Genomic DNA, 122,401 nt, shown 5'->3' on the forward strand with positions numbered 1-122,401 from the left:
TTTTGTTCCAGTGGAATGTTCTGTAGTATCTGGATATTGCATTACTGTCTGCCCCAGTCCAAAGGAAGACACAATTATGTTTAACATCTGGATGAAATAGACTCAAAACAGACATTCTCTGGAAAGGAACAGTTTCTGTCTCCTATGTCAAAATAAGAAAGAGCTAATGGCTTATTTAAAATACCAAATTAATTGTTCATAATCTTGGATTTATATACAAAAAAAAGGAAGTGCTAATATTGTTTGCCAATTATATTTTAGATTGCAGTTATGAAAGACTGGAAAAGTTACATGATATTAAAAAATTAATTTGGAGTTAGGAGGAGTGCTGAGAGGGTGAGAGGCCTGGGTCCTGCTCCTGCTGTGGGACTCAAATGATTTCATGGTAAGGCAGAGTCCTGCTGGTGTGGCAGGATATAATTGACGTTTGTAAGAAATACTCTGAAGTACAGGGAGATTGTTTTGTTAGATGAAGCTCCATTTGCACATCTGTGCTTGCTTTCTCTCTGTTGCTGTCATGTTTTCAGTCTCCTCCTCACTTGTGTTCAGTGCTGGGAAGTTTTCCAGGTACCACAAGCTGGTTCCTGTGCTGTCCTGTTCTCAGGGACAGTCTAGGTGAGCCAGCTCAGCCATGTCACCCGCTGCTCTGGAAGGTCTGGTAGGAGTCTCTAGCCCATATTTTATGTCTTGGTATTCCCTACATGGAAATTACTTTGGGAATGTAATGAAGAGAATGTATTTCTATATCTTCGTGAAGTTCATAGCACAAAGTCTAAAGCTTGCAAAGTTCAGCAAAAAGCTTCTTAGTACATTTAGGGACCAGAGAATGAATTTTTTGATCCATCTGAAGCCATAATTTAAATTATGTAAACACATATATTTATATACATAAATAATATATATAAAATCCCACTGTATGAAGGTGAACTGGACACTGCTCCTTCCCCAGTCAGTGCCTCTGGATCCATCCATGTCTAAAACTGGAGCTGCAGCAGGAATGTTTGCTCTCATTACAGGTTTGTCTGTGGAAAACATAACTGCAGCATGTAGAAATTGGAATCCGCAGTGTTATTCTGGCAAGGACTCGGACTGCAGTTACAGAGCCATCCATAAAGCTTCTGAGAATAGTTTTATATTAGAAGCATATGTAGGCGCCAGAAAACCACAATTCTTCAAAGATAAGATGACTTCATGACATTTCCCAGCAAGCCAACCCTCACTACTAAGTTTGAGTGAGCATCAGCTCTCCGAGAGCTCTGATAAAGCTGGAAAATGCAGATTCTGATCCAGTCAGTGCTGGGAATACATTGGGTTTGGGATGTGTGGCAGCTGGTGCAGCTGCCTGTTATAAGTACTTGGGTTTTTTCTAATTATAGGCAATTAGTAATGAACATGTTTTTAAAACTGTGTTTGCACAGATTGCTAACCAAATACCAACTCATAGGATTCTGGACTAAAACCACACCAGTGGAAGGTGATGTTGATCTGGATTACCTCTACTTAAAGGCCAGTTTCTTCTCTTGTGAGCTTGACTTGTTGCCTAAGCCGTGGGAAGCTTAGTGCAGCCAGGAGTAGGTCAGGGGGACTATGAGAATTTTATTTTTCCCTGATGTTTCTTGGACAGCCTTGCTGGGAAGAAGTCAACATGGTAGAAATGAGAAAACATATTTATTATATACATTAATTAAATTCTATTAATTAATTAATAATATACATATTAATTCTAAAGACATATGTTTAAAAACCAAATGACATTAGATATTTTTTCATTTGGATTTTTAGTACGTTAGAGTCTGAAATTTTTTAATGCTCTTGTGGTTTTGGAGCCTGTAAAAGCAGTATGGGGCTAAGTTTATGGCATCAAATGAACTTGATTGGATTTTAAAAATAAACAAGGAAAATATGATGACCTTAAAAGAGATAAAATGGAAATGGTTGGTAAGAAATGCATACATTTGGGATTAAACTGGTTTATGGCAAAGTAATTTTCTGAGACTCACTGAGGTAGAAGAAATAATAAATATTAGGTGTTTAACAGAGACTAATGCTGATGGAAACCAAGAGAATTTTTTGAGGCTGAGTAAGGAAAATAAGGGAATTCAAGGACAGTGGAGAGGTATGCAATAGGTGACCGCTCTAATTAAAAGGTCAGACTCCTTTGGGTGATCAGAAAAGGTCTCTCACAGCCTGTGAAGAATTGCCAAACCTGATCTTCCTCATTAAATCTTTGGCAGGTGATTGGGCCATAGCTCTCACCTCCAAAAGCAGTTAATTTGGGTGACAGCTTTTCATTACCCAGCAGTCATGTGAGGAAAATGCCAAATGTTCCTGTCCACCAGTGAGATGTCATCCCTAAGGGAAGTGGCACCAGGAAGGTGTAGGATGGACCCGTTCTGGTACTGTGGCTCCTGCAAAGCTCCCACGTTGGTCACTAGGGATCTCTTCCTTCTGTACAGAGCCTGGCACAGCAGGGTGAGGAAGTTTAGGAAGGTTTGTCTATGCCCCTACACAACAAAGGGGATACTGAGATGCATTTTATTATTATTACCTTCATCATTCTCTAAATCTCACACAACACTCTGATAGCTCCAGAAAGTCTCAAGCGTGTATCCATGGGTTTTACTGGAAATGTTTACATTTCTCAGAGTATGGTGAAATTTATTTCTGTACACACAAGGCATAAACCTCCTCTAAATCCCACTTCGGCTCTGTTTTGGGACTGTGTGACACTTTGACTTCCCTGGCTCCCAGTAGTAGGGTGAGCCTTCCACTGGGCCTGGAAGCCAAATGTGAGATTTTGTCCATAGATGTTGATGTACAGTATCCTTGGTGACCACTACCTACCTGCACGATACTTCTGGAAATTGCACTAAATGACAAAACCAGGGATTAGAGTCTTCAGAAATCTTAGAAAATAAAATATGCAGATTAGCAGAAAGTGTGCTTTTTTCAGTCAACCAAAGGCAATATCATCTGCCATGTTTGCTTTCCTGTTTGAAACTTGAAGTTTAAAGTCCAGGGGGAAAAAATTGTTGATTATAGGCTAGAAACACAGTATAATAACAAAGAGAGAGTATCTATAAAAAAGAAAAGACTGAGAAAGAGAGAATAGTGACTTTCATAGATGCTGGGCACAAAGGCAATGCCAGCCACACTTTTCTGAATGTAGTGTCCTTCCATTTCTCTCACCCTTTCAACAGTCATGTCAAAGCAATGGAATTTGAAGACTTCGGACATTTGTCTGGAATTTCTGGATATTTCAGAGTCTGGTCAAAGGAGCAGCTCTTATTTCCAGACATCTCATATCTCAGAGGTAGAGTCACTGAGAATGCATCCATTTTGTGCAGGGGCATGGGTTTCTGTCCAGGAAGACCTGGATGGAGAACTGGAAACCTGTGCTAGATCACCAACCGATGGCCTGCTGAAGGTTTCTGGGATGCCAGAGATTACACCTGACTTCCCCAGGATTCTTGCCCCTCTAGGTTCCCCTGGGAAAGCCAGGAGGATCACCTGCTAAAGCAAGAGTCTCTCAGGTGAACTTTTGGTAGCAATGAGATTTCACAGTCTGGGGAGCAGATGAGTCAGGTGCTGCAGACTGTGAAACAGATTGGAATCTGAAGAATTTCAGCTAATATTTACATCCAGTGTTTACCCTTTGATAAGGAACAGGTCCTTCATAAATTTGGACATAATATTGGTAGGTTGGTCAAGGTGTTTGCTTTGCATTTTGCACACTTGTTCTCTCCTGGAGAGCACTTGTGTACTGTAGTTTGAACCAGATTAACAGCTGTGGGTCTTCCCTTTATTTTCATATAGCCATTTGTATAAAAACAACAATTACAGGAAAAGAGAGCTAGGAAGGTTTGAACTGTGCTTGTATTTATTAAGGAAAATTCTCATTCTTGCTTCTGTGATGGAAAGATTGTGTTGGTCAGTTCAAGGGAACTCCATAAGTACACAAATTATTGCAGACTGTGTTATGTGCCAAGGGCTGTTTTTCCTGTGTTGTTGAGGGCAAACCAGAGACTTGATAGAGAGAATACCTGTGTTTCTGATGGGTAATTATTTATTTGGGCAAGCATTGTATGTAAGTGCAGGTGAGTTACGGATCAATTATGGCACCTAGCAAACTCTAAATGAGGTCAAACAAGACCAAACTGGAATTATAATAAATCTTGTCCTTATGTTTTTCACTGACTGTGGTCTGGAGTCACTAGGTTCTCTCTGTTTTCTTTTAATTCAGAGTTAATTTGCCAGACATGAGGCTTTGACATACTGAGTTGGTTGCAAAGAATTCAAGACTGTGCAGTGCAAATCACCTTTCCCTAGAGCAGAACAGGTTGATGTGGATGGAAGTTAAGTTAGCCTCTGTTTTTAACAACAAAAACCAACAAGCAAACAACTTTGGAACTTAATAGGTTGGTAGTGGCTTTATTTCTCCCTTGGGCATGGAGTGAATATACTTTCCTGTATTCCTACACTGTTAATACACTTCCCTTTATCTTTCAGTGGTTTTGGTTCTGATATACTTTAATTTAACATTTTTCTTCTTGCTTTCAGTGGTTTACAATGCAAGTATTCCAAGCCGGTCTGGAATGCCACATTGTATTCCAGCCTTGCCAGAATATATGAGACCCAGAGACAGCACAGTCCATGAGGGAGTTCTACCACCTCCCCACTGAGAACAATAATGTCATTATTCATGTCAGATGAGTTTTAATGACATTAATTATTTTCTCTTACATGGGAAAGAGAGGGTAGTTTCCACATAGTTCTTTGAACATATTGAGATAAACTATTCTGTGGCCAGAGTTTAGGAAATACCCTCTTCAAAAGAAATAAGACAGATTTTCCCCTAAGGTATGTTTCCGTATCAGTCAGAAGTTCTTACCTCAGTCTTCTAAGATACTGAAATTGTATTTCCTATTACTTCTGGTATCATCATAAAAACCTGTCAAAAATTCTTCTCTGTATTGGTAACTTCACTGTAAATCCCATCAAGGAGCTTGAAACAACGGGGGAAAAGAGATCTTGGGAATGACTGGTATAGAAAACCAGAACAGTATTCCATTGATAGACATGGACTAAATCACAACTGTTACTTGGATTCTACACATTGCTGTGAAAAGTTAGAGCTAAATTCTCATTGTAAATCAGGGTGGCTACATTAACTTCCATGGAACTGTGCCAGCACATCCCAGAGGAAGACTTGGCTCGGTCTCTTTACAGCATCATCAGTAAGAGCTGCTTGGAGAAGTTCCACTGGGAGAAAAATGTAATTAAAACAAGGGAGAGAAGAATGATAAGAGCGATCTGCCTTCTGGATCTCTTGTGGAATGTGGCTCCTGTGGGGTTTGATCCTGTGCATCCACAGCACCTCCAGGTACTGCTGAGTCCTCCCAGCTCTGTGAGACCCAGAGATCGCTGCCATGGGCCAGACTTCCAGGACACTCCCTTTGCCTAGGAAATGTAACTGCAGTGTGATACCCTGTGGTACCATCCCAGTCTGCAGTTAGTGTCATTGCAATCATTCAACTGCTTTTTTCCCTCAGTGGTTTCAGAAAATCCAAGGTTTTCCTTTCACCAAGTATCTAAGGGTTTTATTTCATTAAAGTCCTTAATACACCGTGATGAAAAGGATGGGGAATGGCACTGCCAGTCACTGATTCTCCCTATTTCCATTGTGATCCTGTTATTCATAGAAAGACAATTAAATTTCACAACTGTGTTTTAAATCATCTGTAAAGAGGGAGAGAACTCCAGCCATCCTTGAGTTGGTTTCTTACTGAAAAGTTAAAAAAACAGATAAACACAAAAAAAAACAAACACCCCTTCCCCCCCCCGCCCCCCCCCCCCCAAAAAAAAACCAAAAAACCCCACAAACAAAAAAAATCCTAGCAGGCAGATTACCACTTTGTGATGTTAGGCTGTTTTCATTTCCCAGAAACTAGTTAATTTATTTTGTGTGCTCCACCAGTCCAAGTTTCATTTATAGATCAGCTTGTGTATTTTGGCTCCTATCCATCTCTTCCTTTGGCTCAAAATGAATGATACCAGGACTGTCCTTGACACAAGGCAGAAATGTGATTTTTTTTTTTTTTTTTAATGAAGGAGAAACAACCCCCTGAAACTTCTCTTTCTGCCAGCTTTTTGAGGTCCCACCACACAAATATGATATTGGAAATGGCAGATTAGTGTTTGGTGAGTTCAACCTTTATGAATAAATCATACATGTAATATTCTGGAGGGATGTGGACACAGTTTGTGTCTCCACAGCAGGTCTTTTACTGGAGCAGCTTGTTGATGAAGCTTTTCAAGAGTGTTTACTTTTTTAAATAATTAATCAGTTTCTAGAGCTGGTTTAAATGAGAATTACTAAACAAGGTTGCTGCTTAGCACCACTCTGGTGCAAGTTTCAGTCTTTTATTTGTGACTCCTTGAAGCTGACAGAGTTGGCTGAGAGGGTCATGCTCTTGGTGTAAGAATCTCCTGCTTGTCTTCTCTTGGCCCATTGGGCTGCTGCTTGTGGATATCCATTTCTTGATCTAAACCTATGGGCATCATGCTCAGCTATCAGAGAGGAACTGTCAAGTGCTGCTGATAAACACAGGCTGTTTTCCAGGCTCTGCAAAAAATGTGTATTTGTCATACATTAACTCTGTGCTGGTGTCTTTTCCTTGTCCATTTTCAGGGGAGTTCTGAGCTGCAACCATAAATATTTGGCCATCTTTTAAAATCTGTGACTCGGGACTGACCACAGAATGTCTCATCATGATGCTCTTTTAGTCTCAAGCCACTTTTTTTAGGACTCTGGGAAAGGTTTTCCAAGATGTGCCATAAGAATCCTCCCACTGAGTCTTTCACACAAATTTCTCTTTCTTTTTGGGATCCTCTAGGTATTATTGGAATGCAACTGCGGAGAAAAATATTAATTTCTAACAACTCGGTTGTGGACTTTTAATCAGACTTGGATTTTTGGAAATACTACAACATGACTTCAACTAGGAATGAGATAGAAAGATGGACTCACAGGCAAAGTGGCAGAACTGGCAAGCTGGTAGAGCCTGTGGCCTCTCCTGAAAACGATAATCTTTTGTCAGTGAAGTCAATCAGCAGCATGGACCATCTCTTGCAACTCCCAGGAAAGGCAGACTCTGCTTACAGCTCTTTCTCAGGAGGATCAAATGTTCCAGAGTACCTCACACCATCATGCCATGGTGAAAATTTCTGTGCTCTGCCAGAGCAGGTCCCATACATGGACTTGGAATATCTAACAGGACTTTATAACCTCAGTGCTGCACACTCTGACCTCAGATCCCCCCAGCCATACAAGGCACCAGACCTGAGCACCCACAACAACTCTCATAGCACCAGTCTCTCAGCTGGCTGTGGAATTACTCCTACCCAAAGGACTTCAAATCAGGAACCTCCAGCCCTGGCAGCACCTCCACTGTCCCCTCCCACACGACTCAACAGTTATCACTATAACATCACTTACAGACACTTGGAAAAGTCAAGAGAGAGACGAGGCTCTGCAGGGCACACTGACTGTAGTGTGCAGATAGCTTCTGGTGTGCAGGACAGACAGCTAGCAGATAGGGATGTACCATTGGGTCAACAATGGGATGCAGGTACAGAGCAAGGTGTAGGGCCTAATAGGGAAAAGACTCTGGAAAACAAGGGCCTTTCTTCTGATTTTACAAATAAGGTATCAAATGTTCAGGCATTAAAGACAGAGGAAAATGGAGAGTGGAGTCCATCACAAAAACCTACAAAGAGAAGCAATCCACACATTTTCAGCAGATCTCCTTCATTCATTTTGCAAGAATATTTAAAGACCGACTCTGTGACAAATGTCCCCAAGATACTTTCTGCTTATAATTCAGGTCATGCTAATAAAATTTCCAAAGAAACAAACTCTAAATCCTATCACCGAGCACATTCCAACCCCAACGCTGTTAATGATACACAGGAAGTCAAACAGTGGTGCAGGGGTGTGTGTAAGCCAAGTGCCAGAGAAGCAGCTCTGCCAAGCACTGTGCCAGGACCCAGCCAGAGGAAAGAGTCCTTGCCCTGTGCTCAGGGCCCACTCCGTGCTGAATGGCATTCAGTCATGGATCAGGATGTGTTTGAGGACAGTCCAGAATTAAAATATATGGAGAATGCTCTTCTAAATAAAAATGCTCCCAGGAAGATGAACAGTTATGCAGACAAAATTCAGTGCTATGATTCTCAAGGAAAAATTATGAGCAATATTAGGGGACCAGTCCCAAACCAGCAAACCAAAGTGCAGGCATCACCATTGTCCTGCAGCTGCAATGCTATGGAAATGGAGCACCCTCAGTGTGAGGAGTTGGATCAGGGAAGGAAGCAGTGCTGTGATGACACAAGCCAAATGGCTGTTTTCAGACCAAAGGAAGATTCCACATCTCAGTCATTACATGAAGTCCAGAAGGAAAACCAGGGTCACAACAGCAGCCCTGACCTCAGCATGTGTCTGGAACAAGAGAAACCTCTTGTTCAGAAACACCAGCCTGTATTTCAAACACAGCTCTTAAGACAGCCCTGCGAGGACCATACTGGTGAACAAATAACCAGGCAGGCAACTCCCATGCTTTACTATCTTTCTGCAGGGAAAACCACCAGTGTCCGACACCCCAACAAGGACTCAAGGAGCTCACCAAAGGAAAATCCATCAAGGAGCTATGCTGCCTCAGCACAGCATCTAGAGATACAAAGAGAAGGCTATCAGCTTCAGAGAAACAGCCACCACCATCAGTGTAGTGCTGATGATCTCCTGCTCCAGAACAAAGATCTCATTTTTAGGAGTCCTGCATCATTCACAGAAGAGAGTTTCCAGAATGACTATATAGAGAAGCTTAAAGCGGCTCAGAAAAAGGTTCTCAAAGAAACCTCCTTTAAAAGAAAAGACTTACAGATGAGTTTGCCTGTCAGACTGAGACAGAAATCCTCTAAACGGCCATCAGTTGAACACCTTCGGTATTTCTCATTATCCAGTGCAAACAAGGATGCCAAACCTGTTCCTTGCTCCCCTTCTCATCTAGAATCCTTGGAAAATTTCAATAAGAATGAAGAAATACAGAGACCACAAAAAGATCAAGCAGGGGGAAGGAAAAGGGTAACCCAAGAGCAAAAGAAATTGAGCTACTCTGAACCTGAGAAGCTCAATCACCTAATGGATAAGGTAGTATCATGGAGTCAAGTTAGGGTTGAAATCACTGAGCAAGATGCAGTGGCATCCGGGAGAAGGGGTCTGGAGAACAGAGGAAGGGCATTTTCCAGTTCAAGTGTCTCCAGGACAGAGCTGAAACAAATCCAGCACAGTGCACTGATCAAATACATGGAACGAAAGATCAGTCAAAGACCAGGTGGTTCACAACACCTCACACTGCATAAGCCACCCCTGCAGAAGAGGCTGTCAAATCCCAAAGGGCCTTCTGGCCAGATTTCCAACCCAAATGGAAGCAGGAAGATGCAAAATGATGAAGTTTTCTGCCAACTTCTCTCTGAACAAAAATCACCAGATATTTTTCCTCCTTTGCCTTTTGCTCCCTCACTGAAAGTGGCCAGCAGGTGCAATCCCAGTGAAAGGGACAGGGGCTGTACCAGCAAGTGTCCATCAGCTGAAAGTCTCCCTCAGGCAGGTGGTTCTGCATCTGGAAGAGTTCCTGAGAGACCAAAATCCACTCCTTCTTCTACACAGGTAAGAAACCAGTACCTAAAGGGGGCATAAAGAAAGTCAGGAGGGTCTGTGGCATTTGGAAGATGCATTTGCAGAGAACACGTGTTGTATGCAGGAGGAGGCTGTTTGTACTCCAGCAGTTATTGTTGTTAATGACAGCAACTTCATTAGAGACCTATCCCAAAAAACATCATTATAGGAAGATACAGAGCATTTATGAAATAGGAATTTCATAAATGACCAACCTTCTTTGGCTTCTGAATTTGAAAGACAGTAGGTGTCAATATTATTGAGAAGAATAAAGAAGATAAAGGGCCGAAAAATAAATAATTTAACATACCACTAAACTTACCCTACTGAAGAGACTGATAAACTCCCACCAATGCTGAATTTCTGAATTGTTATGAGAGGTATCTTTTGTTGACAGCTGTTCTTTTGATTTTCTGGGGGGAAAAATGGATGCTACCTAGGAAGAGCATAATAGCAATTTAATTAATAAAAAAGAGACAAAAACACCCCCAAAGATTAAAAAAAAAAAAAAAAAACAAAAAGCACCCAACAAAACAAATTTAAAAAAAAAAAAAAGGCATAAACCTCGGTGAACCTACTTGGAGATCTACCATCAGTTTCCCTTTCCGGGGATAACAAATATGGGAGTAAAATTAAGGAGCTGTCTCGCCTGAAAGGCTGGCTGGCCCAGCGTGCTGTTTTCCCTTCCAGGACACGTGCAGGTGTGCCAGAGATGCAGCAGCACCGTGCCGGCGCTGTGGGAGCTGCCCCAGGTAAGGCACCTCCCTCCAGGTAGGGCTGAGGAAGGTGTGCCGGGGTGCAGCCCACGTGCGACCTCCAGCGCTCTTCCCCTCCTTCTCTCTCGGGATCCTTCCTTGTCCATATGGGAATATTCACCCGCTGCTGTCTGGGTCAGTCTTGAAAATCGTTTTTACCGCGGGAAGGTGGAAGTGCCAGGTACCCCTGAGCAGCTGTCCCTGCACAGCCGAGCTCCACCAGATCTCTGGGATCACAGCTCCCTCATCCGAGCTCTGCAGAAAGCAGCACCTCCGACAGCTCCGATATGCCCAGTCCGGGAGCATCAGGACGGGTGTAGTTTTTTTAAAAAAAAAAAAAAAAAAAAAAAAAAAAAAAAAAAAAAAAAAAAAAAACCCTGTGCTGTTTACACATCAGTAACTAGGAAGTTTGTGTTTTAACTCTCCATAATTGCTTGGCTGGTTTGAGGAGCATCAAGGGAGATTAACATCTCAGCAAGGCAGTGATGCTGAATCTTTTGTAGTAAAACAATTTCCACTCTTTCAAAAATATCCCAGTGGTTTCTGGGGACTTCAATGGCTTATGGGGAAAAAAAATTAATTTTTTTTCTTAGATTTCCTAGTTTAGCAGGTTAGCATAAAAGTTAACTGAAAGTTCCAGACAGAACCATAACATCAGAAACATTTGATCATAGCTCTTAAACAGCCTGCAAGGATATCTGTTAGAGAGGGAATGTCTCAAATAAAAGGAGCTGTCTTCTTCCTTACAGCTTCCATGATCCTGAGAAAGATGGATCCAAGAATCATGAATGTAATGACATAACTGGACGCGTGTGTGGCCAGGATAAAAAGGAGCAGACTGCTGAAATTTCTATTCCTGTCCCAAGAAATAGAAGCAGGGAGAGCACTCGAGTGGAGGAGGAATGCAGAACTCAGTCTCTGAGTGGGAATGCTGCACTCGAGCATCCAGAGCAGCAGCAGCCTGCACCTTCTCCAGGGCAGGGAATGCATCTCCACACAGCATCGGCTCAGCCTCGCCAAGGAGACAAAAATCCAGCCAAAGGTTTACTTGCTCAGGAAAATTCCGTGCACAGCAACCATGATGATGTTCCCCTGGAGAGAGAGACACACCTGCCCAAAAGGAGGCTGCAGTCTTCTCAGGACCAGCAATACCAAGAGCTTGCTATGGAGATCATTGCCAAAGACAGTTCTCTGGTGGACATTCTCATGCCTCATCCTCTTAGAAAAACTGCTTTGGACCTGATGGAGGGTTTGTTTCCTCTTAACATTTCCATGCTGGATAAATCACGCAGGAAAAGGGGAAAGGGACAGAATGTGCAGGAGAATGAGTAAGTAGACAAAACACATTATCTAGCACTTTGGTCTATTTTAATGTATAGGTACTGTACATACTAGTAGTAAGATGAACTTGAGCATGCTGTTTTATTTTTGTTTCATTAGAAAAACATACAGCTTTCTGACCAAGAAATGTCTGAGGCTAAGTGTATATGATGGAAGAAAAGTGGTTCTGTGGTTCCTTATTGAAGGGACTGTGACAGACCTAGACTGCAAATCTTTTGCTCTATAGCTTCTAAAAAATTAGAAGATCTGTGGTGAGAACAGAGGAAGGACAGCAATCCTGAAGTCAAGATGGATAAAACCATTAATTCAGTGTTTGTGAAGAAAACTGTGTTTGCTATGGGTATTTATTTTCTGTTCCAATAGCAGGAAAAGTCATGGAGATGGACCAGAAGAGTGTCAGAAACCTGAACAAGAAACCAAGCAAAGAAGAAAAGATCCTGCCTCTATGGGAAACCAAGTCCTGAAGAGGAACAGAGACAGCACAAACGAGCTAGATGACATCACATCTAAGAAAGTATGTAGATGACCATCACAGGAACCACTGTTTTTCCATCATGACAAAGAAATTCTTATTAATGTCATTATTACTATGGATATTTTTATCCCAATAATATTTCACAAGTAACTAAAGCAATTTTTGCCAGTAGTCGAAATCCTGGCAAATTGGCATATTGATCATAAAATGGTAATATTTTCCTGCCTGATTTGACTCAGATCTCTCATGTATCATCATTAAAGGTTTCCTTGCACAGCCAGCTCCTGTGCAGCAGCAGCAAACTCCCAATTTAACACTCGAATCTCAAAATCTGTAAATAACTTAGAACTGGCAGCCTAAATAAGAAATATCCTTTACTCGGAGCTTGGAAGGGTGACATGTAGCTTTGCAGATTTATGTGGCTTTATCCCCTGGCCATGCTCCATCTCAGGTAATGACAATCTGCCTTCCTGAAGCTCTTCCTTCTGTGCACATTACCTGTTGTCTTACTGCTACTCCTGTTCATGGTGGCACTGGCCAACTTGCAAAGAAGCTGACATTGTGCTCCCGCTCAAGTCTTAACTTGCCTGTGAAACAGCCTCCTCTGACTACTTTTCTACCCAGAAACTGTGGCCTGCTCGAGTTGCCCATGGAACTGACTTTTTCTGTCATATGATAAGTGAAATTCCAGTCAGTTCTTCCAAAGCTTGGTACAGAGCTGGGATTTCATGCTCATGTCTTAGAAAAACAGCTCTGTGTAATCATGTTGTGATCTTTATTGCAGTTCCCTTCTGACTGATTGGAAGCTCTCTGAACCAGAGAATATATCACCAGCTAAGGTGATTACCAGTAATTTGCTTTTCAAAGTTTGAGAATTGAGTACAGCTTAGAAAATATTGGCTGCTTTTTCTTCCCTTTTTTCCTTTCTGTAGCTTAAAATTATTTTAAAAGTCAAAAATTTAGCAAAGACAGTGTGAAGAAAATCCACTCTCTAGAACTGGTATGGATTTTCTTTGGCAATAACAGTTTCTGTGATTTCTTTTTTTTTTTTTTCTTTTTTTTTTTTTTTGCAGCTGGAACTCATGGCCAGTCTTCAATCCAGGCTGCAGGCACTGTGGGAGGAACAGGAGCTGGTTCTCTTGGAAGTCAGGGAATGTGCCAAGTGGGGCGAGGAGCTAGAGGTCATGGTACGGGACCTCTGCAAGCCCAACGAATTTGACCGCTACATGATGTTCATTGGGGACCTGGAGAAGGTGGTGAACCTCTTGCTCTGCTTGTCCAGCCGCCTTGCCCGAGTCCAGAATGCCATGAGCAGGATGGATGGCAATACAGAGGCTGAGGAGAAGGTGAGTGACAACAGAGGTGTTGAATTCCTTTGGTTCACTTCTTTCCAGGTGCAGATATGCTCAGCTCATTTGTCTGACAGCTTGTTTAGCTTATTATTCGTACATTATCCCAACCAGCCATTGCCCAGGCAGTGTTTATGTCCCAGGACAGGCCATATCCCCACGGCTGAAGCAGAGCAGAGCAGATTTCTGGTGAGGACTGGGATACTGTGCTGGAGCACAGGAGTGCAGAGTGAGCCTGCAGCTGAGTGCTGGGGGCCAACGGCAAAACCTTGAGAGGCTCCAAGCCTTTGGACCCTTGGGCTACTCCCTAGGGAGTAGCTCCAAACCTGTGCTTCACAGGGCTTTTTGTAGGTTTATTTCTCCACTGGTAATTTCATTGCATTAATTACTTCCTTTGAAATAATATTTCACTAAATTGATTTGTCCTAGCAAACAGGAAGTTTTGGTCATAACTTGAGCTAAAACTCACTGTAGTTTAACTCAACTAGCCAGCTTTGATGGAAAAAAATGAGGAATTGTCTCATGGCACCAGGAAATAATTCCAACTCTTGGAAAATCTCCTTTTTGCTGAAGAAGAAAAGCCAAATGTATCCCAGGAATTATGCTTCCTTGCTGTCCTTATTGCTCTTAGACATGTTTTTATTAACACAATACCAGTCGTTATCTGTCTTCTGGAAATTTTGGAAAAGCATAGAGTTAGAATAACTGCAGTTTTCTGGAGCTGTGTTGCTGCTGACCTGTATCTCTGGAGGTTCATCATAATTCACACGCATATAAGCACTAGAAAGGCCCTTCCATGCAGTGCAACATGGAGAGCCAGGATTCACCTCTTCCAAAATGTCAGTTGTGCTTATGTGAATAATTTTAAACAATTTTGCTTTATGGTAGGCAGGGAGGGTGTTGTTTCTCTAGTATTACATTTACACTTTTCATAGGAAACACATTTAAATAATTTATTCAAATATTTGAATAAAATGCCTAATAAAGACTTGGTTAAGTGTCAACATTTTTAACAACCATCTCCCGCTAACTGCATTTGCCCTCATATCAGCAAAACCAGCAGTCTCAATCTCTGACTCCATTTTTAGGATGGCAGTAGTGACCATTGTTCTGTGCTCTATTTATGGACACTGTCCTGAAACAGGATGTTTTCCAGCAGTGTAATCCCTATAAAAATTATTACAGCTGAATGAGTATTAGCTAAAGGTGAAAGATATAAAAATCCCATAGAACAAGCAAAGCCCAACTCTTTAAAAGAAACTTTTGATGAACAGTTACTGTCTGTGTCACAGTTATTTTATCACACTAATGCCTTTTCGTGGTCTTAAAAAATGGAGGGCCAGACAAGGTTAATGGATAAAGGGTTCTTACTTTGGTATTTAATAAGGATCTTTATGGTGCACCGCTTTTCTAAGGTGGAACACACCAAAATGCACACCCACGACAGATTGCACATACAATTTATAGACCTTACAAATTAGCATATCTAACAAAGATGGCCCAATGAGAGGGCTAAACAAAGATATGTGGCTTAAAGGGCTTTTAATTGAATGAAGATTGTTACAGGATACTTTAAAATGACCAGAATGTTAAATGTATTGATTTGTTTTCATGAGGCCACATAGGAGAAGTGAGTCTTGATGACATTTACCGTGTCTTTTACCTTAGAAGCCACAAGAATGAGTAATTCAATTGAGAAAAAACTCAGGAGGAACACAAAGCCCACAAGATGAAGTAATTAAATTAAATCAACTGTGGCTTCCAAATGAAGAAATAGAGTCTGCCAGGAATGATGGGTTCTCATGGTGTGCTGCTTTGTTTTTTGATTCCATTAGCAATCGCTGAGTGAACGACACAAGCTCTTGTCTCGACAGCGGGAAGATGCAAAAGACCTGAAGGAGAATCTGGACCGGAGAGAACGTGTGGTCTCTGGAATCCTTGCCAAATACCTGACAGAGCAGCAGCTCCAGGACTATCAACACTTTGTTCAAGTCAAGACCTCCTTGCTGATTGAACAGAAGGACCTTGAAGAGCAGATTAAGTTTTTCGAAGAACAATTAGAAAATCTTGGCCAAAGCATCTCCATCTAACACCCACCACCAGGCCAGACATTTTTATATGTTTTATGTGATGCTTCCCTGGAAATCCAGGGGTAGTCTCATCACAGGACTCAGTTTGGTGGATTCTTCCAATCCTGTTTGTGCCACGGCACTGACAAGTGTTTAGATGCTCCGCGACGCTCTAGGCACACTCTGGATGTGCCCTCCACTTGGACAGGGCCAACTGACAGCATCTCACAGTGTGTAGCAAACTGCCTTGTGGACGTGACTGATAGGATTCATTGCTCCTAGTAACTGAATGTGTATTTCCCCTTCTTCTTGTCTGTCCATCTGTTTCCAGATTTACATCATCTCAATAAAAAACCATACAAATATTTGTCTCTTGTGGGTGGATTGAACATTTGAAATGAAAAATTATGTGGGTGTTCAGATTTGAATTGGTGATTGCACAAAGCCATAGCAAATGTTATGGACCATTTCAGTGAAACTCCTGCATTTGTTTCTACTCTTTATATGTGTGACACAGTAAAAGTACACTGTAATGAAAGAAAATAATTACTTCCTTTCTTGAGAGTTGCCACCCATGAGTCTTTCCTGGTTCTGTGTAATGGTGGCAGGCTGTTCAGAGGAGGCCAGAAAAAGGGTGGTCTTCATTGACATCAAAGGGCCAATCAGTGATGTAGCCAGTATAAATGAACAGGTTTGGGAATCATAAACTCTGAGCTCATTCCTGAACAGTCATTTGCAAAGTCTTTGCTGTGCTTTTGAAGAATTTATTTTTCAAGCAGCACCTTCAGAGGGTTGCTTTTAGGTAGTTTTCAATTGTCAGCATGCACAAAAAGCCTGAACATGGGAGGAAAAACTCTGCTGCAGACTGGACCAGGAGGAGCCACTGGAAGAGATTATTCCATTTCAATGAGACTTTATATAAATCCCTTGGCGAAAATCTCTTAAGCCAGTGTTTGCACTGAGTCAAACCAGTGATGTTTTTATGTTTAAAATCTCAGTGTGTTTTGTTTGGAAGAATTCAGTGAGAACAATATGCAGCCTAAACTACGTACCTAGACCATGAATAAGGCAGCCACTAATTTAACTCAGGTTTCTTCCACAGCCAAAAAAGATGTTCCATGTGCCATGATCCTGGGCTTTACCAGGAAATGTTTTACTAGTGGTGTGTGTCCTGGCTACAATAAGTATCACCACCACTGAGAGAAGCTGTCCTGCTCCTGAAGAATCTTCTTTGGAATTGCGTGTCACTGGGCACAAGAACTCTGGGAGCACAGTGACCAAGCTTCTGAGTGTACTGTGGTTGTCTTGATACATGAGGGAAAATGGCCAGACACTGTAGATCCTGCGAGTAATCTGCACAGTGGTTCTCAGAAGGCCACAAATACAGGCTTTTAACACATAAATCTGAAAGATGTCTTTTGAAAATAGTCTTTAAAATAACTGAAACAATGTTTATGGAGTCAGCAGAGGATTTATAAAATACAAGCAATGTTAAATGAGCTGTTTATATGATTTGAGAAGCCTGACTTGAAGGTGCACTTTATTCTTATTATTCCTAGTTGAGGGAAAAACACCTGATTGGAAATAGGTGTTTTGTAATTGAAGCTAATGCTTGCTTTTAAGGGGAAAAAATGGGTCTGCCTTGTTTGGCTTATCTTTTTAGGGTGTTGTGCCATGGAGAGTATGCTACCCCTTCCACAATTGGCACTTGCATGTATACTTCAAAGAGCAATAATTAAAAATAACTTTTACTCTGTTAAGAAAAATAGACTCCTTGGTACAGTGTTAGACTGTAAATTCCAGGCAAAGTGAAAAATGGACACAGTGACAGCATCAGAACCTCTTTGCAGGCAAGTAGAGATGCCCTTTCAAAGCACCAGCAGGTCTGGATTATCAGGTGGGTCTCAGTTTTGATACTGATTATTTGTTAAAAAATTCTTAGGGAAGTAATGGTGAAAGTTCATGCTGGACTTCAGCCATGTGCAGCATTCCTGGCACAGCAGCATACTAAGACATGGTAAAGTGTCCTTTTCCAGTTAGCTCTGGCCTCTGAAAGTACAGACTGAAGCCAAGAAATAGTTTAAGCACATGCTCTTGAATCCTATTGCTTTTTGCTGGAAGTTTGGTATTTAGAGCACTAATTACATCTCCATACCAACATGTGGCAGCTTTTTCCCAACTTCAAATCATGCAGTGTAGAAGGCAAGATGGCCAGAAATGCAGAGCATCTTCATTTTACAACACTGTGGTCCCAACTGCTCCACACAGTTTTTTATGACCCTTTACCATCAAAAGACAAATATAAGACTTGAACTCTTAATGGCAGTGTCTGGTGGTCTTCTTCAGGAAGTGGATCCACAGGGATTATGGAAATAAAATCCTGTGCAGTGCTTGTATATAATTACTGCTTATACCATTACTCATCAGCCTTTCATTTGTGACTGCTGCAGCAATGGCACTGAGTTATCTCTGGACTGGAGCCCTGGGAAAGTATATCAGTTTCCAGAGGCTTCTGCACCGTGGCAACGACCCCGTGCCGAGCGACTTCTTAAGTAAATGAAGTCAGGTTGTAGAGCTGGGAAAATACAAGGAATAAAGGAGCTGCTTGGTACCTGACCCTCTGGGAGGGCAAGCAGGAATTCCCCTCTACTGCCCAGCCTTGGGAGTCTCTGTGCTGCCTGCCAGCCCGATACTGTCACAGGTAAAACATAATGTGAGCCCAGCTCCATGGAGAACTGTAATTGGAGCCCTTCGGGAAGATGTCTCTATGAATTAATGACAGCTGCCTCCAGAACAGTGCTGGTGGGATTCTAGGAACCATCTCTGCATCTCGCTTGGCCACCCACATGCAAATGGCGTGGGGGGAGACTCTGCAATAGCTGCTTTGTGCTAGGCAGAAGCAGGTGGGCCTGATTTTGGATAAGAAGATGGCTTGTATTGCCTGAGACACGAGGGAGCCTGTGGTGCAGGTGTGGGTGCAGCTAATGGCAGCAGTGCATCCTGCCTGTCTGCAAGCAGTGTCCTGGCAGCGACTGAGAGATTTTAGACACAGTAGCTCGTTTAGAACTTCATTTAACATCCACTGCAATGTGTAGGATTCACTGCTGGACCGGGAGCTGCTGTTTCAGCCTTTTGGGCATTAAATTGAAGGAATTTAATTATTTTGTTTTAAACCCCAGCCTCATTTTCTTCACTGGGACGTTATGCTGGGGGACTTTCACATGTGGAACTGATTAAGGAACAGAGAGCTGCAAGAGTTATTGCAAATGTACTCTGCAAAAAGATCTATTTGGTGCTTGTGAGAGCTGCATTTAACAAGTTCTCTCTGCTTTGAGAATTCATGGCAACCATCTGAATAAATTTTTTAAAATAAACTCAGAGCAGCATTGCAAAACTAATCTTCTGTGCCTGGAGGGAGCCCACATAGACACTGAAGAATAATCAGCCTGTAGGAATCATGCTGTCTCTGGGGTTCACAAAAGGCTCTCAAGAAGCAGCACTTGAATTTCACTGTTAAATGAAGAGAGGCATTAAAGGTTATCAGAAACTCTAAAATACCATGAGCCTTGAAGCTAAGTCATCTCATAAATTCACAGAGAGAGAATATGGGCTGCACTGATAGTCTTGATTTAGAGAATAAGTGACATTTCTAAAAATCTGAATAAAGACCCAATTATGTGAATAGGGAGTTCTCTGTAATGGGCTCAGCCCATGGTGGAGGAGCAAGAACATCCCAAACTACCTCAAAAGGGAACCACTTGTGAAACAATCTCTCCAGAGATCCCTGCCCTGTGTCAGCTCCTGATGGCATGGCTAGTGCCTGCAGGACCCTTTTCTGGGTTTCAGATGCTCCCTGCTGAGCACAGGGTCAGTGTCACCTGATGTCACAGTGGCTGCTTGGAGAGCTCTGCTCCAGAGCTTATCCCAGCCTGGAGTGAAGCTCTAGTTCTTAGTTGCAAAGGGGAAAACTACCATAGGAGAGTGCTGGAAGAAAATACAACACAACAATCACGGTGAGAAAGTCTGTCTGTACCGCTGCAGTTTGTTATTGTAACCATGCTGGTGAATCTTATTGGCGTGACCATGTGCCTCATTCAGGAGCCTGTGGGTGAGGACGTCAGGGAAGGCCTGGCACCCCAATACCATGACCTCACATCGAGGGCTTGTGCATTTGGGTATTGGGTTCTGTTAAGTGGAAATGAATGTTATTTGGTTTGTGTCAGCTGTGACTCCACAGTGTTTGCTGTGCTTCTCAGCTGGAGTCTCTCACCTTGACTGGAGGGTCTCCAAAGTGATGGGGATGGATTCTTTTCCTCTTGGGAAATGGTGGTTTGGGTTTGGAGAAGAATTCATGCTTTCAGGTGAAGAAAGGGAGTAATGCTCTACCTGGGACAAACCTAGAGCAGAAGTTCAACCAAGAAAGGAAAAGCTGAACACTCCCAGCGTAACTTTTATCGTGCACATCTCTATTTTCTCTTCACAAAAAGGGAAGAAGATGTACTAAAGCTGTACTAATATTAACAGTATGGATTTTTTTGCCTGGTTCCGGGTTACACACACAGTATAAAGGCTCAATGTGCTTAATGACTTGCTTTGTCTTATAAATTACTGAAATAAACCTTGAAACTGTAATAGAAATATTCTTCATTATGATGCAGAGCTTCTGATCTGTGTTGTCCTGCTCTGTCCCTGCTCTCCCCCTGCAGCAAACAAACACCACACTGTTTGTGCCCACGCTACATGCTAGCCAAGTCCCTGTTAATAACCTCTTAATTTGGGGAGTCTTACAATAGTACAAACAACTGGAAAGGCCAAAAACTGCCATGTTGCCATTTTATTCATATCAATATGCAAATCAGGAGGCAAATACATCCAAGGAATGTAGGTCATGGTGGAAACATGAAGAGAGGGAGCAAGAGATGAGCAATGGGAAATTAGGTGACTGTCTACCTCCAGCTGGTGGCTGCAGCTCCCATTGGTCTTTTGGAGTTACTGTGACAATTCCACTGGACCGTGGGTTTGTGATGAAGCTGAAGTCTCATTAAGACTCCTCTGAAGTGCAGGAGCAGCATTTCCTGGGTTTTCATAGTGCACATTTCTGAGTAGCACTCACAAGGGAATGGAGACATCCAAAAATCTCTGAGCCCAACCACAACCACACTGCCTCACACTGCCCAAACAGCCACATCCAGGAGGACAAAGTCTGTCCCTTTGTGCAGAATTGTGGTTTAAGGTTTGTTTGCAGAGCTCTTCAGGACAGGTTTTTGAGCTGACACTCCTCAGAACAAAATGTGCCAAGGAACAGACAAACCAAGTTAGCCTCAGCAGACTGAGCCAGGGCCAGGCAAACAGTAGCCTTCCTGATCCCTAGTGCTGCTGAACTAAAATCTGAGCTAGTTTTATTTTTGTAGGTGCTCCACTGAATGTGCATTCACAGGGTGGGGGAATGACACTGCTCACGCTGCCTACAGGTCCAAAAACATTATCTTGATTTAAATTTGTGTATCAGTACTGACTGTATGCTTTAAAGAAGTGACCAAGATGATTATCTACATTTTGTAGCAGGAAAACTGAGACATGCTGAGAGGGCAGGCTAGTAACCAAAGAAGAATACCACCAAGCTGCTGAGTCCTGCTACTATGCCAGATGTGGGATCTGTGCCTTCCGTTCTCCAGCCTTCCCCACCACTAAGCCCTCTCCAGGGGGCAGGAGAAGAGCCAGGGGAGAGCTCAGGTTTATTTGGTTTTTACCTTTCCTGATATTACCTTTGACGGTGCCTTGGGCAGCTCCCAGCTCTAGACTGGGCCAGGGATTCAAAGGCTTCATGCCCAGCCCGTGGCACAGCCCCTGCCCTGGGCCAGTGTGCTCAGGGAACCCAGTCCTCCTCTCGGCTGTTCCTGTGAAAACGTCCTGGCTAAACTTCACAGCTGTCATTTGTTCAGGTGAAAATCCTACTGCATTTGGCCAGATTTAGGCTTGAAAATGAGAATTAGGGAGAACCAGCCAAGCTGAGGGATTCATAGTGCAGCTTTAGCCTCTTTCAGGAAAACACTCCCATAATCACTCATCACCCTGTAGTGTCCCTTCCCAGTTTAAGAGGAAACTTTAAAACCCAGCCAGGCTGACAGACTGGTTGTACTTCAAACTAAAGGCACTATATATATACCTGGCTGACAGATTGGTTGCACTTCAAACTACAGGCACTATATATACACCTTTATGATTACAGCAGTGCGTTCTCAATACCTCTCAGTATTCATCTGCACCTGAAATTGTACCACACTTCATGTATTCATCCCAGCCTGCCTAAACACTGTATTTTCCTCCATCAGCTCAACAAGGAGGAGGAATGAGCTGAGTCACTACACAAACCTGCTGGCAGAGCCTGGCCCAGCCTGCCCCACCCACAGCACCTGGCCTTGTGAGCTCCCCACCTTTGCAACACCACCCTCCTGCCAAGACTCCAGCACTCCCTGGGGAATGCTGGAAGAGGGCTCTTGCTGCTAGGCATTTTTCTATCACACCAGCTAATCACTTTGATGCCTCTGAGGAAGGAGTAGTGTAGAATTTTCTTGATGATACATGTTGCAATGAAGTCCTATCTCAGCTGTCAATTTATTTGACAGAACAACACAGAAGCAATGAAACCTCCTTCCCACTCTCCCTGGGGTGAAATCACAAAAAAAACCACACTCTCCAGCTTAGTCAGGTGGGGTTTTTAAACACAAAACACTCCATCCTTGAACCTTGCTCCTCTGGCTCACGTAGTCTTAACTCTGAATGAGCACTAAAGTTCAGCAAGGTTGTTTGAACAGGTATCAAGCCTATACCATAAATTATTGAACAAACTTCTCAATAAGGCCTAGCCAAACTGGAGTGTTTACAATTCCCACAGAAACAGGATGCTTTCACCAGGCAGTTTCAGTGCATCAGAGGTAACATGAATGCACACACACTTCTGTGGTTTCACAGGAGAAAAACGTTCTCTGCCCGTATACTTGGAAAGCCACTTTAAAACAGAACCCTGTTTTTCCCAGAACTCTGCAAGCTGACAGAGCACAGCACAAATCAAGGGTTCAAAAGACCACACTGGTCAATGGTCACATCAACAGATAGAAAACAAATTGGATTTTATTTTTTTTAAACCCTACTCCAGATATAGAAGTCATGCGGTGTTTGATCATTAACCTTTGCTTAACAACTTAATTAGTTCAATCCAGAAGCAGACCAGTGCAGAATAATCCAGCCTCTTCCTAGAACAGGTGCATCAGACCTGGCTGCAGCCTCTGATCACACTCCCAGCAAATGTCACCAACTCCAGGAACTTCAGGGAGAGTGTTTTGAAGTAAAGAGGGCAGTGTCTCCATCTTCAGTCCTACAGCATTTCTCGTGGGTGTTTGGGACGAGCCAATTAGAACCAATTACATACAAGTACTAGGTTTAATGCAAGGCAGAAAAAAAACCCAAAACATTCCTGAAGTCACTGACTTGGAAGGAAAGGCAAAGCATGCAAACTAGTCTTTCAATGCAGAAAGCCAAGGTCAGTGCAGCATTGCTCTCACCCCACAATGATACAGGTTTCTAGTCAGTTTTAGAGAAAACATGCTGGTTTAGCAGACTTGCCCCAGAAGTTGGGATAGTTTATGTTCATAGCTCTGCCTCTTTGCATTAACTCTAACCAAGCAGTAATTAAAAAAATAATCTTACTGCAAACCTAACATGCAGTTAGCATGCTTTTTGAGCTATGTGTAGTTCTATATATAGAACAACTATGTTTATCATATAAAAGAAGAAGAGTTCAGTTTAGGTCAATAATTCATGCTGTTGAGATAAACACTGCTTCAAGAGGTCATGCCAAGTTTCTGTCATGAAACACCTAATATTACATAAAGCCCAATGTTCAAAAGTACTTATTGTAAATAGGTCAAAATGGGCCAAGTTTTAAACAAAAAAGAATCAGACATACAAGCCTAACTTTGTTTCCAGTTAGCTACTTAGAAACTCTGACAGATCCAATTCCCAGTTTTGCAGTTCAGTTTTTCACTATTAACATGGTTTTTTATTCAGCTTAAGTTGATTGAACTACAGCAAGTTTAAATGTTCACAGTATCATTAAGACATGTGGTAAGTACCACCTAGTGAAAAAGTCGTTCAGGAAGAGAGAAACACTTAAAACCACTGGCCAAGATTTCCAACTGAGGTAGACAATTCACAGTGAAGGTCAGGGTCTATCTTTTTAAGTAATTCATCTAATAAAATGCATCAGGCCAACAATTAAGATTGTTACGTTAGTACTTCTGATGTGAAATACTGAGTGAGTGAGAAAGTCTCAAAGTGAGAAACTGTTTTGAAAAAGTAGACAATTTTTCTAAATAGAAATATCTTTCTTCTGCTACCAAAATAATCAGAAACAACATAGAAAACTATGCATCTTTCCTCTGATAACTTAATCCTGTTAGATAACAAGCCTTGTTAAAGTAGCCAGCTATCAGCTTGCTGTTCACAGTGTAAAATATGCAATTCTTGACCTTGCTTTTGCTCTCCAGATGAAGAATAGAGATCAAGAAGACTGTCCCTCAGGCATTTTGACCTGTCCACACACACATAAGCTGTTTTAGTTTATCAACCATTAAGCACAAAGTCTGTGGTCCCCACCAATAGATCAGCACGTCGGTACACACAGCAGGGATAGCACTTCCTGGCAGCTTCCTTTCCACAAGCACCTGGGGCTGGGTTTCATGCTGTGAGCTTTGGATGTACACCCTATCACTGATTCAGTTAAACATCCAAAAAGACAGACACGGAGAGAAAAAATCCAAACTGCTTCTGCAAGAGAAAGCTGAGACACCAGCCGTGCCATTAAACCATTTTGATCACAGTAAGGCAGAGGCTAGTGGCCAAAGAATAACTCAGAAACAGGTCTGCGTTTCACGACAACCTCTTCCTCCTCCTCCGCTGCCTCAGGGAGTGAGGAATATGAAGGAAAGCCTCCTCTGGTCTTTGGCTTCCTCCTCGGGCCTGTAGTGGCAGTCAGAAGCTTGTTTAAAGTTGAGGGCTTCCTTAAGCCTTTGGTGAGATCATAGAAAGCCATGTCATCAGATATAACTCCCAGGAAAGTGCTAGTGGAGCTCAAGATTGAAGCTGCAAGCTTTGTGGACTTCTTGATGGGCATGGAGTGCTCCATGTTTTGGGAAAGGCTGGGGTCCCCCAGCAAGCGCCTGATTGTAAGGGACGTCCCCTCCTTTAAGTACTGGTGCGGCTTCTTCCCACTGTAGTCCCTCAGGTCAATCTTGGCATGGTAGCTGTAGACGAGCATGGTGATGATCTTCTCCTGGCCGTGTATAGCAGCCAGGTGCAGCGCCGTGTAGCCACCATGCGACCTGGCATCCACATTGACACGGGACCCGCCCTTCTCGGCCGTTCGTATGATATTGGTCACCATGTCGCAGTTGCCGCTCTTGGCGGCCCAGTGCAGGGCGGTGAAGCCGGAGATGAAATCCCTGCGAGCCGCCAGGCTGGCGTCGCCCAGCAGCAGCCCGTGGAGCTGCTGTGTCCACTGCCCGTCGGCCGCCAGCACTAGCCACTGGTGCTCCGCCTGTTCCAGTGGTACCACCGTTTCCTCGCTGGCCCGGTGGTTCTTGGGTGCCCTCCGCAGCCCAGGGGAGCGGGACCCGGCCTCCTCGTCCAGCGGCGGGGGGGACAGCGGGGCGGCCGTCCCCTCGGGCGGCCCCGGGGTGGCGGGGGGCAGCACGCAGCGCACGGGCAGCATGCAGGGCTTGGGCGGCGGCTCCCGCCGGCCGCCCCCCGCGCCGCCGGGCAGGGGCACCCCGCCTCCACCGCCCTGGAACAGGCCCCGCAGCTCGGCCACGGCCCGCGGCCCCGGCGGCTCCTCGGGGGGCGTCCCGGCGGGGTCGGGAACGGGAACCGGGACAGGGGCGCCGGCATCGCCCCTCGCTGGCGGGGCAGCGCGCAGCTGCTTCTTCAGCACCACGAACTTGACGCCCTCGATCTCCTTCACCGTGGCCACGGCGTTCACCGCCGCCTTGAACCGCTCCCGCCGCGCCGCCCGCCCCTCCGCCTCCCCTGCGCCGGCATCGGCATCCGCACCAGCCCCGCCGGCCTCCAGCAGCGGCCGGAAGGCGCTCACCAGCTCGGTGTTGCGCACCCGCCCGCCGCGCTCCCTCAGGAAGCCCATCACTGCCTCCGCGCTGATGTCGAGCTTCGCCATCTCGCCGCAACAGGTGGCGGTGGTGGAGCCGCCGCCACCTCTGCCGCCCCCGCGCGGAGTAGGATGCCGGGAGCCCGCGGGGGTGGCTAGGGCTCCGGGGCGGGAGGCACCTGCTGCGGCCAGCGCCTCCCCCGCGGCCGCTCCACGGAGGCGCTCGAACCGCCCCGCCCATGGAGCGCTGCGGCCCCGGCGCCGGTCCCGCCCCGCCCGCGGGGCGGCGCTGCCGGGAGGGCCCGGCCCGGCCCGGGCAGTGGCGGGGCCGCGGCGGCACCGCCCGGAGGGACGGGCGGACGGCGGCTGACACGGACCCGGGCCCGGCCCAAGAGCCGGTGAGGGTACGAGGGTTATGGGAGGCTTCTCGGGCAGGATCGAACGCTCTACCCATTTACTAGTCTTCCGGCTTCCTAAAAAGATTTGTTCGGGGTTTTTTGTTTGTTTATTTTGATTTGCTTTTTGGTTTGTTTCAGTAGCAAATAAGTGGAGCAGCATTAGGTAGAAATCGCTTTGCAGAGTTTGGTCTCCATTCCTGGAAAAGCTCAGGTGTTCTGTGATCCTGCTGGGCAAGAGGCTGATGCCTCAAAATTGGTCAGAAATGGGTGGATGGGTCAGTATATAGAATATATACTCTATGTGGTACTATATATTATCATATAAATATATATAATCTTATATTATTATCTGTGGTTTTTACCTATATTGCATCTACAATGTGGACGGGTCACTAGTGGGGTTCCCCAGGGCTTCGTATGGGGCCCAGTCTTGTTTAATATCTTTGTTAATCATCTGGATGAGGGGCTGAAGAGCACCCTCAGTAAGTTCGCAGATGACACCAGATTGGGTGTGTTGATCTGCTGGAGGATAAGAAGGCTCTGCAGAGGGATCTGGACAGTCTGGATCAATGGGCTGAAGCAAATGGTATGAGGGTCAACAAGGTGAAATGACAGGTCTACACTTCAGCTACAGCAATCCCCTGCAGAGCTGCAGACTGGGGGGAGAGTGGCTGGAAAGCATCCCAGTGGAAAGGAACCTGGAGGTGCTGGCTGACAGTGGCTGAGCATGAGCCCAGGTGGGCAAGAAGGTCAATGGTATCCTGGTCTATATCAGTGACAGTGTGGCCATCAGGACCAGGGCAGGTCTGGTACTCTGGTAGCAGGGTAGGGCAGGTACTCAGCACTGGTGAGGCTACACCTCAAGTGCTGTGTCCAGTTCTGGGCCCCTCAGTTCAGGGAGGATTGAGCATTGAGGTGCTGGAGGTATTTAGCCTGAGGTGATCTTAACGCTCTTAACATTCTACAAGAAGGTTGTAGGAAGGCGGGGTTTGGCTTTTTCTCCCAGGCCTTAAGCTGGACCAGGGGAGGTTCAGGTTGGGCATCAGAAGGAATTTCTTTACAGTAAAGATTTCAAACTCTGGAATGGTCTGCCCAGGGAGGTGGTGGGGTCTCCATCCCCAAAGTATTCAAGGAATGACTGGACATAGTACTGTGATTTAGTAAGAGAGGGTGGTGTTTAATCAAAGGCTGGACTTAATGATCTTGGAGATCTTTTCCAACTTTAATGATTCTATGATCTGTCTGTGTCAAAGCCTGCATTTTGAAGGCAATGTGAGGTGTGTCCTCGCTGATGCTGACTACCCTTCTGCCTCTTACTTACCTTTACTGAGAGAGCCTTTTCCCATAGACTGCATTTGGCATTCTTTCCCCATCTTTGAGCAAATGTCTGTAAAACTACTTCATCTTTTGCTAATGAGATGGCACTGAACCAGTTCCTCAAATAATTTTGCTGCTGTAATGCTCTTTCACATAATAATAGTGTGTAATTTTCTTGTATGAGTTCTGTGTTTCTATGTGAATCGCACATCTCCTATTACTGCCTTTTCACATGGCCTGAACAGCAACCTTGCCCTTGCTGAGGCAGCCACTTGAGCAGTGTTCTGCAATGCTCTATAGCTCATGGCATTGCCTGCCTTATGTAGAGAGCAACAAACAACCCTGCATCCAAATACTAATTGCTGTGCCTTGCTTTTGCTGTTCAGATCCTTACTAGAGTCCCTTGCAGGCATAAGAAAATCTCAGCAGTCTGTCATTTTTGCATTGCAAACTTTCAGCTATACCCTAGGATTATAGTTTGTATCTACAAATGAGAGCGGGGGGTGGGGGGCGGAAATGATTCAGAAGAACAGGCTCTTATAAAAAACATTTGCTTATGGTGCAAATGTTAAAGGAGAAGTTGCTCCAGTTGCTTGAATTGGTTCAAGCGGTTGGGGTAGGGGGAAGAAGTGGGGTCTCAAGCTCACTACACTCTGTCCCTGTCTGCACAGCATCATAACCCTGCACACCTATATCCTTTGAGACCCACAAGGGTGCTGTCACATCCCACCTGTCTTATCCATGGCCCAGCACCATTCCTGCTGAGGGATCTCCCTGCACCAGGCTCCCAGAACACCTCACTGCTCTGCACCCACACAGCCAAGGCTCCCTGAGCACTTGCATTGGGTCAAGGTCCAAAAAGAGAGGAGTTACTGTGACTGTTGCCCTCTGCAGATCCCGGCATTCCCCATCACTGCAGAGCAGAAGGACATATAGCCAGGAGGTCATAGAAGAGGAGACACGATGTTTACATATGCACCTCATGCCATGCAGTCTGAACCGGTTGGTCTGGTTTAACTGCCCTGACACAATGACCTCTTTGCCTAGGTAATGCCTCCAGCCTGTCTCACACTAACTCTCTTCATGGGCACCTCATGGCATGTGGTTGTGCTCCTTTTCACAATCTTTCAGTGGGTGTTAGTAACCTAACACATTAATCTCCTATACTATCTGCAGTAAGAAAGAAAACAACACTTCTGGCTAATCACCCATACCAGTTCCAGACCACATGCAGCCTGCTTGCAAACCCTTCCTTTTAGCTGTTGATGCCTTTTGGTTACCCACCATTAAGGGATGAATTGCCAAGTATCAGAAGACCAGGTCCCAGTGAGCTCCTCTTAGTCTGCTGAGTGCTGGTAACACTGATCAGATTATGGAGCAGAAATTAAACCCTTTGAATGAATTTTATTAATACAGACAATAAAATCCTGGAACATTATGGGTGTTATATTCATCAGTCATCCAAAATTCCAGCCTTAAAAAAGTATAAGAAGTTTTGCCTCTTTCTGTGTGTCCTAGTTTGAAAGACAAGTGTTTGCCAAGGAAAGCAGAAGCCACCCCCCGAACCGAAAAATGTGATCCCCCCTTCCTACAGATTATTATGATTTTGAAATTAAGGGAGCTCTCAGACAAAGATATGGGGATAGGAATAACAGTTCTTTACTAGTATATCTAACAAGACAAACAAAACAGCAGCTATGAAATTAGGCACAAGCAGAGCAGTAAGTCAGTGCCAGTCCCTTTCTGGCTGCAGGCACCTTTTCCCTGAGCTGCAGTTCCCGGTGCTGGGGGCGGGCAGGTCCCGCAGAGCTGCAGGAGGGCTGGGGGTGATGGCAGCGCTGTCCCAGGGGAAAGAGAGAGAGAGATGGAGAGAGCCCTCCGCTCACGGTGTGGGTCCCAGTGCTCAGCAGAGTGCTGGATGAGGGCAGGTTCCAGCGAGAAGGCAGCAGGGCAGGGTCCCACAGCAGTGAGGATGGCTCCCGACGCTGGGATGGCAGGGATGGGGCTCAGGCGGCGATCGTCCTTCTCGTCCCAACTCCAAGGGGAAATGGGGAGAGCCAGAGCCTCCCGTCTGCTCTTCTGCCTGTTTGAATCTCCAGGGGTTTCCCTCCTCTCTCTCCCCCCACCCCTTGTCACCAGGGCCTAATCAACAGGTATCTTAGCATGACAATGGGGAAAATTCCACAGAGGGAAAAGGGAAAGAACCAACCCCCAACACTGTGTCACCAAAAAAAAAAAGCAAGTATTTCTTGTTGGTCTATTTACAGAATACCGTGGGCTGCTTCATAGGAGATCTCAAACCTTGATATTTTTCATTTATTGGCTGAGACAAAAAGAATATACAGAAGCCCATGATTAGATTAACTTACAACTACTTTGTTAAAACACAAATAGTGCAGTTTGTTATTTCTGCATGATAGGCTCTAGAGAGCTGGCCTCTATTCATAACTATGTGACTGATGAGAGTTAGTTACCTTTCCTGTGAAGAAGTTTCCCAAACTCAAATTATCATTATTACAGTGAAGTAAAGTGCATAGTGAACCTGAGAGCTTTTCCCACCCCTCAGAGGAGGAAGGTGTAGATTATATGACTGTAATTATCCACACAACACAAAACCAGGAAGTGGGAGATCAAGCACAGTATCTAGTCAAAGCAAAGAAGTTTCTACTGCCCAAAACTGTAGGGAATGGTACCCTGTTGTGGCTGGTGCTGGGGGTCAGTGGGACCCCGGCTGCCACACGTGTCCCGGATAGAGCAGTCCCACAAGCAGCAGCCTTGTCTCGCAGTCTTGGGCAGTCTCAGCCACATGGTACCAAATGCAAGCAAGGCCTGGGTTTCAGGAGATGAGCTCTTTAAGTGATTTCAGCTCTCAGTGATTTCAGCTTAGCTTGCAAGGTACCTCAGCCAATGCAGGGAGAAGAAATGGGAAGCGCTGCATAGAGGTTCCACAGAGTTCTTTATTAGCAGCTTCTGCAAAGGGTGCAGTGACAGCTTCATTCCACTGAACTGGGCAGAAGCAGGGGTTTTTATATAGAAGGTATGGCTTGGCCTAATCATTTAGGGCTGAGGAAATATAACCAATAGTTTTACAAGGAGATAAAAGTGGGGTCCTGAGGTGGGAGAAGGAGGTGGGAGGTTATTTACAGATAAAATGCATTTTCTCATAAATGAGAAGGATTCAGCTCTAACTCAAGGACTTCAGTAACCAGTTCAGAAGATATTTCTTAACAGCAGCCATTCAAACAGTTTTCCGTGTATCTCAGAGTCTGTATTTATTAAACACTGCTTATTCACACAGATGAGACAAGGATTCATCCCAAGCATCTTCTGTTTTTCAGATGGTGCCTGCAAATTTGATGGGATTTTAGCAGGATAAGGCAAACCTGGCATGAGGTTCAGTGGTGGTAGTAATAAAATCATCAACTCATAGAGTCATTTGGGTTGGAAGCAACCTTAAAGCTCCCAGCCTCCCTGCAGTGGGTAGGGACACCTTCCACTACCCACAGTTGTTCCAAGGCCCATCCAGCCAGCCTTGAATCCAGGGATGGGGCATCAGCACCTTCTCTGGACAGTCTGTGCCAGGGCCTCACCACCCTCACAGGAAGGAGTTTTCTTCTAACAGTTAATCTAAATCTACACTCTGCTGCAGTTTAGCATTAGGGACAGGGAAATTTGGGGTCTGTTTCTGTATGGAAATGGACCTACAACTCCTATTGACTTCCAGTTTAGAAAGATAGCACTTCTGTAGAAACACCTTATGAGCTCCATATATTGCCAGTATAACAAATGAAAGTTTAATAAAGTGCTTGGTGGTGTTGATGCTAAAAGAGTAGCTATAAACCATTTGATTTCTAGTAATCCCCAGGATACACAGTGAAAAATGTACAGTTATCCAAAAACTGCTTCCTCTGGCCTGTGTTGAAAACCCTGAAGGAGATATGTTTGACTGCACCACCTGGATTTAAAAATCAAGGATTTTATTCAGCCCTGAAAGTTGGAGCCATCCTCAAAAGGCCTTGGTCTTGCTTCTGTATTCATGTGGCAGGTGGGATGATCACTTGCTCTCTGTGTCTGAAATCAAAGGTGCTGTCTGATAGCATTTATTTTTCTCTCCACTTTCATTGCCTATACCTGTGTTCATAATGTGAAGAACCTCCTGCTGATCTCCCCAACCATCAGAACTGTGCTGCTGCAATACCACCATTCATGCAGAGAAGGGCATTTCCTCTGCTCTCCCCAGGACAAAGAGATTCTAGGGACACATTTGTGCCTCTCCAGTCCTTTGTGCTCTCTGCCCCAGGTTTTCACCTGTAAAAAACCCACAGCTTAAATCCACTGTGGTTTTAGCAGGTGCCGGTACAAATATTCCATGAAATTTAAAGTCCTTGCAGGAGCACCCAGCACATATTATAAATTTAATTATGGAGCTGTTAGAAATAATTTGCATAACAATTAGTAGTTAAAGGAGTCACCAAATCCAAGTCACTTCTCTTGAAGTATTTTTTATGCAACTGAACCTTTTGAAATCAGCAGGGTTTCTCTTGATTTAGCACTATAAATAGTGTGCTTTGAAATAATAAAGTGATTAAAAATAACTGTGAGCTTTTATACAGTGCTCTGCTGTCACAGAGGTCTGACCCACAGTGGTGGCAGTGCTGCTGGACAAAAGGACAGAGGACTCCAGGTCCAGGAGGTTTAAGCAGCACAGCTCAGAGCCAGAAGGCAGCAGTGTTGGCTCTTGATCTGTTGCAATGTCTCACAATTTCCTTTGTGCTGTGAATCTTTGCATCCAACCTGCAGTTCACAGAAACCAGAAACTGTTTGGGAATGAAAGGAATGAGAAGGAGGTGTCTTTACAAACAACAAACCCTGGGCCTGATGGTAGATAAGGCCATATACAGGGAAGTGAAAGAAGCAATGGAGGGCACCATAAATTCCATAGGAATTCCACTAATTGACATAGGCTGTTAGTCACTCAAGACTGTGCTGCATCTCTGAGTTTAGAGAAAATAACAGAGACACAAGGAAAAAGAAGAAGGCGGGGGGAGGTTATACATTAGAAGGGGTATTAGGTGTTTTGGGAAGTCTATACCTCTCAAGTACCTCAGCCAGTGGGGAAAGAGAAAGGGAAATGCAGCCAGGAAATCAGGATAAATAGGAGGCTGCATCCTCTTAAAGTTTTGAGAGACCCCAGGGGAAATGCCCCATGGCCTCTCCTTTTATTTCAGTAAAGTTACAGGACTCCTCCGTCTCCTTTTTGGACATAAACTTCTGGTGTTTGTGGATTAATTTTCGTGACAGAAATCAGCTTTTGTGAGCCTTGTCTTTGTCACATTGTGCACTTTATTGGAACGGAACAGAGCTCTTAATGAATTAAAGTCAATTGCTTCTCCAAAAGTACCTGGCATTAGGGTATTTACACATGTACTGAGTAAGAGTTTTCCATTGTTTTGAATATGGACTCACAAAGCTGATTGTAAAGTAAAAAATAAAAAAAATTAAAAATTAACTTTCAGGTCTTTTTGTCTGTTTAATTTTGCTTCTTTGTGATATATGAAAGCAGCCTGGAAAGTTAACTCTGCTTCTGTATTAACTGTTTGACTTGCATCTGTACCCCAGAAATACCAGATTTTACCCTCCACATTTTGTGCTGAGGGAGCCAGGGAAAACTAAAGGACCTTTGTGAATCAGCCAAAGAAACAAGGTGATAAAATCAATGTCTAGTTTGCAGGAACTTTTCACTCACAAGGAGTAAATGACTAAAAGGTTCAGTAAGCTTATAGCACTGCTCAGGCTTTGGCTTCAGGTGCCAGCGACCAGCAGGACAGCTTTGCTGTCCTTGGCAGTATTAAGAGCTGTGGCTGTGACAGCAAAAAGGTTGGGAGTGGTTTTGGTATTTTTTGGTGAAAATAAATTAACAGATGGTGTTCAGCAATGACCTTTTTAGAGAAATGGAGAAATTTTTTAAAACCTGTCTTTATCCACAACTAATACATGGATTAGCAGAATTAATTTGATTGTAGGCAGTTAGCTCAGGAAAAACAGCTCCTTTGACCTGTACCAGATCTATCATATTTCAAAAATCAAGTTATTTGGATTATACCATCTCAGAAAATGCCTTGAAATTACTTAAAGGGAGAACACAACCTTCTTCCTGATCTCTGATCCCTCTAACCCTTGCCTTCCCCCTTCAATAACCTACATCTAAATTTATATTCTATATTATTTACTCCAGTATAAACACAATGCCTTTCCAGAACGAACAGTGTTTCCCGGAACTCCTGGAGCAGTGTGCAAGGAGGCTTGGGAAGAATCAGAGATGTGGAGATGTAAAATATGGACACCTGCTGTAACCCAGCGACTCAGTGACTGTCTTGTGGCTGCTGTATGCACTGAGGGAGAATCAGCCCTGAGGATGGGCTTTGAGCAGCTCAGCTGAGTAGGTGCTGCCTGAGAGCAAAGGAGAGGGGGCTCTGTGAGTCCCCAAAGCTCCTGGGAAGTTTCTACTGGGCCCTCAAAACTTGCACAGTAACTGCTCGTTTTTGTGCATACACTGCTTTTTTTTTTTTTTTGACTCCCGTGTGTAGTTATGAGACAGACCAATCTGATTTTTATTTATGCCTCAACATATGTTATCATGAGGTGAAAGATTCCTGTAAGGGCTGTCCATGAGCTGGCAGCCCTGTCCCCAGGAGGGCTTCTCCTAGCAGCCAGGCAGCCAGAAAAAGCCTCCAGGCTCGGGCTCCGAGTGACCCTCTGCACTTGCCGGTGGGGCAAATGTCCGGATGCGAAGGATGCACGGGAAATCAAACTGTGGGAGGAACCTTAGCACATAAAAGCAGCTAACTGCTACACAACAGGAGCTATTTTTGCTTTGGGTTTCTTGGAGGGCTCATGACCTCGCTTGGAGGGTCATCTTGGCTCTTCTCCCCCACCCGTGCCCCCATTCCCTGCCTTTTCTTCCCTGTGGTCCTGCTTTGCTGCCCGTACCCATCTCACCACCGGGACAACCTCGTGCTCCGCTGCCTCCCCGACTGAGCGGAGGCCGCTGCAGCCAGCCGGTCCCGCCGTGCTTCCCGGGCCCGGCCGCCAGCCTGCACCCAGCCGAGCCTGCACCCAGCCGAGCCTGCACCCAGCCGAGCCTGCAGGCGCAGCCGTCGTCCGCAGAACGAGCCTGCTTGTACCTAACCCCAACCACCGCTGTTTGCTGCGCTGCCCGCCTGCACCAACCTGCCGTAGCACTAGCTTGTACCGACCAGCCTATCGCTGCCGCCAGCACCCAGCCGCAACCGCGCCCGCGGCCGCGGCGCCCCGACCCTGGGAATCTGCACCTGCTCCAGGACTGCGCCCATAGCCACGACAGCCTGTTCCCCGCCGATGGAAGGAACGTGCAGCCTGCTACTGCTTGGAAATGGCGCCCGGCCCGCCGTGGGAGCTCCGCACACACACCGCGGTTTGCGGCACGCACGTTCCACCTGCTGAGCTGATGCTGACAGACGACCGGGGTTCTTGTGGTAACGCTGTCCCTGTCTTCTCTTTCCTTCTCCTTCTCTCTTTTTCCCTCTCTGCACCTTTTCCTATCTCCCCTTAGTAAAAACACCCTTTTTTATCAATAAATGGTTCTCAGATACAATACTGCTGCGCTTGCTGTTTATTTTCGTCTGAGAAATCTATCAAAAGAATCCCCCTCGAGTCCCCCTTTTATAGTAGAACTATTAGGAACAAGTTCCTAAGTCTGTTCGGTTACTCTGTTTTCAAGTTAATTGTTAAATTACCAGTTTCACAATTGTCTGTAGGATGACCTTGTTTCCATGTTAAATTACCGGCCTCGCTCTGTTTCGGTTCCCAGTTACTGGAATTGCCTTACCCTTATGCCCTTTCCTTCCCATCGGGTAATACCTCCACTGCTCCCCCAAAATGGTGCCCATGACTGAAAGAAGGGTGACATCAATAAGTTATATGTAAATAAGAAGGGACGCAAAGGGCGCTTGGTACCATCTGAAGAAAAAGACCCCGAGGACAACGAGCCAAATATAAAGCTAAAGACAGAAAATAACATCCTAGAGCCAGCGGAACAGTGAGGGACATCAGATCACCACCAGAGTTTTCTTCGTTTTATCGCCATGACTTAACAGCCCCTGAATGGCACGACACTCCTAGACCAAGAGGCACTAGGGCTCTTCTTAGGGACTCTGGCGAGGACGGAATCCCCAGCTCTGCTGCACAGCAAAGCTCAACTTCTCCGGGTCGTCCATCGGGAGCAGCGGCAGGCCCCCACCCAGAGCTGATCTTTAATAAAGGCCTTGAAAAAGGAGCTGGTCTTCTGGCCCATTTCTTAACAGAACGAAGTTCTTAACAGAATTTACGAAGTGGTAAGAGGAATTTTTCTCTTGAGGACTGGAGGGTTTGAAGACTATCCTCATTAGTCCCTTTGCCGAAAAAAGCGTTATAGGCGGAAGTATTTTGTCTCTTAGACCAAACTCAGCTCTCTGAGGAAGAGTGGATTGCTCCGAGAGCGTGAGGCAGGGACAGAGGGAAAAGCCTCAGACAAACCCAGCGCGCCAGATTAGCGGTGCAAATCTTACTGACCCAGCAGCACGACCGAGAGTACGCATGGCTCTGGTGAGCTGTTCTGGGGAGCTGCACTGCACCAGAGGGCACCAGAAAGCAACAGAAACCGCTCTGCGCTAACAGTTCTTGAAATACCAATGTCTGCGTTACGGAGGCTGGCGGTGGCCTTGGCTCTGTTCCTTGGGTGGGAAAGAACGATGGAGAAAGACTCCTCAGCCCTCTGTTGCATACTTTAAATTAGCATAAACACGGGCGCCGTTTATGGCCGTGAGCACTCGTGTCCCGGCTCAAACCCACGCTGTAGATGCCGCTTTGGTGTGGCTCCCGCGTTACAGAGGCATCTCGGTGTAGAGGCACCGCCGCCCTGTGGAATGTGATGTCCTTCCAGCGCGCCTGAACGCTGGAGACCTTCCCGAGATGGGGAGATGAGTCCGTGTGACCCCTGCAGAGGATGCTCCCGGCCCTTCAGCAGGCACGCTGCCCCGTTCTGGGGGCGCTCACAGCCCCCTTTTCCTGCCACGGCCACCCGTGCCATTGTGCTCGCCCCCAGACGGGCACCTCACTCCCGGCAGGGGCCGCGAGGGCCCGCCCGACCGATGTCCCCCGGTTCCACTCCCCTTCGCGGCTGAGGGCGGCGGGACCTCCCGAGAGAAGGCTGGCCCTCGCCCTGCCCCGCCCCGGCGGTGCCCGTCCCCTCGGTTCCCCCGGTCCGGCGGGCGGGTGGCGCCTGCGACAGGCGGAGTGAGTTTCCAGGAAGTGGCCATATTGGATCCATTCAGCCGTATCTACTCGCGGCGGGCAGCGGCAGCGGCGCTCCCGCTGCCGGAGCCGCACCATCCCCGGCCATGGCCGCCACCGATCTGGAGCGCTTCTCGGTAAGCACCGCCTCGCTCTCGTGCGCGCCTCTCCTCAACCGCACAGCTTGGGGTTTCTTTGTCCCCCGGATGGTGGGTGGCACCGGCGGTGGTGGGTCCAGAACACCGCGGGGGATGCGCAGCCGCTGCCCCGGCGGCCCCCGCCGGAACTGCGGTGACGGCATGGGGAGGGGGGAACGGGACGAAGAAACCGGGGGAGGGAGCGGGGCGATTCCGGTGCCCGCGGCGGGTGCGGGGAAAGTCTTTGCGGGAAGGTCCTGCCCGCGCCGTGGGCGGAGGGAAGAGCGGATGAAGGGATTCCGGGGCCTCGCGGCTGCCTCTGGCCCTGGCACCGGCACCGCCACGTTCAGGAACTCCTGCCGGGATGCCCGGGATGCTTACGAATGGTATCCGGGATCCGTGTGTCTGGCGGCATGCATCACCCCGCGAAGACGGGAGGCAAGAAATGGGGTCATACCTTCCTAAATACCGGTTGTTTACCACTGATATCCAAACACTGCAGTAGTAACTTAGCGACGTGTGTATAATACAGCGAGAGACACGCTGATTCAAACACGGGTAAACCAAACCCTTCCGGCTGGCTGCTCTCTGAGCCAAAGTATGAGGAATGCTGTACAGCAGATATGGAGCGTGACCTGTGCACTGCTGCCTCTCTGCAGCTCACATGTTGTATAACTGCTATCGGAAGTCAATCTGGCTAAAATCTGCCGGCCCAAAACTCTTCTTTGTCTACAGCTTGAATTTTTTGTTGTTGTTGGAAGGCTGTTCTCGTTAAATAGCTTGGTGGTGTGTCTTGTACGCTCTCAGAGCTAAAAACATTTTTACTGCATTAAGTAGCATAGCTCTCCAAAGTCAAGATAGTCTGGTGTGATATTACTAAATAAGTGGGAACAGCAGTGGTAGCTGCCTGAATTATAGGCATGCCGTTTGAGCACAGTCAAGTCCCTACTACTCTTTGCTCTGTAAGCTACTTTTTGGCACGGATTTCAAACCTTACTTAATTTCTTTGAATCCTGGCGCAAAAGTTTCCGGCTCAGGAATGACTTTTCAAAACTGTAACTTTCTTAAAACCTGCATAAAGGAAAGTTGAATTGTGGGTCTTATTTAAGAAAGCTAATGTTTATAGGCTCTGGGAGGAGTAGATTAAGGCAGACAGTGTCAGAGAATGGAAGCACCAAGACTCACTCACTGCAATTCTTTCTGCATTTGTATAATATATAATACTTTTGATGTTAATTTGGTGTGCCTGCTGTTGCCTGTGTAGCTTTTTGTAGCTGTTACAGGAACCTAAAATGTTGCCTAATTCTGGAGAAAATTTAATTTATTTGCTTTTTTGATGTGGGTACTTGAATGCTTGTTGTACTTACATCAATACTCTCTCAGTTTGATTTAAAAAAAATAAAGGGGGGGAAAAAACCGCCTGAAGGAGCTTGTTTCTCATTTGGGCACCAAAGGGAAATGGCTGGGCTCCAGCATGGCTTGCGTGAGTGCCCAACTCCACAAGGAAGAAATCTGCTTGCTTTGTGCAGGGATGGGTTTATAGGCATCTGCAGGCGCAGTAGGTCTGTTTGCCTTTTGCCTGGAACCACGGACCTGGCAGAGGTGGGTGGGAGAGCAACATCCTGTTTCCATTTATGTGGGGCAGATGTCTGTCCCAGCTGCTATTTCCTTTGCCTCTAGCTTGTGTTTCAGCAGTTGTTCATCCAGCAGTATCATGGAAACTTCATGATTCAGGTGTTCTGACTTTTCTTTCTGTGGGGCTTACAGGTTTCTTATTGCCATTATGTATTGTCATACCTCAGCTTCCTGAGCATGAAGTCCATGTAGGAGTAGCTTGTCACTGCCAAGCAAGGGTGATGATAAATTCACTTATTTTTACCAGCTGTTTGTATTTGCAGTAGGAAGTAATGCGGAAAAGGCCTCTCAAGTAGGGTTTTGATACACAGTGGGTCATGATTGGTGAAGCTATTTATGAGTGTTCAGCTGACACTGATATTCTGGTGTGTAGTATCCTTAGGTTTGGATAATGTGTTTTGAAAACTCTCCAGATGCACGCTTCCCTTGTACTGTCTTCCAGAATGTGTCTGTCTCCAGCACAATAAAGTTCCCTTCAAATGCTGCTGTTGGAAATGACCAACTAAAATAAATGAAAGGAAGCTCGTCTATGGAAAGCTGCCTCTGAGGCAGCAGGATCACACCAGTGGTGACCAACATCACCTTTGTTTTTGTGGCTGTAGTGTTGTGAGAGAGATTTGCTTTGACCCCTGGAGACTGAAGTTTTCTGCTCATCTCCTCTGGTTAAACCCAGCTGTGTTCAGGGCTTGGGCTGCAGGCATCACTTCTGGAGACCCAGAAGCTGCTCACCACCAGGGGGAAGGAAAGCTAATAATGATTGGTTCATTTATGAAATACTTTTGTCATTAAAGCTCAGAGCTTCTCCATTGCCTGAGCTGGCTGGTGCTGAGTCAGCACGTGTGGTGAGTGCACTGGAGCAGACACTAGCAGTATTAGCAAGGATGTTGGGATGTTGGGTGGGAAACAGCACATGCAAGTGGAAGCCAAAAGCTGCTTGAAATGCAGCAGGGAAATGCAGAAGCTCTAAAGGAGCTTGGAAAAGCTGAAAAGGGAAAAAGTGACTGAGAAGTGACTGGAGATGCATAGGAGAATAAATGGGATGAGATGTGGGACTGAAACTGTAAGACTTCTGCTTTCCCAAATCTTTTGCTTTCTCTCTTTTTAAATAAAACCCACTGACCTCACAAAATGCTGTTGCTTAACTATCTGCTCTAACTCACAGCCTGACATGGAGGTGCAAAGGCAGTGGGCTCAAAACTGAGCAGTTCTGTGAGAAGCAGGCATCCTCAGTCTCAAGGTTGGGTTCAGATAAGAGTTTAACATGAAAAGCTAACTTTTGGCTGATTGCTCTGCGTGGACACCGCAACTGCCTGCACAGACAGGGATGTGTGAACATTGATGCCCAAGTCAGAGAGCACTGGATGCATGTACATGGCAGCGTGGTTGGGGATGGCTGTCCATATGCAATCCTGAGATTTCTCTTCATGTACGTGATTGACAGCTAGGCTGTTACTGGCAGCTTTACAATAAATTACTGTCCGTTAGAAGATCTTGCAGATAAAACACCATTTTATACAGAAGAAGGCTGAAGAGGAACTTCTTTGCTGGAAATACATTATGGGATTTGCTTTGTCTCAGCGAGTTGCTGAGCTTGGGGAGGATCTAGCAAGTTTATCAGCTGTGTGTGAGTGCTACCTGTTTACACACCACTGCTGTCTTGTCACCTGCTCCCATCTCTGGGAGGAGAGGAACCTTTGGATGGTGCCTGTTCCTGCCATAACCGTCTACATTGTGATAAACTTCATGTGTTGTTGCTGCTTTCTGTAAGTTCAAGGTTCGCTTAATGACTGCACAGCCTAAACCCACTCTTCCCTGTAAGGAGCCAGGGTGATGCCTTAGTCTCTGAAAGATGGGCTTGAGGAGTGAGCTGAGAGCAGCTCTGTGTTTCATGACCAGAAGTCTTATCACAGTCCTAAGCACATTTTCTTCTAAATGAACTCTCAAGGAAAACCTTTCAATGGCTTAATTCCAGTGGAAAATGGGGTAAATCTGAATTCAGATATTCCCTCTGCTCTCTTTTTCACCCAGGCAGTTGGCACCATTTGAAAGTTCCAGAAATTTGTCTGTTTCTGCTATTCAGTTATTTTACCCTTTGCCTGGAAAAACTCAAGTGGTCCCCCATGCAGTGTGGAGCACAAGTGACAGATTTTTCTCCAAGCTGGTAGCAGGCATCAGAAAGCCAAACCAGCAGGAGCAACCATTCCCCTCCCTGCGCTGGCCAGCTCTTCTGCCTGTAGCGTATGTTTTTTTGGGAAGGAATGATGCAGAAAATGGCCTTTCACTGGAGGGGACAAATTGGTGGTTGTGTCTCCAGGCCCTGTGATCCTTCCCTTGGAATTTTGCATGGCCTCAGACAGGAAGCCAGCTCTGACTGCCTCAACCACTGAAGTTAATTCTAACTCAACCAGGGCCCATGGCAGTTAATTTCAATGTATGGATACAAATGTTGCCCAGAATAACAAAAATTTTGTTGGGTTTTTTTTTTTTCTCTTCCCCACTGTGATGCTGTCACTGCTGTTGAATCCGGGGTGTCTCTTCCTCCTGCAGCAGAGATGCAACATGTTGTTCTGCGTAGGAGCTCCAGAGCTGCTCATAACTGCAGTGAGTGCTGAGACAGTGGGTGGAAGGACGTGAGCTGGTGGAGGCTGAGGCCATGTGTGCTCTCAGCTTTGGCAAAACAAATGAGAGCCTGAAGAATAACTCCATTTCAGGAGGCTGGTATGGTGTCAGGGCTTGTCATCTGTGCTGTGGTGGTAGCTGTCAGCCAGTCCCCAGTGTTGCTGGAAGCCCAGAAGCTCCCTAAATATTATCTTCTGTGGCAGAATACCAGTGCCGTCTCCAGCTGCAGGGAGAGACACAGCTCTGTCTCTGAGTGCCCCCACTGTCCCCAGTCCTGTCGTCTCAAGGCACCACTGTGCAAGCCAAGGGCTCCATCACTAGGCTGTTTTTCTGTCTGCAAGAGCAGCAGTCACGCTCATCTCCTTCCCTTCCCATGCTCCTTTGGCTCGGAGCTTGGGAGGGGGGAGAAACTGGCATGATGCTGAATTGGCTCTTCCTGGGTTGTGCAATTGAGAGGAGGAATTTGGGAGGCGATGGGACTGAGGGAGACGTGCAGGGTTTGGGCACGCTGCACACTTCACCCCACCCGTGTAGGGTAAGGGCATGTTTATGAGATTAGTTTTGATTATTCAGAATGTTTTGAACACACTTCAGGCTGTGGATGGGAGAAGCTGCCCTGTTTGTTTCAGATGCCCTGTTTGTGCAGCCTTTGGAAATAACATTGTCCTGTCCTGTACTTGTTTGTTGAGGTGGGCCTTGTGTTTATGCAGAATCTGCTTGTTTTTCCTCTTCCCCACATCTGTGTAGCTGCAGTGAGCTCTGGGTTTATACCTGAAGCTTTGCATTCGTATTCATGTATCGTAAAAGTGTCCAACAGCTAAAAGAACCCACCTCTTCTCCCAGAGCAGCCCAAGCAATTAAAAAAAATACTGAAAATGCTGTTTGTCCTGAGTCCAAGCCATGCGCTTTTCTTCCAGAGTCTCTTCTCTGGCATAAGCAGCCATGCTTACCTCCAGCTTGTGACATTGGGATGCAGAAGGTAAACCCAGACAGGGAATCAGCATCCTCCAAATGGGATGACAGGAGACTTTCAGGGAAGAATGGTGTCAGTGAGAACCACAGGATTCTTGGATACAGCCCTAATTGCCTCTCTTGGCTTGTGGCTGACCAGGTCAGGGCTGTGAAAGCACCACTTTTAGATGTTCATATTCCTCTGTGAAACCAAAAAGTGTCCGTCTCCCACATGCATGAAATTCCAGAGATGTCAGACAGCTCAAGCAAGGTTCCCATGGAGTGCCCTGTCTTGGGGCTCTTGCCCTCTCTGGCTGCACTGCCTCAAAACCAGACTGTCACAGGGAGCTGTGGAGCCAGAGAGCCTGGGTTGGATTTCCATCAAAGGGTTGGGGTTCTCCCATCCTCACCTTACCATTGCATGAGATGATATGATGAGTGCATTTTGTGTGCACGGAAACGTGGGGAGTGCTTCAAGTCCTTTGCAGGCAACCAGCACTTCACCTGGCTCTGGCTGTAACAGAGGAAGGACTCAGCCCTCAGCTTCTGCTTGGCTGAGTTCATGTCTGCCTGCAAAGGACTGTACAGGCATGCCTTCAGCTGTGGCTGCTGTGGAGCCTGTTCCTGGAGTTTGTGGTGATGCTGGAACATGTAATCTTCCCATGTCTACCAGGATCTCCCATGCAATCCTCAGGTCTGTTGCTGAGAGAGGACACCATCCTCTGTGGTCACTGTGTTGTGCAGTGTGTGCATTCCTGGGGTGCCTGGAGTGTGGGGGCAGCTGGGGCAGAAGGGCATTGCCAGGTCTCTGGTCCAGATGCTGCTTCTAGCAGCATTCTATCCTGAGTGACACTGATCCTGGCTTTTCAGCTCTGCCACGGTAAAATGCTGCCTGAGGAAGGTTGGCAGCTGGCCTCCCAGCAACGTTTCCCTTCCCTTTTTCTGCAGCAAAGGTGCTTCTAGATCATATTCCTAAATATAGATTTATCCTGTATTTTCATACAGAACAAATAGTCCTTTCAGCTTATCTTTTTACTTCAAGTATTTTTCAAACTGAGGTTTTAGTTTCCTTTTTTCCATTGCCTTGATTCTTCAGATTAAAAGTATTCTGTGCTAATACACTTGGAGGCTTTCTGGAGGCATGTGTTAATAGGATATATAGAAGTCAGCTTATTAGTATGATAACTCTGGTTTAGTCCTCAGAGGAGCTGAGTTGCTGTGATATATCGTGGGATATTCTCTCCAGGCATTATTACAAGAAGATGTGGTCAGTAGCTGGAAGATCTGTTTGAGGAGGTGCTGTGGGATGGTTACATAAGGCAAACTGGGAAAAAGCATACAGTGGTGACCAAAAGCTCTTGTGTTCCCATTATATATCCCTTCTCTAGAAATATACTGGATAATAGTATTTATTGTAATTGGCCAATAAATTTTGAAAACGTATGTGAGAATTTGCCATGTTTATTTTAAGGGGTAACTAAAGCAAATAATCTTCGTGACTGCTATCTAGTGTAGCTTGTTTAGTGTCATGGGGATCCAGATCCTTTTTCCCCTCTTCAACACTTCTTTTAAATTGCTGCAAACCTTTTTTATTCCAGTCGTTAAGGGTAGGTACTCAGTTTATCACCTGGCTTTGTCCCACTGCCACTTGTGTTTGCCAAGCATTTCTTCTTCCTCATGGAAGGATGCTGGGAAACCAGAGATTGCTCAGCTCAGAGCAGCTGAGTGTAAACTAGGCATACACTGATGCCTTGGGTGAACTTGGGGAAAGTCTGTACTAGATAAGGTGCTAAGATTAGGCTCTTGACAGGGTTAATTGGGAAGTCCATTAAATGAAAAGCCTCAGCAGCTTCTGAATAAATAAATTTTAAAAGATACTGACTGGGGCAGTGTTGGTTTGCATTGTCGGTATTTCAGGATCTTTTTTTTCAGTCTGTTTTAAAAGTTTTATTTGTGTTTTGGACTTTGCTTGGTTTTGAATAGTTTATGGTAGATGGAATTCTCAGGCTGCCAAGAAGCTGAACTTTCTCATCCTTTAAGGTCATTTTGGAGGAAATGTCTTTCATTTTTGGTTCCATAGCTTGATTTATTTTAACCAACTTTTCTTAATTTTCAAAGACAGATTTCATGTTTGCAAAACACTGTATACATAATGCCTAGTGAATCCTGCTTTGCTCCATTATAAACTCTGTCATGCAAGACTTGTGATAGAGGCAAAATGCCCATTTAATCCTCTCTTGATTAAGAAAGACTTCACAATTAATTTATTAGGCTTTAAATGTTATAGGGAAATGTTATAGGGAAATCACTAAATAACAGCTTAAGGAAAGCAAGCATGTTGGAATTTTGCTTGTGGTGTAAAAAAGAGAGGAATTTAAGCAAGAAATAGTATGTTTGTTTGCAGAAAATTAAAACTGATGTTGCATTCACAGGTTGTGAATGGATCATCTTGTGTGTGGTGTAAGAAGATGAGGAGCTTTACTTTCCCTTGAGACTTGGCTTTGAGCATCAGAAAACCTGATGTTTTAATTTAATTTGTGCCATTTGATTCTGTAGATGTGTGTAGGATTTTTGTGTTCTGTGGTTTGTTGTGCTCTTTTGAAGGAGGAAAGGCTGCTGGGGCTGAAGTGAAGCTGAAGACAGTGCCCTCAGTTCAGCTGCGTGCTTACAAGTGTTGAAGGGAGCAGGCTGGTGCAGAAGGAGAACACATGGAGTGTGCAGGTCCCTGCTCCTGGCTGGCTGCTGGGAGTGCCTGGGATACAGCACAAGGTGTGCCGCAGGAATCCAGATGCGTTTTGGAACCATTGCCTTGGATACAGGAAAGCAGTTAAGGAGATTGCCTAAGGAGTTCCTCCCTTCAAAGGAGCTTGGCTTTCTCATTTAAATCCCTGTGCACCTTCTTAGGGGAGGAGGTTACGGTGTGTGTTCAGCACTGGGTTTCGCTGGGGTGCAGTAGAGCCTTTGCTTCCCCGAGACTGCCCTTGGCACATGGGACATTGTGAAACGTTGGCACTGGACCGACGATTTTTTTAAATACTTGTTTTCAGTAGGTGCTGGGCATTGCACTTCACAATGCACTCACCGGTCACTTGCTGGTCTTTAAGTCTGTGAATAGTTCTTCAAGATGGGTCCAAAAGTTAAAGGGCAGAACCTCAGCTCTTGAGCCTTCTTGCTTCTGTAAAATAAAGTGGCTCTAATTTTTACTTGGCATGTCTTGGTGGTGACTCCATATGTGGTTTCTTCAGTGATGTTTTTGCCTGCCTGGAGTGCAGCTGGGAGCCAGGAGGGATATGAATAAAGGCCTGAGTGTCTGGGAAAATTCTTTGCATTCTTAGAAGAGCAGTTTAGGGGAGAGGGAGGGGGGGTGGGCGATGGCGGGTCAGGAATTGTGTTTGTTTAGTGTGAGGTTTTTTGGGGGGACTCCAATGTAGGCTGGAAGCTTATTGTGAGCATGCAGCAACTGGAGATGGCTGGCTGGCTGGCTGGCACAGCGTCCCACACTCAAGAGATCTGGCTCAGATGTGGCTGTGCTCCTGTGTACTGGGTATTGGAAAACAGAAAGAAGGGAAGGCGCTTGAGCCTCTGCCCTGCCGTTGCTGGAGGGAGCAGCAGTATTAGGCATCACCATGTTGCCTTTTTCAGCTCTTCAGCGTTGCTACAACAGGAAAAAACAACAGTTGCCCTCCCTGCACAGGCGTAGAAGGCTCAGGGTCTCAGGTGCATCCTGGCTGACTGACAATGTACCACCACCAGAGTGGGCAGGAGCAGGAGGCAGCAGAGAAGACGAAGCTCTTCATCTTCTATTGTTGGTATGGTAAGACAAGTGGTAAATCAGCAGAAGCCCTGCATCTGTGGGCTTGCTTTTTCTTCCTTTCTTCATTCCCCAGCCTGTTATTAAGTACTCCATGATGGGGATTTGAAATTTTAAGTCCATGCTAACTGAAAACCTTCAGAACTGGGTGTGTGCTTGCACTTTGCAAATCTCTTTGAGATTAGGTGCCATCTAGATGTGACAGTTTCAGCCTAAGAGGTGCTGAGAGTTCCACTGGCCAGCCCCAGCTGAGTGTGCTTCATTTTATCTCCAGTGCCAAAGGCACCCACAAGGTCATGCCTACTCCACCTCTCTTGAGCCCTGTGTTAAGATGTACTATGCTCAGAATCTCACACTGTCCAATCTCGTCCCATTACCTCTGTTGGACCATCTCCTTCTATTTAATAGGCTGCAAAGTGCAATCCCATTCACTGATCTGTTATACATCTAATAGTCATTAAGCCTGTGTGTACAGGACAGGTAATATTTTCATGTGTGTTTGTGACTGTTTTGAATGTTGCTCACACCACAGAGGTGTTTTTCCTACATGAAGTGTGGTGTTGCTGTTAACTGCCCCTCAGCTCTGAGCTAGGCAAAAGAGATATTTTCTTCATGTTAATATGAGTCTGTATTCACTGCCGTTGCTTTGTAAATGTCAAGTGGCATTTATTGAGCCAGCATTCATAGATGGAGAGATTCTCCAGAGAGAGGTAATTTATCAAATTTTTCTGCATTGATCCAGAAGCTGGGCCAAGCCCCAGGGAGTGCCTACTTGAACAAAGAAGCTGAATTTGGCTTCTGACACTGTTTGCCCAAAGGTCTCTAGGCAAGTACTCAACTGCTCCATGACTCAGTGTACTTGTGAAATGATGGTAACTACAAGTGCCTTTGCAAGGAATCTTGCAGTGGTGGGTTTTTGGGGAAGGTTGTGGGATTGGGCTAGGGACCTACATGTGCTGGACCCTGAAGCAGCCCCTCTCTGTTTCATGGTTTGTGGGACTGCTGCCCAAAGTGCCCATCCTGAGAGGGGCCAAGGCAGTGTCTGCAGCTGGCATTGCAGCTGCTGCAGTGCCAGCACACATGAGCCTGTACCTAGGACCAGCTTGCTCTGCTTGGATCGGATAAACAGCCAAATATCACTCAGTCCTTTCTCTTCACAGTTGCAAAACAAGACTCCCTGCATCAGGATGGAATGATTTCCTGATTCCATGTCTTTCCATGCGGGAGACAAGGGAATAGCATCCTACCAACCCCATTGGTGCATGCGTTAATCTCTGTGTTGCGCACACTGTTGTGGATTGTGGACGGGGCATCAAGGGGGTGAAGTCATTGTTTTGTGCTCAGCAGCAGTCCCCAGCTGTGCCGGGTGCCGGGCCAGCCCCTCGGAGCAGCGCTGGTCCTGCCGCAGGAGCTCTGCAGCGGCATTGTGGCCATGCGGGGCAGAGCTGGGGGAGCCTTCCCTGCTCTTCCTCCTGCCTCTCTCTGAGTCACTCTGGTCAGGAACCTGCAATCTGCTAGCGCTTGTTTTTCCTTCTGTTTTGGCTTGACTGTAAATCGGAGGGGAGAGGATCTGTGTGTGCTCTGCTCTTTGCCGTGTGCCTGGCACTTTGTGTCCGCGTGTTCCCCCGCAGGGTAAAGCTGTGCTCCCTGGGAACAGCCAGTGCCACAGACCTGCTGCAAGGCATCCACCTGCTGCAAGGCATCGGCGTGACACAGATAATGCCTGGGCCCAGGCTGCAAAGCACTGGAGGATTTGTCATGGTGTAAGGTCAGGATGACATCCAGGATTGAGGAATTTAGAAACAAAAGTATTCCTCAGAAATGGGAATTTAAGTGCTGTGGAAAAGTGCCATGTAGTGCCCTGTTGTGTTGTTGCATTTTTGTGTTTTCTAAATCTGTGTGTGTGTAAAACGTAAATGGGAGAACTGTGGGAAGAGAAGGACCTGAAATACAGCTGCCTAGTGAGCTCTTGGAAGACATAAGCTTCTTGTGTAGGGCTGGCATGTAGCCTGGTCACAGATCCCAGGATGGTGATGCAGAGGTACTGGAGGGAGCATTTGGGAGCAGCAGACAACTTTGGGCTGAAGGTCACTGCTTACACTGGCGTGTAAGCCCTATTCATGTATCAGAAAGGAGAGAAAACTCAATTTCCTTCCTTCTTTCCCTGTAGGTCTTTGCTGTTTGCCCTTGGAAAAAGTCAGCTGTTCATCTTTCTTACTTATGTTTTGTTAGGCTGCAGAAATGAGAAAGGGCAGCTCAGACACAGAAAAGTTCTGCTATCCCTCAGGGTATGCATCCAGGAGTCATCACACTCTATCACCTAAACCATGTGATGTTTTGTTTTCTGTCTTGGTTTTTGTTCACCAGTTGCTTGTACATTGATGAAGCAGGGCCCAGGGTTTACATTACAAGTCCCATAATGCCAGGTCCTTAAAAATAAGTATCACCATTAAAAGAAAAAAAGAAGTATTACCATTTATGATTGTGGCATTCAATTATGCTTTTGTTTATCCGTATGCTTTCACCTGCATCATTCAGGAAAAAAAGCCTGAGGGTTGTCTCAAGCAGGAAACACAAGCATATGTCACTAAGGATAATTTTGTGGTGGAATTAATTGAGAGATGATACTTAGGGAGATTATTTTTTAACCAACTGATATCAGAATTATCTTCTCTATACAAGGTCTACTCTGTTTATAGTGCTCCTCATGAAAGCAAAGGAAGCAGGGGCTAGCATATCTAGAAGCAGTATGCTGCTCTGCTCTGCACCAGGAGCCCCAGCTAGGAACACTCTGCAGCTGAACATGGAACTGGTCCCACTGCTGACATTCCCCCGGGTTGTGCAGGCAGTGGTAAAACCACTTTTCCTGGAACAAGCTGCTGAAAAATGTAATGACGCAGAATGAAACTGATGCTAATTTGGAGGTGAAGCATGAGGAGAAGCTGTGATCGGGTTGTTATTTTTTGAAGAATCATAGGCACACAGATTGAAGCTGTAGCCTGTGCACTTCTCACAGGTTTCTTTAATCACTGTGAAGAAGAGCCTAAGTAATATGTGATGCTGTGTTGACCCTCTTATGGGGATCTGGATTTGGTCTCTCTGGCTGTGTTTCTCTGCTGCCTTTTCTTGTCTGACTTTCAGTAAAGGGCCAGATAACATATCATCTGCAGTGGATGTGGTCTGTGGCCAGCTGCCTGCAGCAATACTGCTTCATCTTCCTGCCAGCCTTGGTGACCCTGCTGGGGATGGACTTGGAAGCCGATGTGAGCTTGAAGCGCAGTTTTTTTTCCCCTGGGCAGCTCTGTGCTGGTGTGGCCACAGGAATGGGCTGGTGTGCCATTGTGCATCCCAAATCCATCCTCAGCCTACAGCAGGGTGTGTCCAGGAGCTGGGCAGCCCCCTGGCGCATTTGAAGTACTATGGTTGGAGGTTTTGTTTCAGTTCTTGTGGTGCTCAGCTAAATGTGTCCATCTGTGCAGCCAAGGACATGTGTGTCTTTCTGCTGCATGCTGAGAAAAGGGTTCTGTGAGGCTGCTGTCAAATCAGAGCTACAGATTGATGTTCCTCTGGGATGGCTGTTCCTGTGGCCATGCCCCCAGATGCCATTTCTGTGCCTGGCCAGAACATTTGTGAAAATGTTTAAAGAACTTTGAGTTTGAAAATACATAAATTCTGCTCTGACCTTATGATGAATCTTTCATTTCCCACAAAATTCCAGATTGAAAATATTATTTATTCCCTTGGCTCTCTGCTTCAAGCCTGAAGATCAGCTCAAGGAAAAGAAATCTTTGAAGAGCATGTTCAAAGACTGCAAGTAAAACCCTGGTAACTGCCCCATCATAGCATGTTATTAATGACCCAGGAAGGGATGTTCAGGGCTGCTGTGGCTATTTGAGGTGAGAGTTTCCACCTGGAGCCATTGCAGACTCTTAATTATTATGTTGTGTAGTGATGAAATGGGCTTCAAGAAAGGTTGGCTGCCTCGTGGTTCTTTGCAGACCTAGGATGGGGTCTCGCCTGGCAAGAAGCAGCAGAGCTGTGTCTACAGGCTGTGAGATGGAGGGACCTGGTTCACATGAATGCTGTGGAGGGTAGGAGTGTTGCTGGGACCAGTGCAACTGGAAGGGGCAGAGCTGTGTTCCTGCCTGGCTCTTGCAGTGGCCTGATCTGATCTGGCTCTGCCATATGACCTGCCCAGCTCTTATCCTGCAAGGCACTCTCATTGCTGGCAAAAAGTATGGAGAAAGTTCTACTGAAATCCTTAGCTTTTGTTTAAAACAAACAAACTCCCCCTACATTGCTGCATTATCGCTCATTATGCCCTCATTTATTGCAGTATTCATGTTCTGGATTGAACATCTATTTATGATGAGTGTGGAAGGCTGGCTTTTCTGCTGGAAGGGGTTCTGTTTGGAGTGTGACTTGTCTTCACTAGCAGGTGAACTGTTCCAAGCTGTTTTAAAGCCGCCCTGTCATGTGGGAACTGGCCAAAAGGGCTGGTCATCTGGGGCTTCTCATCAGGATGTGGGCAGGTTCCTCTCCAGCACAGGTCTGCACACCAGACTCCACAAGTGAGCAGAAGTAGTGGTTGTATTCACAGGACTGTCAGGTTTCCAAGCCCGATGGATTGGAGGGAAAGAATAAAACAGTGAAGACTTCTCCCCCTCTTTATTTGTTTTCCTAGTCTTATTACTTCCCAGCAGCTGTTGCTATTGTTTTTCCTAACACAGCCAAATCCCTCTGGAGCTGAAAGACAGCTAAACACACTGCAAACACAGTAAGTGGTTTTCTGCTTTGGTATCAGCAGTGCCTTGAATTTGAACCAGGTTATTTCTGCTGCTTATAGAAATGAAGGAAACTGCATTTGAAGGTCACTGGCAAAAATTATTCCACTGAAGTTTGGCTCATTAGTTTAGCAGCTTTGAGAGACAGTGAGCAGATCGGAGTAGGTGTATTCCTATCCTGGTGTGTTCCACTTGAGTGCCAAAAAAAGAAGAGAAAAAGCCCTGTGTGGATGCATTTGGGTTTCCTGCAGCCAAGGCATGACTGAGTTTTCAATGCAGCCTTTCCTTGCTGAAGCCTATTTAAATGCAGCCTTGCTGAGCTGGAGCCTATTTTAAAATCAGTGGTGCTGCCTGTTGCCTGGAAACCTCCTTCCAGCCTCAGGCACTTTCAGCCTAATCGTAGCCATCGGCACCCTTTATTTATTTCCCATCCAAAATGTCATTCCAGGTTTCTGGTTTGTGTTTTTGTTTGCTTGTTTTTGTTTATTATTTAAAATGAAAAGGCACAAAGCGTAACCGTCAAACTCTTGTGACTTTCTGTGGGAACAGCTTGCTCAGCTGTCACTGCATTGCAGTGGTGGGAACTGGCATTTTAAGCTGTGCAAAGTGGTGTCTAGATAGACACCGGGAAGATGAGAAGCGGGGGCTGAGAGACTGGGCTGAGAGCCTGAGGAAGCCCCCTGAGCTCAACTGGTGCCTGCAGTGGCTTCCTGCACCTTGTGACAGTCTCTTCCTCAAGGGGAAAACCAGACCTAACCAACTCTTGAGTCTTCTCCCACCACACACATGCACACATGGAACGTATCCCAAGTTCCCTTTCCCAGTGCAGTTGGGCCACCCCATGCAAGATCCACAGCTCAGCATTCAGCTGACTGGAGCAGCACAGATTCACTTTTAAAATACCTGGTATCCTGGGGTCTGAGCTGTAGCATCTCGCTGTGCTGACAGGTGAGTGGGAGAAAGTTATACTTGGAGAGATCTTGTGTTAGGGGTTGTTTTTGTTTTTAATTCACCTAAATTCTGGCCATCTCAAAACCTTAATTGCTGACATCAGTTACACATGGAAACTTTAAATGATTGCTCTTTCTACTAAGTTAGTGAATGTGATTGATCCTGATTGGACACAATAGGACTGTTCACAGGAGCCCCAAGCAATGTTTCAATTGTGTTTTTGTCCAGGGAGTCCCTTGGGAGAGTGCTGGGCTAAAATCATCTGAAAGTGGGTAAAATATGCTAAGTGGAACAGCCAGAAGGTTTGTGTGTGAGGCATGGAAGTTGTTTCAGCTGTTCATGAGTTGTTCTTGTGATTTAAATGGTTTCTTTTTCAAGGCTGAGAGTATTTGTTCTACCAAAGGCAGAGCTAAAGGAGGCTTTGACTCAAGATGGAGTTGAACAAAGGTTTGTGTTTTGTTTAGCAGTCTTACTGCAGGCACAGAGCAATACACAAGGCTTATGATGTAATTTATTTTCCTCTTGACTTCATTTAAGTTTCACAGGCAGCTTAGGTTCTTTGCAGGAATGCACTTTTCTCTCAGTCTTAGTGCTGGGACTTTAAGTTGCAGTAGTCAGGAACAGAGAGAAGAACCAGAGCCAAACCAAGGGCAGACGTTTTTTCCATTCCCATCTTCTGCATGTGCTGGTGATTAAGGAAAACAGTCAATTACCAAAGAAATTGTGAGGGTGAATGAATCACAATTCATTCTCCTTGCTTTTCCATGGGTGGGTAAGAGTGCCTGAGGGGCTCCAGGTATGGTGGACTGGTCCCTTGGTTCAGACATCATTGCTTAGTTGTACAGAGAGGTGAGCATATGTTGAAATTCCAAACTTCTAGTGGTTTTAGCCACTAGAAATAGAAACTACCCTTCTGTCAGCTCCTCTTTGCTGGACTTTATGGCTGCTCTGCACTTCCTTTCTGTATAGCACAGGTCCTAGAGCTGCTGTGTCCTTGGATTCTTTTTTCTTAATTCCTAAGCAAAGCCTTTACAGGTGATCAACTTCTCTGGGGGAGGGAGGAAACAGAAGGGAGAGCAAAGTGCATACGGGGGAGGCAGGAACAGAGAGGAACGGTGGAAAACTGTTTGGTCACAGGCAGGGGGGTCCTTGCCCTGACTGTGCCACCAGCACACACAGTGCCTGAGTGAACAAACCTCTCTGCTTGTGGCAATAGCAAAGAGGGGAAAGACAAGTACTTGGGGAAAAATGCAGAGTCTGTCAAGCTGCATTTGCTGCTGGAGGGTTTAAGAAAATAAAATACAAAACCACAAAAAAGTTAAAGAGAAATGAGTGCTAAAACACGCCGTGGTGGGTTTTCCTTTGCTGATTTCTCCAGCTGCATGTAGTTGAAGCTCACTCTACTGTTCTCTCTACTTTGGGGCCTGGTAGCTTAGTTCATCTAATTCCCTTGAAGAGCCATGTTTCACACCCCTTTTCCAGTTGTTGGTGGCTGTTGGGGTGTTTGAGCTGTGGTGTGCCAAAACACAAGCTCTTGAGGACACTGCTGGGCTTTGCAGTGCCCAGGAGGGTGGGTGATCTTGGTCTCTATTTGCCATTTCAGTGCAGTTTGCTAATCTGGCTTCTTCTCCCTGCCAGAATGAAGAGAAGAGGAACCTTTCCCTGGGGGGCCATGTGGGCTTCGACAGCCTCCCCGATCAGCTGGTCAGCAAGTCTGTCACACAAGGCTTCAGTTTCAATATCCTCTGTGTGGGTGAGCACGGTCCTCTGCAAACAGGCATGGGGGGAGGTTGGAACCAGGATTTCTTGAGTATCCTGCTATGCCACAAACCTTGTCAGTGACTTAAGCAAGTCAGAAATGCCTAACTCTTAAAAAACACATTGAATCAAACCAGGAGAATTTCTGTAATCACTGGGGTATTGCTCATCATCTCTGCTGCAGTAGCTTTGCAATAGGAAGGATCAAAGGAAGGCTGTATATATAGCAAGTTAAGTATTTCCATATGTAAACTGGAGTGGCTGGCATGAGCAGCTTTTGCTGGGTGTGATAGTCAGATGCACCATGGGTTACGTGAGAGCTGCTTTTGATAACTTGGTCAGTTCTGAATGTAAGCCTGCACCCCAAATCTGAGCACAAGAGGTTTGTGTCTGAGCTGTGCCTGGTCAGGGCTTTCCCAGGTGTCAGAGGGCATGAAGCATGGTCATCTCTGTGCTTGGAAAGGGATGGGGAGTGTTCCTTATTGACTTTAAAATAACCTCATTGTATTCTTGGCTTCTAATTTTGGTATTGATGTGATCTAGCAGGCAATGCTGGCTGGAGTACTAGAGACCAATTCCTTTCAGTGATGAGATGAGCATCATTTTTGCTTTGGCTGGGCCTTGTATGGTGTATGAGGTCTGAAGTATTGTAACCTGCTAGACCAGCAGAAATACATCAAGAGACAGCAGCTCCTATGGTTTTGTATAAACTGTGCAGTGACACCCTGACAACTTACACAAGGTGCCTGTGCTATACCCAAGTCACTTTTGCATATCCACACCACAAATAAAAAGTATGGCTGAAATTGCCTTTGAAATTCACAGATTTATTCTTAGCAGAAGGGTAATTACAGCAGAAGTCAATACATTTTTAATTTGTGTCATTCTTGGGTACCAGAATGGATATTTCTACATTCTCATTTAGCTTTTTTAAAAATCTTTTTGGACAAGAGAAGAAAAGCCCCACCCTGTTTGCCAGTTCCTACTCCCAACAGTGTCCACAACTGAACAGGAGAATGTGGCTTACATCAGAAGTGTACTTCACTTACTTCATAAGTCTGCTTTCAGATTAATCTAGAGCACCAGCTGGCTTTATTTCCTTGCACAACTCTTAGCCACAGCTGGTAGGAAGCAGTGCATGCTCTGCCCCATTCTGAGCACTGAGGTGTTTATGCTTCTGTGAAGAGCAGAGTCTGAGGTGCTGGAACAATGACAGACTCCAAAGTCCTTGGCAGCAGACATGGCATCTCTGTAGAGCAGAACCTTTCCCACCCTTCTGCTCTCTCACCAGTGTATCTGCTGTAGGGCTCCTCAGCAGTGCCTGTCTCTGCTGAAGTGATAACAGGATGGACTGCCTGGGAAAAGAGAGTAGAAGGCTATTTCCTTGGATTTTGCCTCTCTTCACCTCCATGACCAGTAGGGCTGTGTGTAGTGAATAAGGAATTTAAATGAGGCCTCTTCTAGGCCAGTGTGGAAAATATCAATCTTGTTTCATTACCAGGAACAGCAGTTCAAAGCCTTTCTTGACTCACAAACAGCTTGTCAGCCAAATATTCTGGGATACGGGTTTCTGTGATGCATCCCAGGTGTACTACAGTGGCTACTAAAATTGTCCTCTCCACAGCTTCTCTAGTGCAGAATCCCCAGCAAAGCCAGGTCTCATGGAAAATAGTGTGTATTTCTGTGCTGATGTGTTTTGTGTGATACTGGGAGACAAAACCCAAGTGCTCTGTGTTGTTTGCATTAAGCATGGGAGGGCTTCAAGAAGGCAGACACCTGTGTGATAATTAAATGTCTGTCCACGAGCAATTTGTGGTGACCTTCCACAGAGTAATTTAGTTCTCTAATCAACGTCTTTTGAAATACCTGTGGCAAATTCACGCTGCACTGAGCTAACGATTTGTCCTCCCTAGGTGAGACTGGCATTGGGAAGTCCACGCTCATGAACACCCTCTTCAACACCACGTTTGAGACGGAGGAAGCCAGTCACTACGAGAGCGTGGTTCGCTTGCGGCCACGCACATATGACTTGCAGGAGAGCAATGTCCACCTGAAGCTGACCATTGTGGATGCGGTTGGATTTGGGGATCAGATAAATAAAGATGAAAGGCAGGTCTTGTGCCATATGCTTGGCATTTCTGGGCTCGCCTCGTGCCTAACCACATCAACTGCCTGCAGTTCCCCTTGCAGTGCTGCAGAAGTGTTTGTGTCTCTGTTAAAGGAGTGGCTGCCTATAGTGGCTCTGGTTTTGGGGACAGAGGGTAGACGGAAATGGGTGAACAGCCAAAAAGAGAGATCACAGGAGGTCTTTCCAGCAGGGATGGCTGTCCTCCAGGAGCATGAACTGTAAACCAGCTGTCCTTAGAGCAGGGTCAAGAATTATCTGTTCTGAATTTGTCTCATTTAACTACACAGACATCTTGTTCAAGCCCCATGTAAAGGCTTTCAGGGATTCCAAGGTGTCTCCTTGGTCATATTGCATTGCTACAGTCAGATGGCTGAGCCCTAAAATCTGGGCAAAGTTTGATATGGGAAAGTAGTCATCTTCCTGTGCTCCACTGTCCTTAGACTTTGCAGTGCAGCCTCAAGAATCTCCAGCAACCTTTGGATTATAAGGTCTGTGTGTAAACACCACTCTTTTCCCATTGAAAAGCTAAATTGTTTTAGTCTTACAATTTGTTTTTAAGAGATATCATGGAATGTCTAGAAGGATTCCTTCAGCCTTTAGATGATTTAGATTTGTGCTCCAGTAGCTGGTTTGCTAATGGGATGGTTTTAGTTACAGGCCAATCGTAGAGTACATTGATACGCAGTTTGAAAACTATTTGCAAGAAGAGCTGAAAATCCGCCGGTCTCTCTTCAACTACCATGACACAAGGATTCACGTGTGCCTCTACTTCATCACCCCCACTGGGCACTCACTCAAGTCGTTGGACCTGGTGACAATGAAGAAGCTGGATAGCAAGGTAGGGGGTTGGAGACTATGGTCCTTGTTTCTGAAATGCTTCTCTTGGTACTGATTGTCATGTGAAAGGTTTATTCCTTCTGTGCAAGTGCTGGATTCCTTTCTACATGGCAGCTGAGCCATTCTTAGGACTCTGGTAAAGCTTTGTATGGCCTGGTGGTTGCTGAGATCCTGTACTTGTTTTCTCAGTGACTTTCCTGAAGGATGTCAGGAAAAACCTGTTTTCCAGTTGGTTGTAAATACCGGAGTGTCCCTCTGCTGTAAGAATCTTACCCAGATTAGCTGATATTTGTCAAAGCCATCAGCTGCAGCTCTATTGGGTGTGCAGGTGAGGATGCCTTCCAGCTTCAGCAGTTAAATTGAGGAGTCCCCTTTGCTGTCCTGACCTGTCAGCAGGGACAGAGGGGCTGAGAGCCACGAGAATTGTGGTTCTCCTAAGGCAGTGGTCAGTGCTGAGGAGACAAGGGCTGAGCAGAAGCGTTGGCTGTGTGTGGTGGTGCACAGGGAGCATATGAGCTGTCACTGCTGGCAGTGCCAAGTGATCTGGATAGGAGATCACAATATCTTCTTAAAAGTGTAGATATGGTGAGAAATTCTCAAGGTCATCACAATCCTAAAAGTGGGTCATGAGAGGGTCTACTGGGGTTGTTTCTTTGTGCATATGCCATTCTGCCTTAGGGGGCAGGATGTTACCTAACCAACTACTTGCTTATATTCCTGCAGCTGGGAAGCAAGTTTCTGACATAGTTTTGGGTGTTCCAGCTGGCTTCCAGGGAGCTGCAGGAGGCTTCAAAGGTCACTAGTGGCAACAGAATCTCTTCTTCTCAGTAATTTCCTGTCTTTCAGAGCAGTATTTTAGCAACAGGGTGGTTCATTTCAGGTTGGAGGTCCTGTTCAGTCTACAGAGGGACAGGCATGGCAGGTGGGACCCTGCAGGACCTGTGGATCCCCTCTGAGGGGGCACTCTCTTTGGCTGTTGTTCACGTGCAGCTCTGTTGGACTTTCCTGGTGGGTTGAGTTCCCCTTGTGAAGTCCCTGCTGCTTGCCCTCACCACCTAGGGCTCATGGCCTGCTTTTCCTTGGCCCCAGTTTGGAGCTGGCACTGGCTTTCCATTGCAGTGGGCTGTTTGTAGCCTTAGCTGCAGTTACACTGACTTCATCAGAAATCTGAAAACTTTCCCTTAATAAACTTGTCTCTTGGTATAGTGCCAGCATTACATATTCCCAGAAGTATTATTGGAGGAAAGCTTTTACACTATTCTCCTTGGTGCTGGTGATCCCATTTCTCTCCTTTCCTTCTCATTCCCTATTTCTCACATCTCCTTGTGGTTGTCTTTAATGTGGTCCTTTGGTAGTACCAAAATAAGTCCTTTGTACTTGTGCACAGATGGAAACTTGGTGTGCAGGCAAATTTCTTATATTTCCAAACTTCCACTTTAATAGCCCTCTCTGGAGTAATTTTATGCCTTTGTTCTCATCCCCCTCCTTGCCACAGCATGAGAACATCCTGAATTTCATGCTGTGGTGGCTTTATGTACACAAGTGGGCACATGGAAATGAATAAGCAAGTGGAGCCCATTGATACTTTTTGGGCATCAGGGGTTTATGTTGCATTTTTGCACTGGTGTCATCCCAGGACATTGGGGTGCTTTCCAGGCACTCCCTGAGGGTTTGTGCATGGTAGTGCAGTGCCCCTTTCCCACTACAAATGAACCATTTGTGCTGGGGGCTGGTGTGTGGGCAGAGTGAATCGGGGTGTCAGCAGAGCCCAGGCAGTTCTGCCCTCTCCAGATGGGAGCAGTGAGTGGTTACTGAGCAGAGGTGACGTGCACTGGCTCATGTCTGTTGCTGTGTGAGCACACCTGAACCTGCCATTCTTCTTGGAGAGCTTTGTGTGGCCCTCGTTTTACAGTTGAAGAATGGAGCCTGTGGAGATGTAAGGTACATCAGAGGCAATGCTTTGTTTTGTGCTCTGCTGGCTCAGCCTCTGAGACTGTTTTAAGAGGGGGTTTGTAAGACTGTGGCTCAGTTCTGTCTTTGCTTTAGCCCACAGGTGGCATGGTGTGTTGTCCTGGGCAGGCTTTTGACTCTGACAATTTCACTAGCCAGTCTTACTTTTAGTGTAAAGTTTACAAAATCCTGTCTAGGTAAAGCTGTTGTGTAAACAGAGTTTTCTGTTATACCGTAAGACAATATATGTTTGGCTGAGCTCATGGCCAGCTGTTATCTGGGGTATTTAGTTACAGCCAGAGAGCAGAAGCATTTTCAGAAGTGGTTGTAGGTAGATGGAATTTGGCTGGCTGCCTGGCTTCTAGTGGGAAGAATATAGGGCCTGACAGGTATACTTTCCACGGGGTTTAACCTGGGAAAAGAAGGAGATAAATAATAGTTCATTTGTATCAGATAAGAAGGTGATTTATTGATTTTAAAACCAGCCTGTCATGGGAAGTGCTGGTGCAGTGTGTGCAGTCGTAAGGGTCCTGGGGCTTGCTGCTTGTCCCTGGATGGTTTTCAGTCAGCATGTGCTGTTTGAGCTGCAGCTAACTGCCTGCTCTCCAATAGATGACACATCCTAGGCAGGTGGGGATGCTTCAGGCAGCCTGTGCCTCAGCTGTTTGTTTTCTGAAGGATTTGCCTGTTGGCTTCACTGCAACTTGCATTCAGGAATAGTTTGGAGATGGGGAGGAATTTAGCTGTATTTTACAGGACAGAAGTGCCTGCAGTCTTATTGCATCAGCAGAATTATTTTCTACCAAATGACAAGTTCTTGTAAGTTTTATTTTTGGATATGAGGAGCAACTCTGGTCAGAAAAACTTGATAAGGAGGTGCATTTTTGTCTGTGTGCACAGGAGTTCCCTGTCCTGTCTGAAGCACTGACTTCCTCTGGTCATAATTCCAGCTCCAGTAAAGTCCTCCAGTACATGGCAGGCAAGGGGATACTGAATCCCTGTCACATTCAGTGGGGTGACATGCCAGTAGTCAACTACATGATTTTATTACTAGATCTGCAAATAGAGAATATTGCTTTCCACCATGAGATGCAAGAATGTTGTAGGATTTTGCCTTCCACCCAAGACCAACATTATTTGTGTAAAAATAGTGGAGAGAGAGCCCTTGTGTAGTTCTGGCATTCCTTCCTTTTACTGGGGTTTTAAAACCTGTTCAGGAGCAGAGGTGACTTTTCTTCTTCAGCTGCATATATATATATATATATATATATGTATCAGTTTGTCACTAGTTGCCATGCCACAGACTTGGCCTTTGCATGGAAGGTGTGTGGGGAGATACGATAAGACATGCAGTTCAGTAGCATCTCATGTCTTGTTGGTTTCTTGTTTCCAAACTGTTCCATCCTTTATCTGTATTGTGAAGGAATGAACCCATTCTAGCCTTAGGACTACACTCAAATGCCATATCTGTGCCTCCCCAGCATTGATGTGGCTATTGATTATTGGAAACACAACTTGTAAAACCTCTTTGTGTTGTGAACTTTGTGTCAGCAGGTGTTCACTGAGTTTCCTCTTCAAAATACAAGAAATGTGGTTGAGGGCACTTGAACCAGCCTTGGTTTGCACTTTCTTTGAGTAGTGCTGAGACCACGGTGGTGACCACAGAGTCTGTCTGTTCTGCTGCTAGGAAGATACACCAAGCTCCAGGCTCTGCACCTCCTGTGTTGCTATAAGCAGGGCTGAACTGGTGCCCCTTGGAAAAAGAAGTGGAAATGGCTTGGGCCGATTGAAAAGGGATGTGCGCCCTGAGCTGACCCTTTTTCTGTGGGAGATGGTGAATCCAAGCCTCCTCAGCTTTTAGCAAGTCAGGGAGACACCCAGCTCTGGTCATGGCCCTTTTACCTTTGTAAAGAGGACATTGACCTGCTGACCAGTGGAGTGAGCAGCAGGCCTTTTTCTGTGGGGGGCTGTGGTCCTTGGTAAAAAGAGTCCAGGTCAGTGGCTGGGAAAAAGAGGAATTTATTCTCCCAGATACATTTGCAGTGAGCAAATTTAGACTGTTTTAATTCAAAATAAGTAAATGCTCTTATGTTTAGTGAGTGCTAAACCACTAAACAGAGGATGGGAGGGGAAGCAGTGATGAAGGGGGAACCCAAGAAGTATGGAAAAAACACTGAATTACAAAGTACTTGTGTTGGGAAAGCAAAGCCATTTATTTTAATGGGAATCTACTGGAGACCAACTAGTTGCTCTGAATTTCAGCTCTGTAGGACAAAAAGTGTTGACTGTTGGGAAATGTTAGATGGCAAATCACACTTTCCCTTTATCTGTCTAAATTCTTGTGTTTGACTGCTGTGAATTTGGCTGCTGTTCAGACAGATGAGCTGCTGTTTGTTTAAGCAGTGGTTTGCAATACCACACTTGGCTTTTCTGGACTCAGCAGCATTATCTAGCACAGGTTCCTGTGACGGACCCAGGCCCACTGTAGCTCTCTTAAGCACAAGGCCAATAATGAATCCCATCACTCCAGATGGATGTGGGATGTGGCCCTTGTTTACTTTTGGTCATGGTGGGCGCTGGGCACAGGGAGACCTCCTGACTGTGCAGATTGTGGCTGGCTTTGAAGCCCAGGTGGATGAAATTGCGTGGGGTATAGTGACTGCTGGCTGATGTGAAACCAAAGGCGAGCAAGAGCAGCATGAAAATAAATATGTCTGCTGTATGGCACCCTGCACTTTCTCCATATAATCCACATGGCACACCCAAGTTGTGGCTCATGGAGTCCTTGGAGAGGATCATCAGCTGCTGTCAGAGCATCTGAGGAGTCCCTGCACTTTCCGCCTGAGCATGGGAAGGCTTCACATCAGCTCAATGCACATTTCATCTTTGTGCTTGTCCTGTAAAACATCTCAGCATAGCCAGAGTGGATGGGTGGTGACATCCAGAGTGAGCTGGGATATGACAGCTACACTGTCTGCTTCCCTCGCCGTGTGTAACAAAATACACAGGTGAGAGAGGGGGCTTTGATTTGCATCTTGTGTACTTAGCACGGGGTGTGTGGTTTGTCTGAAGTCTTGTAGCCAAGTGAGTCCTGGAAAACTCCTCCCTCTAGTGTTCAGCTGAGCTGGGCTGCAGCTCCTGTGTAAATAGAGCTCCTCGGTGATTTTAGGAGATGTAGAACAGCCTGTGGGGCAGGATCTGGGTCAGCCCTGGGCTTGACACAGCTGCTCACCCAGCTGCTGCTCACCTAAGTGTTGGTCCTTCCTTCCTCTCTTCTGCTCTAGGTGAACATCATCCCAATTATTGCCAAAGCAGACACTATCTCCAAGAGTGAGCTGCACAAGTTCAAGATCAAGATCATGAGTGAGCTGGTCAGCAATGGAGTGCAGATCTATCAGTTCCCCACAGACGATGAGGCCGTGGCTGAGATCAACTCTGTGATGAATGTGGGTAATGCTGCCAGTTCCATCGCTGCCGAAAGTTGTGACAAATTAAATTGCTGCACAAAAACACATTTGAAGGGCAAGTTTCATTGGGAATGTCCAGACATGGAATCTGTTGTAAAGTCAAGCTGTGGGTCTCACAGATGCCAAAGGCTGTTGCATACAGAATTAATTAAAATGTGCTCACGTTCAATCTGGGGGCTCTCTGGAGAAACTTAGCTCTGGAATTTGTTTAATTGAATTTTTGAAAAACACTTTCCTCAAAATTAATTCCGTCTGTTCTTAGGTTGCTTTGCATTTGAGGAAGAATAAACTTTGAATAAAATGTAACAGTTAAGATTTACATTAGTCTCTCATCACTTAAGGAGGCTGACCAGAGAAAACCCAATTTAAAGTGAAGAAAAATTTTTAATCTCTGGTTTGTTTTTTTCTGAAATTCAGAGATCAAATTCAGACCTGACTGGAGCACATGCAAAAACACTTTCAAGCTTCCTATCTCCCAAATCAGAGTGCAGCTATGGCAGTAGAAACAACAGAAATGTTTCCATGTTAATTTTATAAATGAAAAGTAGCTTTTTCATAAAAAAGAACATCTTCCTGCATAGCTGTTTCTGATTAAACACTTTGTCTTTTCTTTCAACACTCCCCCCACTATTTTGTTTTTAATTCAGTCACCAGTTGGTTTCTGGGTGGACTGGATACGTGTTTTCACCGTAATAGTTCTTTGTTGCTGAAATAATGAAAAATTTGGAGGATTCACTCTTACTTAAATATTTGCAAGCTGTTTGTATTGGGAAGAAAAACAGGAGTAATGCTTGCTTGGCTTTTTTTTTCCCCCTTCCTTCCTCCAATGAAAATATATTTGGTCACTTCTCCACACTTCTGGATCTGTTTCTTTTTAAACGTGTAGGATTTTGTCAGCCTCACCTTACTGAAACACCCACTCTGTGGCTCCTTCCTTGCAATCCCAAGGAGGGTATCCTGTTTCCTCCATGTGCCTGATGCTTTGCAGACTTGGAGAGCACCAAGTACATGTTGTATCTTGCACATGTCCCTTGCAGTGCCCACACACTCACTGCTGTGCCAAGGCCTGTTTGTGGATGTCCCTGCCTGTGCTTTCAGCAAGGCAGGGAGTGCCCCACTCCTGGTGTTTACAGCCTGACAGAGGGATAGAATAGAGCAGTAATCACCACAGTGTTCCTACAGTGTTCTCCAGCTGGTGCAGCCTAGGCAGCATTGCTGGTAAGCTACGCTGTGGCCTGACACCACTCTAGTAATATCCCAGTAAGTAGTAGAGATTGCTCCAATTATCAGAAATTGGTAGGTTCAAAGAAGGGACCCACGGAAGCAGCTCCTGTGCCTGGACGAGGGGGAGCTAAATGTCAGGCTGAGCTCTGAGGGGTTACCCCAATGCACTGAGTCCCTGCTCTTGGCTCTGTTGCAGGCTCATCTGCCATTCGCTGTGGTCGGCAGCACGGAGGAGGTGAAAGTTGGGAACAAGCTGGTGCGAGCTCGGCAGTACCCATGGGGAGTGGTGCAAGGTGAGGGGCCACAGGCCCACCCCAAACCTCCCTGTGTGTGCTCAGGCAAACCTTGACACCTCCCCAGCTCTGCCCTCCACCTCTGCATGAAGGTGCCCTGTGATAAGCAGTGCAGGTGTGTCCCCTGCAGCCTTCTGTGGGCTGGCTAGTCTTGCCTTTGAATTGCCCTTCCTACCAGCAGGTAGGAAGGTCAACAGGAATCCCTGCATCACGTCCAAGGGGCTGTGTTGTGCCCTGAGCAGGACAACAGGCTCCTCAGGATGCGAGTATCTGGAATCAATCATATGTGCCCTTGCGTTTTCCCCACCATATCTGCAGTTTGCTGACTTGTCCCTTCACTTCTGTCAGTGGAGAATGAAAGTCACTGTGACTTTGTGAAGCTGCGGGAAATGCTGATTCGGGTCAACATGGAGGATCTGCGGGAGCAGACCCACACCCGCCACTATGAGCTCTATCGGAGGTGCAAATTGGAGGAGATGGGTTTCAAGGACACAGATCCAGACAGCCAGCCTTTCAGGTGAGTGGGCTTCACATCTAGCATCAATTTACAGTGAGAATTTGGTACTGACAGCCCTGAAAAATAGGAGGTTTGTGGGTGAAATCTACAGTGCCGGGCTGGAAAATACCAGCACTGGGTTTGAACTTTGCAGCTGATTTGGATGTTCCCTTTCCTGCATGTTTTTCTAAACAACACAGATAGGCATGCATTTCCCCATCACTAACTCCTCAGTGTCCAGAGAGTCTGGATTTAATTTGCTTTCTTCCCCAGCCTCCAAGAAACATACGAGACCAAAAGGAAAGAGTTCTTGGGTGAACTCCAGAGGAAAGAGGAAGAAATGAGACAAATGTTTGTAAACAAAGTCAAGGAGACAGAGGCAGAGTTGAAGGAGAAAGAGAGAGAGGTGGGTGTGGCAAAAATTTGTGAGGAACCCAAACTACAGCCAGCAGGGAATCTGGGTCTGGGCAATGCTTGAATCCTGGAAAGTACATTCCAGCAAACCTCACCAGCCAAAGCACAAACACACCACTGGTTTAGGTGCCTCGGAATCTAGTCTTCCCTGTCCTGTGCCATGTGGAAATATGGCTGCTGTCTGGGGAGTGAAAGCCAGTGGCAAGAAGTTTGGGTGAGCATTCTTGTCAGAGAGAGCCCCTCTTGTGGCTCACTGGACAGCAGAGTAAAGGGGGCAGCTGGGCTGGGGTCCCCAGTGTGAGGACTCAGGAAGCAGCTGTGACAGGGGAGGAATTAAATGGACCATCCTCAGAACTAGTGAGGAACAGAAGGTCCTGTGATGTCCCCAGCCACTGTTCAGGCTGCAGGCTGAGCCAAAATCCCTTGTACTCATCTCCAGGGCTCATGCTGCCTCTGGTTTGTTGTGTGGTGGCAGGCAGAGCTGAATTTATTGTGTCTTCCCAGCTTTTGGTGGGAACTGAGTGCAGTATTCTGCCAGCAGATTGGTCCCTGTGATGGGGATTTGTGTGAGAGGTGTGACAGGGCTCCTGGGAAAGGGTTAGCACATTCAAAGTGAGCTGAATGTGATGCTCAGAGGGTCTGTCTCCTAACAGCTGCATGAGAAGTTTGAGCACTTAAAAAGGATACACCAGGAAGAGAAAAGGAAGGTGGAGGAGAAAAGGAGGGAGCTGGAGGAAGAGATGAATGCCTTCAACAGGCGGAAGGTCGCAGTGGAAACCTTGCAGTCCCAATCCTTGCAGGCTACCTCACAGCAGCCATTGAAGAAGGACAAAGACAAGAAAAAGTAAGTATCTGAATGGAGTCTTCCTCCTCTGCCACTAGAAAACTGGGAGTCTGTTCAGATGCTTCAATGTTTAGTCAGTTGTTTAAACGTCATGCAGAAAAGGGGATTTTGGAATCCTAACTCCCATCCTTCTAGTTCTTTGCTTAAAGCATAGGAGAGATGAGCCCTTCCTGTGCCTGAGCACTGCCCAGAGAAGCCTGGGCAGCTGCAGGTGGGAGGGATTTGCAATTTGGGGCCATTCTCTAAAGGCTGATGGTCACATGGAATTCACTCTTGCCTCTGTGACAGCCAAGTCAAGTTGTGAAATGGCACAGTTCTGATCACAAGAAAATTCTTTTCTCCTAAAGGCAGAGTTCATATCTTAGCTTGCTGCCCATTAATTGACATTGCTGAAGCCAGCAGGACTAAGGGTATGTAAATATTGCTGTTCTAGCCACCCAATTGTGTAATGATAGACCAGGAGTGGGACAAACAGGTTTACAAAGAAAATATGTTGGGGGGGGGGGGGGTGGTTATCCTGCTTCCACTTCAAGCCAGTCTCTAAGGAACTGGCTAGGGAGCAAAATAAGGAGCACTGTCATGTGAACTTCTATTGCATCATTTTTTGTTACTTTCCTTTGCATGAAGGAGCTCAAGAATTAGAACTGTATTCTTTCAGTTCTATCTGTTCTCACAGCAGGCTGATGTCAAGGCTTTCTGAGCCTCTTAGTAATGGCAAGGAAAAAAGACCATGAAGGGTAGCAATGCTCAAATTTGTGCTTGACAGCACAGCATTCAGCTTCTCATTGCTGATGAGATCTTGTGGTCTGTCATTTCCCAGTTGTGAACTGTAGTACCAGAGGAGCTCGTTCTGTGTACTGACATCCTAGCAATTTGTTTCTTCCTGTGGAAGATAACAGAGTAGATTATTTGAGTATTTCATTGGCATGTAAATGTGTTGGTGCTAAAACGAAAGCTTTCTCTTCTGCAGACTGCTCGACATGCTCTGGGCATAGCTTGCCTCACACACAGAGTCTAAATTGTTTGTAAAATACTTTGCTGAAAGTAGGGTTTAATCTGAATTGGGAGCTGAATCCTAGGGTTTTCTTGGATGTGGGACTGCTTTGGGGAAGGTGAGCACAATGGTAACTTGTGCGAGTGATGCCAGCAGCAGGGATGGACTGTGAACCTGGGCCAAGAAATGCTGCAGCTTCCCCTCTGCTCCTTCTGGCTCCAACAGCAAAGGTCTTCTTGCACTTTGCTGGATTTAGCCCACCTGCAAATGTGAGTCTGGACCATTCCTCTTCTGGGTAGCGACAGAAATGAGTCACGGTCAGGAGCAGGACTGGGAGGCAGCTTGGTGGTGTACAAAGGTCCAAGGGGCACTCACAGCCTGTGCTCTGCACACTGGGGGTCCCCACATGGTGCTGAGGCAGGGGAGCTCTAGCTCTGGAGCACAGCTAGAGGAGGTGTACCATTAGCAGAATGGTTTTGGATTGATTTTTTTTCTTTTCAAATCTGTGAGCTAGCTCAAAATGCAGGGTTTTGGGATTTCTGCTCAAGTAAAATTTCTAGGAGAGCTAGTTGAACTCTTTTATCATGTCCTGGTTCAAGACAGTGTTCTTAGGAGCTTTAATAAGGAAAAAAATGTATTATTTTTTTTTTTACAGAAGAATTGCAGAAGTTGGGGGAAAGAGAAGTGTTTGTGGGGCTGAGCAGGTTGTGCCAGGCTGCTCTCACCTGAAGCCTTCAGCTGCTGCAGCAGTGTTTGTCCTCCTCCTCCATTTTTTGTTTTAATATACTCCACTTTTGTTTGATTTTCATAACTTTAATTCATGCTTTTTTATGTTTTGTTTCTTTCAGTTAATCTCACACAGACTTTCAAGCCAAGAGTGGACTTGGTGCTTTCATGTGTTAAGTTGCTTAAGTTTCCTACCCTGAGTGACCCTTCTCATAACATTGTGTGAGTGGACCAAAGTGAAAGAGAAAATGAGCCTCTCCGGTGGTTGCAGTGTTCCGACCTGCTGTTTTCTTTTCAGAATTATCAGGAGGATTGCAGGAAGTAACTGTACATGTACATTTTGTTAAACAAAGCCAACTAATCCCTTGATTAAGATGTTTTGTTCTAAACCCATTGATTGAGCAGTGGCATATGAATTGACCATTACTGAACTTGTCTTACCCACCAGCTAAATAATTGCTTTCTACATCTTTTTTTTTAATTGGCCAAGGTGAATGTTGGAGGCTCATTGACCTCCCCTGTACATGCAGAGTGAGAGGAGTGGTCTGAAGAATGCTGAAATGTTTGTTTTTCTAACAAAATTCTCAAGTAAGTTTTTAGAATGGGTAGAAAAACACAACATACAGGCTTTCTGCAGGAATCTTAGAGTAACCCCCATTCCAGTAATTCAGTATTAATTCCTGAATTACCCTTAACACTATCTACATCATTTATTTTATATATATATATATATAAAGGGAGAGAGAGAGTGGTTAATAAAAATAATGGGACAATGTTTTGAATTTTCTTTACTGCTAAAGTAGAACATTTATAAAGAGGTTTTTCATAAAAGTTTGTTACATGAAGTGGAACTACAGGATTTCTGTAACATTTCAGTTGTCACTTAACAATATATTTACTGTTGTGGAAACTATTTAAGCCAACATCTTTACTTTTACTATTTAATCTTAAACCTGATATGTGCCTAATAAGGAGAATCCCCTGCTCTTGAGCTGTGCATTATATTTAGGCTGACAGGCTCTGTTCCTCTTAGAAGGTACTTCTTTTGACAGCTCCTCATGCCTAGAGATCACAGCCTTCTTTTACTGGGCAGCTGAGCTTAGAGGAATAATTAGGATCAATATTAATTTTTTCCACTCAAACAATTTTGTGAATAGGCAGGGCAATAACTGAACAGAGAGTTACTAGCTGTGTTGTCATGGAAAAATAGTTGGATCCAATTCCTTCCATCCATCCATCCATCCATCCATCCATCCATCCATCCATCCATCCATCAGATCCTAGGCTAAATGAAAGGAAATATTTTATATTAACCCTCATATAATATCTTTAGAGTTTATAAAAACACTGGCTGGCTAAGTGTTAGTTGTGAGTGTGTGTGTTTTTATTTAGTTATTAATGTTACAGGATTTTGCTGATACTTGCTGATACTTGATAATTAAAGACTTGTCTTTAAGCTGTCAGCAAATTCCTGATGTGCTGTGCAGAAGGAGATGCAAGGCCTGGGTCTGAGCTGTCACGGGGCTGTTGCAGGGCAGCATTTTGCTGGATTCTGAGGTTCTTTAACTCTAATATTCCATTAAAGCAGCTTTTTTTTCCCCCCTTTCTAAATACATGCTCAGGTGTTAAACTGTTTTCCAATGGATGTTGACTTTTTTTGTGGATATACTGACAGTGTTGCTTGATGCTTGTAGAAAAGAACCTCACAAAGATCTCACTGGTACCTTTTAGGCTTTTGTTGAAAGAATAAAAATTCTGTACTTGTTTAGAGTCTGCTGAAAGCTGGACATTTAATTTTTAAGGCTGTGCCTCCAGGTTAGACGTATTTTAAAGAGTTAACTATCAAATGTTAGGAGGGTTGGTGTGGTTTTCTGAAACACATACAAGGAACCCCATCTTTTGTTACATGCAAGAAGACAATTCCACTTTACCTCTGACTACAGACCAGTCATGTAGCAAATTATCTTTTATTAATATTTTGCTAATGAGAGAAACTGTGGTGCACTAATTGCCTGAGCAAGCAATGCTCTTTGGTTCATTGTTTTGCTTCCTAAGGCCAATGCTGGGATAAAACAGTAACTGGTGGTACTGGTGTGTACCCAGCTGCCTCGCCAGTGTGTTCCCAATCAATAGTTCTCTCCTGATCTCATGCTGCAGCCAGCAAGATCTATGCAAATGATTTCTCTCTGTCCTGGCTCATCAGAGATCAATTATTATTTCCTAGAATAACAGGTAGTTAAGAAATATTATTATAACAAAGAGTAAAAAAATCTTCAAATGGGCATTGTGGAGAAATTTACAGCATTTTCTGAAGAAGACATTCAGAATGTATGTAACAATATTTTCATGATGATTATTATTGTATTACTTTGACTTTATGTTGTGATGGACATCCTTTGTCCTTGTAGTTGCTTGTTCGACATCATAATTTCCCCAAGGGGATTCAGTCATATTTTTTTCTCCCCAAGTACTTGTATTTTTTTCTTTTGGCTGAGAAAAGATTTAATTATTGTGGTAGGGTAGTTCTGTATCTTATTTTTATTTAAAAAATTACAATTACATTGTGATTCTAATCTCACCTGGTCTGAGGACTTAAAATCTTGTAGGCTAGAAAAAGTGAAAGAAATACCCTTCAGAAATGATTGAAAGCATCCAGTTGCACATCTTTCAGCTGTTTTATACATTTATCTGTAAAAGATTGGTATTAATGGGAAGAACTATAAATGTTTTCATCATTCAAACATTTACCATTCTGTGTGTTGTCTGCTTTCTAAATTAAATTGTGTTTTGTGGGTCTCTGAAGGGGGGTGGGGAGGTCATGCCTGGCTGAGGTGGCTGCCCCAGGGGTGTAGATGGGAGTGATTTGGAGCCATGGAGGCACCTTGGGGGACACAGCCCTCCTGGACATGCTGCATCCCTTTGCTTTGTCATTCCTAGTGTGTTGGGGTTCATGGTTTGGATTTTTTTTTTAACTTTCTTTTCTTTCCACTCACTTTGTACTTTTTTTTCTTTTATTAAATCTCACATGTATTTTGAGTTTTTGTGGTGTCATTTATTTAGTGGTGCATTTTCTGTGCAATCTAGTTATTTTCTGTATTATCTGTCACAATAATATTGTGTCATGATTGCAAGCTTACCAGTCACAGGCTGTCATATGACTATTGGGAACATTCAAGAGTATAATTAGTTAATTAATTAACAACTAGCTAATCATAGAGTGTGTGAAAATGTACTTCCTGTGTAATCTGGGGAGAAATTCTTAGATATTGATCCAAAAGCCATCAGTGTTAGGGCAGAAAGAGCTTTGAGGCTTGTTGGTACATCTCCTTTGTGAGATCTGGTGACTGAGCAGGGGGATGTACCAGAAGCTTTGCTTATTTTATGGTACCCAAAGAGGTGATTTAAAGGTGGGGTGAAAAGGGAGCAGAGGTGGAGAGGTTTCCTGGTGATGCATCCAAAGCTGTGTTCCTTGTCTGGAGAAGGACATTATACATGTAGGTCAAGATCAACAGAAGAGCACAGCTTTAGTTTGGTGCTCTGCTTTCAGAGAGCTGATGAAGTTTTACCCAAAGATTTGTTCTCAGTGTCTGTTCTCTGGGCCATTGCTACATACCAAATTGTATTCACTCAGCTTTGGGTCCTTCTGGGGTTTATTTGGTATTGGACTGAGATCAGTGCTGCACTTCAGACACAGCCAATATGGAGTTTGGCTGATGCACAGTGTTTGCTGTAGCAGTGCTTCTGGTGGGAGGTTTCACCTGGGGTTTCTCATGTCCCATCAGCAGTCTTTTCCCATTAAAATTTTAAATCGGTCCTCTGACTACCAGTTCCAAACAAGATGCTGGCAGCTGTGAGAGCTTCTCCAAGTTGCAACTGGTTAAACTCAGATGTCTGTGTGATAGATTGGTGCTTTGACCTTTCATGCTGTCTTTACTTAATGTAAATAACTGAAACTTAAACATTGATTCTCTTTTGTTCTTTCTATAGCTTTTTTAGTCTTCCCAGTGCGTACTCCATAACAACAGGAAGATATGTTAATTAGAAGATTTATTAAGGCCAAAACATCTCATGGAGAAGAAAGTAATTGGTGCTTACACCTTTAAGCTTGCAATATATTGCACAGAAGAGAATATATAGCAAGGACTAAAATTCACCATGTCTTTTGATGGGGAAAGGTTTGCTTAATCAGGTTTCTTGATAAAGTTGAAATCCAAGATACTTGCCAAAAGGTAAACTGCTAATTCAGGCTGCTGCACGGCTGGCACTAAATCCAGAGTGCTTATTTTGGGGCTCTTACCCCAAGGGCATTAACACTGACTGACTCCAGAGGGATTAGGGACAATGCTGGGGTAGTGTAAGGAGCTTTCAGCTTTGCTGCTTGAGCTACCGCGGTAGCAGGGTCCTGCAGGTCCTCTCCTCAGTCTGGTTTTGGAGTGTAACTGGGGAACCTGATGTCCCTAACCTGTTTGACATCTAATCTTTCAGCTGGATTCTCACCTTTCATAACAGTAAGTCTTCTGTGCAGCTTGCTTCTGTATACTTACAGGTTTTATCACCAAAATGTTTCAGCCTTCATTTCTTTAGTTTTCTGAGGGCTGCACATGGTGCCTCACACCATAACCTCTTCCCCAGAGCTCCCTGCCTATCTCCCACCTTCTGCTTCGGGGCCAGGTAACCCTGCCTAGCCAGTCCAGGCTCTGCTCGTCCTGCTGGGATGTGATGGGTGAGAAGGGAACTGTTTTAAAGCACAACTAAGAGTGATTTATTAATGAAGGGGAAATGGTTTAAAGCTGGAGACTCAGTGTTCCTGGTGTAAGTTCTGTGTTTGTAACAGACTGACTTCCCCTTACACAAATACTTCTTTTAAAAAAAGGGGAGAAACAAAAGTGTGTTGTCTGTGCCCCAGTAACTTCACACAGGAACAGGGAGTGGCCCCCTTTTTTAATCTTTGTTTAAAGAGTTTATCTTTGTTTTAAACAACCTTGTAAATGAATCTCAGGAATGACCTGTACCAAAGTTGGGTTTAATAAAAACGAAACTGACTTGTTTAACAAATATCTGTTAAAACCATGGTTTGTACACCAGGTATAACCAGAACAATGTCCTCTGTCCAAATTCACAGCCCTCTGTGATCCCAGTTTCCCCTCATTAAACCTGTTGCCCTGTGATTAAAGTGTGATGTCCCCTATGCACCCCTGTGTCTTAGCAGCTGCTGTCCCCGGTCTTCCTCCCTTTTTCCCCAGCTGCTGCTTTACCCATTGCCCTGAGCCTGGGAGAGTAGGAGTGGCCAAAAGCCAGTCTTTGGCAGGAGGTTCCAAGGAAATCTCACCCTGTGTCCCTACCTCATGCTGGGTGGTGTGACCAAAGTGGCACAAAGGCTGGGACCAGGGAGTGTGAGTGTATGTGCCAGGAGCCCTCCAAGGCTTCCAGGGAGGACACTGTCTCTGTAATGCGCCAAGAGATAGTGAGGTTGGCGTAGAGGTACTGAGTGCCTGTCCCTAGGGTATGTGATAAGTGACAGTCTCTAAACCCTCTGGATGCCCTTAGCCTAAATTAGAACTGTCCTTAGCCTAAATTAGAACAGCTGTAAAAAGTATGTGGCCTGAAAAGGACTAAACTGGACACAAGAAGTTGTGGAGACTCTTGCCACTTGCAGGCAATAGGGATGAAACCCCATGACGAACATGTTCACCCCATGTTCTTCATCCTTGCCTGTCCCTGCTGCCACAGTGGGTAGGGATGAGGCACCACTTGTGTCAGGGGAAGTGAGACAAGCTAGGAAGCACCAAAGTCTGACACAGCTGTGTCTTGGGGGCCATGAATTCAGAGCTGGAACTCTGCTTAGGAGGGCTCTGTCTGTCTTCATGTCTGTGGTGCCCTGCACGGAATGTGGGAAAGCTGAAGCTGTGTGTGACCATCTGGCTGAAGTATGATACAGCCTTTGCTGCTGCTTTGATGACACTTTTTTACTTGCATGTGTTCTCTTTTGAGGCCAGCCACTTTTAATTTCCTTTGGCAAGACTTTCGTCCAGCTTGGAGCTTTTGTCAAGTTAGATTCCCAGCAGGATAGATGAATTGGGACTAGAAGCTTTTTGTTCTTTTTCCAAAGTGCTCAAATGATTTTATACAGTTCTGTTTGTCATGACCATAGTTAGATCACCTGGGGGATTCCAGTTGCACATCTTTCTGAGGAATGTGAGGGGGCTCTGAGACCAGCCAGAATTTAATGCATCTCTCCATCTCAGTGCACTTTTCTGCCTTCTTAAAGAATTGAACTGTAAGTACTGCTCAAATTGAATTTAGTACACTAAAGTCAATTAGCAGGAGAAAAAAACCCAATAACTGTATAGATGCAACTCCACAAGTGAGGTATAACTATTGCATTACTCTTCCCTTTGCAGTTTTCTTGTCTCTTGGTCAATTCTCTCACCACGGGAGTTTTCTGTATTTGTTCAACTCTGTAAGCAAACTCTTCTCCTAGGTCATCATACACTCTCCACAGTTAGTGACACCAAGTCAGGTTTATTGTCAGAAACACCCCAGCAAGTGCTGTCTTGAAATGGGGCAGCTCCCTCCTCACCTGTAATGGTTCCTGGGTGACTGCATGAGCTGTGATGTGATTCCTTTAGCTGGGGCTTGTGAATCGGGGACATTGTCATGGATGGGAGGATCTGCAATGCGTGCTATTTATGTAGGTGTTTTAAAACAGCCACAGATAACAGTTCTGTGCTTACCATAGGGGATTTCAGGTGTAATTGCAGCTTTGTTTATAAGGTGGTGGTCACTTCAGGCATCTGGAAATCTGGCCTGAATTGAGGCAACAAGAGGAGTCTGGGTATGAGAGGTATACCTCACCTGGGCTGAGATCCCCCAAAGGAAGGGACCTTACCAAGTCAGACCTCTTTGAAAATACTCTATAAGCATTCTCTGTAGTTTTCCTGGGAGTGAATATTCCCCAAAAGAATCCTCACAGAGCTAGCTATAACTACATCAGACCTGTGCCAGCACTCCCTGAATCTGGCACATTTTCACCACTAACTGGTGTGTAGCAAATGGGATCTGCAGTGGTGAGTTGAGCTGAAGTTGGAATAAACTCATGTTGTACACACAGCCCAAACAGGCAGGCACACAGGTGAGATGTCATCCTCTCTGAAACTTACAGGGCAAAATAATTGTTCCTGTCACTGCTGTGTGTGGGGAGTGTTCATCTTGTCACTCATTACTTGTCCAGGCAGGGAGGGGAAAGGCATTAAAGCTTCTGCCCCCGTTCTGTGAGAAAAAAAAAAAGGATTGGTGCTATTCTCACTATCCAGGAAGTTCCTTCTTGCACAGTGCTCCTGTGCAAGTGCAGCTCCTTCCTGTAACTGGCAACTCATCCTTTGGGGTAGGAAGCTCCATTCTGAGCAATGGCAGGAATGCAAAGTGACATTTTTAGCCTGTCAAAGCAAGACTTAAGTATTTGTTCCTTCATGTTAACTACAGTGCGTGAATAGGTGTGTGGGAGGGAGCTGTGCTGCCAGAGAGAAGCAGCAGTGTGTCCTGGGAGTGCAGGCAGGCTCCAGGTGAACTGTTCCCATCCCAATGTGGCATCTTGCATCCTGACTGGGTGGGAACACAGAGACCTGAAGGGCCTTCTAGCACTGCCTTTATATTTTAGAATTAACCCCTGTTAATGTATACATTTTGAATGTTGAATAGAGATCTGCAGAGGTTTTGAAAAGCAATTTGTTCATGGGTTTTAACATGTCGTCCAGCTATAGGCAAGAACTACTGTATATGTAGGCTGAAAGCTGTGGAGGGAAACACGAGGTTACAATTGTCATGGTGTAAAGTTACAGCACGTTCTGTAACTGTTCTGCTGTTTGTGGAACTTTGCTGCTGGTGTTTCCACGGGTAAATGCAGCTGGTGACAATGCCTGAGATAGGGCAAAGAGATGGGAGGGAAGCAGAGCCCATCACATAGCCCAGTATTCTGCAAGGATCAGTATGAGCATCACCTTTCAGCTGGGCCATTCCAGGACTAAAGAGAACAGGCAGACCAAGCTTGTTTTATTTAGTGGAAACTATAAAAGACAACTCACCTTCCAGAAGTTAGGCAGTCAACTCACAGCTTGTGAGAGAAAAGGAAGGTACTGCTCCAGAGGAGGGAAGAGCCCTACCATTAAATGAAAACCTTCTCTGTGGTAACATAAATAAATACCGTGTCTCAAGCATGCTGCTGCCTGGCCCCCGAGTATGTGGGGACCTCACAAACTTTCTTCTTGTACTGATGAGCTCTGCTGTTAAACAGCATGTGGGTGCTCCTCTCCTTGCTCCTGTCCCGTCTCTGTCTCAAAGCTATTTATCTCATGTTGTTACATGAGACACCTGCTCAGTATTTAGCCTGTCCCTATCCATATGAAACCCCCTCCTGTTCTGTGACAGGATGGCAGGTATGGTGCTGTTACCTATCCCATACTGGCCAGATTATACCCTCAAGATAGGGTAACAATCACCTAAAAATGCCTATTGTTTAAAACAAAACCTCCACTAATTTTAAAAGGATGTGTGAAGCTGATTTTTGAAAATGCAAGAGTAGTTTAATCTGACCAAAGTGAAACCACTTTGCTATGAAGATTAGCAATTTGTAAGAAATAATGTGGTTGTAGTGCTGGAGAGGAATTATTAAAGCATTTTATATTGTCTAGTCTGGTAAGACAAGAAATTTTAAAAGCCCTGACCAGCACATTCTGGTTGGTGAGAGCCCAAGGCAATGGTGATTGTAGACAAGATATATTTCCCAAATTTCATAGGAACTGTGATAGAGTCTGTAATGGTTTAACCAGGACAAAGCACAGATCCCAGATCCCTGGATTACAAGGTAAGGCCTTAAGGAAAACTGGAAGTTTGATTCAAGTTTCTCACTGTTGAATCAAAATCTTGGTTCCATCTGAGAGCTCTTGCAGAGACAGCAGTGGGGGCTGCCCATTCCTTGACAGCACCCCCTGTTCAGGCTCCCATGGGCTGAGCCAGATTAGCTCTAATGAGAGAACAATGGTATGAGCTGGATGAAAAGCTCAATCTGTCAAACTTCATCATGGCTATTTTAAAAATAAACTCTGAGGAATTTGGTTCTCCATGAAGTTTGTAGCTGTCTGCCAACTGGATCCCTGGGTTGAAGGACTGTGATTGAGTCCTCCCCAGCTTTCTCTCTTTACATAATCTTAAAACTGAGGAGAAGGACATAAAAAACAGACTAACAATACCAATTGTCTTTATCCTCTGAGAAGCACAGTGATACTTTTGCTCTGTTGTTCTGGCCCTTCTGTTTGCTGGGACCTGCTGGTTCTGCTGGTGCTGCATCCAAGGCAATAATTCTCCCCTAGTCCTTCTCAGTTGACTGTAAGGGAGGACAGGGGCAGCTCAGTTGAGGACATGAGCCTCCTGAGTTCATCCTACTAGCACTCACTTCCCCATCCTCACTGTTCAGACGTCTGAATCCATCACAGCATTCTTCAGTTTGATCAGGAATTTGGGCTGTAGTGTGAAAGGTGCTGAAACCTCCCTTGATGGGAACTCTTCCATTCAGAAGGGTGATGTCAGGCAGGGTAGCCTTGCCTTGGGATGGCCCTGCACAGCTTGACTGATGGGATAGAAAATATAAACAGCATTGAGTGACTGCAAGTACAATAACTCTTGATCCACAAACTCTGCAGTGGATGAATTCAGGGCTGTTTACCTGTAAAGAAAGATGCAGATTTATTTGAAGTTCTGGATAAATGATACTCTTGTCTGGCACTTGCCCCTGACACTTTGTAATTAATTATGGGGAGGCAGGGACAGGCTGCATGCCTCAGTAGATGCATTGCAGCAATATGCTGTTGATCCTGATAGAAAACACTTATCCAGGTACTCCTGATAACTCCTGTAACTACTACTACTCCTTCCACTACTCAGAACATGGGCAAGTGCTTCCTCTTTGTAGGAAACAAAGGGCAGCAGGACCAGCAAGAGGCCAGGTTATTTCAGACAAATTCAGGACCTTAAAATGGGTGAGTGGCAAGCTGACAGCCTGGGTCTTCAGCCTTCTAAGTGTGCTCTCCTAAAAGGCATATGGTTTATAAAACTGAGGAAAAGCCTAAAAAAAAAAAACAAACAAACAAAAAAAAAAACAGAGCTTGTCTTGAATCATTAGAAGTCAAACTGGTCATATTTTCAGAGCAATGTGACTGTACTTAAGTTTTCTCAGTGTTCAGAGGGGGGCTGAGGAAACTGGGCAGATTTCTAGATGCTCTTAGACTCTCCCATCATGAGAGAATCTCTCCTAGCTCAAGATGCAGGGGGCTATCTGTGGCCAAGAATTTGGAATCCTCCCTTCCCTGCCAAAGGGATGTCCCTCTTCCCAGTCCCACCCCTGAACTGCACTTTTGTTCCCTTTTGTTAGCACCAGAAAGGTCTGTAGCAAAGGCAGAACAAAGACACAAGTCTCAGGAGCTGCTGAAGTGCAATATTGGCTGAAAATACACATGGCGTTACTCATTTATCATGTCCTGCCGTCAGGATTTGTGACCAAAGGCCATTTTGCTTCCTACCTGTGCTTTTTCTAGCAGATCAGTAATAACAGGAAACCAACCAGGAGTCTGCCTCTCCAGCTCCAAGGTGATGATCACCAAAGCCAACGTGGAGCCCTTAAACTGCACAAGTTGGTGGCAGGCCATACAGTGCTGCAGCTGCTTGGTCAAGAGTGCAACATGGAGGGAAGGATTCCTCTGAGGCAGTCTGGGTGGGAGATGGGGCCAGCTGGACATCACCATGGCATGGAACTGCAGAGAAGATGAAGTGTACATATATATATGTATATACACACACACATATATATATATGAAAAGAAAAGCAGAGGTTAGTGAAGTTTATATGCTTTTATGTCATCACCCAAAAGTACAGATGAATTTCATCTCATATGAGGAAACTTGAAGGCTTCCCCCACTTTTTTTTTTCCTTTTTTTTTTTTTTTTGTGTGTGTTCTGTATTTGTACTTGCCAATCATTGAACTGGCTTTTTGAGCTGAAAATGAATGTATGAGGTCTGTGTTTCCTAACAATTGCTGAGTTTTCTACATTATCCAGATTGCTGTCCAGGAGATTCAATTCAGGCCAGCAGCTCCAAATCCAGTAAAACTAGTAATACTGCACTCTGAATTCACAAGGAAACAAGCACCTATGAAAGGCAGTTTTCACAATCAGCAGCCTAAAATGGCTTAATATTTGCACATGACCTTAAAATAAGGATCCAGGATGTGTTTGTATCACATGAATTTTGCCTTACTAGCATATGATTATTTATTGAAGACAGAGTTTGTTTTTATTAAATGTTTAGTAACTGCATTGTAAATTAAGTGCCAGATCAGGGTAGTCTCATTGCATAAATGAATAATTAGTGGGATGAAAAGGAAAATAGTTTAAAAAAAGTCTCTGTGTGAAATGTAGCAAAATTCTGACAGCTTTCTACGTACAGTATTAATAGAAGGGAAATAGTTAGAACTATTTTTGCAGCTTGTATTTAAAAAAAAATAAATAAGGCATATAGTTGTTCATTATAAGAATCTTTTTAATGTCCATTCAGTTGTCCTTTAAAGATGAGAGTAAATTTTTTTAGCAAAATAGAAGGTTTTAAATAGTAGAAAATAAAAAAAAAAATATAATTACCATAATCTTTACAAGGCTTGAAAATGGGTAGGAATAGGTAGTTTGCCAAGCATCTTGGGAAGAATGTGTGTGTGTGTGTGTGTGTGTGTGCGCGCGCGTGCATATCTGTGTTTTTTAGTCTTATTTGATAAGGAGTTGTTTCTTTAAAGAAAAAAACATTGCAAAATGTAGTGCTTACAATGTTTAAGAAATCCAGTGGTGTTGCTGTATAAAGATCCCACTGAAGCTTATCCAGTATAATTCTTTCCATTCTCAAGATCTCAACTGGAGAGTGTTTACATCTGCTCTGCACCACTAGCATCTGCACTAATGGTATTACCTGTAAAAAATTTTTAAAAACTAAAAAAAATAAAAATAAACCAACGTCCTGTACAGTGCTGTGTGCGCTTCTCTGTATTGTGGAGGGATCCGACAAGTTTAAACAAGTTTATGTTAAGCAGAATGCTCATCCTGGAGATCTCATTCCTAGATACCTCCAATCCTAAATGAAGAGTGGTCCCTGCTCACCCCAGAGCAGCTGCTGTGGACCCAGCCCACAGCAGAAATGATGCCATGAGCCTCCCCAGTGTGGCATCAGTAATGCACCTTCCCTGCTACCACTAGTTTTGCTCAGAGGAGGCTCCTGACAGCCTGTTTTACAAGGCCTGCTGTGGTTGTCTTATTTCTTTTGGTCATTGACACAGCTTCTCCTTTGTAGCTGAGAGGAAAAGAACAATAACCTCATTGTCACACCACCTAAGAAAGGCTATGAAGAACATTCCACTACCACAGTGGCTGTTTGAAGAGATGTGTATGTCTGACTCCAGCTCCTGGCTTTCCTCTTATTTTGCAAAGCAGAAGGAAGAAAAGAGGAGGAATGCAACCTGAAATACTTTTAGCTAATGCTTTAAATGCCTGCAGAAGTCTATCACTGCATTTTTGTCATGAGAAATATCCTGTGTAATTTCTCACTGGCAGCTGACTTTACTTTCTCATCTTGAGGTGTAGGCCTGAGTCAGTTCCTCACTGGGTTCAGAAACCAGTCTCAGCTCCAAGCAAACTCATCTATTTAAAGCTTCCTCTGAAGAACCTCTGCTCTGTCACACCTGCTGTGCCCTCCCAGGAGTTATAGCATGGAAATTACAGCCCTCTGATATGCATCTTGACTGTCCCCTCAGACTAAGCTCTACTGTGAGCCCTGGATTCTGAAAAGAGGAGAGAGGTTTGGGGGCAGGACAGAAATGCATCCATGACATAAACAAAAACAAGTCCTTCATCCCTAAAGGTCACAATTCTTCAGAGCAATAATGAAACAGGAGTGAAAATGCTATTCTCACCTCTTTAGGACTACTTAGGGTAAACAAATTAGCACTTTCATTATGTCCAAGTTGTTCGAAGACCTGGAAACATGAACAACTTTTAGTGTGTTTAAAACCAAACATACAGACCTCATCTTCATTGGTTTTTGCTGAAGGACAAGGCAGGAAATTGCAATGCACTGCAGATATTTTAATTGGCCCTGAAGGGAGAAGAAGCTAACACTGAGTAAAGAAGATAAGTGTCTTGGGGGAAATAATTGTATCATAATTCTATGATACATACACAAGTCTCAAACTTTCATTTAAGTTACAGATGCTTCTGAATTAATTTAACTACAGAAGCTGGAAATAGAACAAGGAAATTCAAAGTGAAGCGGAATAAATCCTCTTATAGGTGCAATTTTTGTTCATGTCTCTCACAAGTTTTAGACTGTGCAATGCCACAGTATTTACGCTGCAATTTTGCTCCTCACTTTCAGGTATTGGTTCAGGTTGGACTTCAGAAAGAATTTCTTCATGGAAGAGGTTATTAAACACTGGAACAGGCTGCCCAGGGAGTTGGGAGAGTCAGCATCCCTGGGGGTGTTCAAGAAACGACTAGATGTGGCACTTAGTACTATGATTTAGTTGATAGGGTGGTGATCGGTCAAATGTTGGACTCGGTGATCTTAGAGGCCTTTTCTAACTTTAATGATTCTGTGATTCTATATGCCAGGATCAACCTAAATAGAATTGGGAGCTGCAAGGCTCAGCTTAACTCCTACTTTTACTGTAGCTTCAGTGGCAGAAAAGGTCAGCCCCATAGTTTAATTAAAAATACTAGTCTAAAAAGCAGACTATTAAAAGTGATAATGTGAACAATTTCTGTTTAGCAGAGAAAACCAGATGAGTTCTTTGTACTTACCACAGCAGTTGGACTAAGTTCACACAAACAATTGTAATGAGGTCAGTGGAACCTCATCAAACACTCAAGTTCATACGTGTATGTATATATATATTTGCTTAATGGCATTTCCCAGCAACAGCCCTGAATGTTCCCTAAATCTGCTGCCAAACATCATCCCTGCTTTTGTGTATAAACTGATTACATGCTGATATATATAACTGATGCTCCTTACATTCCCACTCAGTAATCTAGCCAGGGAAAAGCTGGTAGAGATCTTTACTGATGCCAACGGCCTATTGAAGATGCTGGTGGAAAAGGGGAACATTTCTAAAACTGGAACTGGGAGCTGATTTCTGCAATCCAGAGAACGGCTTTTTTGTAACCTGACAGAGAGATATCCGTGCCCTGAGGGGAAAGAAAAGTTAGAAGAAAAATACAGTTAGGGCTTTGATGATTTTGTTAACATATCTCCAAAGGAAGACTAAAATCTTTTTAAGTGCTCTAATTAGCATTTCAGATGGCTGGAGACTTCAAATGAAGGAAGTTGTCGGCTGTGTCCACAGAGGGAAGGCAAGGGCACCTTTTGGAGCAGTTTAAAGGACTCACTGGTGTTGCCCAGCCCATCTGGCTCTAGCTGTGCTTACGCAGGCCTGGTACTGGGTTGTACTGGAGCACTGAGTGGGTAAGCACCCAGGCTGCCCAAACTGAGCTCTTATGAACAAGGTCCTGAGTGTGCTCCTTATTCCCACCCTGGGAAAGCTGAAGCCTCTATGCAGCACATGTTCCACTCAGCCAGCCTCAACAGAGAAACGAGTCAGGAGTAAGTTTTGATTTACTCTGCGAGAGTTTTAACAGCCTTTGGATTTGCTGAATGTTGGCACCACAGCCATCTTTGTGGCTCCCCAAAGGTACATGGCAAAATGTACTGAGCTTTTCCTTTTTTATATCTTATTTGAAGCTGCGTTCAGGTGAAAGGGAGGAACATTGCTGTAGAAGAAGTAAAAGAGCCAAGCAGCTACACAGGACAAGACCAAACAGCACCTTGTTTAATATTACTTATTAATATCACGTTATCTGTTTCACTATTTTGCTTAATTTGGTAGTAGAAATACTTGGTAAAAAGTAGCATTTCTAGACTATTGCAAAAAAAAGAGACAAGGCTGTTAAGGCATTTCTGTGCATTCTTCCATGGTTCTGCTGCACTTACAGAAGCAGCCAAGCAAAACTGTTTGCACTGTACACAGAGGCCACGGAGTCTTGGAGATTCTTCCTAAGGTAGCTTGGAATGGGGCTGGGTTTCTGTTAGGCCTCACTGAATTCCATCTTCTCCCACCTTAACAGATGGAATTCACAGTGCTGAACACAATATGCCAAATTTATGGTTTTACCATCGAATGACTGCTCTTACTTGCTCTATCACATTACCTCAATCTAGTTCACATTTCCCAAAACGAATTTTCTGACTGAGCCAGAACAAAATGCAAAGTCCCTGGTTTATACAAGGCATCAATAAAACATAAAATGGGACAAAAATAGACCCTCCTCCACCTCCATTCTCTAGGCCTAGTCCATGAGGGATGACTTTTGCATTCAGGTGAATCAGATGGCACGACCAGCACAGTATCTTTGCAGGGTCCTTTAGGGAATTCCAAAGAGGACGGGGAGGATACCCTCATGGTGAGATTCTGGGAAACTGCCGCTTTCCAAATCCTAGCCTTTCTGGCTAAGGCATTTTCCAGGGGGAAAAAAAAAATTGGGAGCTCTCTCTATGCCCAGGAGACTTCATGGCAGCTGATTGAGCCAGTTTCCTGATGGGAGCCACTGACAGAAACAAACAAACCAAATTATAAAACAACATCCCAGCTCCTTGTACTAAGTATGATTCCTCTCTTGATGCCTTTCCAGCACTGAGAACTGAGGATAAGCCACAGGACTTATTTGTTTGCAGATGGAGCAATCCTGATATGCATTTTCCCTGGAAGTTCCTGATGAAGCAAAACATGTCAGTCCAGCTTCTTCCCTCCTGGGCTGTGTAATGACTTGAGAAACCTTGGGTTGAGCAGTCCAGATTATTCCATTTATCCTGCTTCACACATTTGGCTCCATTTGCAGAGTTATTACACTGCAACCTGTTATCACCTGATTTCAAGTTTCTGGCAAATAGAGGCTTATGGTTTCCTTAAAAAGGCTCAAAGATGACTGTTCTTAGGAGGTTTATGAATTTCCAATTAAAAGTTTTCCTCAGAGCAGTTTAATCTTTGGAGATACCACTTTGGAAACCCCACTCTCCATACTAAGGGGTGTATTTATAGGAAATAAACATCTCTTGAATCATATCAGTACCAAGTGAATGAGAACATCTAGCCTGAAACTGTTTCAAGGCCTACATTTTGGTGTCTCTTTAACAGAAAACAGATGTTAATAGATATGAAATTCCTGTTTTTCTTTCCAAAGACTGGTTCGTTACCATTTTTTTCCTGGAAGCTCACATCATTATCACTGCAGTTCCATTAAAAAACCCAAAGTACCATCTTCTGGAAACCGCTCTACATTTCTGAAGCTGAAGCTCTGTGAGGTTTCCCTGAAAGCAGGAGCCACATTTGACTTTAACTTCGGCTGCCACTGAATGTCAGAGCATCCAAAGCCGGATGGTTTCAGCAGAGGGAGAGCTGACAATGATTTATCTGACCGGCCTGATGCACTGAGAAGTTTACTCTTGTGTAGATGAGGGGGGAATTAATAAATAAAATCTTGCCAGCTGCAGAGTGCCCGGGGGGCGATTTGGACCCTGTCCCATCCTGTCCAGACCACGTCCTTACCTGCTTCACCGGGGTAACGGGCACGGGGTGACACCTGCAGGGGACCGGGCACCAGGTCCCAGGGGGGCTGTTGGATGCCTCCGCCAGGAACTTTGATGCCTGATCTTCAGGGCATGGCTCGGCTGGAAGATCCATCTTGGCTCCCGGCGTCCACGTGGGACCTCCCAGGTGAACTCTGTCTCAGTCCAGTGTGGGTCTGGACACAGGCAAAGCACTCCTGTGATCAGGATGAAATTCTGCCACGGTGATAAACACTGTAACCTTCAGCGTAGCCCCCAAATCCGCTTGCCCCCATACCCGTTTGCATGCGCTGTCCCTTCTCGTCAACTTGACCCCGTCCAAAACACACATTTGCTACATCCACACAATCCCAGCACCTGCCGGGAGCTATTTTCCTTCCAGTCACAGGAAGCATCTTTTCTCTGTGTGTTTCATGGTGCATATGCACCCTTATACCCTACCAGGGCCGGACCTCTGCCAGCATCCATATTTTCACCCCACCTTTTCTTCCACCCAGGATTTCTCCATGACTCAAAGCCACTCTCAGCTTTCCCCTCAGATTCTGGACCCTTTTCTTTTCCTCCTGCAGCATTTTCTGTGGGAAGCTGGTTCCAATATTTTATGTTAAACCTTTTCTTATTCCTCAGCTTTGCCTGCCTACACATGACTCTCTGTTCTCTCGCCAGCCCCTTGGGTTATGTATTTTCTGGTGCTAAATTATTAGTCCATGAATCTGTGCGTGCAGCTCAGCTCTGAGTAACACTGTGGCAGTGTATAAAGAGCAAAGAGACTGCTGAATAGCTGGTCTTCAAGCTTCCTGACTCACCTGATGATGCACACCTGGCGCTGAGTGAATAGCCCTGTCCTGCCATTACCGGCGTGTTCCCGACCTTGTGATGATAGACTGGTCAGTTTGGTGGGGGAGGCCTGCAAATTACAGATCAGGCCTGTCCATATTCCTGCTCCTGCTTACATCCCTCTGGCAAAAATACAGCACAGCTGAGGTACAGCCCTTGGTTTGTGTCTGTGCTTGGTGCTGGGCATTCCTGGCCTTGCCTGGAGATCCCAGGCCCCAGTGGTCCACAGCAAAGGTAATGAGGGAGGAGTGGACCTGAACAATGCCCTGTGATCTTCCAACAGGATTTGGGTGTGCAGAAATTCCTAGTGGGAAGCGGGACAAGTGTGATTCAGGGCTTCAGGTACTAGGGAAACTATTCATGGATCCCTCCTGTTAAGTAAAATTGTCTTTGACTCTTAAAGACATAGATTATGAAAGGACATAGTCAAATTGTTGGAATAATTTAATCTAATTCCTGTAAATAAGTGACACATGGACCACATGATGTTGAAATGCTGCAAGTAGGAGAGGAGCAGGTGAGGCTGTGGAGGATCCCAGCAGTATGCTGTGAAACTTTACACTAAATGACAAATAACTTGGAAATGTGCCTCTTATTAGTGGGGGAATAACTGATTTATGTGCCACTGTGCACAGATAGCAAAATTATTGCTTCTTTATATTTAAGTTAGTCTACAGTCCTGTATTGCTTGTTTAAATTTAAGTTAGTTTGCAGTCCCTCTATTTCATCAGCGATTCAAAACGTTACAGTCAGGAAAAGAAGGAGATGGATTTTCTTCCTTATGTGGAGAACAGGTTGGGTCTTGCAGCCCTGTCTGAGACCCAGAGCCCCCTCAAAGCCCCTGTAACCCTTCCAGAGCAGCGCAGTCCTCTCACAGCCTCTGGAGCCCTTCGAACCCACCGGAGACCACCCACAGCTCCGCCAAGCCCGCCGTTCCCATGGCGACGGGACGCCCCTCCCGGTCGTCGCCCCGCCGCCGCCATTGGTTGGGATCTCTTCGGCCCCGCCTTCCCCCGCTCGCCATTGGTTGGGATCCCTCCGGCCCCGCCTTTCCCCGCTCGCCATTGGTTGGATTCCATTCGGCCTCGCCTTCCCCCGCCCTCCATTGGTTGGACTGCATTCGGCCCCGCCTTCCCCGCCCGCCATTGGTTGGACCCCCTTCGGGCCCGCCTTTCCCCGCCCGCCATTGGTTGCGCGGCCACCGCAGAGCGCGGGGGTTGGCCGCGGGGTAGGGCGGGCGCAGGCGCGGTGCTGTTATTGTTCCGCGGTGCCAGCGCCTGGCCCGGGCTGTTGTCGCCGCCATCGCTATCGCCATGCCGGTGAGACCCGGGGGGGGGGGGGTGAACGCGGGGTGTGGCCCCCGGGGCCGTCCGGTCACTGCACACCTCTGCCCGCCGCGCCCGGGGTTCGCAGACCCCGTCGCTTCTGTTCCCATGTGCGCGCAGGAGCTGCAGGGCGGGCGCTGCCTGTCGGGCCGAGCGGGGCGGGGGGTGATGAGGGGCTGCGAGCGGCGCGAGGCTCCGCAGAGGCGGCGGCACCTTGGCAGGGAGATGGAGGTCCGGCCGCCCCGGAGAGTCTCGTCCCGTATCTCGTGGAAACGCCCGAATCTTGCTCCTGATCTCGGCTGCCTCCTCGTGTGCCGTCCCTCCCCCGCCTGAGCGGGGCTGAGCCGATCTCTGCGTTCAGCAGGACGGCAGAAGCCACTGCTGAGGCCTGAGAGGAATCGGGACAGGTCGCAGCTGGAGGGAGAAGCGCTTTGAAACAGGATTTGTTTCGGGTTGACATCCAATATAGTTGCTCTAGGAGTAGTTAAATGCTCAGCTGCAGCGCCTCTAGCCCAGGGGAGTGTCTCAGGCTTAACTAGATTTATCAGTCGTGCTTCAAGATTTGTTTAGCAACTCTGTAAAAGAAAATTAATGTGAGGTTTTACCATACAATATTCAGGTTTTCTAAAGAATTAAACTTAGGCACTTATGCTTAGGGTTGTAGTTAAAATGAGTTCCCTTTAGGCAGCACTCTGGTGTCTGTGTGCTCTGTGAATTTTGAGATTGTATGGTCAGTGTTACTGAAAACGAATGTCATGGCTGCACTGAATTCCAGCAAACGTGTTGTAGATTTCAAGGTGAAATTGCTTGTTGGAAAAAATCATAGATGGTGTTGAATGCGAAATGCTTAAGGTTTACTCATTCAGTTTCCATGTTGGCGAAAAGTAGATCCCATTGCATGAATTAAGTGTGTTATTCTCTCTGCTTTAATTATAAACCAGTCCTGGTTTTAAGTCCCCAAGTTCATGATCCTGTGGAGATGTAGCTGCCGAAGCTGATTCAACAGTCTCTGTGCTTAAGCACGCAATAGTGGGAGACAGCAGGGCTAGATTGGATATTAGGAAGAAATTCTTCCCTGTGGGGGTGGTGAGGCCATGGCATAGGTTGCCCAGAGTAGCTGTGGTCTCGTCCCTGGAAGTGTTTAAGGCCAGGCTGGAGCAACCTGCTCCCATGGAAGGTGTTTCTGCCCGTGGCAGGGGGTGAAACTGAGTTTCTTGCACCCCAAACCTTTCTGTGATTCTGTATTAATGCTAGTGTTACAGCCTGTGGTTTAGTTTTGGGTTTTTTTAATATATGTATTTTTTAAATAATTATAGATTAACAAGCCTGAGAAGCTGGACAAGCCAGAAAGCTGTGACAATGTCAAGGTGGTTGTTCGCTGCCGGCCTCTCAATGACCGGGAGAAAGCTACGGGCTACAAAATGGCAGTGAATGTGGATGAGATGAGGGGAACTATAACTGTTCATAAAACAGACTCATCCAATGAGCCTCCTAAGACGTTCACATTTGACACAGTGTTTGGACCAGAGAGTAAACAGCTGGATGTCTACAATTTAACAGCAAGACCTATTATAGATTCTGTCCTAGAGGGATACAATGGTAAGTCCATTGTTGTAAGGGAAGGATCCCATCCTGTCTCCTATGCCTTGCTTTATTCAAGTTCCTGCTGGTCTTGCTTAAGGGAGTTTCACCTTCTGAGGGCTGTAGCCCCAGATGATTTCTGTCGTGGTCTTTAACTTAAAATAGCCTGAAGGTACTTCAGGTTCTGAGTGTTCAGTGGTTGTACCTACTACTGTCATTATCAATGGGAGATGGGTGATGAAGGAGACTTCACTGAGGTGAGTTAGCTGCATGTTTTTATCCTTTATCTTCTCTTTGCAAAATATATGCACTTATGTCATTATCAGAATTCTCAGCAGCTCCTCACTGTACAATTTCAGTGCCCAGGAGCTGCCATGCTGGGCTGTCACTGGGTATGCATACCAGACCTTTGCATAGAGCTGTTACATTTTTTCCTCTGAACTTTGCTATTTTCAACTGGGGTGACTACTTAAGCACATCTGCCCTCCCCCACAGATAAGTCTGTTGCTTCCTTCAACTGGGAAGAGCATGGCCATAATTTGTGTGTTATGCATGGAAAGCTGCTTACTGCTTTCCATAACAGTATGCCGCAAATAACAACATTTCCAAGGTTTGTAAAATGCCTCATTATCTCTTGTGCTAACAGACGCTGGTTTCAGCTGATTAAAATTCATGGTTTGAAAATGAATGATTTAAGGCTGTGCCTGGGAAGGTTTAGACTGAACATTAGGAAGCATTTCTTTACTGACACACTGGAACAGGCTTTCTAGAGAGGTAATTGATGCCCCAGGTTGGAATTTAAGAGGCATTTGGACAATGCTCTTAACAATATTTTTTAAATATTTGGTCAGCTCTGAATTGTTTGGATTAGATGATCATTGTAGGTCCCTTATAGCTGAAATATTCTATTCCATTTTTCCAATCTGTAATGTCAGTGGCTTGATAACAAAAACTTGAGTTTTCAGCAATGCTAGGCTAAATCTAAGAACTGGGGTATTTTTGGAGTTCCAGAGTCTGGGATTTAAGTAACATTTCTGGATGCCTTCCTTTGCAGGCTGATTCTTTAGTCCAAACTGTAGCTGTATCTGCAGGTTCAGAGCTGGAATTTTGCTGTGGCTCTGCTGTAGAAGCCTCACACCATTTCTGCTGTGGCTTAATGATTAGGAGTAGTTGGGTTTGCTGTTGATTTATAATCCTGTGCTGCTAATTGGTCGTGCTATTAACTGGGCTTGCCTGTATTGTTTGTATGTGGAGCTGAAGTGTACTAGCATTCCATGCTTTAGTCACTCTGCACTTTTAAAACAAGCTGACTTTTTATTAGATATCTTGCAGGCTGGATTAAGCAGCAGATAGGTCCTGTTTGCTGTATTTGCCCAGCATTTCTGTTTCTCCAGCCTTGCACTCCAGTAGCTACTGGAGTGAGTGGAAAATTTTAACTCCAAAAAAACTAGAGATGTTTGGTGCTATCAGGATGAGAAGGGATGAAGTAAAACTGTTGTTAGTTTAGAGAAGACTCAGTTTCTTAGAGTTTCTTCTTTTATCTTGTCTTTCAGGTACTATTTTTGCATATGGGCAGACTGGAACAGGCAAAACCTTTACCATGGAAGGGGTCCGAGCAGTTCCTGAGCTCAGAGGCATCATTCCCAATTCCTTTGCCCATATATTTGGTCACATTGCCAAGGCAGAGGGGGATACAAGGTAAATGCCTTCCCTTGACTGCTTTTTTCTTTTTTTTTTCCTTAATTTTCCTTTTTTTCTTCTTTTTTTTCCTTTTTTTTTTGTTTCCTTTTCCATTTCCTTTTCTCCCCTCCTTTTTTCTCTCAATACGAGTCCACCATGTGTAGCAGGAGCCTGACCTTGACAATGACAGCAGAAATGGTACTTCTCCCAAGATGAAAGGCTCCCACTTGGGCAGTTCTTGAGGGGGCAGCAGGACTGTGTTGGTATTTCACTGTTTTCTTTGCACTCTGTGACTCTGCTTGTGGGACTTCAGCAAATGTTTTGCTAAGTGAGCTACCCAGTTGTTCATCTGCAGGTTTTTAGTTCGTGTCTCTTACCTGGAAATTTACAACGAGGAAGTGCGAGACCTGCTGGGAAAGGACCAGACACAGAGGTTAGAGGTGAGCTTCCTCTTCTGAACATGGTATTTGTTTTGAATCAGAGCAATATTCTGTTTTAAAGATCAGAGAAGCACTTGCAGGGGAGTGGGAGGTTGGGCTCCTCAGCAGTCCTCTTTTCTTTGCAATACAATAGCTGGATGTCACTGCTGGCTTCTTTGATTCTCTTCCACTTGGTCAGTTGCACACACTGGCTGTTCCACCTGAGGTAGTTTTGTACCTGCAGTTCTACCCCAAAGGCCCCTCAGCAATCACGGGAATTGGAGACTGGGATTTAAAATCCTGTCTTTCCCCCAGAGGAAAACAGTAGCATATTGTCATGCATGGGTCTTTATTCCTTATTGGCTCTGATTCCAAGTGGAGTGGAAGCCAGAAAATGGAGGAGTAAACCACTATACTGTTACAGTATCACTAGAATTGCTGTTGGGGATCTCCTAGGGGTGCTCAGTCTGAACTGTTTCTCTCTTAGGTGAAAGAGAGACCTGATGTGGGAGTTTATATCAAAGACCTTTCAGCTTATGTTGTAAACAATGCAGATGATATGGACAGAATCATGACTCTGGGCCACAAGAACCGTACGTAGCCTTGTTGTGGGCAGGTTTATAGCTCAGACAGAGTAAAGATCTGGTTGCCAGACCACAGTAGGAGATCCTAGTCCTGTTGCTGGGAAGAGTGTTTGGCTGAACGGTACGAAACGGGTATCTCCTTCCAGACCCCTTTTGTGCAGGAGCAAGTCAAGAAGGCTGTGCTTCCCACATCAGCCAGTGCCAGTCAGCACTGGGAGTCAGCAAAGGGAGGATGCAATGAGGGCAGTCTGAACTGCCTGTGTGTCTCTTGGTCCTTTTTCCACTTCAACTGTGATCAGGATGAATACCAGCCCTGTGCTGCAAGTGGGAGGTAGTTTGTGTTCTGGAAGACTTCTTAGTTAAGATCAGATTATTTAATGACTTAAAGTTCTGATTCTAGTAGCTCTTGGCACGGATTGCTGTGTTCTTATTTTCCAAAATACAGCTGTTTTCAGGGATCTGTTGTGAAACCTTAATCTACTGATCTTGAAACAGATGAGGACAGTTGCTGGTCTTGAGGTACTGTGATTAACACAGAGCTATAGCAGGCTAGGCTGGAAGTGTACTGCAACTTCAGCACCCAAGAATAGACTTCACTGCTGAGTCTGAGAATCCCTCTGCCATCTTCTGGAATACAGGGTTGAGTGAAGAGTTGGGGATGTCTCTGAGAGCAGGAAGAGTTAGAGGAAGATGCGATTAATTCTGAAGACATCACTGCTTTTTTCTCTGTTAAAAGGTTCTGTTGGTGCCACAAACATGAATGAGCACAGCTCTCGCTCGCATGCCATCTTCACTATCACCATCGAGTGCAGTGAGAAGGGGGTAGATGGGAACATGCATGTGCGCATGGGCAAGCTGCACCTCGTTGACCTCGCTGTGAGTACAACCTGTCAGATCTTTGGCAAGACATTTGTTTTGGGTTATTGAGGTTTTTCCAGAGGGTCGTGACCATGTTGTTCATCACTTGCAGGTTCCTTCCCTCAGTGTCATACTTTGAACCAGTGTAATTGTGCTGGTAAAATATGGCTTTAGCCCAAGATTTACACTGAGGTACCTTTCCTTGGGGAGGATGCAGAAAAAGTGAGACTAAAGGCATTCAACTTGTTTAAATGCATTTTAACTTATTTATGTGATGTGTGTATAGGATGCTCTATGAAACTCTTTAAAATAATTGCATTGTTGCTGTTTGCTCTTTTTCTGATGTGAAGGGCTGTAGATGGTGGTTGGCAGCTCCAGCTGGGCTGCCTTTTAATTGCTGACTGATTTCCCATAACATTTTTATTCATGGGGAGGAAAATCTCAATTTTCCCAGCTGCATTGCTTTAAGCAATCCAGAGTTTGCTGGCACTGAAAGCTTCTGTTTAAGACCTGTTTGACTTGTCTCTAACAATCAGTGTCTGAGATACTTAATAATGGATAAAGTGGTTAGTGGCATGGCTGCTAGTAAGATTTCACACGTAGCTGATTCTGTTTGGAGGGATATATATTGGAGTATCTGTTTTAACTTCTGCTTCGTGTTCCCTTTGCAGGGTTCTGAAAGACAGACAAAAACTGGAGCCACGGGGCAGAGACTGAAGGAAGCCACTAAGATCAACCTCTCTCTCTCCACACTGGGCAATGTTATCTCTGCACTGGTGGATGGCAAGAGCACCCACGTGCCCTACCGTAACTCCAAACTCACACGGCTGCTGCAGGACTCCCTGGGAGGCAACTCCAAAACCATGATGGTAAGCTAAGAGATGCCCTTTCTAGTGCCAGCTATTGGACTGCATTTTTGCGGGGACAGCATAGTGACTTGAACCTCATTGTCTTGGTTTAAAAGACAGATATCTGCTAGGGAGTGCAGAGCCTCCCTTTGGAATGGAGAATTCGAATCCCCTCCCTCCAAATTATTATAATTTAGAAAATTAAAGGGGCTTTCAGGCAGAGGTCTGGGAATAGGAATAACAGTTCTTTATTAATATGTATAGCAAGACAAACAACAATAATAACTACAGCATTAAAAGTAAACAGAACTAGGGACCTTGAGGGGCTTTGTTTTACAAAATCTGGGGCAGTCTGATTCCGGTGCGGAACTCCCAGAGCACCAAGCTGGAGTAGTGGAAAATCCTGGGCTGATGGTAGCAGTCTAGTTGAAGCAGTGATCTCATAGAAAAGGTCTGGTGGCCTTTGTCCTCTGCAAAAGATCTCGTAGGTGAGGGCCCAAATCCTACATTATATCCAGGTGAGAATCCTTGGCTCCTCCTTCTGGGTGGAGCATATCACAATGGGATATAGTAGGTCCTTGATTGCCCATTAACAGAGAGAGCTTCTAGAGGGAATTATCTACGAGTCATGACAAGGCATTGATGGGCCCATTAGTGACTTTTACCTCACTAATCCCAAGTTGTTTGCAGTTTAGACAACCTTCTGTGTGCATCTCTTTCTGTCTTTTCTCTTTGCCTCTGTATAGATGAGGTTCTAAACACAGCACACATGTACATACCTGCATTAGATCAAACAGAACCTGTGCTTGGGTAGTCAAAAGTGGCTTCAGTGTAGAAGCAGTAGGAAAGCTTGGGAAAGGGTTTGCAGCATGAGACTGTCAGATCTGGGGTTGGGTTCCTGCAGTGCCTTGTGCTGGGCTCTGACACTGTCCTCCAGTAACTAGGTCTCCACGTGTTGCAGTGTGCAAACATCGGACCAGCAGACTACAACTACGATGAGACCATCAGCACTCTCAGGTATGCAAACAGAGCTAAGAACATAAAGAACAAGGCCAGGATTAATGAGGATCCCAAGGATGCTATGCTCCGCCAATTCCAGAAAGAAATTGAAGAGCTTAAGAAAAAACTGGAAGAAGGTGAGACCCTCCTTCCTCCTGGTGTTACTCTCTGCGGTATGCTTATTCTCTTTGAATGGGAGCGTTCTTTGCCACTTGAATATGTATCACTTGAGGTTGGCTGCTGTTGCAGGTCAGAGTTCTGGTTTTGCTTGCTCTGATGGATGCCAGGAGAGGTGTCTAAGGCTGCTCGTGGGGGCCCGGTTTTCCCACTAGATGGCACTTGGCACTAGGTTGAGTGGTGGCCTCCAGGCTGGGACCAGTGTGTCTGGGTTTGCCTAGAAAGCACGGGAGCTCTGGACACAACTGACATGGTATAGGGAATTAAGCTGTAACAACAGGTCATACTTCTTCTCTAATAGGGGAGGGGGGATGCATTTATCAGGAGGAAAATCAAACCAAATTTGTGGAGCTGGAACTGGGTTTCTAAACACTGTAGTGCAACAAGAAGTTTCTTTAAGCCATGTAACTTTGTAGCCTTGTGTCTCTTATTAGTCCATCAACATGGAGTGACCCTGCTAGAGGGATGCTTGCTAAACAGTGGCCAGATGTCACAACCTCTCTCTCCAGAGATAGGGCACAGAACAGGTGTAGCAATAACTCCAGCATGACTTGCTGTTTGTTGTCTGCCCCATTCAGGAGAAGCAGGAAATGTCAGTAATGCTTCATTCTTTTTCTTTCATCTGAGATAGAAGTGTGAGGTGGAAGAGAAGGTATGGTAGAATCCTGATAGGAAAACTTTATCACTTCAGCTGTGCAAAGATGCTCTATTTTCCATAAAAAGCAGCCGCTTGAGCTTTAATGCATAGACACTGACATAACAGCATTCAGTTGCTTATCTTGATTGTCCTTAAGTTTCCTGAGCCATGCTAAGCTGTCTGCTTGCTCAACAGTTAAGGGCTTCTGCAAGTACTCATAAGCTGATGTCAGGCACTGCTGTGTTTGGACAAATGCTGCTATCAAAGTAACAAGCTGATCTGAGGTGAAGGAAAGCTTTTGATAAAAGCACACTCTTCTCTCCTAGGGGAAGAGATCTCTGGTTCTGAAACCAGCGATTCTGAAGAGGAGGATGAAGATGGGGAGATTGGAGAGGAGAAGCAGAAGAAACGGCGGGGTAAGGCAGTAGAGATTCCTGTCAGTGCCACCAGTCTGCTGTTACCCACAAGCTGATACAGGACATGTAGCCAGAGCCAGGCAGGGACAAGAGGACTTGTAGAGCTGCCCTATGCCGCTGCAATTATCATGCCTCTCCTAGAAACAAAGCCCTTTGGTGCCATCTCTGTAGATGGACAGTTCCAGACCTGTGTAGTCGCTGCTTCCGCTTGGGTAGCTGTGCTTATCATGGCATCATCCTTTGTGGTGGCTCCCTGGGTGCCACAAAGTGGCTGTGTATGGCTTGTGACTGGTGGTGTGGAACTTCCCCTGCTCACACTGGTGGGAGGAAGAAGACTCCAAAGATCATTTGTAAGCAGGTGTGGTTTTTATAGCCATGGGTATGATTGGAGGGGAATTTTGGCTGTGATTTAGGCAAAGGGTTCATCTGTCTTATGGATCTTCAGTAACTGACTCTTCTGTTCTCTTTTATATTGATAGAAGGAGAACTTGACCTTTGGGTGTCTTTGTGCTAGCTGAGAAGCTTAATGGGACCTGCACATACTTTTTTTGGGAGCAGTCTGAAAATCCCATAGTGAAGTTTCCTTCGTCCCACATCAGTGTTAAACTGCTGTGTATCATCTAAACTCCAGGGGATGTTGCTGAACCTGGAACTGCAGGTCACTGTGTATCATGGGATGCTGTGGCTTCTTGGAAGCTTGCTGTTCTCCTAGAACCCTGATGGTAATTCCTCTTGGATAGTAGAGAAATCAAACCCAGTGCTACATCCCAACTTCCAGCTTATCTAGTAAACTTTCTTTGACATTCAAACTGCTTTCCAGTCCTGAAGCTCCCACATCTGTTGAAAAAAATTCCTGTTAAAGCATTTCCTCCTTTTAGGTGTACCTCTTAATTTAGGTGTCTGTCCAAGTAGTCATAAGTTACTTTTGCCATGCCTTTGACAGATGTAACAAGTTCATTTTTCACCTTTTGATTATTTCTAGAAGTGAAAAGCTTGACCACTGTCTTCAAATGTCCTGCCCAAATCTCCTCCCAAGAGGAGACCACCTTCAAAGTGCTGCTTGAAAGGAGTAGAGGGCGAATAACTGATGTACTCAACTCCCAAACAAGATACTCTAGTTAAGTTCCCTAAGGGAGCTGCTTCACAGGAGTACACACTGACTGTCCCTGTGTAAGCTGGTTCTGCCTTCCAAAGTGAGAAGTGCACATTGCCATGTGCGTAAGATTGGAAGGGATTCATGGTCACTGAATCCTCTGCTATGGCAGATATCCACAGCCTCCTCCACTGTGGTCTGGTGTTCTCTGCTGTTGTTGCTTAAAATGGAAGCTGCCTTGACATGTTGTTTTAAGCTGTAATCTGGTTAAAATGGGTTTTAACTGAAATGTCTTTCTGAGCATGCAGTTTTGTGCTGGGAAATGGTGGCTTTGCAAGATGAGTCTGGGGGGGATCCTAGCAAGTGCTTCCTAATGGGAGCTTGTGCTTTTTTTGAACTAGGTTGCTGGCTCTTCTGGGTTTCTTTCCTTTAGAACTAACTCCCCGTCTGCATGTTTCTTCCTCTCTGGGTTTTTCTGTGGGACGCATTTCTGTTTTCCAGGCAGTAGCAGCAGCAGTAGTTCAGACTCCACATGCTCTGTCATAGAGAAACCTCTGGATAAGTCCTTCACTAGTGAGTGGGAGCTCTTAAGTCCTTTAAGCTTTGGCCTTTCCATAATTTGCACACTCCATTTTGCAATGTTGCACTCTTCCCTGCTCTGTCTGTTGGAAAGATGAACCTCAAGCTGTAACTCTGCTAAAGCATGCCTTTCCTTTGCTGCTTCCTTGCTTGAAACAGTTATTCAATGTGCCCGTTGTTAGCCAGATACATGAGAGAATAGGAATCAATGTAGTAGTCTGCTTGAGCAAGATTTAAAGGTAATTGAGAAATAATAGGTTAAAAAATCCAGCTTGCACCTTGTGTTAAATGTGCCTTTTAAAATACAGGGGGAAAAAAACTGAGCTAACTTTTTAATGGGAATTGCTACAATTTGAGTTCATAAAAAGGACAGATGGGTATGTGTTCTATATTATACTGGACTCTGCCTTCTCAAAACTACTTTTGAAGAACAGTCAAACAGCATGAGGCTTACACTAGCAAATTAGATGTGGCAGTGCGTGGTTGATTGGCTTTATTTTTGCAGATAGTTTAAAAAATATCCTTGATGGTTAGCATTTAAGTGCCCCATGATACTGAGTTCTTGATCTCTGTGGGACTTAGTTCAGAGGAACAGGAGATCCGGATTTTAATCTAGTAGTGAGGAAAGTCTGGGCTCCTGATCAGAAAGGTCACTGTGCCTGTAAAAACCCTACAATCAGTGAAGATTGAGGAAACAGATTACATCTTGGGACTTGGCTTGTGGGGACTTCACCTGGTGGTGTTTTTATCTTGCACAGAAGCACTCCACTCCTGTGTGGAGAGACCCTGGAAAGTATTGCTGTACAGTTCACTCACTTTTACACTAGTAGTGTTAGTGGAAAGCCTCAGCTCAGAGAAGGGTGGTAGCAGGGTTAGAAGGAACACAACCCAGGGGAGACCTTTGGGTCATATGATTGTAGCCTGGGAATTTGATTACTTCAATCCTGCTCCTTTAAAGCTTGCTTGGAACCTGAGTGTTTTATTTGGATGAGGACAGTTAATAGCAAACTGTTGATGTGTCATCAGGTGGATGAATCCATCTCCTGCAGGTTTGGAGACAGCTCTATTGGGGAAGTTGTACTGGATTTTTGGCAGTTGGGATAAGCGTAGCTTTTTGTGGTTTGGGATATTAACTGCCCTCTAGTGTGACCCTTCTGCATGTGGTGTCTTTCATTATCCCTTTCCTGTCCTGCCTTTTTTGTTGCACTTGCTTGAATAACCAGAAGTGGCTCTTTACCTCTATGGAAGCACCAGTTACTGCCAATTAACCTACTAATCCCCTGTGTAATTAAACGGAGAAATCTTGTGTTGAGACTCCCTGTGTGCAACTCTCTTGTATCTTGCAAAGAATTGGCCTGGAAATCTTGGCTAAAACTTAGAATGTATTCTGGATGCTAATATTTTACAGGTAATATAACAGAATTTGCTCTCTTGAGTGTGGGGAGCATTAAGTTTGTTAATTGAAGGAGAAATCCACCCCCTTTTACTGTTTCTTAGGTCATGATCCTTGCAGCTGGCTCCTAATGTTGTGTTTAGATCCAGCATTGCATTGAATGGGCAGAAGAGTACAAGAGTGATCTGAAGATTATTCTGGATTTGCAAAGCACTCTGAAGAACAGACACATTTTCTGCTTTAGTGTAATATAATGCATTAGTGTTTGCTCTAATAGAAGGAGTTTCAGTTATGATTATCTCATGTTTTCTACCCTAGAAACATGAATATAAAATTTTGTTTGTTCTGATGCTGATGATATTTGTCCAAAATTATCAAAGCAATAACATTTTCTCTCCTCTTTTTATGTGTTTGCTGCCTCTCTGTGATTTGCTTTCTACTTCCTCCTAATGCAAGATCAAGCAGGTTGGTGTAATTGATTTTCAGCTTCTTACAATTGCAAAGCTTATGAAAGGTTCTTACAACTTGCTTCGCTTAACCTTTTTCTCCTAAACTGAGAGTATATACATCTATGTCCTAATAGTAAGAAGCCATTATCTGGCTTATCTCATATGATGAGTTCTGTGTAGCACTTCCAGAAAGCTTCTTACTCAGAGACTAATTATTGAGAGATTTTTTGCACCACAAGCTCAGAAAGAAGGGCTCATTGTCTGATTCTGAAATTTAGCAGGTGGCAATGAAGGTGTTGTTTGTTGTAGTGGTGAAGTCCTTGCCTTGCAACAAAACTAATTGAAGCTCTTGTGCACATGAAGAAATATATATGAGGTGTGAAAATATGTGCATGCATGTTTACATATGCAGTAGACTTTGCTGGAGTGTATATGTGTATAAATATATATGTGTATAAATGTATAATATGTGCATATATATGTATAATATATAAGTGTATAATGTATATGTGACTATAATGAAAACACATATATGTATATAAATGAAGCTGAATATGTTGAAGACTGGAGGAGGAGAAGCTTTTTACTGAACAGCTTCCTTGAGTGCATTCTGACCATGTGCATTATGTCACTATGGAAAACAGTCAAGTGGCAGACAGTGACTCCTGTTAGTTTCAAGAATGGCTGGATTCTACAGGGTGGGGTTTTTGATGTCTGGGAAAGCAAAACAAGAAAATTATGGGTTCAGTTATGAATAAATGGCTATTTAAGACTGTGCATTTGAGGAAATGCATTCTCATTCTACATAGCCCCCCCAGGATCTCTGTTTGCTTGCCTTGGGCACTTCTGGGATTGCAATGAAAGCTGGCTCAAGACTTAGAGTGGCTTTCAAGAGCAGCAGCCTCACACTTTGTTTCAAATTTGGGGTGGTTGGTACCAAAACGAGGTCAGTAGTTTCACTGAGTTGCTCTGGCCACTCTCTTTGTAGTCCTCCAAGACACGAACCTGGTGTGCTGCTGTGGTAGTTCTCTGTTGTATAAAGAAAAGCTGTTAAACACAGCTAATGAAGCCAGAGTCAACCTTTGTACTTTCAAGTCTAGGTAGTCACTGCTAGATAGACCAAGTATCAAGAAGTTGCTTTAGTTGCCTGGTTTTCACTGGGCTGTTCTGAATTTCTCTATTTTTGTAGTAGTGTGTTCTTAAAAATATCTACATTCTCACTTTGGAACAGGTAAGCCTGTAGAGGGCAGATCAGGGGAATGAATGGTAGAGATGCTAATCTGAAATTTGACTATGTAATTCTTGGTAGCTGAGCTCTTGTAGCTGTAGGTCAAGGCAGTCTTGTATTTTCCTTCATCTGGCCTGACCTGTTTTGTTAGAACATCAGAGTTTCCAGACTGGGCTTCTCTTCAAGCAGTGTTCCTTCTCCAGGCATTTTTCTGTGTTTTGCATTCTGGGGGCATTAGCTTCCAGTAATAGTTAGACAGCATTGCTGCTCTGTAGGAGCTGGTGACAACTGGCCAATGTTAAAATGGGATTTGAAGGACTGAGTTTTGGCCTTTTTGAAGCTGGTACCTAATGAAATTTTTGTTAAATGCAGGTATTGAATCTGAACTTTGAAAATATGCTGTGATGGAGAGGTTGTTTTACTTTTCAGTGAACTGATTTATTTTCCCCATTTCTTTCAAAGGCAAAAAGAAAGTTTCCCCTGATAAGATGGTAGAGATGCAAGCAAAGATTGAAGAGGAGAGAAAAGCTCTTGAAACTAAGCTTGATATGGAAGAAGAAGAAAGAAATAAAGCCAGAGCTGAACTGGAAAAGAGAGAAAAAGACTTGCTCAAAGCTCAGTGAGTACCATGCTCTGAGCAGTTTGTGTGTGGTCGTGTGGGTTGTCCCTCCTTAATCATACGAATATCTGGAGATGCATGGTAAGGTGCCTGTCAAGCTTTGTAAAAAGTGAACATCATCTATTGTGAGGTGAAAGAGGAGCTGCTGCTTCTTTGAGAGCTCAGCGTATGTGGGAAAGACAAACTTCTATCCTTTTGCCACTTCTTTTCTTAACTTTACTTAGTATTGTAAGATAGAAACATAAATTAATCTCCCAAGAGCTGTGAGGAGCAGTAGTACTGTGCTGTAACAGGCAGATTTCCTGCAGCGCAGTCACAAGCATGTAATTTTGGGTGTAGGGGTCTTCTATTCTGAAGCCAAAAAGCTACTAAGGTAGCACTACCCTATGCAGATATGCTCCAGCAGCAGCAATCCTGCTTTGCACTTCAGCTCTGCCTTGATCTCTGTTCACTCCCCTCTATTTCAGCAGTTGCCTCTGGGCCTTGCTGTGCTGGCAGGGCCCTTTTGGGCAGCAGGTGCCTTGAGTAGTCTGGGGATCTCACTGGGTGCTTGCAGCCCCTCACAGAGGTGACTTGCAGCAGGAGGCACTTCTCCGCTGACCTGGTTTTGCTTGAGAGAAAGTGGTGGGAGCTTCAGGAGCTCACTTCTTTCACTTGCACTGCCTCACTTAAACCCTCAGCAGTAAGACAAGTTTTTCCAGCCCTGTGAGTGGAGTCTGGGCTACAAAACCTAGCTGGATCTGATGCCTGCTGAGCACGATAGGACAGGAAGTCTCACACCTACCTATCTGTCTAGGCAAGAGCACCAGTCCCTGTTGGAGAAACTGTCTGCATTAGAGAAAAAGGTGATTGTGGGAGGAGTGGACTTGCTGGCAAAAGCAGAGGAGCAAGAGAAGCTTCTAGAAGAATCAAACATGGAACTGGAAGAACGGAGGAAGAGAGCAGAGCAGCTTCGCAAGGAGCTCGAGGAGAAGGAGGTGGGGTTATCTGCTGTAACTGTCTGCAGACAGCAATGGCAGGGCACACCAGGATGTGTTACCCAGGTGTGGCTCTGCCTTGAAAGCACTGCAGAAGCCACCTCTCTACAGGTCACTCATTGGCTGTGCAACCCCTGCAGGTCTGAGCCAGCTTGGCTCAGCCAGGGCTCTTTGCTCATGGCAAATGTTTGCTGTGTTCAAGTAGTTTTTCCTCTTGTTCATCCTGCTGAAGAGAGTTCCTATGATTATTAATGTGTGTCTGTGCTAAATGCTGTCTACAGCAAGAACGCTTGGACATTGAGGAGAAGTACACCAGCCTCCAGGAGGAAGCGCAGGGGAAAACCAAAAAACTGAAGAAAGTTTGGACCATGCTTATGGCTGCAAAGTCAGAGGTTAGTATCTAAAGTTCTCAGGAATGATCCTAGGAAGCACTAGAGTTGGGAAGGGTGAGCCATCAGCTTTGTAATGCTGGAAAATGTGCCGTATGTTTAGAAATGTCTTTCTGTGGTGTCCATTTGGCTCACATAATTCAAAAATACTAAGTCTGGAGTTGGAGCTTTAGAGCAGCATGTTGTGTAGCTTATCACCAGGCCAAGCTGAGAAGGGTTATATGTGACACCCTAAGATACAGAGAACTTCAAGGAAAACCACTGTTTATTTCTGAAATAAAATGCGAGTTGCTTGCTGGCAGTCCCATGTTGTGCTTTGCTGCAGCCCAAAGGCTTCTGAGTGCCTGTCCTTCATGACTGATGCCCTTGTTACCTCATCCTCAGTCACTGGATCAATGTGTCCTTTGCTGATAGCTGGAGTTCTGGTTTCATAAAAAAATGCATTTGGTCTTTGGAATCAGATTTTCCTTGAAACCTTGCCAGGGATACGACTTGTCTCATGCTCTTGATCTAGTCTTAGCTGAAGAAGTTTTCATTGGCAGAAGGCCAGTTTTGGGTTTATGAAACTGAGAACTTAATGCTGTTTTCAGCCATTTCTGAGCTGAAATGTTTCAGGTGGTTTATTGTTCAGAGATATTCTGGTACTAATAATCAGAGTTTCCTTTTTTTTTCCCAGAAACCTCATACAGACAAAAGACTGTTCTCTTTATGTTGTTACCATGTCTTAAGGTAAGTCTGATGCCTCTCAAATGCCCATTTTGCTTTCAGATGGCAGATCTACAACAAGAGCATCAGAGAGAGATTGAAGGGTTGCTTGAAAACATTCGGCAGCTGAGCAGGGAGCTTCGTCTTCAAATTCTCATCATAGACAATTTCATTCCTCAGGACTACCAGGTGAAGGCAAAGCATGTGAGCCTGGGCAGGGACTGTGCTGTGCTGATCTCCGTTCTCTTGCAGCGTATTTTCCTGAAGGCTTAGAAAAATAAGAAAACTACATTCACTGCATAGTTAACTGGTATATTCACTGTGTGCCCATGCAGTGGGTCTGTTCAGAATCTCTTTTTCCACTAGCTTGAAGTTGTCTTTGCTAAGGTCTGATATTAATATGAAGACTGGATTTTTAGCGCTTTGCTATTTTTTATGACTCCAGCAGATAGAAAATTCATCATGAACTTAAATATAATGCACACTATTTAACGGGAAAAGTAAGGTAAATTCTTTTTTATAGTTTTCATTTTTTCCATATTACAGTGTTTGCTTACTGCTGACCTGATAGTGTTGGCATAATGGAAGGCCCATGGTTTAGGGGGCTCTCTGGTACATACAATTTGGGAGTGGTATTTTCCTCTTCTGTGGTCTTCAGAGTATAAATGGGGGCTGCTTTTGCACAGGATATAGCTGTCCTTATAGGAACAACATGGAAGAGATCAAGACTGTTCTTAAGCAGGTTGTCCAGGCCTTCGGATGTATGTTCTAGAAAGTGCACCTGGAGGGTAGACTGTGCAAGTCTAACACTTACTGTCCTGACTTCTTTGTAGGAAATGATTGAGAACTACGTTCACTGGAATGAAGACATAGGAGAGTGGCAGCTGGTAAGAATAGCTTGTACACAAGCCAGGCAGCCAATGTTAGTATGAGCTTCTGAGAGGTTTAATTGAGCCCAGGAAGAAACTGGTGAAGCTGTAATCAGTTTTACTGTGCACAGTAGACTTTACTTACAAACCTTTTTTTTTTTTTTTTTTTTTTTTTTTTTTTTTTTTTTTTTTGTCTGCTTACAGAAATGTGTTGCATATACAGGAAACAATATGAGGAAACAGACACCTGTCCTGGATAAAAAAGAGAAAGATGTGAGTGACTATTGAATTAATATATTCAACTGTCCTGCCTGACACTGCCACTCTCCGTTTAGAGCCAAACTGTCCAATTTAAATTTTCTTCTGAAGAAATGAGTCTTTGTAGTGTCATGAAAGCACCATTGATCAGTGTATAAAATTATTCTGATTATTCTGTCTTACGAGTTTTTCTGGTGTTTTTCTAGCCCTTTGAAGTGGACCTTTCCCATGTTTACTTAGCTTACACTGAAGAAAGCTTGAGGCAATCTCTGATGAAGCTGGAGAGGCCAAAGACTTCAAAAGGAAGATCCAGGCCCAAGACTGGTAGAAGGTGAAGAACTCTCGGGTATTCATATGCAATGAGGGATTTACCCAAGGGAAGGCTTAAGTTTGTGTATGTAAATTTACCACAAGTCCTCAAACATTTGCTTAATGAGAAGGCAAAGGACAAAATTTTTGCATGGTGTGTTTCAGTGTTGCCAGGTGTGACAAAAACAAGATGAGATCTTTACTGCACTAAATCTTGTCCAGAAAGACTTGTTTGGGAATTTTCTGATGTATTTTTGCTGCATTCTCCTCTTCCAGCTCCTTGCTTTATTTTGCTGCACTTGGTGGTCCAGTTTAACACAGTCTGGCACATTGCCAGTGTAAACACAGGTACTGATGGAGAGGAGAGGCTGTTGGGGGAGATTTCAGCATATGCTTTCTTGTGGTTTTTGTTTGGTTGGTTTTGCTTGTGGAGTAGTCATGTCATGTAGCTTTGACTTGAAATGTGGCTGGTCCCTGTCTTTCCTAGACAGCACAATGATGTGTGTGTGGTGTTGTTTTTCCCTTTCCTTTCTGCTCTCCAAACAGAAAACGTTCGGCCAAGCCAGGAGCTGTCATTGATTCTCTGCTGCAGTAGTGTGACCTGGTCAGAATTCCTGTAAAAATCAGTGAGTGTATAAGGTTTGGCCAGAATATGGAATTCAAGAGATGGCACACTTTGACGTAGCTATAATTTTTTATTTTAAAAAAAGTATTTTTCCTTAGTTGCCTGTATATCATATGTTATATTAACATAATGTTAAACTGGTATATATGATTGATAGTTATGAAATTCCATGTATTAAATGTGTTGTGCAGGGAAACTTGTTGGTAATTCTTGTTGAAATGTATAGAAAATAGGGTTCTAGATGTGTGTTGAAGTGCTAGATGTGTTAGTTCAAAACAGTTAATGAATTCTGAAATTAAGGCTGGTAAATCTGACTTATGCCCTGCTTTGCACATAACTGGCAGCTTTCACTGTTGTCTTCTGTTGCACTGATCTGTGTTTGAATGTAGTTGCTGCAAACCTTTTAAGAGCATCAGATCTTTTTATTTAAAATTCTTGACTGTGGCTGTTAACCTGATTGTATTGTGTGTCAAATACACTGTCCTTTTTCCATCTTGCTGTACAGGGAAAGTAGCTGGATAGGAAAACATGAACCACAAAAGTCTTGAGATTTCTAAAAAGGGACCATGCTCTGTTTAAGTGCACCAGAAATCAAGGATGTCTAATAGTTCTTTTATTTTTATCAGTTTGTGATCTGCTGGCACTGTGGAGGATGAGACCTTGGATATTAAGGGAAAAGAGAGCTTTTGTCCTTCTTTTAAGGCTGTGTTACTTTGGCAGCTTTTTATGCTTCAGGGCTAGAATTTTTATGTGAGTAGTTTTGTAATCTGAACGGGATTCAGCTGAAGTGATTTAAGGAGGATGCTGTAACACCAGGACTTTGTGTCAGCCATGGGGCTGTGAGCACTATGGATGTATTTCCTCATCCCTGACTGCAAGGCACTGCTCTACACTGAGGATGAATTTGACTCTCCTTTAGTAAAACAGTATGAATTGCCCAGTTTTCCAGAACAATATCCCCTGACACAGCTGGTGCTGTCTGTGTTCCTGTGTATACTGTGTGCATCTCTGGCTATGCTCTGATGAGAGGAAAAAGTTTTTGGTCTCTGATAACATCCATTTATTTGTGATGGCTGCTCTTTTTATTTGATACTTATGCTGCTAATAGACACATATCACTTTAATGTTGCTTTTATATCGCAGAGAAAATGCATCTCCTTCAGACTGTGTGTGTTTTATAACTCATCACATCAGCTGTGGGTATCTCAGCAACTCCTGTGCCAGGGTGGAGGGATGAGCTGTGACCTCATCTCAGTGTTACTGTTACCTGGAGAATTAAAAGCTGTGACTACTGATGGGAGAAATGGAGTCCTTCAGTGTGACAGAAAACAAGACAGCTCCTCAGGTGTCCTGAGTCCTTGCTAGTAGCCACATCTGCTTTTACCAGAATGTTCCAGTGAAGTACTTAAAGAAGTTAAATGCCCTTTCTTCCTGTCATGATGGTTATCTGGAGGTACTTTGGAGTCTGTAACAGGTCTGTGACAGGATCTGTAGTAGTTAAAACTGGTCTTGTAAGGACATATTTTGCTCTGAAGGATATATTCAGTGCTATTCTAAACAAGTTGTAAGCTTTTTCCTGGTGTTTTTAATGTTCTTTTTTCAAGATCATGACCTGGGAGAAGATGCTGCACTCTTTGTTGGGGGGAGTGTCACCAAAATTCATACAACACAGATACAAACACTGGCATTTGTTTTTCTAGCCTAGCATTTAGAGATAAATACTCAGAAACTTTCTTGATTGAAGCTGTAGTTGGTTTTGCTTGTGAAGAGCTGACCTTATTTGAAATGTACTTGAATAGAGCTGGATTATCTCTTACTATATACTTCTCATCAAAAAATACAAACTGAAAATGGCTTAAATTTTGCTTAATGTCTTTCAGTTGTGAGTCCAAGCAGATAGATGCATAGCTGTAGCCTGTACTAATTCTCAGAACCAGGAATAACTTCAGTTTCCTTTTTCTGTTATATCTTGTGCTAACATTTATTGAAAGATCTGGTTTTATGGGAGTTAAACTTAGATCTGTGCTTTCAAAAAGACCGTTGAAAATCCTTTTACTTGACAGGTATCAGTCACTTCAAGATGCTGCTGCAAAACATGACACTCCATTTAAGATATTTGAATATTTAAAATATTTAAAACATAAAGGCATATGATTTACAATTAAAGTTAACAGTCCTGCTGCTGAAGGCCGTTGTACTCTGCATATTTAAGTGAGCCTTGGAGCAGGGGAAAACAATAAGTAATTGCTTGCACACCTTTAATTGGCAGAGTATAGAAACCAGTCATCTACTGTTAAAGAGGCTTGGAGGACAAAGTATTTGCTCTATAAGAGGATTTTAAAGTTGAACAGTCTCATGGTCATGTGCGATACCAGTTTGGCTCACCTCTTAAGTGGTGTGTTTTGTTGAAGTTCTGAGAAGTTTCTTGTAAAACCAGGGAGTTTGGCTTGTAGATTTACCACATGGGCCCTCTCTATAGTCCTGCCCATCTGTGAATGTCTAATGTGCCCATCATGTGTTTTAATCAAGACAGGATTTGCTTTATATGGACTTTTAAGAGCCTAATACAGCCTTTATTGTTGCAGGTCAGTATGTGCTCTATAGTATTTATCAAAACTCCTATTACATAACATACACTGTGTGCTCATCTGTGCATCTTGCTAGAGGATTCTCCTCATTCCAGAACACTGACAGGGAGATTATTGCTTAATGTTGTATAAATGAATTATTTCATATTTAACTTGTTCCTAATCCTTTAAGAGGAAGGGAAATGGTTCTTAGTGCCTTTCACTGGCTACACTGTCTGCACATGTCCCGCTTTCACCATTCTCCACAGTTCTGCTTAGCCAGGCCTGTACAGAGGGGAAAAACTGCTAGTCTGTATAATTTGTCTTTCTGATTGTTTTTTAACTCTCTTTATTTCTGACCATTTCTTGTTTTATTAAAGTTAATTCATTATACTGTATATATCAATATTGTGTCCCTGGAGAGCATGTTCATCCCATGAAATAAAATTCTTGATTCCTAATTCCACCCTGTGCGTATGTTTTCCAAATAACATTGTACATAGCATATTTTTTTACCTCTGTTGTGTCAGGAGGTGGGTAAGGAAGGGTGGGTGAGATGCCTCTGTAGCTCTGAGCTTTACAGCACTTTGGAGAAGTTTGTGCAGGGAGTTTGGGGTGTAGTGGAGCCTTGTTGCCAAGCCTCAGGGCAATGGGGGCAGCAAGACCTTTTGGAGGAGGTTGTCAGGGCAGAACAAGAGGATGCTTTGCAAGACTGTAGAGAACTAGTGGGATGAGCCTGCACATCTAGAGATGTTCCTGAGGAGCTGCTTGAGCCCCTGTTAAAGCCCATCCTCTACTGAGGTAGTTCTGGGCTGAGCCAGGGCACTACAAGAACAGTTTCTGGGGCCCTGCAGTGGTTGGTGCTCCTGATGCTCTGCCTCTCTGATGTGTGCATTGCAGAGGGGAGGGGGGGCAGCTGATGGGGACAAGGCTTTGCACACTGTCCTGGCTTTGTCTTCCATGTTACACAAGCCCAGCTGCACCCTGTACTGGTGCAGATGGTGTGAATTTACCTGCAGTAGTTGGAAATGTTCAGCTCTGTTTCCTTTGCTGCATGTGAGCTGTGTTTGGTTGGCAATGCCAGTGGCCCCCCAGCCTGCTCAGCTTGTAGGTACCAGGCTTTCTGTGCTCTGTGGCCTCTGCAGCTCCCTGGAGTCCTGGACTCAGCTGATGCACAAACCAAGCCCTGCACAGTCCTGGCCTCTTCACTCCTGGGCCACTAAGTGCTATGCCATATATATAGAGATATTATAATACAGGCTAAAAGTGAGGAGAGAACTTGCTTAGCTCTATGTGCTCAAGTACATGCTTGAGCTGGCTTTTCCCTTTGCAGCTCAAGCATGTGCTTTTGAGTTTCCAACTTTCAGGAGCATGCCCCATTTGTGGCCTGGCTTCTCCCCTCTGCCTTTTCTCAAGCTTCTGCTTAGACCTGTGTTCCTCATGTTAGCATAAGCTTAATTCCATAACAGGACAGATTGATTGTTTGGCAATTCCTAGCCACATGATCTTTGTTCCCATAAACTTAGAACTCTCTTCACTGTTGTATAACACCCTATGCAATGCCAGCACATTTAGTCAAAAAATACATTTATTTAAAGAATTATTATAAATAATGTTTGAAAAATAGGGTGACAACTCAAAAAGTGTTGTTTTTTTTTTTCACTTCCGATTCTTATACTCTTCTTGGAGGACTTGGTGTAATTCCTTGAGGAAGTTCTTCAGTGAGATGGTGCTGCCTGATGCTGCAGGACATGGCTTCTGGAATGGGAAAAAGGGGCTGTTAAAAAGCTTGCTGGGGTGGGATTGAAGTCTGCAGCTTGGGTTGGGCTGCTAATGGTGGTGGGGAGAGTAAAACAAAAATGGTGACCAAGGGGAAAGCTTGGGTGCTGTGGACAGTGTAGGGAGAATTGTGCCTCACCTTGTATCTTGTTGCTCTGCTCCCCCAGACCAGGCTGAGCAAGTTGTGGTAAATGCCCTCGAGGTACCTGTGGCAGCTCTGGCCCTCCTGAGCAATTGTAGCAGCTTTGCATAAGATCTCCATATTGTTGTCTCTCTGGAAAAAGACACACGATGTTTTAAAAAACTCTTTTGTATAGTCATGGCTTATTAGCAGCAGATTAAAACACTACAGATAATGTATTTCTATTCTAAAGGATAGGCGATAACTGTGGTTCGAGGTGCCGAAGCCTCGCTGAAGCTTCCCAACTCCATCTATGCACACATGGCTCTGCTCCCATCCCCTTCCTGGTGAGGAGGAGCCAACCCCTGGCAGAAGGTGTGGTGGTGTGGCACAGCAGCAAGCACCCCTGTGATGGAGCATCGTTCTCCTGCTGCAGGTGTGAATGTGGGACCCTGTGAAGCTGCTCCCTGCAGCTTCCCTGGGAGTGAAGCTGGTTTGAGCAGGCAGAGGTGCTACAGGAATAACAAAAGCACCGGGGAAGTTTGCCTTCATTAAGGGCTTCGAGAAGTCCTATAGCAGAGATGCCTGGAAGATGAGGAGTTAATAAAATGCTAGTGGCAATTAAAAAACTATTTGACTTTCTTCTCCGGGGAGTGTTCCCAGTGCCGTCTGCTCTATCTCAGCTTTCGTGAACAGCATCTTCAAACAAATGACCAGTCTGTCCCTGTGAGCACGGGCAAGCGTGAGTCTGGGGCTGTGCAGCATCTCAGGCATCACTTCTCACTGCCAGGGCTGCTCCCTGTGGCAGAAGGGGTTGTGGGGATCCCCTGAGGGTTGCTGAGCCCCAGCCCCCCAGTGAAGGCTGCTGTACCCCTCGCTGAGTTGAGGACATGAGCTTTCTGTGAAAAGAGGAGCTCAGGGGCAGGGGAGCTTGGCTTAGGAAGCAGCTTTCAGAGCAGAAAGAGGCCTTATTATCTGCTATTCAATCTTGTGCTAACTGCAGAGCCTTCCCCCAGATAAGGGGCTAAGGAGGGATACTGTGTCTACCCAGTGCTCAAGATGCTGTGCAATAGCCATAGGTAGGGGTCTGAGCTGGTGACAGCACTCCAAGGCAAAGGGAGATGTTCCTCTCTCTGAAAAGCTGAAACCACTGTTTGCTGCCAAAGCATACGTGCCCATCCCTGCCCATCCTCTGGTGTCTCCATGTCCCCAGGGTGGCCAGAAGCCACCAATGCTGATTTGGTTGGAGGTGGAGATGGGTGTGGGAAGGTGAGGGCACCTGTGCAGGGCATTGGGAGTGGTGAGAACCAGATGGGCAGCTCAACGTTTGTGCTGGGGGGTCACAGTGGGCTCCTTGCTCCTCCACAGCACCACACCAGAACAGGAAGGATCCCGGGCTTCTTGCCTGCCTCCCATTGCACTGTGCTCTCCTCCAGCCCCCAGTATCCTCCCAGTACCCATCAGGGCTATATGGCTGGGGTTTTTTCTTACCTTATAATCTGCAAAAATATTCGTCACATTCATCTTGTTACAGGAAACCTTTATGAAGATACAAGGGAGAAGAGCAATCAGGCTCCAGACAGCATGGATCCATCCTGACATGCACACAACAGACACACATCCCTCCACCCACCAGGCCCCAGGAGCACTGTGAACCCTGTGCTCATCACCTTCCTCTGGCTCAGCATCAATCCCTCTGAACCTAGTGAAAGAGTCTGTCCCTCCCATCAGTGGGTAAAGCACCAACCAGCCCTACCTCCATCTGCTGGAGCTGGTCCAGCAGCTTGATGCTCTCCTTCAGCATGTTGTTCCGTAGTGTGTGTGTCCATGGGGTGACCATGTCACCCAGGCAGGCTGACAGCACTAGGAAGGTGAGCAGGATCTGGACCAGGATGCTCATGGCCTGCTTTGGCTGGACCTCTTCAGCTCTTAGTTTCTGGGTCGTCTGGTGATCTGCAACCGTGTGTGCTTTTCTGGAGGAAGCACCTCAATTTATTACTGTAAAATTGCTGAACCAGAAGGAAAAACTTATTTTTCCCTTATAGGCACTTTCCAAAGTTGCTCCCAATTAGGAGAGCAACAGCTCTTTTTTGTGCAAGTCAAAATTTCCTTCTGATCTTGCATTATGAAATTTCCACTGTAAGATGACAGCGGCAGGAGCCAGGTCATATACAGTATGTAAGTTGCCTGGTTTGAGGATTCTCCATTTCTCCATATCTCAAGGCTTTCTCTACACTGTGAATTGGAAGTGGTTAAACTGGGTAGCCCACTGCTCTGGCATACTCCAATAACAACACTTTTTATTTTCCTTTGAGTCTCCTGCAAGTTCCTCTATTGTGTTTCATTTGGATATCTCCAGATCACGTAAAGCATCCTTTATCTGCACACTGATTTCCACCCCTGAGTTTCTTAACCTGGGGAGGAACAAACTGTATGGCAGAGCCATGTGGGACAAACTATGGCAGGAGCAGGGCATCAGCCTGGGGGCATTGTGGAGAGCTGGGGGCCCTCCTGACCAAACAGGATCCCCAAACCAGTGTGGCATCCTGCAGGGTTGTGTGCAGGGAGATGGTGTCAGTAGTCCTGCTGTGTAGATGCTGGGAAACTGGGGGCTTGTGGCCCTATTCCAGTGCTTCAGGGAGTTGGAGGCTACCCTGTCCATCCTGTCCTTCTTGGGGAACAACAGGCTGAGTTTTCAGACAATGGGCTCTGCCAGCCTCACCAACCAGTGCTGCCACAGGAAATGGCACTGAGAAACGCTGAGCTGGGAAACTTTGGAGTTTTGTAATAACTAATAGGGATTTTTCTAACTCAAACAGCAACTTGCCACCAGATAACAACTTGAGAGCACTTGATGAATCTGGGAGTAGCCAGACTGAGAGTAATTATGTTTGTCTGGTTCTGAGATGCCCCAGATGAAGTTAGGTAAAGTCACTGACACAGAAAGACCTTAGTGAGGGATTTGCCAGTGGAGAGCTGTGCTATTTCCTACCTCCTTGTTATGGAGAACAGTTAAGGGAGCATGCTCTGGCTGTGTGACTGCATCCATGGCCTCCAGGGATGGTGGGTCCTCACCAGCATGCCCAGAGCTGTCCCACTGGTCTGGGGTGAGTGGTGGTGGTGCTAGGATCCCTGCCTAAAAGTGATGCTGGAGAAGGTGATGGAGGCAGCAGCCCCATTCTGCAGACACAGGGATTTCCTCAGTGACCTTGGTGGAAGCTCTAAAACTGAAATCAGTGAAGAAAAAAAATACTCAAATCACAGAAAAAGCTAAACTTTGCTCTACTCAGGCTGAATCATGGTGGAAAACTGCATCACTGTGTGATGAGAAAGTCACCAGTTGTGTTGGGTTTGCATGGCAAGGTTTTGATAGTGAGAAGCTACAAGGCTGGGTTCTGTGAAAAGCTATTGGAAGATTTCCCAGTGCCTGATGGAGCCAACTCCAGTTGCTCCAAGAGGGACTGGCTACTGGGCAGGGACCAGCCCACTGGCAACAATGGCAGTGCCCTGGGGAGAAGCCCTGCACAACTGCATCTGGAAGAGAAAGGAGAGAAAACCAGGAGTGAAATTAGGCCTGGGAGAAGGGGATGGGTGCGGTTAAGGTGTTTTAAGATTTAGTTTTTGTTTCTCATTATCCTACTCTGATTTGGTTGGCAATAAATTGAACAATTAAATAATTAAACTAATTTCCCCCCTAGTTGAATCTGTTTTACTTACGACAGTAATTGCTGATTATTTTTTCTTGTCCTTACTCTGACTCACAAGTCTTTTGTTATGTTTTCTCCCCACTGCCTAGCTGAGGGTGACAGGGGTGTTGTGGTGAGACCCTGACATCCATCCAGGGCCAATAATCCAACACAACAGCAAATGAAAAGATTCCCGTGTCCTTTTCCAAGGGTGGGGTAGAGCTGATGGCAGTGATGGCCCCATCTCTTGCTGAAGGGTCAGTTGCAGCTCCAGTGGGGTCCCCACTGTTTCTGGCTGTACTTTCATCCTAGTCACCATCCAGGGATGAACCTGCCCTGTTTCCCTACCAAAGAAGGGTGCTCGATGCAGAGATGTGTCCTCAGGTTTTCTCCTCTAGGAGCTCCTTGGGCTCTGTGACTTGGAGGGTGTCCCATACCACAGGGATCCTGCCCAGGCTCTTAAGCACCAATATCCCGACGGCCGCTGAGACTGGGCTCTGCCAAAAGTCACAGCCACTGGCTCAGCTCTCCCCTCTTTGTCCCAAAACAGAAAGACCCCAGCACAGCCACTGAGACAATGCCTTGAGGGTTTGCCCAGCTATCACACCCTGCCTGTGGTTACTGGAGGCTGATGGCAGCAGGGATCATGGAATCACAGAATCAGAGAACCACAGAATAGTTTGGAAGGGTCATTGAGTCCAGCTCCCGGCCCTGTACAGCACCATCCCAAAGGGTCACACTATGTGCCTGAGGGTATTGTTCATGTTCTCTTCTCATGCATTTCTCCTGCTGCCATGCCTGGCAGTAATAGTGCTGGGGTTTACCCAGGGCACATCCCAAGGCTGCACTCGAGCCCCTATTTCATGCATTTAGAGCATATATAACAATTTACAGCAGTTATTTTGTGGATTTATTTCCTACATGTGTGCTGCTGGCACTATGCAGGTTCTGGTCCATAAGCCAGACCCATCCTTTCCCTGTCCTATCAGACAAGACTTCCCCTGCCTGCAGCTCCACTTTGGCTCCTGCTGACTCCCCCTCCAGCCCCCACTGCCCCCAGACCACAGCCTGCACCCCAAAATCCCCCTCCACCACGGCCCCATGCACAAGACCCTCTTCCCAAACGAAGGTTCTCATCCTTCCTTCTCCAGCCCTTCCTTTCAACAGTTTCCTAAGCCACAAGCCAGGTGGGCTCTTGGATGCCTTTTCCTTTCTCAAGGCCTTGCTCTTGGTGGCAGAGTGGATACATTGCCCCAAAAATGCCAACATTCCTGACAAAGGAGGCAGCTGCCCCGACACTCCGTGTTAACTGCTGAAGGTAAGAGGGAATTGACAGCATAAACTATGGACATGAAGAGCTCTTAACTCAGTTGTTTATTGCTTAAGCCCAGGGACACTTCAATAAAATCAGTGCATAGTTGATATGAACAAAATAGTAAAATGAAGACATTCAAATACATAGTAATTTGAATATATTAACTCTCATAATAAAAATATTTTAAATAGAGAGAAGAACAATAAGTTACAAATCAGCATATGCTCATTCATTGTTGTGCAAAGGCAATCAGACAGTAAGAGTTCCCTAAAATGAGGTAGCAGTATTTTAAATATGATTGTATTCCACAGAACTACCGTATAATTTCAAAATAAACCTTGCATACTGGCTTTCCCTTTTTATTTTGGGTCCCAAGGAAGAAAATCTTTAACAGCCAAGACTTTTTGGTCTTGAATCTTTAGATTACACACTATAAAAATAAGTTATTTAAATAACATATAATAATAAATAAACTTCAGAAGTATGATGCCAGTGAGCACCCAGTAGATTTAAAGTTATCCTACAGACTCTCCTGTCTTCAGTATTAATAACTTTAAAGCCATCTATAATAGAAGAGAGACATTGAAGTTGCAGTGACAGTTCCAGCCCCTCCGACCCATTTCCCCTCCCAGCTTTTGCTCTTGAATGCTGTGCTTCCCCAGCTCTGCTCCCAGAAATCAGCCTCCCCCTCAGCTGCTGTAGTAACACACTAGTGAAAAATTCATCATTTCAGCCTAGATTCAATCTCTTTAGGAAGAGAAGATAATTATAAAGAAAACTCCCGTCACTAAGGGGAACAGGAAGCAGATAATCTGGTTTTGATTTTGGTAGGTGCTGCAGGAACAGATAAATGAGTTAAGAGCTTGGGCTCCTCGGCAGCTGGTCCAGGTGCTCTGCTCCTCCCAGCTCAGCAAACCCTCCCACATCCCATCTCCTGGGGAAAGGGGCTTGTCACATCCCATCTCCTGGGGACAGGGGCTTGTCACATCCCATCTCCTGGGGAAAGGGGCTTGTCACATCCCAGCTGGATGAGCCGCAGGGAAGAGTTAGGGGCAGCCTCGTACAAATGAGACCTCTCCTGCTAAGGCCCAGTAACATCTAACCCACGGCACTTGGACAGAAAATTTAGGAAATGCCAAGTGCCTGCTGCGCAGCGGACATTTCCAATGGCAGCTGAGGAGCCCGGGTGCCCTACGCACCCTTGGGGACATCTTCTGGCTGTGAGAATTAGTTGTGTTTAGCAGGCCTGGAGCAGGGCTGAAGAAGGGCACAAAAAGAAAGTGCAAAGAAAAAAATAAAACTAGACATAACCAAACCACTCCACTAAACCTATTTTAGAGCCACCAGCAGTGAGATCCCGGGGTCCCAGGCTGGCAGCAGTGCCTGTCTCACTGTGCAGCCGATGAGCCCTGGAGCCTGTACATCCCCTGGGTGAAGTTCCCCAGCTCTGGCAAGAAGTGGCGCAGGTAGATCTCATTTTCATCACTCAGGAAGCAGCTCTGGGGAAGGAAAAATGTAAATGCATAAGAGCTGGCAGCAGGATTTGGCAGCTGGGACAGTGGGTAGCTAGGCTCCCAGCCCAGACAGATGCTTTGTTTGCATCCGTTGCCTCATAAATAATTCAGCAAATAACTCGGAGTGGTGAGGATGTTGGCCCTGGAGCTCAGAAATTGTCCTTTGCTCAGAGCAAGCATCTGTCCCCTGTGCCCAGCAGTGTGAGTCCCACGACCACTGGTCTGGGCTGGCTGTGGCTGGTGGGATCTGTCATGCTCTTCCCATAGAGACAGATTAACCTGCAGCACTGGCAGGTTTGCGATGCTCAGCTCTGGCCCCATTCAAGAGAACAAATTCAGATCAGCCCTGTGGTACCCTCAGCGTGGGGGCACAGGGACCATGGGGCTGCAGAGCACAGCACAAGCAGGGAGGTACACCCCCGCCTACCTTCCTGCCATGCAGGTGCTTCAGGTTGGTGATGAGCGGCTCATAGATTTCCTTGCACCTGGTGACTTTAGTGAGTGCCTTGTCTGCCTGGCACAGCAGCTCCTGGTCTGTCAGCTGGAGGAGGAGGAGAATTATTAGAGACATGTAGCAGAATTAAGTTGATTATTCAGGTGTCCTGGACTGGCCGGAGGTTCCACAGTGACTTCCTAACTTGCTTTCATGTTACAGCAGTGACCTGGGCTGTGCCCCACGGCTGGGGCTGGAGGGAGGGGCTCGGGCACAACCAGCATCAAGCTGTACACTCACCCCAGTGACTGGCACCAAGCAGCCCCTCAATGACTAATGAAGCTTCCTCAGCTACAAGTGCTGTGTCCCATGGGAGGCCCTGGCTATGTCTAGACTTATGATAAATGCATCTTTGCATAGGTGTTTACCTGTCGATCCGTGAAGGCAACCTGTGCCACTCGGGTATCGTTGCAGGGGACCTGGAGAGGAAGCACAAGGGAGAATCATGGTTATGAAACTGTCATTATAAGACCATCATTATGAGACCATCCCCAAGAAGTCACCTGCTGTGCCCTCTCCCAGGAAGGGGTGTCATGTCACCATTCCCTCTCCAGTAGGCCATGGCATGTATACACCTTTAGGTGGTGCCATCACTGAGATCCATCTTTTAGCAAATTTTTTCCAAACAGGCCCCTGGACACAGGGCCTGGTTTTGCACTGCACTTGTTTGGGAAGGTGCAGGAGAAACCCTATGTGCTCAGTGAAAGTAGAGCAGGGAATCCGTGGCAGCTCACACTGCCCAGACCATGTCCATGTTCCCAAGCTGCCTCTGTCACCCTGACACAGAACATTTTCTTGTTCCTTAGCACTTTTTTCTGCAAAAATACCTAATGTCAGGTAGAAAGCTTCATCTGACCTGACCCCAGTAGCTGCTTGTACCACCAAATCAAGGCTGATCACACGAAGTCTAGGCTGAAATGGGCCAGGGTGCCTCAAGTGCTAGGTGGGATGGGATGGAATGGAATGAGCCAGCAAAAAGGGCTCCTGCCACCAGGTGGGCACCATTTCCTGTGGTGGAGGTGCTGGTACCTGGCCTTGGACACTGAAGAACATCATCATCATCACAATCATCATCACCATCATCATCATCATAATCAGTAATGAGGTCAGAAAGCAAAGCAAAGCTGAGAGGTATAGCAGCATTTACCTGCACTCCTGAGTTGAGCTGTTGGATCAGGAGGATGACCTCCTTCAGTATTTGCTGGTGAGATGGAGTCACGGCTCTGGAAGAGGTGAGCTGGAGCAGGGAGAGTAGAGTGAAAGCTGTTTTCAGTGAGGGGAGCATTCTGTCACCGCTGTCTGAGCACGTCCTGTGCTGTCTGGGCTGGATGGCAAGGGTCTCTCTGCCTCTGCTTGAGACAGCACCATTTTTATAGTGTGAAGAAGGACCTGTGTCTCCATTGCAACTGCCAAATATAGGTATCTTCCGTTGCAGTGCAGATGATGCTGTGGGAAGTGAGACACCCCAAAGAAGGGCATTACGTAATGGTGGCAAAGACTACTCTATACGTTGAAAAACGTTATCTATTATTCTATATATACATGCAGATTTTAATCACCTGATAGATAAGGAGGTACTGGGATGAGCAGATGAGACCTTCTTTTCAATGTTCAGTGATCTATTTACGATCAAGCATGTTTGTAATGTGCTGCATGTGGAAAGCCATGGACATATGCAGAACTGAACCAAGCATGTTGCAAGGCTTGAGTAAGTCAAGGCATGATCTTACGTGCAGAGAAATATCCATTGGTGCTTTGCTGGTCTCCACAATGGAAAAGACAAACAGTTATGCAGAAGGATCAGCTTTTGAATGTGCATGGCTGGATGCCTGCCAGGGTCCTGCCTTGGGTGTTGGTGTCTCATGGGGGATGACATGGCACCAGAAGGCACCTGGACCTCTCCTCCTGCAAGGCTCCTTTTCCCAGTGGTCCTTGGGCCATGCTGAGACCATAGTGCCCTGTGCTACAGCTCAGCCACTACCAGCAGAAAAGGGGATCATGGGCAGTAGCAATGCTTCAGGGAATGGCCTGTCACAGGGATGTTGTTGGAGGAAGAGCTGAATTGTGTGCCAGAAAATATTAATCTCCTTTTGTCATAACAGCAGTAGCCCCTGCAAGCTCAAGTTGTCACAGATTTGAAGGAAAAGAAAACCTCAAAACTTTATCAAGATGTTAAGCATACGCAAAAACAAAAAAAGTGCTCTTGTTTGTAAAGGAAGAAGTAGCTGAGGGTGTTTTCTGGCATGTGGGTATTTGGCTTCAACCAGGACTTACTCAGCACAAATCCCATCGTGGGAGGATGGGTTTTATAGTGCCCAGCTTGGTGTCTCACAGCGTTCTATGCTGTCCCATGCTGTTCCATGCCATGCCATGCCATGCCATGCCATGCCATGCCATGCCATGCCACACTGTCCCTCTCATAGAATCCAAGGGGATATCAGAAAACCAACAGTAGTTCAGGGATTCAAACCACCATATTCTTGAGCAGGAAAACAGACAAAACCCCATAGGTATTTCCCACCTTGGCTGGTCTTGCCAGCAGAAATTTTGTGGGGACAAAAGTTGACTTGACAAAATGGCTCATTTCTTCTCCAAATTCTTAAATTACTTTTGCTGCTTCCTCCTGCATGCACAGGTGAAGCAGAACCTTGTGGCTCTGCTGTCACCAGCTGTGCTGCTGCCCCCACTGGGGCAAACCCTGTCCAGGGAAGCCCAACTTCAGCTGGTACCTTCTTAGAGGCTTATAAAGAGTGCAAATTGTTAAATTAATATAGAAAATATAGAAACATTTAAGTTTAAACTTTTTTTTTCCCCCAGTGAAGTCGAGGTATCACAGAGCCTGAGGGAGCCTGAGGAAGCCTGAACTTCATATTTGAAACAAACCCCTTCCCAGTTCATTGCACTCCTTCTCTATGGAATGACCTTTGACTTAAGGTTGCAGTCAGGACTGGACGTCAGCACTCACCATTTGAGTGACCTTCCTGTATTAGCCTGAAAAAATTTCTTTTCCTGAAAGAAAAGCTCCCAGTCATTGAATTTCCTGTGGATTGAAGAGGTTGGGTCAGAGCCAGGTAGGAGCCCGGAGCACTCCCACCCCTTCAGGTGGAGGGCTGCAGAGTGTGTTACACAGTGTTAACAGTATGTTACATCCACCTGTCCCAAAGCTGGTGTCCCTGACTCCCTTGAGCCAAGCTGCTGGAGCAGGATGCACCATGAACCCAAGAAGGATTCTATGGTCCTGCCACTGTGCCTTGGCACAGTGTCCCAGTGGGATCACAGGGCTACAGGGGGCTGTGGAGAGTGTTCCCATGGTTTTGGATTACTCCATTCTGCAAATCATGCATGGGAGTGGTATGTCACCTTCCCCAAAGGCAGATAAAATAATTCTCCAAACTATTGATATAGCAACATGAACCTGCTGATTGGGAAAAGCTGACATGTACCAATTTGGGTTGTGGGGATAGAAAAAGATACCTGGAAAATGGAACCCAGTTCTGAGAAACAGTGTTAAGGAGGGTCTCAAGTGAGAGGGAATTAGAGCTACTAGGAGCATGGGATTTGCAGGGAACCAAAACATCTCCTTCCAAGAGTCTCCGCTGGTCAATCTGTCCTTCCAAAGGGACTGGTGTGCTGGGACATCACAACCATGAGCCCAGTGATGCTGATCAGAGTGGACACAGAACCCTAGGTATCTGTAGGAAATGGGGGAATGCCAATCCATAATTTTAGCTGGGCTGAATCTGTGTCTCCCCAGTTAAACAGCCAGTAACTTCACCTTGGTACTGGGCCATCCCAGTGGCAGTTTGCCAGCAGGAGGAGTGGAAATGCTCTCACCCAGCTGCTTTGGCCACCCCTGGCTCAGGATGGGAAGAGGATCCCAGCACAGCTGGCAAGGAAGGCACACACTTCTCCCAGGTGCCTTTCCTTTCCCTTCAGTCTCCTCATGCTCATCTCCCTCTTCCTGACAGTTTGAGCAAAGGAAGACAACTGAGTCACCTTCCCACATCTGCTTCAGCAGCCAAATTCATCCCTGTGGCAGGTGGAGGATTCGTAGAGGGATAGGATGGGATCATGGCATTAAGAAACAATGTCAGAACTCAGGAGATCTAGGGGATGCTTTAATTCAGGTGATATAAATAACTTCAGTTTGTCCCTGATGGCCTGATTTTGGATGACCCTACTAACCATTTTCTCATTTCCAACACTATCCCAGCGTTGTCTTCTATGAAATCCTCATGGAGAAACCATCACATGTCTTCCAGGGCATTCTCTCATGTGTGCTGTGCCTTACTTAGCACAGCAATTAAACATTTTATAAGCTGAAAAAACCCAAATGTGGGTCATGGCATAATGTATAGCATCAGCACATGTAGTATCTCTTGAATCAGTGGTTGGGTTTATTTGCTTTACAAACAGTGAGTTCTCCCTTGTGCAGGGCTGGCAGTGCTGGAACCTTCCAGCTTCCTTCAGCCGCTGCAGATGGAGGAAAGGGTGCACTACAGCTCCAGCAATTTACTTTTCCTGCATAGAACAAATTACACAAATAGGATGGAGCCAGATAAAGGAGAAATTGCAAATTGCATGGCATTCCCCAAAGGTGTAATCTTGCAGAGAGTAAAGGCTGGCTCCTGGCTGATTGCCCGGGGGGCAGCAAACCCCGTCATACTGAAATAGATGAGATGATACTCGGTGTGACATTTAAATGCAAAGTTGCAGGGAGACTGCAAATGATTAAGCTTTTGAAAGCATAATCTATATTTATTGCTTTAGTTTGTGGTGTTTATTTGTAGATAATCTCATCTGCTTGTGTTTTTTAATGTAATTTCTAGGGCACATAAAGGCTCTTTGCCTAAAATGTGGCATGTAGCAGGAAGCTGCATGGAGAAGTTGCACCTGGGAGTAGTGAGTTAATTAAGTCAGTTTTTTACTTCAGGCAGGTCATAAAGCAGGTTTTGTTAAAAAAACAATTTAATTTTCTCTGAAGTTTGTGAACACAAAATACTTCAGGGCAAGTGTTATGCAGCAGTCTGTAAACAGGCAGCAGAACTGTACTGCAGAAGTAACACTGAAAGAAGCATCAGAAAATCGAATTATTGGTTTTTTATTGCTAATGTAAATTCCACTTAGAAACAAAATGTTCAGACAGGAGTGTTTTGGAGACCTCTGGGTTTTCTTCCTAGTGAAAGTAGTTGGCAGCTTGCTAAGTGCAGATAAAGCAAAAATAGTTATGGTACTGAAGAAATGGATGAGGTGGCACAGAGGTGGAAGGAAAGTCTCTCACCTGAGTGGTGCATGTCAAAGACCTCCATCTCCTGTAGATCCCTGGCTTCAAAAGCATTTGCCAGCGCTGAGGCTGCAGCAAGATTAAATTTCTTGGAAGGGATTTGCACCCAACCCTTCCAGGCCAACAGGCACTGTAGGTGTTAGGTGCTCTGACAAGTGGCTTTGCAATTACCATCCCAGGCTACTGCCTGAATCTCAGCTCAATTCCCTACAGCAATTTCACTAACTTGATTTTTTTTTTGTTATTTTGCAGCTGTTTTTTTTTGGCTCTTAACGACGGTATATCTGTGTGCATGTTCCTCTGAGGTGTGTGCATGGATTACTGTCTGTAGGTCAGGTGCTGTTGTCTCTCTGCTGGAAATCCAACTCCCCATTCCCTCCCAAAATGGGAAGTGAGCAGAAACATTCATCAGTTTGCCTGATGAAACTTTCATCACCTGCCCAGCGAGTTACGGCGATAAATCCATGCCTTGTTTGCCCTAGAACGTCTCTGCTTGGTTCTGCACTTTGTGCATCATCGCGCAAGAATCCCTCTCCTGGAATGTCCTCCTGTGCCACTCTCCACTCCAGCCCTCTCACGCTGGGTGCTGGTCATCCCCATGTGACAGGGCAGGAAGCCACGGCAGAGCAGAGATGCCTTTAACGTGGTGCTGGGGGCAGCTGATGGTGCCCAGCTGCTGCTGCTCCTTGTGGGCACGGACAAGGCGCAGCACTGCCACGACCAGAACAGTTGGAGCCATTTTTGCCCTCACTCTTCCAAGGTGCACTTCAACAGCAGAGTATCATGAAAGCATTTTGAAGTTTCTCTTACACTTAATTCACATAAATGTTTTTTATTTTCTAGTCCATATGGGGCTAGCAGAGTCTCTTTTCCATGCTGTCTGCTGTCAAGGAGCCTATAGATTATTCAAATTATTCACTGAAATTTTTGTATCACTTAAATTGATTTGATATAGGAGAGGTTGCTTTCCCACTACCTTTCCTGTGTTTTCCCTATCTTCTGGAAAGATGTTTACTGTCATTTAATGTAACCTGTGAGGATAAACTTGGGAAAGGCTGATTAGGCAAAAATGCACCCAAAGTACTTCATAGAGGAACTGTGAGCCATGGCCTTAACTTAGGAAAAATAACAAGACAGAATTCATAAAGGCTGGGGAGTCACTTCTGGTGACAGTGCAGAGCTGAGGTATACACATAGATGTAAAATAAACAGTTTGTAGAGGCAAATTTGAAAAGACAGATTTTTTTTTTTTCTGTTGATTGTATCTTTCAGAAAATTTCCCTTCAGGAAGTAGTACTAGAGTCAGTGAAGCTTCTTATTTGAAACGGCAAACATAATGCAGGTTAGTAGCATTTTCCTGTTCCTACTCTTCTCCCCCTCCCCCCCCCCACCCCCCCGCCTCCCCAGTTGTGTGTTCATTGCTTTTTTGGGGAATTGGTAAAAGCGTAATTGCTAGGAAGTACCATTCATTTTCTTACCTTTGAGTGGTTTCCCAATGACTGGAGTCACCCTTACACGGGTAGCTTGCAGTTTCAGAAAATTTAGGTGGAAATGATCCTTTGCTAAAGATCTTGGGTCCTGCTATTACTCTTTAAGGCACCTACTGCTAAGATCACCCTGGCCAAGACTCCCAAGAGCCTTTGCCATCGAGAAGAACCAGAGCTGGGCTATACTGGGCTCTGTCCTTCCCTGTGCAGGTATCCAGACCCCTCAGCAGGTGGAGTCAGAGCTGTGTGATGTAAGCTGCACCATCTCCAGGAACAAAGGTCCTGGTCCAGCACGCTCAGCCAGCCCCAGGCCCTATCTACACAAGCCAGGTCTACTTGCACCCCTCCCTTGTCAACTCCTCCTTATCCCAGCAAAAACAAAGGGATTCCTGCACCCCGGAAGGAAGACAATGTGCAATGTTCTTACACTCATTTAAGCATGAGAAAGGTTCTGATGCTACAGAAATCAACTTTTTTCCATGGGGATTTAAAGATGCTATCTCTGAAATTGTGCTTTGGTCATAAACTGTTCTCTGAGGAGGGTCAGCCCATCACTGCTGATTGCAAGGAGTTAAAGAATGGCAAGTTCAGCTTCTGCTTGTGGACTCCTACCAAGAACAGAGTTAGCCTCTGACTTGCTTACAAAGAAACAGGGACACAGAAATTCCTT

The 122,401-nt window shown here is 45.2% G+C and overlaps 4 protein-coding genes across 5 annotated transcripts; 2 read left to right on the forward strand and 2 right to left on the reverse strand.

Annotated features, from left to right (window-relative positions):
* Nucleotides 1-24,612: 24,612 nt before the first annotated feature.
* SOWAHA (sosondowah ankyrin repeat domain family member A) lies at nt 24,613-25,950 on the reverse strand. The gene has a single exon (XM_062502537.1). It carries the CDS (start codon nt 25,948-25,950, stop codon nt 24,613-24,615), a length of 1,338 nt encoding a protein of 445 aa, XP_062358521.1.
* An 11,004-nt stretch (nt 25,951-36,954) lies between these two features.
* Nucleotides 36,955-69,960, forward strand: SEPTIN8 (septin 8). Its single transcript, XM_062501910.1, has 10 exons — nt 36,955-37,042; nt 53,432-53,546; nt 55,465-55,660; nt 56,331-56,517; nt 61,751-61,912; nt 63,354-63,450; nt 63,799-63,967; nt 64,220-64,352; nt 65,014-65,204; nt 67,047-69,960. The coding sequence occupies exons 1-10, from the start codon at nt 37,013-37,015 to the stop codon at nt 67,048-67,050; spliced, it is 1,284 nt and encodes a 427-aa protein (XP_062357894.1). The 5' UTR covers nt 36,955-37,012; the 3' UTR covers nt 67,051-69,960.
* Nucleotides 69,961-76,285: 6,325 nt separating this feature from the next.
* On the reverse strand, nt 76,286-85,771 carry CCNI2 (cyclin I family member 2). Its single transcript, XM_062501971.1, is given in 15 exon segments — nt 76,286-76,303; nt 76,373-76,457; nt 76,459-76,502; nt 76,504-76,615; nt 76,617-76,642; nt 77,496-77,726; nt 78,787-78,927; nt 80,032-80,122; nt 81,083-81,122; nt 81,125-81,197; nt 82,463-82,558; nt 83,612-83,645; nt 84,438-84,538; nt 84,585-84,772; nt 85,369-85,771. Coding segments are annotated over 15 exon segments (1,683 nt in total).
* Nucleotides 85,729-106,525, forward strand: KIF3A (kinesin family member 3A). Of its 2 annotated transcripts, XM_062502395.1 has the most exons (19): nt 85,729-85,787; nt 87,110-87,392; nt 88,928-89,072; nt 89,410-89,494; nt 89,961-90,066; nt 90,794-90,933; nt 91,587-91,784; nt 92,725-92,899; nt 93,903-93,992; nt 95,587-95,658; nt 97,514-97,522; nt 99,197-99,353; nt 100,150-100,330; nt 100,612-100,722; nt 101,488-101,613; nt 102,258-102,311; nt 102,498-102,566; nt 102,758-102,882; nt 103,407-106,525. In XM_062502395.1, the coding sequence occupies exons 1-19, from the start codon at nt 85,782-85,784 to the stop codon at nt 103,453-103,455; spliced, it is 2,181 nt and encodes a 726-aa protein (XP_062358379.1). In that variant the 5' UTR covers nt 85,729-85,781; the 3' UTR covers nt 103,456-106,525. The 2 variants fall into 2 exon arrangements, with proteins under 2 accessions (XP_062358379.1, XP_062358380.1); XM_062502396.1 differs by lacking the exons at nt 95,587-95,658; nt 97,514-97,522.
* The last annotated feature ends 15,876 nt before the right edge of the window (nt 106,526-122,401 follow it).

This window comes from Cinclus cinclus, chromosome 14, assembly GCF_963662255.1.
Source record: "Cinclus cinclus chromosome 14, bCinCin1.1, whole genome shotgun sequence".
NCBI lineage: Eukaryota > Metazoa > Chordata > Aves > Passeriformes > Cinclidae > Cinclus > Cinclus cinclus.

What these genes read in the sequence shown, in the direction of transcription:
- KIF3A (XM_062502395.1), top strand. An exon ending in TTATGGCTGCAAAGTCAGAG is followed by an intron (nt 100,723 to 101,487) that starts GTTAGTATCTAA and finishes TTTTGCTTTCAG; the next exon opens with ATGGCAGATCTACAACAAGA. An exon ending in ACATAGGAGAGTGGCAGCTG is followed by an intron (nt 102,312 to 102,497) that starts GTAAGAATAGCT and finishes GTCTGCTTACAG; the next exon opens with AAATGTGTTGCATATACAGG.
- SEPTIN8 (XM_062501910.1), top strand. Translation starts at nt 37,013, where the DNA reads ATGGCCGCCACCGATCTGGAGCGCTTCTCG. An exon ending in CCGATCTGGAGCGCTTCTCG is followed by an intron (nt 37,043 to 53,431) that starts GTAAGCACCGCC and finishes TCTCCCTGCCAG; the next exon opens with AATGAAGAGAAGAGGAACCT. An exon ending in TGAAGAAGCTGGATAGCAAG is followed by an intron (nt 56,518 to 61,750) that starts GTAGGGGGTTGG and finishes CTTCTGCTCTAG; the next exon opens with GTGAACATCATCCCAATTAT.
- SOWAHA (XM_062502537.1), bottom strand. Translation starts at nt 25,950, where the DNA reads ATGGCGAAGCTCGACATCAGCGCGGAGGCAGTGATGGGCTTCCTGAGG.